Source organism: Stegostoma tigrinum, chromosome 10 (genome assembly GCF_030684315.1).
Source record: "Stegostoma tigrinum isolate sSteTig4 chromosome 10, sSteTig4.hap1, whole genome shotgun sequence".
NCBI lineage: Eukaryota > Metazoa > Chordata > Chondrichthyes > Orectolobiformes > Stegostomatidae > Stegostoma > Stegostoma tigrinum.
In genome coordinates, this window is record NC_081363.1 from 23,997,933 (window position 1) to 24,142,111 (window position 144,179).

General features: G+C 40.3%; 1 protein-coding gene and 2 long non-coding RNA genes across 3 annotated transcripts; 1 reads left to right on the plus strand and 2 right to left on the minus strand.

Annotated features, from left to right (window-relative positions):
• Positions 1-22,145: 22,145 nt before the first annotated feature.
• LOC125455794 (uncharacterized) lies at positions 22,146-36,241 on the minus strand. The gene is made up of 3 exons (XR_007248315.2): positions 35,916-36,241; positions 28,930-29,295; positions 22,146-22,257 (listed from the first exon to the last, which is right to left on the minus strand). It is a non-coding gene; the product is annotated as an uncharacterized LOC125455794 (long non-coding RNA).
• Positions 36,242-36,319: 78 nt separating this feature from the next.
• Positions 36,320-96,037, plus strand: si:dkey-87k14.1 (leucine-rich repeat transmembrane protein FLRT2). Its single transcript, XM_048538082.2, has 3 exons — positions 36,320-36,603; positions 89,037-89,324; positions 89,665-96,037. The coding sequence occupies exon 3, from the start codon at positions 90,109-90,111 to the stop codon at positions 92,086-92,088; it is 1,980 nt and encodes a 659-aa protein (XP_048394039.1). The 5' UTR covers positions 36,320-36,603; positions 89,037-89,324; positions 89,665-90,108; the 3' UTR covers positions 92,089-96,037.
• LOC125455722 (uncharacterized) lies at positions 83,957-89,282 on the minus strand. The gene is made up of 3 exons (XR_007248294.2): positions 89,014-89,282; positions 85,337-85,445; positions 83,957-84,765 (listed from the first exon to the last, which is right to left on the minus strand). It is a non-coding gene; the product is annotated as an uncharacterized LOC125455722 (long non-coding RNA).
• Positions 96,038-144,179: the final 48,142 nt, after the last annotated feature.

Consider the following 144,179-nt stretch of genomic DNA (forward strand, 5'->3'; position numbering starts at 1 on the left):
ACCTCTTGGTGAACTTTAACATCAGATACACTTACATGTAAAATTGGTAGTATATTTATTTGTACAGTTTCTGATTCTGTATCTATTTTGAAAGCTGTTCTGCACGTCACAAACTATTTTCTCCAAGATGTCCAATTCTACATTTCATTTAGCTCACCCCTAAAATTAATTCTCCCGGCCAATATTACTTCTGATGACACACCTTCCTAATGAAAAATATGCTTTTATTGCTTAAAAACCTTGTTTCTCATGGAGAGCAGCTTCTGTTGCTCATTGTTGCCCTAGTGAAGGATTTCCCCGTGCTTTGCAGTGACAATGGAGGATTCCCACATTCTTGCAGCTAAACTGGAAGATTCCAATTTTTCACTGTTAAAAATGGAGGAATCATACCTTTTTCATATCTTTTGTGTGATTACCACTGTTCGAGCTTTAATAAATGGTTTCTGCTTTACTTGTGGTTTTACTAAATGATTCCCACTTCTTGCAGTTTACATTAATGTCCCATCTTTATTGTGGCTCTGGAGGATTTCTTTCCCATTCCATGTCTGAATAAACTTTCACAAATTTTCTAACCCCCTTAGATCAGACCTATATATGCTTTTGATCTGATCAAGGTTTTTGCTCTAATTATTGGCATCACAAAGTGCTCACGACTGTAATCTTAGATTAATATTTCTTTTGGACCACTTCTTTGCCACTTCTGTCACCATGACTTATGGTACATGCTTGTTTTAGCTGTGATGCCAAATTGATCTGTAAGTTTTTCTTATAATTTCTTGCTTTTTCAGTCTAGATTACAGTGCCATTTTAAAGTTTCCAACGATGTACCACTGCACTCTAACCCAAACTCTACATTCCTGCAAGTGCACAATAATCCTTCATCCCCGGGTTATCAAGAAATGATCTACTCCTGCGTTAAATTAAAGTAGTGCAATTATCTTTGCTGACTTCCTGTCCATAGGGAGCAAACTAATGTTCTAGAAAATCAAAAGTAAAACCAATGCATCCATGATCTTTGCAGCCACACCTATGGAAACCATTGGATATAGGACATCAGGTCTAGATTTTCTGCCAACATTTATGGAATCCCTACAGCATGGAAGCAGTCCATTTGGCTCATCAAGTCCACAGTGACAGCCCAAAGAGCATCCCACCCAGATCCACCCTCTACTTTATCCCAGTAACCGCTCATTTCTCATGACTGCTCCACCTGGCCTACCCACCCCTGGACACCAGGGGCAATTTAGCATGGCCAATCCCCCTAACCTGCACATTTTTGGGCTGTGGGAACAAACTGGAGCACCCAGAGGAAACTCACACAGACACAGGGAGAATATGTAAACTCCATACAGTTGCCAGAGGCTGGAATTGAACCCAGGCTACTAGCACTAAGAACCAGCAGTGCTAACCACTGAGCCACTGTGCAAAAAAACTGCCAATCAATCACAATTCATGTTTCACAGTGTCACCTCCAAACAGGATTCTTCAAGAGTGATAATGGGAACCACAGATGCTGGAGAATCCAAGATAATAAAATGTGAGACTGGATGAACACAACAGGCCCAGCAGCATCTCAGGAGCAAAAAAGCTGACGTTTCGGGCCTAGACCCTTCATCAGAGAGGGGGATGGGGTGTGGGTTCTGGAATAAATAGGGAGAGAGGGCGAGGCGGACCGAAGATGGAGCGAAAAGAAGATAGGTGGAGAGGAGAGTATAGGTGGGGAGGTATGGAGGGGATAGGTCAGTCCAGGGAAGACGGACAGGTCAAGGAGGTGGGATGAGGTTAGTAGGTAGGAGATGGAGGTGCGGCTTGGGGTGGGAGGAAGGGATGGGTGAGAGGAAGAACAGGTTAGGGAGGCAGAAACAGGTTGGACTGGTTTTGGGATGCAGTGGGTGGAGGGGAAGAGCTGGGCTGGTTGTGTGGTGCAGTGGGGGGAGGGGACGAGCTGGGCTGGTTTTGGGGTGCGGTGGGGGAAGGGGAGATTTTGAAGCTGGTGAAGTCCACATTGATACCATTGGGCTGCAGGGTTCCCAAGCGGCATATGAGTTGCTGTTCCTGCAACCTTCGGGTGGCCTCATTGTGGCACTGAGGGAGGCCCATGATGGACATGTCATCTAAAGAATGGGAGGGGGAGTGGAAATGGTTTGCGATTGGGACCACACCCAGCACCTTCCCCTGCAACCGCAGGAAATGCTACACTTGCCCCCACACCTCCTCCCTCACCCCTATCCCAGGCCCCAAGATGACTTTCCACATTAAGCAGAGGTTCACCTGCACATCTGCCAATGTGGTATACTGCATCCACTGTACCCGGTGTGGCTTCCTCTACATTGAGGAAACCAAGCGGAGGCTTGGGGACCGCTTTGCAGAACACTTCCGCTCGGTTCACAATAAACAACTGCACCTCCCAGTTGCAAACCATTTCCACTCCTCCTCCCATTCTTTAGATGACATGTCCATCATGGGCCTCCTGCAGTGCCACAATGAGGCCACCCGACGGTTGCAGGAACAGCAACTCATATTCCGCTTGGGAACCCTGCAGCCCAATGGTATCAATGTGGACTTCACCAGCTTCAAAATCTCCCCTTCCCCCACCGCATCCCAAAACCAGCCTAGTTCGTCCCCTCCCCCCACTGCACCACACAACCAGCCCAGCTCTTCCCCTCCACCCACTGCATCCCAAAACCAGTCCAATCTGTCTCTGCCTCCCTAACCTGTTCTTCCTCCCACCCATCCCTTCCTCCCACCCCAAGCCGCACCTCCATCTCCTACCTACTAACCTCATCCCACCTCCTTGACCTGTCCGTCTTCCCTGGACTGACCTATCCCCTCCCTACCTCCCCCCCCATACTCTCCACTCCACCTATCTTCTTTTCTCTCCATCTTCGGTCCGCCTCCCCCTCTCTCCCTATTTATTCCAGAACCCTTACTCCATCCCCCTCTCTGATGAAGGGTCTAGGCCCGAAACATCAGCTTTTGCGCTCCTGAGATGCTGCTTGGCCTGCTGTGTTCATCCAGCCTCACATTTTATTATCTAGGATTCTTCAAGATTCAGGTTTAAGTTCAGGAATTTGAACATGGGAATTGGACTGAAACCAATACAGGACTATGGGAAACCAAAGCGCAATTCAATCATATGAAATATTCTATGGTACCATCTTGATGCCTGAGGATATTTTCCCTGGATTCTTTGTCAATAATTATCCATTAATCACAGAAACACATTATCTACATGTTGTTGACTGTAGAAATTGTTTTTTAAAAATATTATTTATTGACTAATGTTCTGAGGAAGGGTCACCGGACCCAAAACATTGACTCTGTCTTTTCCTTCACAGATGCTGCCAGACCTGCTGAGTTTTTCCAGCAACTTTGGCTTTTGCTCCTGATTTACAGCATCCGCAGTTTTTTTGGTTTCATTTTTTTAAAAATCCTTGTTTTGTTCTTTGAATTTGTACTCTTTCCAGAATATTTCTGTGCATTCTAGTTTGAAAGTACATGCCAATATTTATTTAACACCTTTGATAATTCTTTAGTCCCCATTGTAATATTTTCTACTACTGCTTTCAAGAGACTCATGTCTGCTTTTGCTACTTTCTCTCCTTTCATTTACCCACAGGAACTTTAATCATCTGTTTCGGGTCTCTTGCTATTCTCTATCTTTGTCAATTTTGTTGTGAATCTTTGTTGAATTCCAAAATCCTCCCAACATTTCAGGGTTGCCATTCTATTTGGTATAACCAAAAGCTTCTTTATTCAGGACTGTTTACATTACAATCTTTGATAGAGCTGTTCGCTTTGGTTTGTCCACTTTATCACAGGGCTTTTGTTCTCGGGGAACTTACATTTGTTGTTAATTATGTCTTTAAATGTTTCCCAGTGTTTATCTATCATTAAATCTTTCCAGTTAGTTTCCCAATTGCTAATTCATACTCACTTACATAGTTTGTTTTGCTCTGACTTAAGAGACATGTTTTGGAATTAAGCAATAAATTTCTCACTTGAAATAACTTGTTTACTCAAAAATTGACAGATTTCTGGAACTTTAATAAGGGAGGGCTAGTGAAACATTAATGAATAAGATGAAAGCGATGAAAAAAAAGGAATATCTAATCAGTCACAATACGTGTCTCACAGTCTCATCTCTGAACCAGAGCATTAGAGATTCAACTTTAAGTTCAGGAACTTGAGCACAGAATCTGGACTGAAACAAATACAGTTCTGTGGGAAACCAAAGCCCCATCCAACCATATAAAACAAACCATGGCAACATCTTAAAGAAATACGAGGATATTTTCCCTGAATTCTTGGTCAATAATTATCCCTTAAAGCACAAAAGTAAGTTATCTACATGTTGCTGATTGTGTGACTCACTGTATGCAAATTGTTTGCCACATTCCATCTATAACATTGACTGCATATTAAAAATTACTTTGTAAATTGGAGAGTGCTTTGGGATATCCTGCAGCTATGAAATGTACTTTATGACAGCAATTTTTTAAAAAATTGTTCTTTCTTTGAGCAGGGAAGGAAAATTACGTTGATTCTTTAGGTGCAACTGTTCATCAGAACTGAAAACTGAAGGATAAGCAAATTTCTTTATAAGATTGAAGTAAATGCGAGGAAGAAGTAAAAGAAATTCCATCCAAGAAATAAAGTAAATGGGTTGAATCAGTTCGATGACATAAAAGGTCATCGCAAGACAAGGAGAAGACATTATAAAAAGAGCAAAACAACGTGAAACTTGCTAACGTGGTGTAAAATCAAGACAGATGCCAACAGAAGGAATTGGTCCCATTGTCATTGAAGCATTAGTTTAGCTTGGTTGAAATAGTGGAGGGATCATGGAGAGTTAGATAAGAGTAGAAAAGGGATTAAGTAGTAAGACAGACAGCTCAAAATTCAGAAATATAATAACCTTTTAATCAAGTTCGCTGAAAGGCAAATTATTGAGAATATGATCATAAAGGAGATCAGTAGGATCAATTCTGTATAAAACAAATTAGATCATGGGATTAATAATAACTAACCCTATTAAGTATGTTTCTTTCGGACAACTTAGCTCTACATAGAGAAGTGATCTGAGTTACCTCATTCTGGCTGGGATAGGCTTACAAGGCATGGCCTGTGGCTTTCCAACCCATGCAAAAAACATGGTGCAGGATTCTTGCTCCTGATTGTGTATATGTTATGTTTCTTGATAAGTGTAAGTTAGGCCTGTTTCAGTATTCCTGTTCTAAATTGGCAAATGCACAATGGAACCGGAATTTTTATCAGTCACAATAATATTTTGATGTGAAATCAAAAGAAATTAGTGTTCTTTTCTTGTCTCCACACCTCACCACACCTGTTGGCTCATGATGCATCCTTCTCTTGCACTTCCTGGGATTTGATCAACAGTTGCTGTTAGCAAGAGAAGTAGTCTGAAATATAACCCTCTCAAATGGATATGTGGCCTCTGGAGATAAAACAGACACACAACAACTTGCCCAAATTGATACAGTTAGGCTGAGGGTTAATCTTAGCTGCCCCTCACACATCCAGATTGGGGCGTATGTCATCTCTGGGTTTTTGTTTACGTGCCTGAAATTGGTCCCTAAACAACTGCCTCATTTGACAATGAAGAACAGAATTTTGAGATATCAATAGGCTGACAGCTTCCGGACAAGCATAGCCCAACCGACAATCATCATCTTCATTGAATGAATTGATAAAAGAAAGAAAATTGGCAACAATGTAATGAGAATTCAGAAAATTCTGGAAATATGAACTGATCTAACATTAGCCAAAAAGGTCAAATGAAGTATATCTACCTGTATTTTTTTTGAGCTTTTTCATTCCTTCGATATTCTTCGATATTTCTTTGTTTCAGACTTTTGCAGGTTCATTCTGCACTTTTATGTTAGCAAGATTTTCTCATACTCTTTATTTGCATAAAATATTAAAGTCTATATGATGAACAAACAAAAAATGTTATTTCAGCCAGTGGCTATAGAAATTCTGAATCAAGCATTCTTGTTGCGGCATTTGGAGTAGATGGATCTTTAACCAGTGCCTTCCAGCACAGAGGTGGGGACAATACCACTGTACCATTAGAGCCCTAACTGTTGGTTATGTCCTGTATCTCAACGAGCTGCTTCTTGGGCTCAGTACTTCATCCAGTCTCATTTCATGATTAACTTGCTAGAGAAAACATCACACTGTATTAGAACAATTAAATGCAGCAATGGCTAAATATATTTATTCTATATGTACATATATATATACAAATACGTAAATATTACTTTAAAAATAAATTTAGAAGGTATAAAAACTAAAATAAAAAAAAGCTAATCGAGCCTGTTCGGCCATTCAATATGATCGTGACTAATGTTGGGAAATAAATCCACATGCCTTTCACTTCCCCATATGGAGTCACAGAGGTGTACAGCATGGAAACAGAGCCTTCAGTCCAACTTGTCCAAGATGACCAGATATCCTCGACAAATTGAGTTCCATTTGCCAGCATATGGCCCATATTCCTCTAAACTCTTGCCATTCATATACCTATGCAGATACCTTTTAAATGTTATAATTGTACAGCCTCCGTCACTTCCTTTGGCTGCTCATTCCACACACCCACCACCCCTTGCATGAAAAAAATTATCCATAGGTCCCTTTTAAATCTTTTGCCTCTCACCTGAATGTTTTTAAGGCAAGGCGAGATAAATTTTTGAACAGCAAAGGAATTAAGGGTAATGGTGAGTGGGCGGGTAAGTGGAGCTAAGTCTCATAGATCAGCCATGATCCTATTAAATGGCAGGGCAGGCTCGAGGTGCCAAATGGCCTATTGTTGCTCCTAGTTCTTATGTTCTTATATTATCTGAAAAGGTCACCTTCAGCCTCCAATGCTCCAGGGAAAATAGTCCCAGCCTATTCAGCTTCTACCTATAGCTCAAACCCTCCAGCCCTGGCAACTTCCTTGTAAATCTTTTCCGAACCCTTTCAAGTTTTATAAATCCTTCCTATAGCAGGGAGACCAGAATTGCATGTATCCCTTGTTTCCACAAGAGACTACAAATCTGTCTATCTCAGCCTTAAATTTATTCAGTGGTGGCCAGAAAACTTTCTCCCTCCCTGATATGTTGCAGATTCTGAAGTGCAGACTCCAGCTTACTGACACTGAGCTGAGGTTCCTCAATCTGCAAAGAGTTCCTGCAGATGTGGTTGTCAATCATGGTGTTGGTGTTTACATGATCCCACATGCTTTAGCTATGGCATATCAAAAATGTTGTAATTTTCATTGTGCTTTAGTTAATTAATTAGGTTTCAAGTACAGAAATATCTCCCAACAGGCAGTTGTATTAAATAATTCGACCATCACTGAAAAAAATACATTTGTCAAAGCTTTCCATCTGCATTCATTCAGACAAGAGGATTCTAATTGGCAGAGGTAGTGACATAGAGAATGTACCAGTTAGATGATGGCTGACAGTTAACTTCCAGTATGGGGAAGTGCACCACTCTGCAAGCTCAACTGACAATTATAAACTGGCTTTCAGCACAATTCTTGGAACAATCATTATTTTGTAAATATTGCCCAATCATGGAACCATATCCAACATTTCATCATTTCACATTATGTATCCTGCAGTATCATGCATGGGCCTGGGGTCCTGAATGGTATCCAGTGTTTTTCTCAGGTCACTATGTAAAGCTACGTCAAAATCTTGAGACACGGCTAAAGCTAGCAGTTTCACACTGCTACAATCCAGTTGCAACAGAAATGGTATTCATCATGAACAGGATACTTTTGTCAGTCTAGAAAGATGATCTGCTTACCTCATAAGTGAGTAAATTGATACATGAATATCAAGTCTGTTATGACATTAGGTATGTAGGCCCAAAGACTGATGAGTAATTTCAAACAAAACATCTTCTAAGTGGTTCACTACAAACAAGGTACTAACTGTACCCAAGTTGCCCTTAGTTGTAAAATTCAAAAAAAAGTCTAACATTAAATGGGATTTGGTGATTAAACAACAGTTCCTAAATAACTCTGGGTGTACCAATTAATTTAGAATTGTCAGTTGGGCTTATAATGTGGCGCACTTTCACATACTCAATGTTACTGGCAAACAAAGTAACTCGTGCCCATGATGCACTTGTTTCAACCCAACAAAACAGGTTGCAGCCATTCTCTGGTTCATTTCTCTGGGAAACATCTTAAACAGAGTCATAGAATCGTAGAGGTCTACAACGTGGAAACAGGCCATTCAGCCCAACTTGCCCATTTTTCACAATTAAACGAGTCTAATTTTCTTTATTCATTCACGGGATGAGGGAGTTGCTAGTTAGGCAGCATTTATTGCCTATCCCTAATTGCGCAGAGGGCAGTTAAGAGTCTTCCACATTGCTGTGGGTCTAGAGTCACACGAGACCAGACCAGGTAAGTACAGAAGCTTCCTTCCCTAAAAGGACATTGGCGAACCAGACAGTTTTTTTCTGACAATCGACAATGATTCACTGTCATTTTTACCTGAGGATTCTATCCTAAAGGTGATAACACTTGGGAATATATTCTGATTCCTTTTCTGAGTCGGTGTTATGATATAGATCTTTCATTGTCTCATTTTTGTTGTAACTCCAATAATCTTTTTGAACTAAACACTTCTGTCTGACCATCTATCTGTTTAGAATCTTCCTTTTTGTCAAGCAGGCAGTCAGCTGACTGGACCTCAACTCCTTCGTTTTCCTCTTTGGCTTTCCCTTCTTGCTTTAACCTACGACTGTGGGATCTTGTCACCACACAGTCCAGAAAAATTCCAAGGTATTTTTCTTTAACTCCTCAGTTGGCTGGTTTCCCTTTGGCTTCTCCACTGTACAGGGTGTGACTCCCACTTTTGATCCTGCTCCGTTGTTTCTAAGAACAAACTGCATACCTGGAATTAACACTCTTTCAGTCACTCTTACTTGCACTTCCCCAGACTTGATTAGACTTTGCAACCTAATCTTACACAGGGGAATGCTTAATCTCTGTCCATCTAATCCACAGATTACCACTCTCTCGGGTAACTTTTCAGAAAGAGTGCAAATACTTCCATCTCTCAGCCTTAGAGACTGACCAGCTCCGGTACCTTTCAATGTTGTAACTTCTTTACCTCCTCCCCTGTTCTTATTCAGTAAACCACAGAGGTGAAGTTTTGTAGAGATCGGGCACTGTCTCACTATGCTGACTGTAACTATGCGATGCTCTTGAAGCTCATTGACTCCTTTTGGTATTTACTTCACTACTTTGAATGATCCTACTGGTTTAGCCTCTTTTACCAATCCTTTTTCCCAGTGCTTTCCTTCAACCTCCAGCACTATGACTTTACTTGCTCCACAGTGAAAACACCTGAGGACTCTTGTATCCTTTTCACCTTAAGTTTCTTTCTTCACTGTGATAAACTGTTTCCAGTGTGACCTTCTTTTTGTTTTTCATTGAAGGGTCTCCCTTCTTCCCAATTTCTATCCCTCACAAAATGAAATTGTTGTCGGAAGCTAAATCTCAATTTGTGCACTATTATGTATTCATCTGCTATCTCTGCAGCTCTTATATTGGTAACTTTCTGTTCCTCAATATCAGTTTTTATCATCTGTGGAAGGGAGTTTTTAAACTCCTCCAGCAGAATAATCTCTTTAAGATCCTCATATGTCTTTTCTATCTTTAATGCTCTCACCCATCAATCGAAGTTGCTCTGTTTAATTCCTTCAAAATTCAATTCTTTGTCCTTTGTCATGTTTCTCAACCGTTGTCGATATGTTTCTGGTACCAAGTCATAGGCACTCTAAATAGCCTGTTTAACCTCTTCATAATTTCTTGGCACTTTATTTAACAGCACTGCAAAAACATCAGTCATCCTATCTGCCAACTTGGCCTGAATTAACATTACCCACATTATGTCTGGCAAAGTCATCTGCCTAGCCAGTTTCTCAAAGGAAATCAAAGTTTTCTACATATTTCTCATTGAGCTTTGGTAATGTTTGGACATATTTGTTTATATCCCACTCAGCTGTTGGCTATGATGTGTTTGCTCAACCTCACTTCTATCTTGTGCTTTTCCTTCTCCCATTTGAAGTCTTTTTGTTTCTAGTTCCAACTTCATCTTTTCCAACTTGAGCATTCTTTTCCTTTCATCTCTCTATCTTTCTTTTCCTCTCTTTTCACTCTTTCTTTTTGCTCAGCTAAGAATCTTCTCCCCCTTTCTTTATCTTCTAACATGGCTTTTCTTTGTCTTCTACCTCCAACTGTCTAAATTTCGTTTTAATTGTCTCTAACTCCACTGCACTTGCCTGTTTCTCTGATTTACCAAAATTCTTGTCAAATTCCATTACAATCTCTGCTTTCTTTTCCTTCTTAGTTAAACGCAAATCTAGCGAGTTTGCTAAGTGTAAACGTATACCCTTGCTTTGTCTTTCTAAACTGTCTTGGCAATTTTGGGAAGCATTTTCAAATCCCAGAACATCTTTAGCAAAGTTAAGAGCCACTTCCCTCATTTAGTTTAACCTTCCACATATAACCAAAATTAAATATATTTCGTCACCGAAGTTTTATTTAAAAATCTAGGAAACTAATCCCCAAGTCTGTTTAAATCTGTCCAAATCCATTCAGATCTTACACATGAACTGTCCAGATCCCAGACTTGAACAGCCCAGATCCCAGACTCGAGCCCCTAGTTTGTTACAGAGGGGAATGGCCTACCCCCTGTGATAATTAAACTAAACAGCAGCCCCAATCTGTTATGATGGGAGTGTGGAGTTCCCCTCGAATGATTACCCACAAAACACTCAGAGAACCTTACCTTTCCACTTGTAATTTATCAAAAGAAAGAAAATCCCTGATCTCCACTTTACCAGTGACAAGGACAAGTTACTTATTTAATTCAACAATGAACAAATTAACAGAATTACTAATAAACCAACAATTCCATTGTATACTGCTAAGCACTTCCTAACTGGTCTAAATTCTACTTGGATACTGTCCAAATAAACACAAGTCCCACTTAATAAGCCCAACTAATAAGAGAATAATGAATTATAACTTAATCTCCTCAAATTCACACAGACTGTCTTCAAGAATATCCTGTTGCCTCTGCACTCTTCACAAACACCTTTCTTCCGTTAATTCTGCTGTCAGAGGTGTTTTATTTCTTTCATTTCTTCAATGAGGACTTTGAGCCAAAACACTGTGGTACCTTTGATTAATTAGATAGGCTTTCTCTGAGTGTGGAATGGTACCAACTCTGGCAGGTGGCATATGGCTCTTGATTTTCCAAAGCCCTTGTCATTTTTTTACCCATAATTACATAATTATAACATGATTGGTTTCAGATTGTCAATACCATCAGATTGAAATTCAGTTGGGCTTCTGTATCTAGGAGCTTCCTTTAAATAAGTTGGCCAAATTCAAACTTGTTGCCTTGGAAACAATGCTGCTTGGCTGTTCTATCCAAAATGTTTCCATTTGGGTACTCTCTTTGCACCTGCATTTATAAGCTTCAAGCACAGGCAAAGCACAATTTCTTAAAGTGCTCACGGCACTCTTTCCCCACGATCACTTTTACGAACAAATACTAACACCCTGCTTTCCAATTCATGAATACTTTACAAAACTTCATAACACCTTTCTCAACAACTTACCATTCTGTACCTTGTCAAAGGCCTTGCTGAAGTCCATGTAGACAACATCCACCGCAGTACCCTCATCTACTTTCTTGGCCACGCCTTCAAAAAAATTCAATCAAATTTGTGGATCATGATTTTCCATGCACAAAACCACGGTCGCTGTCCCAAATGAGTTCTTGCCTCTCCACATACCTGTAGGTCCTGTCTCTCAGAACGCCGACTAACAACTTACCCACCACAGGCATTAGTCTCACTGGTCTTTCTTACACAGGCATTTTCCTACATCCTTTCTTAAATAATGGCACAACATTAGCCACTCTCCAATCTTTGGGCACTTCACCTGCAGCTGTTGACACAAATATCTCTGCTAAGGCACCTACAATTTCCTCTCTAGCCTCCCATAAAGTTCTGGGATGCCCTTCATCAGCTCCCGGGAATTCATCCACATTAATGCATTTTAAGGCTTCCAGCATCTCTTCTTCTGCAATGTAGACTCTTTTCAAGACATCAATGTTTATTTCCCCAAGTTCCCTGGCATCTGTGCCTTTCTTGACAGTAAATACTGATAAGAGATAATCATTAAGGATCTCACACATCTCTTGTTGCTCCACACACAGATGACCTTGTTGATCTTTAAGAGGCTCTGTTCTCTCTCTAAAGTTACTCTCTTGCCCTTCAAGTACTTGTGGAGTCTCTTTGGATCATCCTTGATCTATCTGCCAAAGCAATCTCGCTGTCCCCTTTTAGCCCTTCTGATTTCTCTGTTTAGTGTACTTCAACATCTTCTATACTCCTCAAGGAATTCACATGATCCAAGCTACCTATATATGTCAAATGTCTCCTTTTTGTTTCTCGACCAGGGTCTTAATAACTCTAGTCATCTAGGGTTCCCTACACTGGCCAGCCTTACCTTTCACTCTAACAGGAGCATGCTGGCCCTGATCCCTCATTACCTCATTTTTGAAAGCTTACCACTTACCAGACATTCCTTTGCCTGCAAACAGCTTCCCTCACTCAACTATTGCAAGTTCCTTTCTAAGGACATCAAAATTGGCCTTGCCCTAATTTAGAACTTTAGTCTCGAGCAATCAGAGTCAACAACTGCTGGTTTAAAATTTAAACAAAACTTGGCAGTTAACTGTCTGTCATCATCTAACTGGTGTATTCTCCAGTGGCAACAACTCTACTGATCAGAATCTACATGTCAACCAGTCAGTGATCTCTTCTACAAATGTTGTTTTCCCAATATGTTTGTATTATATGTGAATCGTCTTGATGAGTGCAATGTGAAAAGTTTCCACAAAATGTGATTTTCTGCCTCAATAGTCAAGTTCTGTACTGCCAAATGATGAGTAATTCATTCATTTAGCTGACGAATTAAATGCAACACTAATACTTCCCCAGTATTATTTTATATTCCCATTTAGAGGGAAAGGAAATCTTAGAAAATACCAGCCTAATTAATGCTTTTGATTACTCACTATTTACTGGAGAGTGAGGAAAGATACAAAAAAACTTCTTCCTCCTCTACACTAAGTTTCCAAGTTAGCACTCATTCATAGTCATAACTAATGTGCAACACGAAAATAAATCTTTAAGTCCAACTCAGCCATGGTGACAAAGTATCCTAAATATATCTAGTCTCATTTGGCCCATTTCCCTCTAAACCCTTCTTACTCATATACCCAACCGGATGCCTTTTAAATGTTGAAATTGTACCAGCCTCCATCACTTCCCTGGCAGCTCTCTCCATTCACGCACCATCCTCTGTGTGAAAATATTGCCCCTTAGATCACTTTTAAATCTTTCCCCTCTCACCTTAAACTATGCCCTCTGATTTTGATCTCCCCCACCCACAGTGATTTTATAAACCTCTACAAGGTCAGCCTCCGATGCTCCAGGGAAAATAACGCCAGACTACGCAGTATCTCCCTATAGCCCAAACCCTCCAACCCTGACAACGTCTCTGTAAATGTTTTCTGGACCCTTTCAGTTTCACAACATCCTTCTAATAACAGAGAGATAAAAATTGTACACACTATTCCAATAGTGGTTGAACCAATGTCTTATGCAGCGCAACATGACTTCCCAACTTCTATACTCGATGCACTGACCAATAAAAGTCTTCTTTACTAACCTGTCTACCTGTGACCCTACTTTCAAGGAACTCTAAGGCCTCTTTGTTCAACAACACTCCCCAGAACCTTACCATTATATGTAAAAATCCTCCGCTGATTTGACTATCCAAAGTCCTCTTGCACCTCATCTGCATTGTCTCTGGTCTCACCCTATGTGTTCATAAAACCCAGCTGTGTGTTTTTTCCAAACTTGATTGGAAATAATTAGTCTGCAGTGTTGGTATTAATTTTATTTTCCATTAAAGATTATTCACTGTCACCCATTTCATGTTGTCAGCAAGATAAATTTCTTCTGCCATCCATCATATGTAAAGTAGTGGTTCTGAACAATCATTGTAAATTTGTCAAATGAACAATCAGTGCATAAATGTCTTCTGGAGAAGGAAATCTGCCATCCCTACCTAGTCTAACCTAAATGTGATTCAAGGACCACAGCAAAGTGGCTGACTCTTAATTGCCCTCTGGACAATTAGAGATGAACAATAAAAACTAGCCTAGCTAGCTAATCCCACATTCCATGAATGCATAAAAGAAAAATAAACTCAGGAAAACATTTCTGGGTTGACAGGTGAGATATTTAATTCACTGGTCCATTTTTCACTTAGAGAAGCCAATAAAAAATTAAAATCTCAGAAACAAATGTTTCATCTTTGGCCCATCTTCACTTGAATGGTTAGACTTTTTTCTCTCTTGTTTTGTGTTCTTTCATTTTTATTTTCAATTTCCACTGTTTGTATTTTTTTCCTTTGAGGTAAATATCATTGCCTTCTCATGATGTCTTCCAGAGTAAGAATTACAGCGAGTTGTCCCAGAGTTTTGGCAAAGGAGCTGGTGCAATTCAAGCACATTCCTCACTTGCTGACGTGTTTTGCTTGAATTTTTCAGGTGGTAATTGAAGCCCTGGTCTTATGGTCATTATTTAAATAACAAAGTTGTAAATTTGATAAACATATGAATGTCAATTACGTGAGAGGAACATAAGTTAGTGAGTTGGGGGTGGGGGTGTCCTTACCTCTGAGCCAGAAGATTTCAGACATGTGTAAATACATCCTTGAACAAATTGATTTGAAAACATCACTGTAAGCTAATAGGATAATAGATTTAACCTTTAAATGTATCTGATAACAATCACCTGCCTTCATATTAATCCCATCAACCCCTATCGACTTGTGTCCTTCCTTCTCTCATTTGCCTCTAACCTCAGAATATTAACAGGTCTACAAAGTCTTTACAAACAATGGGTATCCAAACAGCTGTGGCTGTTGACACCTGGCAAATAAACAACATCAAGAAGACAGTGTATGCCCCAACACATTGGCCACCCTACCCTATATTAAAACACATCAGAATTGATTACAAGGCTCTTACGACCTCTTGGAATAACATTAGCACACAAATCAACTCCAACACTTCGCCAGTTAATAGCAAAGACGAAAGACCCCATACCCATAATGAGCAGGACAAATGTGATATATAAAATACCTTAAGCAACTCGAGAAACAGCGCTTCAATGGAGGCTGGACAGCACTGCAGATGTCACCGAGAAGGGAGTCGAAATGTTTGCACAAAAACCAGTCAGCTCAGCAAAACAACCAATAACTCCAACTACAACCTGAACTACTGAGCTTCATGTGGAATGGTGGCTCAGTGGTTAGCACTGCAGCCTCACAGCGCCAGGAACCCGGGTTTGATTCCCGCCTCGGGCGACTGCCTGTGTGGAGTTTGCACATTCTCCCTGTGTCTGCGTGGGTTTCCTCCAGGTGCTCCTGTTTCCTCCCTCAGTCCAAAGATGTGCAGGTTAGGTGGATTGGCCATGCTAAATTGCCCACAGTGTTCGGGGTGTGTGGGTTATTGGGGGATGGGTCTGGGTGGGATGATTCAAGGGGCGGTGTGGTCTTGTTGGGCCAAAGGGCCTGTTTCCACTGTAGAGAATCTAATCTAATCTCTGTTTTAAATACAGTGAATGACTTGGTCCCCACAGCCATCTGTGGCAATGAGTTCTACAGAACCACGACACTCTGGCTGAAGGTATTCATCCTCATCCTACTAGCAGAAATATCTTCTCCCTGTTGACTCTGTCCAGGCCTGTCAGTACCCTGTGAGTTTCAGTGAGCTCCCCTGATTCTTCTAAACTGCATCAAGTGCAGACAGACAGAGTCCTCAATTGTTCCTCACACAGCTATTGCTTCATCATGAGGATCAATGCTGTAGACTTCCTCAGACACTATCCAATGCCAGGACGTCCTTCCATAGATATGGGGCCCAGAATTTCTCATAATATTCTAAATTCAATCTGATGACAACCTCATATAGAGGCTTATAGATCCTCAGCAGTAGAACATAGAACATAGAACATAGAACAATACAGCGCAGAACAGGCCCTTCAGCCCTCGATGTTGCGCCGATCTGTGAACTAATCTAAGCCCCTCCCCCTACACTATCCCATCGTTATCCAAATGCTTATCCAAGGACTGTTTAAATGCCACTAATGTGGCTGAGTTAACTACACTGGCAGGCAGGGCGTTCCACGCCCTTACCACTCTCTGAGTAAAGAAACTGCCTCTGACATCTGTCTTAAATCTATCACCCCTCAATTTGTAGCTGTGCCACCTTGTACAAGCTGAAGTCATCATCCTCGGAAAAAGACTTTCACTGTCCACCCTATCTAATCCTCTGATCATCTCGTATGTCTCTATTAAATCCCCTCTTAGCCTCCTTCTCTCCAGTGAGAACAGACCCAAGTCCCTCAGCCTTTCTTCATAGGGCCTGCGCTCCAGACCAGGCAACATCCTGGTAAATCTCCTCTGCACCCTTCCCAATGCTTCCACATCCTTCCTGTAATGGGGCGACCAGAACTGCATGTAATATTCCAAATGAGGCTGCACTAGCGTTTTGTACAGTTGCGGCATGACATCACGGCTCCGGAACTCAATCCCTCTACCAATAAAACCTAACACACCGTAAGCATTCTTAACAGCACTATCATGGTATATCTCTGCTCTTGTTTTCTAACCCTCTTGTAATAAAATTCAATGCTGCATTGGCCTTCCTAACCACCAACTGAACCTACATGTTAAAATTAAAAGAATCTTGCGCAAGACTCCCAAGTCCTTTTGTGTATCAGATTTCCCATGCCATTCCCCGTTTAGCAAATTGTCTACACCTTTATCCTTCCTATCAAAGTGCGTTGCCTCATACTTTCCAACATTGTAGTCCATCTGCCACTTCTTTGATCTCTCTCCCAGTCTGTCCAAATCCTTCTGCAACCTTCCCACCTCCTCAACACTGGAAGCATAGCAACAATGTCCTCATTTCCTTAGTGCAGATTGTTAACATATAACATGAATGTTTGTGATCACAACACTGAATCCAGTGGAAATCCACTACTCACTGACTGCCATCTTAAAAACGACCCCCTATCCTTCCTCTCTGTCACTTTCCATCTAGTCACAGGATTTATTCCAATGAAGCTTAAGCCTGTCATGGTCCTTGGTGCATTATCTTTCAGCAAATTTTGACTCTGTCAGATTTCAATCCCAGAATGTCTGCTCATACTTTCTTTTAGTTTTTACACATATTGCATGAGCAATTTAGTGAGCATCGAATCGGTAGTCCATAAAAGTCTTTCAAGAATGCCATTTCCTACTGCAACTGTATCCCTGGTAAGTACGAATGAGATTGATTCAAACTGATCTGAAATGTTTTGACTTCCCTGCATTCAGAAAATATTGGCAATGAATAATACATCAAAGCAGGTAGACGTTATCCCTCTAGGAAAACTGAGCAAAAGTCAACAGGAGAACAAAATTAGAAATTACAGGACCATCTGCAGATGAAATCAATAGTTCTTGTTTTATTATTTTTGCTGACTCAAATTTCCCTTGACGAAAACAGAGAAACCTTTCCCCTTTGATAGCTTCCTGCCTCAACAAAAACATTCCCCTCTGCAGGGTTCACTATCACAACAGCAGCACTGGTAATATGATCTGGTTACTGCTGATTGTCCCTTTGAAATCTCCATTATTAAACTGCTAGAATCTAATTACGAGACAATTTGCCCTCTCACAGCCCAGTGATAGCAGGAGGCTGTGCACTGAGGCTAATGCTTTGTTCAAAAGCCACGTAAATTCTTCATTTTTTTTACAATACAAACACCACTCTGAAGACGCTTAAAATGCCCTTCTCCTTGCACAAATATCCCACCTTGATACCTTTCTAAGGCTCTTCCTTCTCTGTTAACCCCCTCCAAGTTACATTGTTGTTGAAAGCAGCAGTTTGTGATGGGACCCAATTCTACTGCTGCAGGCTTCCTTCTGGTACCTTGCCAAACAACTAGTCCTCACAAGTGAGATTCAAAGTAAGTTCTGGCATGGTAAGGAAAGTTGGCTAGACTTCAAGAGCTTCCAAACTACTTTACAGCCCATCAAGAATGTCTGAAATCCAGTCACAGTTACAGTGGAGAAAACACAGAAGCTAATTTGTGCATACGAAGGTTCTTCCGACAGCAGTGAAATAAGATATAATACTTACTGCATATTCTTGCTGAATTGTCACCGGGGAGAGCTTTACTGCCTTTAATAAAATGGTGCAATGTGAGCTTTTACATACAACTTAGAAGCCTTGGTTTAATCTCATGCCAAAGATGGAACCTCTAACAGTGCAGCATTCCCTCAGTGTTGTACTGGAGTTTTTGCTCAGACCAAGTGTCTTAAGTAAGACTTGAAATCACATCCTTTTGAGAGCTCTACTATTGATCAGTGAATAATTCACTAAGGAGTATTTAGAAACTAATGTTGTTCATACTAACATTAACATTAAAATAAATACTAGGGCATTAGGACAAGCCCTGTCACCTCTCTAATGAAGTGGTGTTTGGGGGACGGATGTGGTTTTACTTAGCATTACAGGGAAGCCCCATTCTAAACTGTTTGCCACCAGAGGTTGGATTCTGGAAGGTATCATGCTCCTGCCCATGGAATGCTCCTGAACATTCACAGCTAATGCCTGACAATTGGTTTTAAGCAGCTTTAGCTGAGTGAGTTAGCTACATTAGTAGCAAGTGGCTAGACTTGCTGAATCCTCAGCTCACCTCCACCTAGGAATGGGATGGAGGCAGGGAATCTCCACTTGCCTGGATGTGTGTAGCTGCAACATTCAACTTCAATGTCATCTAAGCACTTTCAAATTTATGCTTATTAATCAAGCTCAAACTCAAATTCACTTCTTTCACCACCGATGCAACGTGGCAGCAGTATATACCATCCACAACATCTCTGACAGCACCTTCCAAGTCTGTGATCTCTGTTACCTCAGGGAACCAGACACTTTCCACAAACCTGGAGCAACTTCACTATCTCCTGAGTAAAATCCTGGTACTCTCTTCCTAACAGCACTGTGTGAACGTACATATACCCCAAACATTGCAGCAGGTGGAGAAAGCAGCTCACTGTCACTTTCCCAAGGGCAAATTGTGACGGACAATGAATGCTGATCTAATCAATGAAACTCAAATCTCATGAATGAATACAAAACACCTCCATGCAAACCAATAGTGCCATATTTAATGCCTGCTCGACTCTGCTCTTGCCCTAGCAGTACATCATTGTTATTCTCCAAAGCAACTTCAAATCAGAAAGATGCAGCCTGAGAAGACTTTTCTAAAAACTTGGTCTCAGTCAATGGTGTGTATTTCAGAGTTCAAACTAACTCATATTTTGTCATTCTGTTGGAAGTGAACACTATTCCTTCCATTGGATTCCTTCAGGATTTCAGAAGGTGTCATGGCATAGATCAATGCAGCAGAAAGGCAAAAAAATGACTTGATGAGCACTTGCATAAATAAACATTGAATAGTTCACCAAAAGTTACGCAAACACAATTTTTAAGAGCATATATATTTTGCCAATATTAAATTGGAGATATTGCAAACATAAGGTGCTCCACCTGAAGGTGACAATACATTAAAGTAGAATTGAAGCACGTTCAAAGGAAAGGTAGTTTTACTTTAGTTAATGAAACAACTTTAACAAAATAATCGATATTGCTAAATGTAAATAACTGCATGTGTCATGTTTCAGCACTGCTGTGTGTGGTCCATCAGCACAATCCAAATGAAATACTCTGCAACAGTTATTTTGCTGGCTAGAAATCGGGAGCTTCAGCTTTAGATAATACAGAGAGAATAATATTATCTCTAACTGATTTAGGACTGCTCATTCTAAGCTATGTTTTTATCCAAACAGCATCTATCTATGTGTGCTTTTTTTTATAAAACCCAATGTCTTTCATTATTAAAAACAATCCACAAAATTTTAAATCAAAGTGTCATATACATATTATTCTTTCCTGAGGGGAGTGAGCAATACACTGAGTTGGAATGTTATCCTTTCAAACCCCAGTTAGGCTCAATTGGCAACAACACTGAAGCTGAGTCGGGCGACTATGAATTCAAACCTCAAGCTAGCAGTTCCAAACAAGGCTAACACTTCTCATGCAGTGTCAGTTTTCAATCGCAATATTGGCCCCATTTGTTCATTGGGGTGAATTTAAATGATTCCCTAGTGTCATTTGAACATGTTCACACAAGTCCTGATCTGCATTCCTCCTGTAACCATCATCACCAGAGACAGGTTACCTAGCCATTTCAAGCCGTTTCGTGTTTGTGGGATCTCAAAGTTCACATTCAGACTGCTGAATTCTTCGAAAACTCAACAGTGATAGCACTTATCTGGGTGTGTAATGATTCTGAGTTTTTGAGAATATGATAAGTGGCTATATAATGGTAAGTTTTCTCTTATTGCTGTTTCCAAATAGATCAAAAGCTTTAGTTTAGAGATCAACAAAACAGCAAGCAGTAAGCCACTCCTACAGTATGTATAACAGGATAAAACATCTTTGGACATTTCAGGAGCATCATGATGCAAAAGACACAGAAGATGATATCGGGTCAGATGATCAAAAGTTGAGTTAAGGAGGTAGGTTTGAGGAATGTCTTGAAGGAGGTCAGCAAGTTAGAGAAAGGGAGAAATAGGTCTACAGTGTTTCCAAGCTTAGTTTCCAGGCAGTTAGACTTCTGGCCACTCATGATACATTGATGAAAAGAGGGCAGAATTAGATGAATGCAGAGATCTCAGGGAGCTGCGAGACTGTCAGAGATTACAGACGTACAGAGGAGTGAAGCCACAAGAGAGATTTAAAAATAAGGATTAGTACTTTAACCTCAAGCTGTTTCTTGACTGAGAGCTAGTGTACATCAATGAAGACAGGCATGAACAAGAGTTGCAGAAGTCAATGAACTGTGATGGGATGTACTTGGGCAATAGTATAGATTTGGAAATAGGCAGTCACAACAGTGTTGTGAATATATGGTCAGAAGCTGATCTCTTGCGGTAAAATGTGACGTTAAATTTGCAGTTAGACTAATTTTGATTCAAACTTTAGCCAAGGCAAGACATGGAGTTGGTAATAATATCTACTCTTCTAACTCCACTATAGTCTGGCATCATCTTTCTGACAATACATATTGCACAGGCAGATACAACAAGTGCACAATCACATTGCAGATAACATTGAATGGGAATAGCAGCACCAGTTGTATCTTCCTTATAACATTCAAGGGCCTCTACATTTGTATTTCAGAATGATGTGTTGTTTTTTCAAGTGTGCATGCCACCAGTGAATGTTATGCCTATATACTATGCATGTGTTGACACACAGGAATTGTACTGGGTGATTGAATAGCTCTTGCTCATGGAAGTATTCATATTCCTGCCTCCCCAGCGACTGAAGTGTCAATGATAATCAAAGAACCCAGTTACATTTTTATGCACTAATAGCTGAATAGTACATTGTGAAAAATTAATGGGAGCTGTGAGAAGTACAACAATTGAGACAAATGACGTAGCCCATGATAAAAATGCAAGGAATACAGTGAAAATATGACAAGAAAGTTTTTGAAAAAATAACTGCAGGGTGGTTTTGAGAAACAAACAGAATGAGACAGCACAGAGAGAGAGTGAGTGAGTGAGATCATGAGATACATTGGAAAAAGGTGTCTTCAAATTAATTAAGCACTCTTGAAAAATAAAAGGATTTTTTTTAAGAAAAGTGAATTGAATGGCTTGGAAAAATCATGGAGAATCAATATATTAAGTATGGAGATTAATAATTCAGAAATTTGCAACAGCAAAAGAACAGAAAGAGAATGAAAAGCAGATTATGGTATTTACTCAAACTGAGATACTTGTACTACAGCTTTGTACTTTATTCATTATTCACCATTTTATTTACTGTATTTTGTCTCTTTCTACCTAGATTATTTTAATTTCTATCTCTGCTTTTTCATCCTCACCTTCCCTGTTGTTTTCCTTCATATGTCGATCGTATCCTTGGCACTCATGGTCAAAATGATTGGCAGCAGTCAGCAAGATGTGAGTTGCAGACAGAAAAAAGAAAACATTGCTTGTGGAAGATCCTGGAGATGAAAGAGACAAAGGAAGAAAAATAAAACAAACCGGGTAATGAAGCAGGAATGATCCAAGTAGCGTAAGAGAGGGCTGACCCTAACAACCAGAAAACAGGTACAAATTAAGGCAAGTTGGAAGATTCTAAAAAAATACTAACAGCCTGGAATGAAGGTGGGACAGATTGCTCATGGAAGGAAAAAGAGACTACACAGGTTAGAAACAGTGTACACGGAGGCTGTTATAAGCAATATTTTAGTAGGAGTGTTCAGCGCTGAAGGAATCCAATCTGTGAAGTAAATGGGACCGACGTGTCTTCTTTCTGTATTTCATAGCAGTGAAATAGCAGAACATTCAAATCTTCACTTCCTGCAGGAATGCAGTCAAACAGAAGGAGAAGCTTATGTGGAGGCCAAGTATCCTTTGGAAATGTACAGTGCTGGCTGACAATCAGAGCATTAGCCAGTCAAATTCAATTGTACTCTGTTTCAGGGAATTTCTCATGTACTATTTACTCTGCAGTCGCTTGATTCAATGAACCTAGAGGGAACATGGCCAATAAACAGAGGCACTGCAGCACTCCAGTTCACATCAATTGTAGAATGGTATTCAAACGTTACCCATCATAATCTTGCAGAGACATAGAAAAGCTTGCTTATGACTTAAGATTGTTGAAAGTGTGTTGGTCAACTGAGGTTCATTTTATGAATTCTTAAGGAATCATGAAGCTTTATAGTTATGAACTGCAACTGCTTTCAGCAAGAAAATTGTTAGATAAGGCGTCACACTCATCACAGTAACATTTAATAAAACTAATCAATCAGATCTTCACGACTTATAGTAGATTTTGTATTTATCTGAAAGTAACTAAGAGGATACACTAACTAGAATGAGCATCAATTTGTTTTAGACTTAGCATAATGCAGAGACTGATTAAATACTCTACTTCGGATAAAATTTCTAATTAATTCTTAGTGAACTAATTTTTTGTCCCATATAAACAAGAAATTAGGGATGCATATAATAAGGGTGCTGTAGTAATCAAGAGTGACTTTAATCTACACACAGATTGGATAGACAACATATGCAATAATATGGTGCAGATTATTGCCTAGAGTGCAAATAAGATGTTTTATTAGGCCAGTGAGTTAAGGAACAGGCAGTCTAGATTGTGCAATAAGAAGGGGTTAATTAATAATCTTTATCCTTTAAGTAAGAGTAACCATAATTGAATAGAGTTCTTCATTTGGATAGATAGTGGAGTTGTTAAATCCAAAGCTGTGATCCTAAGTCTAAGAAAAGGAAATGACAAAAGTATGGAGTCATGAGTTGGCTGAAATAAATCATTAAATGAAATAATGATGGATAGGAAATGGCCAGAATCTAAGGAACAAATGCATGTATTGCAACAGTTATGTCACCCTTTCACACACAAATATACAACAGAGAAAGTGACCCAACCATGCCTGACAAAAGAAATTAAGGATAATATTCAATCCAAAGAGGAATCCTAGAAAGCTACAAGAAAAAGTAGCAAGCCTGAGGTTTGAGAACAGATAAAATTTCAGCATAGGAAAAGTAAAGTGGGAAAATATGAGAACAGGCTTGAAAGGTACAGAAAAGCAGACTGTTAGAACATCTATAAGTATGTAAAAGGAAAAGAATAGTGACGACAAATGTAGGCCCTTTACAGTCTGACACTGGTGAAATAATAAAAATAAGGAGCTTTTTAAAAAACAACTGCAGTTCTGCCTTCACAGAAGTAGATACAAAAAACTTCCGATAAATGTTATCAAAGCAGGGACTATTAGGAAGGAGAAATTGAAGGAAATTAGTCATAACAATAAACACTGTGACATTATAGGACCGAAAGCTAATAAATCCACAGGGCCTGATAATATAAGTTATTGAATACTAACAGACTGTATTGGTTATCAACTTCTAGAAGTCTGATGAAGCTTAAAAAGTCCTGGCAGATTGAAGGGTGGCAAATATTTAAATACTAAAACGTTTAAACTGGTTAAAAAGAGGGAGGGAGAAAACAAAGAATTGAAGGCCCTGTAAGGCTGGTTGAAGGAAAAATCCTAGAGTCTATTACAAAAGATGCTTAGATGTGACCAGCAGGATTAGATGAAGTCAAGACATGCTGAAGAAATGTCAATGGACTTGAAGTATCAACTCTGTTTCCTCTTCTTAGATGGTACCAGACCTGTTAAATTTCTCCAGAAATTTTGTATTTTGTTTCAACATCCACAGTTCTTTCTTTTATTTTATATAAAGTAAACATGTCTTTATGAGAGGGCATTCATCCTTGACTTGCCTACTGGAGTTGTTTTTTTGGGGATATAACCAGTGGAAAAAATAAGGGAAATAAAAACAGTAGGTGTGACGCATCTGGATTTTCAAAAAGTTTTTATTCCTACATAAGAGTTTAAAGACTAATGAGTTGGCATGAATTGAGAATTGGTTATTAGACAAGAGAAAGAGTGTCAGCATCCCTAAAAAATATACTTTCCATCGACGGGCTTTAACAAATGTTAACCAGACTGATTCCCGGTACAACAGGATACTCATATGAGGAGAGATTGGTTCAACTAGGCCTCTATTCACTTGGGTTTCAAAGAATAAGTGGGAATCTCATTGAAACATATAAAGTCTGTTGGTGTAAGACAGACTGGATGCAGGGATAATGTCCTTCAGCCTGGGGAATCAAGAACAAGGTGCCATGGTTTTGAGATACAGGGTGAATCATTTAGCATTAAGACGAGGCAAAATCTTTTTACTCAGAAGGTGATCTTATGGGTTTCTCTATCACATTAGGTGGTGGAGGCTAAATTGTTGAATATATTCAGTAGTAGAAGTAGGTATATTTCTGAAGGCATCAGGGGGTTGGGGGGTGGGGGGAGCTGGGGTGGGCATGGGGAGAGTGGGAATATGAGACAGAGGATCAACCATAGTTAAATTGAACAGCAGAGTAGGTTTGATGGGCTGGAAGTCCTCTTCTTGTTCCTATTGTCCATGTTTCTGAAGATGTTGAGCCATCCTGAGAGATGGCTCCATTATAATCAGGAGCCATTGCCTGATTATCACACATCCAGAACAGTGGACCAGCAGGAAATTTGACAATGAAACTCTAAAGCAGAATTTGATCCCCTTCTCAACCAATGCTCACACTTGTGCTGCTTTCAATAGGAGATATGGTAAAATGACAAGTGACAAATGAAAACTTGTGTTTTAGCCACCCTGATCCATGGTCTCTGAGACCATATGTAGCCCATGGTTACTAATGACATCACGTAATATGGGGATGGTATAGGAATTTGATAGATGGTCAGCCCTAGTCTAGAATAGTGGGGTAGTCTTGAGGGACTGAATCATCTGCTCCTACTCCAATGTTCTTTTGTTTCTCCAACTGCCATCCAAGTTGATCCTGAAACTGAGCACAGCAAAGGAATAGGCATAGTCTTTCCTAGTGCTTACTGCTCAGAATTGCTCCAGACACATATCTACTCATTGATTCAAAGATAGTAGGAGCTGCCGATGCTGGAGAATCTGAGATAACAAGGTGTAGAGCTGGATGAACACAGCGGGCCAAGCAGCATCAGAGGGGCAGGAAAGCTGACATTTCAGGTCTGGATCCTTCTTCAGAAAATTTTCTGAAGAAGGGTCCAGACCCAAAACGTCAGCTTTCCTGCCCCTCTGATGCTGTTTGGCCTGCTGTGTTCATCCAGCTCTACACCTTGTTATCTACTCATTGAGCCATTGCATAACCTAGCAGAGGTTAAAGCATAAGAGTAACATCTGAATTTACCTTTTAGTAAATATAGTGTGTGTGCTGTGCATTTCTGTGATGACTGAAATACATGAATTTTAATGTAATAATGGCTGCACATGCCAAAGCTTAAGTCTAAAGAGATAAGGACTTTTGAGAACAGGAAAAGCCTAATTAATCAAATAAACCATTTTTTCTCAATTGAGCATCATTCATCTGCCCACCTTCAAATCAGGAGGTAAGTATTCTTCCATTCATTGGGTGTGACAATTTTGCATGGATGTATTCAACATGAAATCAAATGGGAACAATTTTATGATTTAATTTACATTATTTTGACGCACAAGCAGCAGAGAAATATTCATCACATCCCACATTAAAACTTCTCTGTCCAAAAAGCAGGAACAAAACAATTTTTCTTTCCACTTCAGTGATCCTCCTTGGTAAACATGGGCACAATTTTCTTTATTCATCTACAGGATTATGGTGCCACTGGGTGGGCAGCATTTATCGCGGAGAGTTAAGAATCAACCACATTACTGCGGGTCTAGAGTCCCATGTCGGCCAGACCAGGTAAGGATGGCAGTTTCCTTACTTAGAGGACAATATTGAACTAGATAGGTCTTTCCTGAGAATCAATTCATGGTCATCCTGAGATTCTTAATTCTATTTTTGTTTTCTCCTTTGAATTCCAATTCCACCTTCTGCCATGGTAGGATTCGAGCTCAGGTCCCCAGAACATTATCTGGGTCTCTGGATTACCAGCCCTGCAATAACACCATTAGGCCATCCCCTCTATTACAAAGAAAGAAGAAAGAAAGAAATATTTGCATGTACCATTATTCACATCCTCCTGGTGTATGGTTTGGCAAGTACCAATTGTTAGAGCAACAAACTGAGAACTGCAAGGATTTTGCATCATTACTTGTAAAGGAGGCTTGATGTCCGTTGTGTTTGGAAATGTGAAATGTTTGGAAGTGCTTCAATCTGCTCCTGTTGTGAGTGACAGGTGTCACAACCTGAACAACATTAGGTCTGGGTGTGGAGATCACAGGATAGACAGTGCCATTTCATGAAAATCAGGTCATATTGGTAACAATGGCCTGTCAGAGTGATACCAGGATACCTTACAGTGATGTCTGCCCTTTAAGATGCTTATGATGGAGCACTGATCTTCACTGTCTCTGATTACTGTGAAAGCCTAAACTGGATTACACACGAGACAAAAACACATGGGCAGTTGTCTGCCCAAAGTGGAGCTCCCAAGCTTATTCAGTTGTCATCAAATAGACACTGCTTCCTTGGCTTCTTCCTAAAGATTTCTTTCCAAGCTACACACTATCCTGACTTGGATCTATGACACTTCTTTTACTGTCACTGGGTCTAAATCACAGAAGAACAGAATCAATGTGACACTGACAGAGGCTGTTTGGCCTATTGTGTCTGGATCAGCTCACTATCAGTTTCAATGACATAGTCTTTGTTCATTCACGGGATGAGGGCATCGCTGGCCAGGGAGCATTTATTGCCCATTCCTAATTTCCCAGAGGCCAGTTGGGAGTCTACCACATTGCTGTGAGCCTGGAGTCACATGTAGGCCAGGCAAGGATGGCAGCTTTCTCCCCTAAAGCACATTAGTGAACCAGATGGGTTTTTCCGACACTTGACAATGTATTCACCATCATCATTAGTTTCTTAATTCCAGATATTTATTGAATTCAAATTCCACCATCTGCCATGGTGGGGGGGGGGGTGCGGGGATTCGAATCCAGGTCCCCAGAATATCATCTGGGTCTCTGGATAAACAGTCCAGCGATAATACTACTCCCCTAAATAGCAGTGCCATGCATCTGCTATTCCTCAGACCATTGTTTAAACTTCCTTCCTAACAATACTGTCCCTACAACCCAGGAGCAGCAGTGCTTCAAGTAGGCAGCTCAACATCACCTTCTCCAGAGCCATTAAGAATGGGAGTGTAAGCTGGCTTAACCAGTGATGTCCTTATCCCATGAGCAATTTTTAGAAAGTCAAAAATACAAGGTCTTTCTATAGGGAAAGTTAATTGGAACTGGGTAACTGGTAGAAAACCCAAAGATCCACTTCAAGAATCCTTGATAGTGTGATATGACGGCCCTAGGCATTGATTATCTTACCTAGAAGATCTTACTGGAGAAAAACAAAAACCTCTTGCGTATGCTGGCATGCATTACCATGAGAACATGTGGCCGGTAGTGTAATAATAAATTCACAAATTCCTTTGCCAGAAAGAAAAAAACCAACACCACACATGGAGCAGAATCTTACAAGGGCCTGAATGACAAGGATCTGGTGAAAAATGTGGCAGGATCATGTGAAAAGTCCAACAAGGAGGAATAACTTGGTTTTAACTAAGTTCTGGGTATTGGGGTGAGATTATTCTCACAAGGCAGCTATGAGTTGCCTAATAAGGGGGATTATTCCTTGTTAACTATTCTATTAACTGTTGGTTTTGCTTCAGTTACATATGGCTTTATATCGGACAACCCACTATGAACAAACTGGTTGTCAAGAATTGTCAACGTGAAGGTCAGAGCAGGTACCTGGTGAATTCAACTTGCTGCTTGTTCTAAAAGACTTCCATGTTGGATATTGAGAACCAGCATCTCAGAGCATACTTCACAGGCACTCGCCACTGGCACCCCATGTCTATATCCATTGGCATCTAACATGTGCCAGCCTCCACAAACTCTTTTGGCACATCTTCAATCCACTTACAGTGCACTTCTACACTTCAATGCTATAACTCAGTGTGCAATTGCAACTATCATTGAAATGTTGCTGCAAGGACATTTTGTGCTTTGGGACATATACCCAGTTCATGGAGTAGACCAGACTACATCAGGCTGTTCACTTGCTCTTAGTGCTTACTTACTCTTGAACCAACCTGGCTGCTCACAGTAACCCTTCCTTGCATTTCTTTGTATGCTTGTTGTCCCGTCAGCCAGAGATATCAAGCTCACAACACTTCTCTATTGTCTTGCTGTTTAGCACAGGCACAAATTCAGAAAGCTTGTCATGTTTGTCATCAGTCTTCAGCGAAGGGAGATAGACTTCAGTCCTGGCGTCCCAGCACAGTAACTTGCACAGCTTTTAATGATAGTCCAAGGGCTTGCACACATTCAGATGAGCTGGGAGTATCAAACTCAATGTCATCTCCTTGCGATGGGTGTAGAACCAAATTTCTGACAGCACACCATCCACCTTGTCTCTTTCTGCCCTGTTCTGAGATGTTTTCCTCCTGGAATAAGAAAGAGGTAGATATTCAGGAATATGAAAGAGGATGGCATAGATGTTATTTTTGCTGCATGTCAGGAGGTGTTCTGAGTGAATGAGTAATCAATGCAGAGGGCATACAGGGTTAGGGCCGTCAGGTGTTGGAGTGACAGACAGCAAGTGAGAGAAGATGGTGAAGCAATAATGAGATGAGTGAAGTAGACAATAGATAATAGACAATAGGTGCAGGAGTAGGCCATTCGGCCCTTCGAGCCAGCACCACCATTCATTATGATCATTGCTGATCATCCACAATCAGTATCCTGTTCCTGCCTTAACCCCATAACCCTTGATTCCACTATCCAGTATTAGCCTTGGTGAGACATGGGAACAGATAAAGTATAAGTGGAGAATATAGGGGATAACATGGTGTAGAGCTGGATGAACACAATAGGCCAAGCAGCATCATAGGAGCAGGAGAGCTGACGTTTCAGGTCTAGACCCTTCTTCAGAAAAATTGGCAATCATCTAACATTGCTGTGCTTTTATCTAGATGTCTGAGACTACACTGACCCAGACACAGCCTTGGACCAGGTTAGCATGGCCTGGTGATACGACCTTGGCTATCTGTCTTGGAGAAAGAGGGCAGCCTACCTCTGCACCAATCCATCCACTAGAATCTCCAGGTCTCTGTCTGCAAAGCGGACTCCAATTTCCTCTTGTCTGCCATATCTAGGATAAATGTCAGGAATTATGTGGGGCTGTTCAGATTATCAGCATTTGTCCAGGGGACCTATGGCTGGTCTATTCTGGATTATCCTGACAGTGGCGTACAGTTCTATGTGTGGCAAGTGACAGAATGGAGCTAGATTTAGACAAAACAGGTGCCATCAGGGTTGGAGAAGGTTGGTAATCAGGGAACGTTGGTAAGTTGCAGCAAGAAATCTCATGGAGAGAAACCCTCTGTGAAATCCAACAAAACTGTCACTTGTACAAACAAATGTAAGATTCCACCCACAGCGTCTTCACAAGAGCCACTTATGGCAGAACCTGCCCCTCAGATTTGGTCTCTTCAAAGGGGTGTCATATGAAACTATTCAATCTGACATGGATTTGTTTACTGCACGTCCATCATTTTTTGTAGATACTGGGAAGTTCTGAACATATTCCAAAATCTTTTATAGCCAATTAAGCATTTTCTGAAATGCAAGTACTATTGTAATGTAAAAAGGACAGCCAGCAGTTTGTGCACAGAAGGTTTCTCCAATCAGCACAATCATAATGATCAGATAATTTGTTTTTAATAATGTCTACAGGGTAAATATTTTCCATGGTATTTTTTCAATGTTTATTTGACAGGATACTTTGAATTCTAATTAACTTCTCACATTTGGCTTTAACTTGCATTCTTGAGTGCTGTAATCCAATTATTGTGATATGTTATTTTTCCTTCTTCTTTTCATTTAAGTTTTCAGATCTTATTCATTTATTTGTCTTTCCCTCAAAATAGTTCCAGTTACTTGCAGTTCAGTGCAGTTCCATGTAACATTAATGCCTACAGCATGTGAACACACTGAGCACATTTCATAAACATTTCAATTGTCCAACATCAAAAATATGTCAAGCGCAAAATAAAACAGGACACTCCAACATGTTTTTTTGTGCAGACATTTCTGGCAGAGTTTCTCCCTGAGAGCATTCTCTAGCAATTTCCTTACCAATCTCCACAAACCCAGCTTTCTGGGGTAGGCTGAAGTGTAAATTGTAGGTTTCCTTGACTTATTTGCTTCTTTTTCCATTTCACGTGCGCACTTTTGCTTTTTGTCATTCTCACCTTCCTCTGATTAGCAAATTCCCAACTATTTCCAGATCCTACACTAGATTTGACATTCAGGAATATAACACCCACCTTTGAGCTGATCAATAGAATCCTCAGTTTGTGGGGGCATTTTTGACTTTGGCCGATAATGCACGACTGATGATATTGACTCAGCCATCCATTAAATTAAATGGAAACAGACATATTATCAATGTTGAATCAATAATCTCCATTTCAACTATCACTGACTTTCAGAATACACCCAGGTGCCCCTTATGTGTGGAAAGAGCACTGTAATTCTTTAACAAAATTAACCATACCTATTCTTGAAATCTATAGTGGTCTTTCATGGGACAGCATTTGTAGGTTCTGACATTTTGGGTTGTAAATGCTGATATTGTTGGTCTTTAATATTTTGTTGTAACATTTTATAATAGAATCTGTATAATTTTAATACTAATTTGGTTGGATAATACAAAAGCTCGGTGCTGTTTAAAGAAAAAGTGTTTTTAAGATACAGCTTCCCTGCTAGAGCCTCAAGGAGGATCTGATTCTGCATTCAAATTGTATTGATGAAACAATAACAGCATGTCAGTATGTAGCATATGTCCCAATTTCACAAAGGAAATTTGCAGGCAGTAATTGATTGTGAAATGAGAGAACAGGGTATTTTCTGATCAGAGGGCAGTGAAAAATAATGTTCTCAGTGAATCAATGCTAATGTGCAATTCTTGACTGTAGTAGCTGAATGTGAATATAGGACGAGTACATCCCAACACATTGTGGTGATACAAATTTAGCATATATAGTAAAGAAGGATGCATATATACATATATATATATATATATTATATATATACATTATACATATATATATATACTAGGCAGACAAGTCACAGTTGTAGTCCAATGAATGGGAATGTGAAGTAGTTGACTTTGGACATATGAACGTAGTGTGGATATTATAAATAGGGGGAAAAAATCATAAGGTGCCAAATGCAGGAGTCATGCAAAACATTATGACAGCAAAAGTGATCAAAAGGCAAATGTGATCCTAGGGTCCATCATAAATGTTATGAAAGAGAAAAGCAGACACGTATATGAAATGATGCATGTAGTTTTGAGTAGGAAATCATAGACAGCATATACTTACAAAAACACGCATGTCACAATTCATCAGGATGATGCATAGAATGCAGAATTGAAGGTGTTGGATGAATTTGAGTTCCATTCCCTGCAGCTGAGAAGACTGGGAATAAGTTAGATTGTGGTATAAAAAATGCAACCCAATTGTAAATATGAAATTGTTTATGCTCTTAGCAGGGGAGTTCAAACATAATTTGAGTTAAACTGGCTAAGCCAATTTAAGGTTTGGGACAATATGGATTGCATTACACCAGAAGGGCACATTTGACAATTTAAGTGCTTTGAGGGAAGATAGATTATTATTGAGGAAACAGCTGTAATTATTAGAGGTGGAGAAGTTAGGGTAATTAGGATAAAAATGGCAGGTGATATGCTGCTATGAGTAAGAAAATGGTTGAATCAAGTAGCCCACTCCAGTATGTATTGACAGAAAACAGACAACCAAGAGTCTCATTTCTCCCAAGTCCATGCTGAGTACTATTTTAAAAATACACTTAACCCCTATGTTTTTATGTTATATATGCAGTGTGCATATTATAAATACTATAGCAAAATCACAGTTCTTAATGAAATATCTAACTAAAATATTCTCTTCAAAAAAACTAATGGAATTGAGAAAAAAAAACGACTGAACCTACCTAACCCAATTTCCCCAGTGTATATATAATCTGACCAATCACTACCTCCTCTTAACCCAGTTGATTTCCCAAAGAAAGATTTCACAAATCTTTTCTGAAAGAACACTTATTTAGTAGTTTTCATAACTACAGATGCCTCAAAGCACTCTACAGGCAATTAAGTACTTTTGAAATGTTGTAATGAAGGGAGCAGTGCAGCCAATTTGCTCACAGCAAACTCCTACAGACAGGAATGTGATAATGCCCAGAAAATCTGTTTTTGTGATGTTGACTGAGGAATAGATTATTGTTCAGGACCCAGAGGATAAAATCCCTGCTCTTCTTTCAAATATTTCCATGGGATCTTTTACACCCACCTGGGAGGGCAAACTGTGCTTTTAACACCTCATCTGAAAGATGGCACCTCCTTAGTCCTGCATTGGAGTGTCTGCCATGACTTATGCTCAAAAGTATTCTGAGCTAAAGAAGTACAAATACCGATCAAGGCTTTATAGTCTGGTGCGCACACTATCACATTGTGAATAATCAAGAGAGACCAATAATAGGCAACAGAACAGAGAAGAATATAGAACAAAAACCAACAATTGAATAAGAGTATTCCAATAAGAGTGGGCACTGAATTCAAAAGTTTACAGATTGATTAATGTGAAGAAGCTGTTGAAGCAGTTACCATTCCAATAAACCATTGCAACAAAGAGGAATTCAGAACTGCTTCTCAGGTGAAATTGAAGAGACTGGCTTCTCCCCAGTATGTTATGAGATTGGCACATTATCTACACTCTTTTCTTGATGTTTAGATGCTGGAGATCTGTGAACACTGATGGGTGATATCCTACAGCAAGGTAACTAGTGAGGGCAGAAAATAATCCGATTCCCAAATCAGGCCTAGACTGGAGGTTGGAAGTGATCCCAAATAGGGAAGATTTGGTCTTTGTCAGGCTAGCAGTGGGATAAAATGTTTTGTAATATCCTGGGACAGATTTGGTCCTCCTCCTGGCCCTACAAAATTTAAAAGTAAGCAATTTTTGGGCATCCTCTGGTTGATGTGATTATTAATGATTAAGTCACTCAATGTCTGGTAAAGTAGAAGTATGAATCGTGACTGTACATTTTGCTCTATTAGTGCAGGAACATTGAAATAATGTTCCTAAAAAAAGGAGCAATCAGGACTCCTATATTTAAGAAGTAACACATCTCAATCAGACTGATAAAAACCAAAGGAACTGTGGATGCTGTAAATCAGGAACAAAAACAAAATTGTTGTAAAAGCTCAGCAGGTCTGGCAGCATCTGTGAGGGAACATTTTGGGTCCGGTGACCCTTCCTCAGGACTGGAGTTCTCGTTACTCATTTAGGAGACCTCCCTGAAAATCCAATAGGTTCAGTGTTAATGATGTGGAAAATGATTTCTGAACCTATCATATTTTCCATTGACTTTGGGGCAGTATGGTATTATGGCATGGTGTAAATCATGATGATGTAACTGACAATATGATCATATAACAGGCTCTGATATCTATGCAGAGAAGGCACCAAATGAGAATGAGTTTGTGGAGAGACAGGTCGAAGGCATTACACTGAGGAGTTGTATTTGCTAACTATGTGCTGATGTAAATAAAGGAGTGATGCAGTACATAAAGAGTTAATGTGAAGGTGTAAGCAGAGATGTGTACAGTATATACACAGATACATTTCCTGGCTCACATCAGATTAACATTTCGACAGAGATAGTAAGGGTTGCCAATGCTGGAGTCTGAGGTAACGCAGTGTGGAGCTGGAGGAACACAGCACGCCAGGCAGCATCAGTGGAGCAGGAAAGCTGACTTTTTGTGTCAGGACCATTCTTCAGAAAGCTTTCAGAAAATAGTAAGAAAAAAGCAGAATTAACATTTCGAGCCTATGACCCTTCTTTAAAACCCATTTAGATGCTATAGTGTGGAGCTGGAGGAACACAGAAAGCCAGGCAGCATCAGACGAGCAGGAAAGCTGTCATTTTGTTTTGGGATCCTTCTTCAGGTCCTTTTCTAGAGTTTTCTTTTGTTTCTAATTAAAAGCATGTTAGATACAAAACTTTTCTTTTTTGTTTCCAGTGGTGCTTCAACATTGATGCAATGTAATGTACACTTCCACAGTATGTATTTGAAGACAAAGTTTAAAATTGAGTTTTTAATAAGTTGCTTATTCAGTGACTTGTTTTTTGACTACTCTAGTTGGCTCAGTAGCATTGGCATAACTAGTTGTTTCCTGTGAACAACACACATTTATGCAAATATATGGTCCATTAGCTTATCTTTTTGGGCAGTGTCTTTCCTGATTTCTGTATTAGAGTGATTAATAAACTGTAAAAAAAATGCAATACTTTCATAGAGTTATAGAACATGGAAAAAGACCCCCAGTCCAATGGTCGATGCGAACACAATCCCTAATTAAGCTAGTCCCACCTGCCTCCACTTAGCCTGTATTCCTCCAAATATTTCTTATTCATGTACTTACCCAAATGTCTTTTAAACATTGTAATCATACCCACATCCACCATTTCCTCTGGAAGTTCATTCCACACAGAAACCACTCTCTGTATAAAAAATGTTGGCCCCCATGTCCTTTTTAAATCCTTTTCCTCTCAGCTTAAAAATATAGTGCCTACTCTTGAAATTCCCCACCTGCCATTCACCTTATTTATATGCCTCATGATTTAAAATAAACCTCCATAAAGTCATCCCTCAAACTCCTATGCTTCAGTGAAGATTGCCCCAGCCTCTCCCTATGGCTCAAGCCTTCCATTCCTGGCAACATCCTGGTAAATCTTTTCTGAACAGTCCCTGGCTTGCTAATATCCTTCCTTTCAGTTGAAGTTAGTATTAAGAATGTCGTTTTATTTCCTTAACTTGAAATCTACAATTTAAAAATTGCACATATCCAAAGACAAAAAGGATGAATGTGAGCAGGCACAGAATGAAGGGTGGGAGCGAATGAGAACGAAGGAGAGGGGGGGAGACAGAGAAAGAGAGAGAGAGAGAGAGAGAGAGTCAAAAGAAACAACGAACCTGTAGCACCTGCCACAAGCCACAGTATTCGGCACTACAACCCAACAGATCAGGCGTGTTCAGTTGTATTTCTGCCAGTTGAGGACTAAATGTTACCTTACTGATAACTATTTGAATAAACAAAGCGGCGTTGAACTGAACTGAAGCCCCTTCCCCTTCTGCTTGCTGGCAAAGCTAATTTCACCCACTCTCTTCACTATTTACATGATAATACTCATTGCCTGCTGGTACAGCTACGACTCCTGAGGTTACAAACGAGGGGAGTTCAGCACAGTACACCATTGCGCTTGTGGCGAAGGGAGAGAAATGAAGCCAGTTTGTAAGAGCTGTTCCACACTCAGGCAAGATTACTGCGCGGAGGGAATGGGCTGCTCAGTTACCGAGCTTGTGACATCCTCCTCCCACAGCATGGCACCGTGTAACTCGACTCCACCTGAGAGCTCATTGGAGACAGCATTGGCGAATCCCCCAGCTATGCAGGGCCCGGAGAGTGGTCTGGAGGAGTTGAGTTACATTCGTGGGTTAGTGAGATCAGCAAGTGGGCGTTTTCCCGTTTCAGACTTAGCGAGTGCAAGGGTGCTTGAACTTCATTCCGTTCCCAAGAACTCAACAGGTCTCCCTGTCCTCGAACGGGTAAACTGGACCTCTGTGGAGCAGCAGCTCTCTGGAATCAGCGTCACCATTCACGGTAAGCACTTTACTCGCCCTGACTTGGAGTTGTAGGTTGGTGTAAACGAGGCAGAGGGAAATACTTCTGGGGTGTAGCCTGCAGCGGAGAACAGGAGTGAATCCTTGTTCATGAAGCGTGAAGTCCAGTCGCTTCGAATTCAGGGAAAGGAACAATTTTCAGATACAAATAAGGATGAGTTTGCCGTTTGACACGCCCGGGGGGGTCTTGTGATTAAGTCATGTACTCTCTACAAAACTTTTGCTAGGTTTGCACCAAGCGATCTCAGTTTCAATGAATCTCAGTGAAATTATCGGGGGCACTTAACGTGGCATTTTAGGGACTGTTGCTTTTAAAAAAGGTGTTGGATGAATGAACTCCCCTCTTCGCCGCCCCTATCAGTTTCCTGATTCCTCATTCTTCCTCATTCGTATCTTCGCTTCTTGTGTTCACCCTCCTCTCTGTCTCTCTCACACATACTCCTTACACGCCGATGCCTTTACACTTAAAAGATCATTAATTCCTTCAGGCTCTGATTTTTCGTCGAACAGCCGCATTTGGCACACCGGCGAAAGGTCGGATCGCAGTCTGAATCGCTCAGTGAAATCGCAGCACTTGTTGGAGTTACCAGTTCAGGTGCAAGTTTTTTTTAACACGTCGAGCCGATTGACCACACATGGTACATCTTTCAAAGATTACCTGGCTGCCTGCCTGTCTCTTCTCCCCGTTCTTATTTCACACTTCAAACAAGATCTTTTCTTTCCCCGACTTCTAGGTCCTTATTTGTTCAGTTGAATTGTGTCAATTGTGTTTTATGTTCCGCCTTGCCAAACAAGCGTGGAAGTAGAGGAGTTAATGTTATATTAATTTTTTAAAAATAGAATGACAGAGCAAGACATAGGTTCATCTAACTTCTGCTTTTATGTGAAAAATTACCCAAACTCAAAAGTTTTAAACTGTCTGAATGCCTATTTAAACGTTTCATATGTCGCCCTCTGTCCTTTCCATTTACTAACACAATTCTCCCAATGAGCCAATACATCAGGAATGAAAAAAAAACAAATGCTTCAGTTTTTAAAGAATTTTTTTTCCTAAAATTACTGTTTAAGTGGAAAATTTTCCTTTGCCAGTATCTTCATTACTGGTCCCAACTGACCTGGAGAGTCAGGATATGAACCCTGACTTTGAAAGTTGGGATTTCTTTTAACATTTCCTTATTAATGTGACCTTTCATCTCCAGTCTACCTCTTCGCTCCAAAGAACATTTTCTAAGAAGGAAATCAGTCTTTCAGTGTGTTCTCGTACATAACCAGATGAGCTTTGGCAACAGCAGTTATCTCTGCTAATTGAACTGGTCGAGAGTTTTCGAAGTTTTTTTTTAATCCACGGGAGATGAATGTAGTAAATATAAATATACAAAAAATATAATATATATAAATATAGTCAAAAAGAGAGAATATAGTAAAACTCTTTAAAATTGCAAAGGGTTCGGTAAGGTAGACCAGAAATAAATGTTTCCAAAATTAAGGATCAAAAATGTGCAACATACTTGCAAATTAATCCAATAAGGAGCTGAGGGAAACCCTCTTCAGTGGTGAAGTGGAGGGTTCTGAGTGAGCACTATCGATCCCTCCCTGGAGAAACCAGATAAGGAAGAAAATGGATCTGATGTTGGGATGGCTGAAGTGGGAGCATAACTAGCAGTATCGTCCTGTTGGACCAAATGCCTTGAGGTTCAATGAAATTAATGTTCGATAATTCAGTGTAATACAAGCAGCGGAACATGCGTTAACCTGACGTACAAAAAAAACCGTGCAGAAAGTGACATGAGGAGAAAATGACACCAACTCCCCGGTGAGAGAAAGCAAATAAATTGGCTCACAGTGTAACCCAAAGAGGAAACCACATTTACAAAATAAATGCAATCTAATGAATATTAACACGAGACATAGCAAAAAATCCTGGAATAAGAGAAACGTAATATCTCCTCGGAGAATTAATTTCATTTATACCAAAGTTCAGACATGAACCAAAAAAACTTTCAAATTTCAAAGTCAAAAAATGATTTGTTGTTCATTTTGTATTCCATGCTTATTAATGAGTTTCAATCAATTAATTCTTTGCAAACTAAATATCCATAATGTTTCATTGGAGCAATTATAGATTAAATGCAAAACACTTTATCATTTGGAGTGACAATTTTTTTTCCAAAGTCGATCTTACACGCATTTAAAACCGCCGGGGCCCTTCAAGCTTACTTTATTAAAGCATTTTGATTGCGCATATGGGCACCATTCCCTGTTTGGTGGAAAGCAAAATCCATCCTTGCCTCGTTCTTTCTTTAATAAATGATTTCAAGTTTTACTCCCCCCCGCCCAGTACTTTTTCTTCCCTGTTTGGAGCAGTTTCGCTCATTCCAGCCTGTGTATAGCACTATAGGATACAGTTGGAGACTGTATGGTAGGATGAGACTGAATGATACTGGGAGTTTGAGAAACTGCCTGAGAGATAAATAATCACCTGTCGTGCGCTGTACTTTTACTGCTTTTTATTCGTGTTTGAGGCCTATTAGACAATTTAATGACTATAAAATTTGCTCCAGTGTACATTGTTTGTTGATGACTGTGTTGAAATGTTGCTTTCCCTTCCCACCATTCGCTGTTGTTGACTTGTTTATTCACGTGTCCAACAGAAGGGGCACATTCCAGAAGCAATATGAGGCGCTACTTTCTTTAAACTATTTTTTTTGGAATCTCACCAGATTATTCCCCAGCCCTCCTCTTCCTCTTTGTCTCCCACGGGCCTTTATTTCAGACGCTTATATATCTTAGGAGCCCGTGTCGCTTCTCGTTCACTATCCTATTGATCCGAATTCTCAGTGGTTTGTCCTGTCAATGGGCTTATCTCACTTAGGTAGTTGGCGGCAGTAAGAACTGATGCATTAAGCCATTTATCTGGCGATGGAGCTGGAACTGGCTGTGAAATTCGCGATGAGCGAGCTAAAGACAGCGAAAGGCACCAGGAAGAGCGCTGTTAGTGTTACTTTCACGGGCACAGGGCATGTTTTGGAGATAGTGTTCGTCTCTGGCAGAGGGCTCGCTGAAAGATGGGCTCTGCATCCCGCTTTAAGGCTTTATACAAAATCTATATACTCCGCAGAAACCACATTGAATCCTTCCTGCAGCTTTATCACTGTAACGCGAGGCAACAATCTAGGTTAATTTAACAATAGTTGGATTGTTGAGTAAAATAAATGTCACACGTACAAGCTTTTTTTTGCTTATGGCTCGTTAATTGAAAAAAGTACGGCCCTGAAATTGTACATCTTAAACTTTCAAAGGTGTATTAGTTTTATAAAACAGTTGATATAAATGTAACACATTAACTCCATTCACTGGTGCAAGCCTTTGTTCACACCAGAAGCTTTATGCTTGTCGTACAGTCAGAATACCGTTTGAGATATGCACGTCATGCAGACGGCTGCTGTCTTCCGTCTCAAATGTTTAACATTGCTCCACTGCCAACACAGCCTGTTCCACTCTCCGATATGAACACTTTTGCTATTGTGAGCGTACCGTTTACCGGGATGACAGCATTGCATGTGTAGGAATTTAAAATGAGACATACATTAATCATATATCATGACAGATGGAAATTATTCAGGTATACCTGATGCATAAGGCAAGTTGAACCACTAAATGCATTACGAATGAGATTGGTTCATGTACAGATTTGTTTGGTATTCATTCAACCATAGAGTCACAGGGAGTTAGATTTCCACTGTACAGAAAGAGGCCTTTAGCCCACTATGCTCATGCTGGTCATCGACAGCCATCTGTTCTAATCCTATTTTCCAGCACTTGACCGGTAGCATTATGTGTTATGACTTTTCAAGTGCTTTTATAAATAGTTCACACTTTCAGTCAGTGAGTTCTAGATATTCACAACTCTCTGCATGAAGACTATTCTTAAATTCCCCCTAAGCCTCCTGCTCCTTACTGTAAAACAACGGTGCTTGGACATTGACTTCTGTACTAAATGGAAACATTTATCTCTGTAAAAATTTTCTGTGCCCCTCAGGTTTTTGTACACATTAATCAAACCCCCCTCAGTCTTCAAGAATAACTTCAAACATTGAGAAACATCAATAAATTCACCAACTTCAAATACTGAAAAGCACAAACACTGTGATGTACAACATATCAACAAATGAAAACAACCCTAGCCTATCTAGCCTCTTAACATAGGTGAATCACTCCTGGTCAGATAACATCCTAGTAGAATCTCTTCTATATCCTCTGGATCTAGCTCTGAATACCGGTTTCCAGTCACAAAAAGACCACCTTCAAACATCATACTCTCTTTCCTGCCATCAAGCCGATTTAATTCTAAGTTGCCAAATTGCCCTGGATTGTGTGTGCTTTAATTTCTTAACCAGTTCACCATGTGAGACCTTATCAAATGCCTTATGCAAGTCCATGCAGACCACATCAACTGTATTACTCTCATCTACACACCTGGTTACTTCCTTGAAAAATTCAGTCATAATTGTTCAACACAAGAGCCCCTGACAAAGCCATAGTTTTGATATCAATTCATTAATGGCTGAATGGGTTAATTTTGACTCAAAACAGTTTTAGTTTCTTTCCAACATTTGGAATATGCAGCTTAAAATTAAAATTTATTCTCTCATGTTTATGATTATAGAGCATTAAAGTCATGCATTAGCTTGCACTTCTGGAAATTCAATTTCTTTGCCATGGCCCAACAAGCCCCACTGTGATTAAGTACAAATAATATGCCTTTAAAATTGCATGAGGATCCATCAGATTCTCACTCCGAACAACATTGGGAGACTCACAGGTTATTCAGTTACACTTAGTCTATGTCATTTCTGTGAGTTCCACGGTTGCTTCATGAAGACTGGAAAGTTTAATTGCTCCTTAAGATGGCATGGATGGGAAACCCATCTTGGCTTCTGACACGAAGGCAGGTGCTGCAACTTGTGCTCTGGAAGAAGTCTCACTTTACTGGTGATTGGGAGTACACTGCATGAAATCAAGCTGTCTGGTTGTGCCAAAGCTGTTTGGACAATCCATGCTTTACCACGGGCACAAATCCTCCAATGAAGGGAATAAAATTATGTCAATTGTCTAGGTCTTCTCTTACCCAGGCATAAGTTTGAACAGCATTGGGGTTTTAGGAAGGACGTTAAGGTATTGCCTCCTCCACAGGTCTGTATCCAAAAAAAAAGCTACATTTTCTGATGCAAGTAGTGTCATGGAGGTATTGCAAGAGCAAGCTCCATCAAAGTAAATGGCCTTTCCGGTAGCCCGATAATCCTACATGAGAATCAAAACTGGAAAACACTGACAGGCATGGCCTACAGCAAATATCTGAATAAATACCCATAACATTTCAAAATATATGGCCTTCCATTGGGGAACAATGTGAGAGATTGTGTTATACCTTGATTTCACTTCTATGAACATAAGAACATGAGAACATAACAACTAGGAGCAGGAGTAGGTCATCTGGCCCCTTGAGCCTGCCATCCATTTAATAACATCATGGCTGATCTTTTTGAGACTCAGCTCCACTTACCCGCTCACTCACCATAATCCTTAATTCCTTTACTGTTCAAAAATTTATCTAGCCTTGCCTTAAAAACATTCAGCGAGGTAGCTTCAACCGCTTCACTGGGCAGGGAATTCCACAGGTTCACAATCCTTTGGGTGAAGAAGTTCCTCCTGATCTCAGTCCTACATCTGTTTCCCTTTATTTTGAGACAATGTCCTCTAGTCCTAGTTTCACCTGCGAGAGGAAACAACTTCCCTGCCTCCACCTTATCTATTCCCTTCATAATCTTATATGTTTCTATAAGATCCCCCCTCATTCTTCTGAATTCCAATGAGTATAATCCCAGTCTACTCAGTCTCTCCTCATAATCCAACCCTCTCAACTCTGGAATCAACTGAGTGAATCTCCTCTGCATCCCCTCCAGTGCTAGTATATCTCATTGCAAGTAAGGAGACCAAAACTGCACACAGTACTCCAGGTGTGGCCTCACCAGGACCCTCTACAGCTGCAGCATAGCCTCCCTGTTTTTCTAACTTCATCCCTCGAGCAATGGCAGACAAAATTCCATTTGCCTTTTTAATCACCTGCTGCACCTGCAATCCTACCTTTAGCAATTCATGCACAAGGACACCCAAGTCTCCTTGCACAGCAGCGTGCTGCATTTTTATACCATTTAAAACATAGTCCATTTTGCTGTTATTCCTACCAAAATGGATGACATCACACTTATCAATATTGTATTCCATCTGCCAGACCTTTGCCCACTCATTTAGTGTATCTTTATCTCTCTGCATACTTGCAGTTTCTTCTGCACACTTTGCTCTACCACTCACTTTAGTGTCATCTGCAAATTTTGACACACCACACTTAGTCCCCAACTCCAAAGCATCTATGTAAATTGTAAACAATTGAGGTCCCAACACTAATCCCTGAGACACACCACTAGCCACTGACCACCAACCAGAAAAACACCCATTTACCCTGACACTTTGCTTTCTACTGGTCAACCAATCCTCTATCCATGCCAATACATTACCTGTAATACCATGGAACATTATCTATGTAGCAGCCTTTGGTGTGGCACCGTGTTAAATGCCTTCTGGGAATCCAGATACACCACATCCACAGGTTCCCCACTGACCACCATGCAAGTAACATCCTCAATGAATTCCACCAAATTATTTAACATGGCCTACCCTTCATGAACCCATGCTGGGTGTTCCCAATGGGACAATTTATATCCAGATGACTTGCTATTTCTTCCTTTATGATAGACTCAAGCATTTTCCCCACTACCGAAGCTAAGCTAACTGGACTATAGTTACCTGTTTTTGTTTACTTCCTTTTTTAAACAGTGGTGTCACATTGGCTATTTTCCAATCTGCAGGAACCAGCCCAGAGTCTAGTGAGTTTTGGTAAATAATTACTAGTACATTTGCTAATTCTCCCACCACCTCTTATAGTACCCTGGGATGCAAGTAAGGATCCAATAAGGAAGAACATGTTTGGTGCATAAAGAGCATTTGTTCTCCTACTATTCACTCCAAGTCAAAATTGAATTTTCCCTCACCCTATTCTCTTTACATCTAGGTGTTAGGGTGGCATTTTTCTGTTCCTTGGCCCCCTGGTATACTGAATTCAGTAGTCAGCACCCAAATGAACACATGGAGAAAATTGCCCTTTTTACCCCCAATTCATCGAGAGACAGGAACAGGAAAAATCTACTGATGTGATCATGGGAAATTCACCATCATTTACAAACATTTTAAGAAAAGAAATACTTTTGTATGGGAATTTTATACTGAGCAATAAAACACATTTTGCTGTGCTTCGCAGGTCAGATTAGACTGAGTAAAACTTCATTATTTCTGCACAATGTTTCTCAATTGGCAAAGGAGCCTGAAGGGATTCTGATGACCCTTTTTGCATTGTCCCTGGTATCTATTTTCTGTGAGCACTGATTTTGTGCCAATTAGTGCTTAATTATCCTATAATCCCTGGCAACTGACTGAGAGAGACAAAGGTCATTTCATGAAAGGTACTTTACACAGGTGGACAGTTGAACATTTGCTTTCATCAATTTACATTGAAAGACCAATGTCGGTTTACCGCATCACACAATCCTATTATTTTTCCATTCTCTGATAATGTAGGGATGGAAAAATAATAAGATTGTGTGACGTATTAAAACAGATGGAACATTTTTCAATTTTGACCACACGTTGGCAATATAAAATACTCACAAGATATGGTCTACGCTAAGTCCTTTTTTTAAAGCTGCTTCTTCCAATATTGCTTCACTTCATCATCATAGATGTAAAGGTATCAGAATACATATTAAACTTCAGGATTTATACTTTAACATGACTATATGACATCACTGATAGAACAAATGTGTCTCAAACTGCGCCAATTTGGAGTAGTCTGTCTGATTCTCCAAGATACTCTCCTGTTTGTCGAGACTTTCTTATACACCACTTCCATGTATTTCCTGTTGCTCACTTGCTCTCTATCATCATGCCTATCCTGAGCCCTCGCTCACTTTGAACATTAGGGAGTGGAAAAAGCAAGTGGGAGAATCAAACAGGCAAGCAGCAATAGGGAGTTCGAATGTAGGGGTTAAGTAGAATTAGACTATTTATTTTATATTTTTACATTGACTATATTTCAAAAGCTCTTTCATTACTAACATTAGAATGTACACTATTTCAAAATGCAGGGCATGTTTTCATGCTGTTCTATGAAAAATGTCCTCATGAAGGTTTCTACAGCCTTTATTTGTCATTGTAATAATCCGATTCATTTAAAGTTGTTTTATTTAAAATTGCGTCTTTAAGGAACCCAACTGTAGCTTTAAGCAAGCCTTACTGAAGTAGATATCATATGTAGTGTAAGGCTTACTTAATATCGTCTATTAGTCCTTGCATCAGAAAAGTACCCTATAACTCAAATCAGTGTCTTTGTTTCTGCTTGCCAAATGGGGAATCATAGACCCATAAGGACTCTATGAATGACATTACCAATTTGTTGTTTTTAGTTACCCATTATCACCATTGAGAAGACGCTTTCAAAAATCTCATCAACTTGAGGTAGATTTTGATCAGAGATGAAAGATTCTTAATGTAGGATGTTAACTCTGTACAACTCAATTTCCAGAGTGCACTACTTCTGAAATATGTATGGTTCAATAAAGTCTTGTACTGTGTTTTAAATATGCCATAATTTTAAATGTTAATCAAATGTGAATTCAATTCTAAAATTTTTAACATTGTCTACTCATTTTTACTTGAAGTTTTTTTCAATAGCAACATTATAATTATGTTATATGCTCAAATTTAACAAGGATATACATATTCAACCTTTTAATTTCTTTAAGATCTTGCATTATATCTACTTGATTCTTTTAAAAACTCCACATAACCAAAAAAAGTGGAAAGGATGCTCCCAAATAAATTTTTCAAGGTGAGGTATAATTCGAAATTTTGGTCAACTAAAGCTGAATGAGTCACACGGACAACAATTTAGGCTCCTTTAAGCTTCCCATAGTCTTCAGTTAACCCAACTGTAGTTACTAACAGGGAGAAACGAGCTTTATTGTTCAATTAGTTTGGGGGATTAAACAGACAAACAAGAGAGAGTTTCTTGAGAACCAAACAAACAGGATCTGAAACTGCTTGTGTTGGACCTCAATATTACTCACAACCTCATTACTTTCCAACTCTTCCATTAATAGATAAAAAGAAAAGCTCTATGGTGAAACCAACTCCTAAATATTGTACAAGAATAGCTTGCTGTCTGATGGCCAACTTCTGATTCATCACTAGCCTTCAATTGCTTGCTTATCTTGATATTTTTCCCTTTTTTACTGATAATTCTATTATCATTGATAGTCTGAGCATTCCACTTTCATTCCTTCCAAATTACTTCCATACTCATGCATTTGTAAAAAGTAGAATCAGGAGAAGGATATTCAGCCTTTCAAGCCTGCTTTGCGATTCAACGAGATCACAGCTGATCTGCCCAAGGCCTGAACTCCTCTCTCATGCCAGCTCCACTTCTTTTTTAAATACTTTCAGTGATTTAATCTGCAGATCCTGGGGTAGAGAATGACAAACATTTACTATCCTCTGGCAGAAGAAATTCCTTTGCATCTCAGTTTAAAATGTGTGACATCTTATTCTGTAACTATGTCCCCAAACTAGAGCTATCTCCACAAGTAGAAACATCTGCTCAACATTTACCTTATCAAGACCTTTTAAGCCTCCTCAGAATCTTAATTCTCACTCTTGTTTACCAAGATTCATTGCCTTATCTAATTACTCTCATTCTTTCTTTCCCAGAACAATAAACTATCAATGTTCTTAGTTCCTTTTCCATTTACTTTTATAATTTGGGGGGAGGGAGGGGCTTTAAGATAGCTTTCTCTCGATCTCTCATTTAACAGTGTATGCTAAAATAGAATTCCAGATACTTAAGCACATAATTTAAGCTCTACTGCAGGATTTATTGATTTTAGGATACATTATTAACCAAACATCATCCTTTTTGGGTGGATGTAAAAGGCAGTATTTAAAGAAGAGGAGGCAGTTATCAGTTTCCTGGTTAATATTTGTTCCTCAACTAACAATGCTAACACAGATTATCTGGCCATTGTTTCATTGCTGCTCATGGAACCTTTCTGTGTACAAATTGCCTTTTGCACTTCCTATATTACGGGAATGACAGGACTTCAAAAATATTTAATTGATTGCAAGCATTTGCTATGTCTGTCTTATTTTAGATCAATACCATTGTTTATGTGTTCGAACAATTTTCTTTAAATATTACAGCAGCTTCAAATATTTCTGTTCTAAGAGACCAGTAGGTAAAAATAAGCTTAGGAGGCAGTCAATCTAAAATATTCTGTGAAATAATTATGAGTTGACAAAAGTTTACCTTCTCCCTGAGTGACATCATGTTTTACAGAGTAGAAAATCCAAGTTTGATTGGATTGCATTCTTCCTTTGGTTGATTTTGCAAAATGGCTCAGATTAATTTTTAACATTTGCACCTTTTATATCTGATGTAGTCTCTCCAATATGTTGTATGTGCATTGAAAAACAGAAAATCAAATGCAAAAAAAGAAACAGGACCAAGCAGCCCATGGCATTTCCATGTGTAAAAATTCCCTTTCCCTGCGAGCACGTTTCTTCTAATTATATTAACTGTCCCATTCTCATATTACTTTGCAATATTTTCCTTCACCAGTATGTATAATCTTCATCATCTTGAATGATAAGTTTCTGTTTCATTTTGTAAACAGTTTATATGCTGGTTTTCAATTCTTCACAGCTTGGAAAAAGAATCTCCCTCATTGAACAGGAAGATTCAAATATCTGGCCCATATTAAATTCAGAAGCATGTCTACTGTTTGGGGGTGGGGAAGGTCGGTGAAGTTTCTTTGGGCTCAAACTAGTTTAAGAATGATTTGCCTGGAGCTGAGTTGATCAGCTGTGGCATCTCAGCAATCCAATACTGGAGACTTATAGGAATGCTGGATGACTCACCTGCAAGACTGGTCGACTTGTGGGACACAAAATGAGTAGATTTTTTACTGGGGGACTAGCATTCTCCTAACTTGGATCTAAACAAGCCTGTCAGCAGAGGCCTGAACATTTTCAAGGAGATAAACAGCAGGGACATTACCAATGTCCTGAATACCTTTTCACTTCTAGGCAATTACAGCCCAGTGGAACCCCTGTGTCACCTCCCGACTTCAACAATTGGTTCTTACTGGTAAAGATCCATGCTTTCTCAGCTTAGCTAAGTGAAATGTTTCCAATTGTGAAGAATGTAGGCCAACTGCAAAAATAAATTGCAACAGTATAATTCAATCTTGTTAAAATAACAGTGCATATCAATGTAACATATGGCTGCGGACGGCAAGCCATTGAGTACCTCAAGGACAGAGATATATAGGTTTTTGATTAGTAATGGGATCAAAGGTTATTTGGGAGAAGGCAAGAGAATGGGATTGAGAAACATATCAGCTGTGAGCAAATGGCAGAGCTTGCCTGATGGGCCGAATGGACAAATTCTGCTCAGATAGCTTGTGATCTCGTGTGTTATGGCTGACCTTCATTGCCAACTGGTGTCCCAATGTCTAATTTTTAAAACCATTAATGGTTTCAGTCCCTCCATATTTTTCTATTCTTCTCTAGCCATATATCACTCCAAGAACTTGGGTTCTTGTTCCAGCTTTGGCCTCATGTGAGAAAGAGTTAAATTTAAGCTTAGGTTTGAGTTTGGGTTTAGGGTTAACCTAACCCTAACCCATTCCTGTTGCCACATGATTTACAGTAGTACATTCAGACCTCAAAGTCCCAAATTCCAGAATTCTGTTCTGCCCTTCTCGAGCATGTCGTCAACCATTTAAGACATGTTTGAAACCTATTTCTTTGATCATGTTTTTAGTTGCTCCTCCTTCTGCCATCAAGCACTCATTTTTGTTTGCTTATGGCTGTGCGGAGTGCTTTGTGATGTTTTTCTACATTAAAGGCACTACATAAGTGGAAGTTGTCACTGTTATTTATGCTATCAATTGATTCAGATATTGATTTCCACATGATGTTCCCTCACAGGCCTTGAAACTATTGAGAGAAAATTAGCTCACAAATGTTCAATGACAAGTTTCCTTTCCAGTGCTTCACAGAGGGGAGGACCAGCACTGAGTAGTGACAGGTTTAGGTTTATTGGCAGAAATCATGGCCAAAAAGACAGCTTTTGAAAATACATTTGAAAGTAGAGAAAGGGGTAACAAGAGGAAGGGATGTGCAGACAGAGCTCCAAATATGCAATCTAGCCTTTTAAAGGTGGAGAGGAGGGGACAATAATGTTTGGGTCGGGAAGGGTCAACTTTCCTGCTCCTCTTGATGCTGCCTGGCCTGCTGTGTTCCTCCAGCTTCAACGCTCTGTCTCCTTAAAAGCATATGTTCGGTGTGTAATGGAAGACTTTCCTTTTTACGGATAGGTGCAATTCCAGCAATGCTCTAGAAGGGCAATAATCATCTTGATTGGCATCTAATTCACCACCTTATACATTCACTCCCATCATCACCAGCTCATTGTGACTGCAATGTGTGCCATCCATGAGATAAACTATAGAAACTCATCCAACCAACTTTGACATGTTCCAAACTCATGACTTCCATCTCGAAGTACAAGAGGTGAAGGTGCATTAAAACACTGCCAATTGAAAGTTTTCCCACCAGGTCACATTTCATCGTGGCTTGGAAATATATTCCTCTTTTTTCATCATTAGTGGATCACAATTCTGGACCTCTCACCTTAACAGTATTTTCATCTTATACGCTGTAGCCATCTCAAGGGCACTTTAGAATGATTAATAAATTTTTGGCTTGCCATTGATGCACATGTACCTATGAATGAAGCAAGTAAAGTTGGAAGGCTAGTAAAAAGAGCTGGAGGTGATAAAGTTAGACGAGCAGTTTGACTACTGGTGAAAGAAAGGGTAGGTTAGTGAACAAGCATATGGTACAGACGAATAAACAGGAAATATTGGTGATAGATTCAAAAATTAAGGCAGAAACACAACTAATTGTAAAATAAGGACATCAAAATTGTACCAAGTGAGCAACCAGGGAGAGATTTTTAAAGGAACTCCATATGACAGCTTTATACCTGCGAATGTATTTGCAGAGAACTGCTCTTTCTGCTATTTTACTGAATTCATTAACCATTTTGAAATAGCTGGGTTTCCTCCTCTATTATAACACTGATGAAAGGAATTGTGTGCTAATTTCTGTGACATCATTTTAAAGAACGTGGTATTTTGCAGAAAAGCATTTAATGCTGCTGTACAATCTGTAAGAAACTTTCTTGCTTTTTAAGTTTAGTCACATAATTTGTAAGTCTTTACTCTTTCAGAAAACTGCATAGTCAGATGGCAAGTATATTTAAAAATTACAAAATTCAACAAAATAAATAAGCTGACCCCAATTATATGTTAAAATATAGTGTGAATCTGCAATAATTGTGCAAATAGAGTACAAAATGTTTTTCCAAGAGTGGGAACATCTGTTTGCACTACTAAGCAAACCACTTGTGAAAAATATCAAGCACATTGAATACAATAGCAGTAATTTCTCTTTTGTCCATCTTTCCAGCACAAAATCAATCAATTTTCACTTATTTTGTCGTATAAAGACAATCTATTGTCTACTGCCCTCATTTTACTAGTGCGATTATGTCGTGATAACAGTTACAGTGAAGTATCATTATAAATAATCGGTATGATAAGTCAGGTGAAGTAGCTGTATCTTTCATGAGCAATATCAAGTTCTGAACTCGATGCTAAGGCTTCTCAACATTTTGATCTGCAGTAGGTTAAAAACAACTTTCATTTCTGATTGCTTTTCCTTCTGCCCTAGGAACAACAACTTATCTCAAATAATATTGTGTCCGTGGTAACTAATCATGTTTGGAAAGTAGGAACTTATATTTAATAGTTTTAACATAAAAGGACATTCTGAGATGGTTTGTCGAAGCATAAGAAGTTGGACCTAAGCCAAAAATGAGTTAAGACATGTGTCACGAAAACTATGTTTTCTTTTAACATATTTTTCCAATCAACCTGTTGAGAGATGTTGTTGCACACCTCTGGAGCAGGTGGGATTTGAACCTGAACCTCCTGGTCCATGGCTAGGGACATTATCACTGCACCAACTTCAAAACTATTTGAATTTAAGTTTCACCAGCTGCAGTGATGGGATTTAATCTTGTATTTTCCGGAGCATTTGGAGTCCGAATCCAATAACATTACAATCACAGCACAAGACAAATCTTCAAATAGAAAGCAAATGGAATGATATGAATTTCAGAGAGTGAATTCAAGGCACAGATACTCTGCTGAGCCTGAATGAGAGCAATGGCAAGTATGGGAGTTAGAATGACCGTTCATTAGCTTTTATACCAGATAGTCTTTCTTTTCAGGTGGACTGAACTTGTTGAATACTCGCTAAAAACTGAAAGGACTGTGGATGCGGTAAATCAGGAACAAAAAATGGATGTTACTGGAAAAGCTCAGCAGGTCTGGCAGAATCTGTGAAGAAAAGATCAAGAGCTAATGTTTCAGGTCTGGTGTCCCTTCCTCAGAACTGGCTTCTATTTTTCAAACATGATTAGTTACCACCGACACAATATTATTTGAGACAAGTTGTTGTTCCTAAGGCAGAAGGAAAAGCAATCAGATCTGAGGAAGGGTCACTGGACCAGAAATGTTAACTCCGATTTTTTTCTTCACAGATGTTGCCAGAGCTGCTGAGCTTTTCCAGTAACTTCTGTTTTTGTTCCTTAACTTGTTTAATACCTGATTCGAAGAGCGTTATTGTGTATTACCTTCTGGAGATGGTAACTAAATTGGGAAGGGGCCTGAAAGAGATTTAAATAGAAGTGAGAGAAATTTAAATTTGCAGTGTTTGAAGTTGTAGGTCAGCACAAATGTTTGAATGAACTGATATTCATGGAGAATGGAAAGAAGAGAGGGCCAGCCTTGAGAACATTGAAGTAGTAAAGCCTAAATATGACAAAGTAAGGATGAGATTTTCAGATGGGAAGAGGTAGGAGCAACAGCAGAGAGAGCAAATGAAAGAATAGTTTAGCCGAAAGGTGGAATGAGTCTTTGTGATGGGGAAAATATAAAACCAGGTGCTCAGAGCATGTTTGTCTTTGTTGCTGAGGTTGTGAATAGATGTGTCAGCCTGTTACAATGGCCGTGGTACATGGTGATGAGTATGTGGAGTCTGTGCTGCATCCCAAAAGAAGTTTGGCAGAAACAACTGAAACCCAGCAGCAGATAATGTGGTCAAGCCAGATTTGATCATTACTTCAAGCTGAGTTAATGAAGCATAGAAACGTAATCATTTTCATTTGAATCCCCAATCCTCTCCATTGAAAATCTGTCTAATGCTGTTCCCATAACATTGGCAACCTGCACCCCACTCCATCATCTGTACTGTTGAAACAAAACCAACTCAAGGTTTCATTGGCCGTGGGGTTGCTGTGTGTTAGTCCATTAATTTCAATGAGGTCTGATCACTGCCCCAGTTCAGGATCAATCCAACTCTTTTCTGACAATATGTTGCCAGCCAGCACCTGCTGCATGGCTGGCAAGGCATTCCAGACGTTCTGATGAAAAGCCACAAACTTTTGCTTTCTTCCCACAGATGCTTGTTGAGTTTCACCAGCAGTTTCAGGTTTTGTTTCAGGTCTCCACTATCTGCAGTTCTTTGTCTTACTACTTCAGAGGTCTTTGAGCTTGTAACTTAAAGTGTGCAATTTCAAAACAGAATGAATGTCCATTGCACAGTGTAGTCCAGTCGACTACCTAACAGCACTCATACCCAATTAAGAGCTGAGAAACAGCTCAGAGAAATATTTTATTTGGCAGTATGGAGACTTGGGACTCAAATGGAACCTTTCTATGTCCCCAATTTAGCTCATAATCACTGGACTATATAGTCCCTGCTAAAGTGTACACATTTCCCACTAAGATGCATAAAATGATGATGTAGAAAATGTTTGCACTCTTTCGAAAAGCAAATTCCAATCAAAGTGTTAACATACAGATGGTCTGAAATACCTGGCTTACTGTGTCGTATGTTTACCTTCAACCAACCAGGTGTCATGCTGTTCAGTTTGAGATGATAAATTGTTTAGCTTTCAGAATTTGCTATGAAAGATTACACATGGCCAAAAAAAGAGCTTCATTGTACCATAGTTAACAGTTAAGACCTTGAAACAGCCAGGGGCAGGAAGTTGTCTGCAGTAAAGAGTCTTGATGAATATTAAACAAAGACCCCCTGACACAGCTTTCAAATAATTGTAAAGGAACAGCACCTGGAAACTAAAATGTTGAGCATAATGCTGTTGATTTTCTTTTACTCTTTGAATTTGTTAGTTTTTCTTGTTCTAACTAAAATGAACTATTAAACAACTTGCACTACATTGTGTATGTAACACAATAATATACAACTGCTGTCATGATTTTGAATGTCGTGCCTGGAATGAGTGCATTTTTGGAAACTGAAGCACATCTTAACCTGGATAACAAAGTGTGGAGCTGGATGAACACAGCAGGCCAAGCAGCACCTCAGGGGCACAAAAGTTGACATTTCGGGCCTAGACCATCTCTGATGAAGGGTCTAGGTCCAAAACATCAGCTTTTGTGCTCCTGAGATGCTGCTTGGCCTGCTGTGTTCATCCAGCTTCACATTTTGTTATCTTGGACTCTCCAGCATCTGCAGTTCCCATTATCTCTGACACATCTTAAACTGGTTTTGTTTGATTAGTGAATGGATGGAAACTCCTGCAGATCCAACCATGTCCAGATTTCCAATGTACACTTCCAGTTTTTGATGCATCAAATGGAAAGTTCAAATGTGAAAGAAATGACTCTCCCTTGAGCCAAACTATTATTACCCTGAATATACCTTGTGGTCTTATACTGAAACAGAAAATCCCAGGTCTTCCCTAGTGTAATGTTTCTGCTTGCGCTTACTTCATAATTGGGGATCATAGATTATAAATGTAAACTATTCATGAAGAAAACTAGTAAGGATTTCAGGAGAAATGTCTCTGGTCAGAAATGGTTAGAATGCGAAACCTGATACCACATAGAATATTGAAAAGTGTACAGTTGCATTTCCAGACATGAAGAAGAGAAGAATGGAAGGTTAAGCTGATGTGCTGAGATGAAGTAGAGTGGGAGGAAGATTGTGTGAAGCACAAACACTGATATATAAGTTGAGCCGAATTGGTAACTTGTGTGCTGCAATCTCTACGTAATTATTTTTAAAATCCGCACTGAGTTGCTAACTTCAGTCTCTAGCACAATAGGGTTGATGTAATTCACCTTCATGGGTGAAATGTTCCCCTCCCTGGAAGTAGTGAGAGAAGTGATGACAGGCAGAAATAACCAGGTGAGTTGGCCTGAACATCCTCCAACCACTTGATCACATCTCCCACGCCCCCACAACCAGTCAGGCCTGATCATGTGACCAAACAGACCTAACTACCCCACGCCTCATTTGTCCACTTGGCCTTTCACCCAGTCTTGCCCAAGCTCCTTACCCACCTACTTATGCACTCACTCATCTACTCACCCACTCACTCACCTATTGACTAACATTTGAAGACTGGATACTTAAACTTATCATGTGGCAGATAGTGTCACAAATGGGGGTGTACCCTGTCTTCTCTTTACTCCGCACAGTTTCAGTGTACTTGCTGAGGATCATTGTGCTGTGTATTTCTGGAAAAACCAGCCACAGAAGATCCCAAAAAAAGATGCAATGCAGCGTTGTGTCGAGAGAATTGTCAAGCAGAGCTGCAATCTAATAATGGCAACTGCTTCTCAGAAGATCTGGGCCATTAACAGTGTCTCTCTGTCTACTTGTTTTTATTTCTAAGCTGCTGAAAGTGTTTGTCCTCATCTTCCACAAGATAAGCAAAGCAACAGTCCTGTGCCTTCGTTAAAATGGGCATGGCATCAAAATTCACGAAGGTGTAAATCCTCCTGATGAAACGTGCGAACAAACAAACTAAAATTTTAGATTGGCAGACTGAACAAAACTTCTTCAATTTGTGGAAGCATCACTGTAAAGGATTAGGAGGCAAACATCTAAATGAACCACTTATATCAGTCTTCATGTAAGAAATCACATGACAGAAAACTCTGAAGGGTGATGATTCTGGGTACAGTTTTTTGTTAATAGTATAAATAGTTAGCAGAATGTTACATACAAAAGCAATGTTACAGCCAGCTTGTACACTAATAATTACTCTGTAACTCACCAGGGTCAGAACCAGTCCCCAAATCCAGCCCGAAATTGCAATATAGAATCCGTACAGTGTGGAAACAGGCCCCTCGGCCCAACAAGTCCACACCCAGACCCCCATCCCTATAACCGACCTAATCTACACATCCCTGAATGCTACGGGCAATTTAGCATGGACAATCTACAAAGCCTGCATATCTTTGGACTGTGAGAGAAAACCGAGCACCCAGGGGAAACCCACGCAGGCCCAGGGAGAACGTGTAAGCTCCACTCAGACAGTCGCCTGAGGGTAGAAGCAAACCTGGGACCCTGGGGCTGTGAGGCAGCAGTGCTAACCACTGAGCCACCCTGCTGCCCATAAATGGTAAAATCCATCAGCATAGACAATAATGCTTTATGAAAGTGATGTCATGATAGGGGCTGGTTAGCTCAGACAGCTCAGGCTATGGTGTCCTCTTAACAGCTGATGTGACCTTTGGAACTAAACTTCTTGTCTTGCCCCTTTATGGTATCAAGGCACAAACTATGAATCACAACTCTCAGCTGAAGATGATGTTGCATGAAAAAAGACAGGAATTATGTTTCGCAGAAATATTGGAGCTTTTCGAGTTTGCAACTAACAGGGTAGGTCATGGGGAATGTGTGCGAATGTAGGAGTATTTGATTGACAATAAAATTTTCAAGTGCCACCCTTCCAAATTAGGGCTCTTGGAATTGGGGTAATCCTTGTGAATGAATTGAGAAATAATTAACAACAGAAAATTAAAAAGCATGAATAAGAACAATTTTTGGTTGGTATGAATGAATGAATGAATGAATATCCTTTATCGTCACGTGCATTCAAGAAAAATGAAATGAAAAGTGTGCCCTGTCTCTCGTACATAACTGCCATTCACAGAATAAAATGTTTAGAAAGTAAACCTCAAAAGAATCCAACTTTCCCTTCTCCACTGCAACAGCATACCACCTGCAGAGTCCCACACCAGACTTCCCAGTCCAGGCCATGCTGCCAAGAGTGTGTCCCACGCCAGACTTCCCAGTCCAGGCCATGCTGCCAAGAGTGTGTCCCACACCGAACTTCCCAGCCAATGCCATGCAACTACCAAGGAACCACTGCACTCGGAAGTAAGAGTCCTGCTCCAGGCTTCAAAGGCCGACCGAACATCTCTGCTGCTGCGCTGCTTCAGAAAACACCTTCGCTGCTCTGGAGCCCATTGAAGCCTCCTCCTGCCGAAGAGCTCTCTTCATTGGATAAGTCTGAGAGAAAAAGAAAGGGAAAAAGAAAAATCCAGTCAAGGAGGAGAAGCCCAGGCACAGGAGCCTGAAAGCTGCCTTCCCCGCTGCCACCATCTTGTAGGCTGTAACTAGTAGGGTATCACAAGGGTCCGCATTGAGACCTCAGCTATTTACAATCTATGTTAAAGACTTAAAGAGAATAATGTGACCAAATTTAATAACAATACAAGACTAGCTGGGAAAGTAATCCAGAGGAAGTTGCAAAGCGATACAAATACAGATAGATAGGCTGACTAAAAACCGAAAGAACCATGGAAGCTGTAAATCAGGAACAAAAACAGAAGCTGGAAAAGCTCAGGTAGCATCTGTGAAGGTAAAAACAGAGTTAACGTTTTGGATCCAATGACCCTTCCTCAGGAGGCTGAATGATTAGGCAAGAAGGTGGCAAACGGAATATATTTAAATACAAGAGAATGAGAAGAGAAGTTTTGCTGCATTTATAGTCTGGAAGTAATTCTGCAATTGTACACGCCTGGAGAGTTGTGTACAGTTAAGTCTCTGCACCTGAGGAAAAATGCACTTGTCTTCAAAGTGACATAATGAAGATTCACTAAACTGATTCCTGAGATCAGACATTTAATCTTTTGAGGACAGATTGAGTAGAATGAACCTATTCTTTCTTTTTATAGTAAAAATGAGAAATAATCTTATCTCATCATTGCACTTATGATCCTGAGAGGGTTTCGTCAGATAGATATGCAGATAATCTCATGATAAAGGATTGATTATTTAAACCTGTGACAAAGAGAGATTTCTTCACTCAGAGATTTGAGAACTTGTAGGATTCTCTGTCCAAAAGCTTATGCTTATGCATACTTAATTGAGTATATTGAAGACTGAAACCAGTAGATTGTTTGGAATCTAAGACAACAGGGATATGGAGATCACATAGGAAAATGGAGTTTTCCTAGAGTCATAGAGTTGTGTTCAAAATTAGCCCGATATTATAAAGATAGAACAGACATTGCCTTCTCTTGCTCCTGTTCATATGATTGTAGTCCTCAATTTTCAAGCCCATATTCTATATTTGTAATTTGAGAGAAATGTTGAGAATTATGTACCTTTGCCTCCAAAATTGCATACAATAATGAGCAATTTAGGATCTTGGTACCATGGAACCATATCTTTGGAAACTGAGGGACAAAAACAAAAGAGCAAAACAAAATTGTGGTATTGGAAATATAAAAACCTGTCTGAACAAAAAGAATCATACAATGGGGACAGCATAAAAGATAACTGTTCAGCCATTAATTCGATGACACCTCTCTGTAAAAGCAAATCAGCTAGGCCGACACTTCTTCCTGTCCTGTTTCTGTAACATGCAGCTTGTTACTTTTCCGGTCATAATTCAACTCCCTTTTTAAATATTGTCTGCACCACACCTTCAAACATGAATTCTTGGTCCTTACCACTCACTGCCTTAAAAAAACAATGCTTTCATCTAGACTCTTGTGTCAAAGAATGATGCAAAGTAATCAATACAAAACTTCTACCTGTAAATCTGTGGTTCAGTTAAAAATATAAAATGCAAAGTTTCAGTAGAAGATTTAAATTTTAGGTATCTGCAGTCAGCAATAGCATAAACAAGCTCAACTCATCTTAATTCGTCCTGCTCCATCTAAACAGAACTAAACTAATTAAATATGGAGCTGCAGGTAAAGAATGTGAATAATGTGAGCCCTATCTTGTCCAAATGGTTGTATTGCATTTTTAATGTCTCTTGCACCAATCAACTGGGATTCAGTTAAACATTCTGCTTAAAGGAATGGACTGCTGACAGTGCATGCAGTACTCCATTACTGGCACATTGAGCCTGCTAACTGCAGAATACTACCAACTGAGGCAAGTTGACAGTACGTGCATGATTCATTTTGTTCAATAGGATTTGGGATAATTAAGTAGAGAGGCTATGGAACTGCAAATGCAATGTAATGTGAATAATTGTATGGCACACTGAATCAGGAAGCGAAGAAAAAAGTGTTCATAATAAATGAGTGTCAATGTTAAAGAATGTGGAAAGTAGCAAATGATTCAAAGTACTTCCTGAATGTATCCAGTTACTGTGAACATTACCAGTAAGGCTTATCAAATACCGAGCTTATCTGAGATGATCTGATTATGTAAAGTAGTCATTACTTATTTTTGTTATTGCTAGATCATTGTTCATGCCATAATTGTAATGGACTAGGCAACTTACTTTGAAAAGGACACTGATGCTCTGGTGAAAGTTCACTGGAGAGTGAAAAGGATTAGACAGGATCTTAAAATTCTAAGTTATGAAGAGGGCCTCAGAGAATTGTTTTACTTTCCACTGGGGGAAAGTAGCTTAAAGCATATAATCCTTGTCTTCAGAATACTGACAGACACTAATGATGTAGATTTAAGTAGACTGTTTAGCTTGGACTGTAGCCACTGATTCTAGAAATATGAAGACAACTTCAACACACCTATAATAAACTGACAGATTGGAAGGAATACTGTTTTTCCCATAGAATGGGGGATATGTTGAACAGTCTCAACAAAAATCTATTAATTTTGAGTTTACACACAAACAGCTGTAAAAATATTTATTTGGGAATGCTATTGACAAATCTATTGTATAAAACTTGTGACAAACATTTTGGAAAGAAAACAGCTATTTTGCAATTGAGATTAAAAAAATTCCACACCTTGAAAAGATTGAATAGTGTAGATTCAACACCATTTTAATCCACCTTCTGTGTTGGAATCAATCTTCTAATAGTTACTCGAGTAGTTAGGAGATTGTTCTGAGACAGTGATTGTGAAAACCTGAGAACTCTTTCATAATATGGGGCAAAAATATTGTCTTCCTGGCATGAATGCATGCCCTTTATCAACAGCTGGGTGACAGAATCAAATGCTCCTTGTACCGTCTGATGCTTCGATGTTTCACATTTGAGTTTATCAATGGCTCAACGCAGCGAAAGGTGATAAAAGATAACAAGATGTAGAGCTGGATGAACACAGCAGGCCAAACAGCATCAGAGGAGCAGGAAAGCTAATGTTATGGTTCAGATGAGGCGATGGAGAGTTACAGATTAGCTAGGAAGGATTTAAAGAGAGAGTTAAGAAGAGCAAGGAGGGGACATGAGCAGACATTGGCAGGTAGAATAAAGGAGAACCCTAAAGCTTTCTATAGGTATGTGAGGAATAAGAGGATGACTAGGGTAGGAATAGGGCCAGTCAAAGACAGAAGTGGGAAGTTGTGTGTGGACCCTGTGGAGATTGGAGAGGTGCTAAATGATTATTTCTCATCTGTTTTCACTGAGGACCAGGAGAATATTGTAGAGGAGATGACTGAGTTACGGGCTACTAGAATTGAAAGGATTAAGGTTAGTAAGGAGGAGTTGTTATCAATTCTGGAAGGTGTGAGGGTAAATAAATCCCCTGGGCCAGATGGGATTTTTCCGAGGATTGTCTGGGAAGCTAGGGAGGAGGTGGCAGAGCCTTTGGCCTTGATCTTTGAGTCCTCATTGTCTACAGGTTTAGTACCAGAGGACTGGAGGATTGCAAATGTTGTGCCCTTGTTCAAGAAGGGCAGTAGGATGACCCAGGTAATTATAGACCTGTGAGCCTTACGTCTGTTGTAGGAAAAATTTTGGAAAGGATTATAAGAGATAGGATTTATAATCATCTAGCAAGCCATAATGTGATTGGAGATAGTCAGCACGGATTCGTCAAGGGCAGGCCGTGTCTCACAAACCTCATTGAGTTTTTTGAGAAGGTGACCAAGCATGTGGATGAGGGCAGGGCAGTTGACGTGGTGTACATAGACTTCAGTAAAGCCTTTGGTAAGGTTCCTCATGGTAGGCTATTGGAGAAAATACAGGGGCACGGGATTGGGGGAGATTTAGCAGTTTGGATTAGAAACTGGCTTTCTGTAAGAAGGCAACGAGTGGCGGTTGATGGAAAATATTCAGCCTGGAGTCCGATTACTAGTCACCTCTCATCGTTTGTCATTTTAAAAAGAAAAGCCCTAGCTCTCTCAACCTTTCCTCATAAGGCCTTCCCTCCATTCCAGGCAACATACTGATAAATCTCCTTTGCGCCTTTTCTATCGCTTCCATACCTTTCCTGTAATGAGGTGACCAGAACTGGACACAATACTCCAGATGTGGCCGAACCAGGCTTTTGTATAGCTGGAGCATAACTTCACGGCTCTTGAACTCAATGCCTCTATTAATGAAAGCTAACACACCATACGCCTTCTTAACAATGCTATCCACCTGGGTGGAAGCTCTCAGGGAACTGTGAACATGAACCCCAAGTCAAGTTGTTTCCACTTGTGAAAGAGTACGACCAGAAGGCATAATCTCACAGCATGGAGTCATCCATTTAAGACACAGATGAATTTCTTCTCTCAGGCACTGGTGAATCTATGGAATTCTTTCTGGCAGAGAACTACAGAGGTTGGGTCATTAATATTCAAGACTGGGATGGACATATTTTTAACCAGTAAGGGAATCGAAGTTTATTGGGGAAAGGGCAAGAAAGTGGAGTTGCGAATTATCAAATCAGCCATGATCTCCTTGAATGGTGGAGCAGACCCAATGAGCCAGATGGCCTTCATCTGGTCTGGCAGTCCCCTCCCACCAATTTTCTACGTGATGTTGGGTAGGCACTGACTCATACTGAAGTATGCGCCCATCAGGGCGAGCAGCTCGCAGAATCCAGTCTGAGTGGCTATTGTACTGGTGTTTAATGGGTAAAACATGATAGTTAAAGCAACAGGGGAAGATAAATCAGAGCAAACTCTAAACTTTCATAGATGTACTTGCAATGTATTGTTCTGAAATTGGCTTAAAAGATCTATGCCAGAATTTGTCTTCCAAATGAGCCTGCTCCCGTACGTTTTCATTTAATTGTATTAAAATACCTTCCATTCATATTTCACTCAAGTACTTGATTTGAGATCAATTGCTAATTTTATACCTAAGATTAATAGGTACTAAGGATATGGGGCAGGAGGTTATATGGAGTTAGACTGCAGATAAGACACAATCTCATTGAATGTTGTCAAGGATCACTGACGTTAAGTGGCTTATCCCTGTCTCAGACCTAAATTCCATTAAATGTTCTGTTATACACCTGTACTTCTCCTTAGCACAATGAGTTCCACCAGGATCCCAGGCTAAATGCACTCTGCGTGAAAAATTTTGTCTGAAATTTTCCTTTGAATTTAATGAAAGCCATAATTTTAAAAAAACCTTCATTCATGGAATGCGGACATTGTTGGCTGCGCCAGCATTTATTGCCCATTCCTAATTGCCCAGAGGGCAGTTCAGAGTCAATCACATTGCTGTGGGCCTGGAGTCACATGTAGGCGAGACCAGGCAAGGATGGCAGTTTCCTTCCCTAAAGGACATCAGTGAACCAGATGGGTTAATCCAAAAATCAACAATGGTCATCATTAGGCACTTAATTCCAGATTTTTATTGAATTCAAATTTCAACATCTGCCATGCTGAGATTCAAATCTAGGTGCCCAGAACATGTGGCTCAGTGGCTTACACTGCTGCCTCACAGAGCCAAGGACCTAGGTCTGATTCTAACAGTGGACAACTGTCTTTGTGGAGCTTGCATGATCTCCCCATGTCTGTGTGGATTTCTTCCAGGTGCTCCAGTTTCCTCCCAGAGTCCAAAGATGTGCAGTTTAGGTGGATTGGTTATGGTAAATTGCCCATCGTGAGATTCTCTTCTGAAGGTCAGTGTGGACTCAATGGCTTGCTTCCACAGTGTCGGGATTCTTTAATTCTCACATTTTCTGGGTCTCTGGATTAACAGTCAGCAATAATACCTCCAGGCCTTTGCCTCCCCATGTTGGACAGTAGTTGATTCCATAAAAGGTGCTAAAAACTCATCTTCAAATTGAAAGAATGCAGAAAAATATTGACCATTTGAAGACAGTTGCTTGGGTGAAAACTGTAAGAGGGACATAGTATTTTTTCCAACAGCCCCCTAATAGAGTGAATTCTTGAGAACTGCTCATACCACCAGGCTGCTACAAATTAAACTGAGATTTTTTTAAACGTCAATAATCTACATGAGTCAAAGAGCAATTGTTTTATATAAAATGTTGTTGTTGATTTAATTTTTGAAGTTAACACCATCGCTCATCAAAATTAAAAGAAGAAGCTTGTATGGGAGCTGCTCTTAGTAATATCATGCACCGATATTGAGAAGATATAACACAGTGGCAAGGCTGTAAATTCAAATCATGAAGCCAGGAAATGAGCAACACAAAGAAAACCAAAAGTAGCAGAGCAGAGGCAAGAGAAGAAAACCAGAATGTTATCACCAATATTAAAAGTGGAATCCTGCAATGTATTTATACATTGTGATGGGTTTAATTTATGCATGCAAGTAAAACTGCGGAATATTTCATGTTGGAATGTAAAATCTCTCCATCTTTCTCACACAGTGCGCGCGCACACACACACACACACACCCCTTGACATAATGTACTAGACAACAAACAAGTACAAACATGTCCAAAATTGTAATTTTATTTGCAGATAGTGCGCAGATCATTGCAATGAACATTTGTGTCTTATTATTATCATTTTCTCCCTTTTGACGGAGTGATCTATTGTTGTCACGTATCAAGATACAGTGAAAAGTGTTGTTTTGCATGCTATATAGGCAGATTCCTACCATACAAAGTGCATCAGGGCAGCAGAACAGCGTGCAGAATACAGTGTTACAGCCACAGAGGAGATACAGAGAGAGAGATCAGAATTAATATTTTAGAGATCCGTTCAAAAATTTGACAACAGTGGGGAAGAAGCTGCTCTTGAATTTATTTCTCCATGTATTTGAACTTTTATCTTCTACCAGATGGAACAGGGTGGAAGTGAGTATAACCGGGGTGGGAGGGGTCTTTAATTATGTTGGTTGCTTTCCCAAGGCAGTGGGAAGTATAGATGGAGTAAATCGATGGAAGGCTGGTTTGCGTGATGAATAGAGCTGTGTTCACGACTCTCTGTGGTTTCTCTCTGCGGTCTTGGAAGAGCAGTTGTCGTACCATGCTGTGATGCATCTGGAATAGGATTTTTTCTGTGGTATACCTATAAAAATTAGTATGACTCCTTTTGGACATGCAGAATTTCCATCTCCTCCTGAGGAAGCAGACAGTATGTTTTCTTGACTGTTGCCTTGATGTGGGTGGACCAGGACAGATTGTTGGTGGTCATCACTCCCAGGAACTTGACATTCTCAACCAGCTTCATCTCAGCACCATTGATGCAGATGGGGGTGTGCCCTGCATTCTGCTTCCTGAAGTCAATGATCAGCTCCTTTGTTTTGCTGTATTGATGGAGAGATTGTTGTCTTTACACCATGCTGCTACACACTCCATCTCCTTCCTGTATTCTGTCTTGTCGTTGTTTGAGATCTGTCCTACAGTGGTGGTATCATCACCAAACATGTAAATGGAATTGAATTTGGGTCGTGAGTGTACAAGGAGTATACAGTTCTTATTACATTGAGAAACAGTGAGAAATACAAAAGAGATTTAAAAGCCACTTCCTTCATGGGTCTCTGTCTGATTTTGCTTTATTTGTTATCAAGGGCTGCACCATTAAGACTCGTGAACTATTATAGAACTTAATAAAAGGTCATGAAGAAAAGAAAGACATTGCTCCGGAGAAGCATGGGACAGATGTGGCATTTCATATGTGACACTGTTGCAATATACATAGCAAGGTGCTGAGCCACCAGCAAACAATGACTTTCCAGCATTTGCAGCATGTCAGGGCTGGTTCATACTACTCAGACAGAAGGCAGCGTGATTTTACAAAAAAAAGAGAAAATTGACACACCTAAAGACAAAACCATAATGTCGTCCCAGACAGAGAGATATATGTAATTTGCTTGAGGAATATCTGCAATAAGAATTTTATCTCTGCATGTTTAAACACACCAGGATAATGCCCCTATTATACTGAAGGTGTTGATACTGTGTCAGTGCCATGTGTCTATTCGGCAGAGTGCCCAGATGCACTGGGATCTGGCAGTGCTTTGAGGAAAATGCTGGAACTCCAGATGTGGGTGCACAAATACAAGAACAAAGCTTGATTCACTGTCCTGCTACTCTGTTACTCTATTTTTGACTGCATGGAAAAGGCTAATGTAACAGTTAACCCCCTTGAGTCAGAATAAAACAGCAGTTTGAATGTTGATTAGTGGATGGTGAGTAAAATTCAAATGGATAGTGAATGCAGTCTTTTTGAACAGGCTCGCAATGCCCTGCTGGTGCATTGGCAAGTACGCGTTCGGAACAGTGTCCAGACTTAGGCTGTGAAGGCCTTGCACTCACTTTGGACCCCTACTCAGATTAAAGGATGCTGATTTGATTCTGCAGTCTTCTTGTTTCTACTTCTGTGTACTAACCAGAACGTCCCGCAGCCAGTGATCATTTCCTCTGCTGCGGGCACTAATCATACACCTTAAGTGGAGGCGTGCACCTGGGGAATACTAAGTCAATGCTTCAAGTTGATTCTACTTTGAAATCAGGTCCAGTCAGGTTAGCTGCAATTGGGTGTACTCCACCTGACCTATGCCATGAGGGTGGGGTGGATAGGAAGGAAAGTCAAAGCCCAATACAATGCCAAATTAATCTAATTTTTCAGAAAATATTATTGACAGTACTTGCATAGTGTATATATATTCTGTGCCAAATCAACTAATTATTGTTCATATCCTAGTATAGTCTAACGTGTTCTGGATGCTTCGGTGTTTTAATAAAGTGGTTAATTCAGAGGTACGCCTTTGTTGATTTCTTTTCATTATCAACAGCTTTATCTTCCATTAGTGTAATATTTTGCTGATGCCTTGGAAAAGCTATAAGTCAACATGACATTTATCTGTGGGAGTCTTCTTTCACAGCCTGTGAATGTGGATTAAACAAACGGGAGAGATTGAAAATAATGCCAATAAGTAGGTTGGAGCTGTTCAAACTGTTAACTAAAAAAAATAACTTATGTAGGAGATATTTGTGGAGCTATGGTGGAAGAACGGGGGAGGGGACTAATTGGATTGCCTCTAAAGGTTTGTGACAGACGTGAGGGGGTTGTTCGTGATCGCCTTTCACTCCTGTGTGATTCCAGATTCCAGCCAAAGTGAAACTAGGAACTTCATCATGGATTCTTTCCCCAGCTTAAATACAATGGGAGGACTGACAACAAGTTAGAAGTGGTATAACACTGGACACCTAATTTGGTGATAGGACCGTTCTTGAATGCAATTTACCATTTTAGGTTGGAACTGATCAGATAGTACACTATGAGCTTTGTGGTCACTTCCATTGGCAATGGCACCAAAGAAGCTGAACCAAGGAAAGTTGGGAAATACTTTTATCAGAGTAATAAAGAATATTCTGGACCCTGTTATCATAAGATTTCTACCCTCTATTGTCCCTATTTTCTAAACAGAAGTGCAATAGATTAATGAGAACTTTGATTCAAAACAGCATTGATGCAAAAATGTGAAACTAACCACAGTATAATGTATCAGAGATAATGGGAACTGCAGATGCTGGAGAATTCCAAGATAATAAAATGTGAGGCTGGATGAACACAGCTGGCCGAGCAGCATCTCAGGAGCACAAAAGCTGACGTTTCGGGCCTAGACCCTTCATCAGAGAGGGGGATGGGGAGAGGGAACTGGAATAAATAGGGAGAGAGGGGGAGGCGGACCGAAGATGGAGAGTAAAGAGTATAGGTGGGGAGGTAGGGAGGGGATAGGTCAGTCCAGGGAAGACGGACAGGTCAAGGAGGTGGGATGAGGTTAGTAGGTAGATGGGGGTGCGGCTTGGGGTGGGAGGAAGGGATGGGTGAGAGGAAGAACCGGTTAGGGAGGCAGAGACAGGTTGGACTGGTTTTGGGATGCAGTGGGTGGGGGGGAAGAGCTGGGCTGGTTGTGTGGTGCAGTGGGGGGAGGGGACGAACTAGGCTGATTTAGGGATGCAGTAGGGGAAGGGGAGATTTTGAAACTGGTGAAGTCCACATTGATACCATTAGGCTGCAGGGTTCCCAGGCGGAATATGAGTTGCTGTTCCTGCAACCTTCGGGTGGCATCATTGTGGCAGTGCAGGAGGCCCATGATGGACATGTCATCTAGAGAATGGGAGGGGCAGTGGAAATGGTTTGCGACTGGGAGGTGCAGTTGTTTGTTGCGAACTGAGCGGAGGTGTTCTACAAAGCGGCCACCTGAACTGCCACAATGATGCCACCCGAAGGTTGCAGGAACAGCAACTCATATTCCGCTTGGGAACCCTGCAGCCTAATGGTATCAATGTGGAATTCACCAGTTTCAAAATCTCCCCTTCCCCTACTGCATCCCTAAACCAGCCCAGTTCATCCCCTCCCCCCACTGCACCACACAACCAGCCCAGCTCTTACCCCCCCACCCACTGCATCCCAAAACCAGTCCAACCTGTCTCTGCCTCCCTAACCGGTTCTTCCTCTCACCCATCCCTTCCTCCCACCCCAAGCCGCACCCCCATCTACCTACTAACCTCATCCCACCTCCTTGACCTGTCCGTCTTCCCTGGACTGACCTATCCCCTCCCTACCTCCCCACCTATACTCTCTCCACCTATCTTCTTTACTCTCCATCTTCGGTCCGCCTCCCCCTCTCTCCCTATTTATTCCAGTTCCCTCTCCCCATCCCCCTCTCTGATGAAGGGTCTAGGCCCGAAATGTCAGCTTTTGTGCTCCTGAGATGCTGCTTGGCCTGCTGTGTTCATCCAGCCTCACATTTTATTATCACAGTATAATGTATGCGTACATTTACATAAAGATAACAATGAGCAGCAGAAGACAGGAGTCAGTCATACCTTCATTGCTTAGTTTCTGCGTTGTCACTCTAGATTTGCTAAGCACACTTTTTTTTACATATCCATGTCACCTGAAGGATGCGTGTAGTATTTTTTGTGATAAGCTTCAACCCGAAACAATTCTGACCCTAACATTATTGTCATGTGCTCCAACATCTTGTGGAATATAGCCGCAGTGTAGCATTCTGGGAGAACAAAGTTGGCCAAAGTAAACTTCCCTCTTCAGGTTTGAAATGAATTTATAATCACTAGTGTTGGTAAAGACAAGTTGGAGGATGGAATTATTTTCTATGAATTTGCTATAGGCTCTTTGAATGTAAATGTTGTGGTCGACTTTTAAAGTATGAAAAATGTTTAGTCTGCATTCCACTAAATTATAGCCATGAATTATTTGGAAAAGTAAATTCATAGAAATTCTGATTTAGTGAATATATGCAATTTTTAAAAAAATTACAAAGCAAGCATGAGGATCTGAGTTAGAGCAAATTCAAACCCGAACTGGTGTTACTGTTGTTCTGACAGACAGAGTGAGGACAATTATGACATCACTTTTTGAGCTGTAGAATGTCTGATGTGCATCACCATTCTCAAGAATGTTCTGACCTAATGAATAGAGAATGTGCATGTGCCTGTCTGATTACGTTCATCCGCAATTTGTATGATTCACAATAAAAAATTATTTCACTTAAGATGTCACAATCCAGAAGTGCAAAAACTCACTAGCAATGTACTGTGCACCATTCCACTCACATTGTTTTGGATTATTCAGTCAACCCATAGCTGCATGCAGCAACCCATTGTTTTCATTTGGTGATGGAAGGTGAACATCACTGGCTGGGCCAGCATTGCTTTTAATCAACCTGTTCCTTATACCCCTCTAGTGCAGGTATGATTTGAACCTGAGACTTTGGGCTCTGTGTAGACACAGTGGTAGAGCCCATAAGGCAGTTAACAGTTGCAGTGAGTCTGAAGCATGTTGCAATGCTATCCTCTTATCTAAGTGAATGTAGCTCAAGACAGTCGACATCATCAGGACAAAACAGCCTATTTGACCAACACTGTCCACTATATTCCCTCTCTGTATGACTGCTATAAATTGGCAATGGTGTACAATAGCAATACAATGCATTTCTACAACTTTCTAAAACTTCTCTCAATGATCTTCTTACCACCAAGATGGACGAAGGCAGTAAATGCATGGGAACACTACAAGTTGCATTTAGAAACATTGAAACTAAAGCATGAGATTAGCCCATTTAGCCTTAAGAGTCAGATCCACCATTCATATGATTGTGCTTAATCGTACAACTCAGTACTGTGTTCCTGCTTTCACATCAAACTCTTTAATCCCTTTGGTCCTAAAATCGACATCTATTTCCTTCAATGTTTTGGCCTCAACTGCTTTCTGTGGCAGAGAATTCCATAGGCTCACCAGTCTCAGGGTGAAAGGCAACCCTTTACCAATCACATACTTCTGATTGGGCCAAAATTCCAGAACTCCTTCTTGAGCAGCACTGGGAGTACATTTTAGTTGTCCTTCAATATGAAGATGATCATGTTCTATATCTGGGATGTTTGGTAGAACCCAGGTGGGTGAGTAACTGACAGGTAATGTTGGTCTGTCCTTGGGAGGTTCAACTTTCTATAGGATAGGATATGACAAGTGGCTGTGTTTTGGGCATCTTTTTTAGCTCAGAATTTCCTCTACTTGCATTTTGTCTCTGCTTGTAATGCATCTTCATGACACAGACAGCACCAGTTCAAGGCGATGGTTCATCACTCTTTTTTTTATGTGCATTTGAATATGGGAAGTAAATGATGGTCTTACCTGTTATAACAAAGTGTGGAGCTAGATGAACACGGCAGGCCAAGCAGCATCTTAAAGCTTTTGTGCTCCTAAGATGCTGCTTGGCCTGCTGTGTTCAACCAGCTCCACACTTTGTTACCTCGGATTCTCCAGCATCTGCAGTTCCCATTATCAATGGTCTTACCTGTGATAACCACATCTTGTGAAGGAATGCATTTTAGAAACAGTGTTAGATTTCTGACTCCGCATTCAGCCAGGACCACCCTACTTGTTGGATAAATGGTTTATAATACTTGAATAGGAGGCGTCCTAACCTTTAGTGATGGTCTATCTTTTCACTTGCATTAATAACTCTCTTTTTTACCTTGATACTTTTGAAGTGTAGTGCATGAAACTTGAGATTCAGAATGTTTATACATCATTACAATGTTAAGAAGCTTATAGCATCATTGGTACAGCAGCTCATTTAATGAGGAAAGCATATTATACCAGATAGAATTTGTCTGTTGCATTATCTTCCTCAAGTGTAGGTGTGCATCCCTTTAATTAAATATTTGCATGTTCGTACAAAGGTTAATTAAAATGCTCAAGTTATGGTGTGCCCAGTTGTTGAAGAACTTCCCTGTATATATCACATAAGTGTCTTTTGTTCCTTTATGCTGCTTTTTAAGTACGACACAAATATTTCCATTAAGTGGAGAGCAGGGTGTGAAGTGTGATTGTTAGGAAGTGCTTTATAATGTTCAAGATACATATTAATAAATCGCCTATGGTTATACTCAGTGCAATTCAGAGATAATGCTGCACCAAAGATTTGTAGGTGTAAACTTGTCAAGATCAGATTCTGGATGCATTTGACAGATGAGGACTGGAAAACCCACACTAGTGCAGACTGGCAGACATTTATTAACTAATTACTCTCGTGATAGAAACCTTCTTTAGCAGGGGTGCAGAGGACCTTGCATAACAGTTTCATGTGATGTGACAGCATCTGAAATCCCTGATGCTGCACTGTAACTTAGCCATTAACCCTTTATGCTACAGTTAGCATTGATGGCCATCAATACTAAAGCAAACAAGAGTTTTCCTTCTGGTGGAGATTAGATGAGCTGCACTGTGACATGAATATATTTATGGGAACAATCATTATTAGATGGGGAAACTGGCAGTGCATGAGGGGGTCGAAAGAAAATGCCGTGGCTGGCATTTTGCTGTGAGGAGCAATATGCATGTCACATACAATTGCTCAGAGATTTTTATGAGCATGACTGCAAAGATTTCCCTTTTTTTCCTGTCGTGGCACCCTTTACAGAGGCTCTGTGATTTGTGTGAGCAGGCCACGCAGCCAGGACGATGTTCAACCAATCAGATTGAAGAATCCTCAAGGTCAAACAAACTGGAAAAATGGGAAGTTTTATTTTAGAAAAATAAGCAAATATAAGTTACAATTGCATAGAAAGTAAAAAAAATTAAGAGAAATGCCTGGGATTACATGAGTGACATAAAAGAGAAAAGTAGAACATTTAAACAAACTGAATTCTCAATTTTTAAATAAAAAGTCTGCAACATCATTTTCTTAGGGAACATATCACATATAAAACTTTGTTTTCAGGGACAAGAGGGCATTTTCAGTGAGAACCACCAAACGTTCATATCATTATAATGATCTCAGTATAAACTCGCAAGGCAAAAACTTCAGCAGTACACACTATGTAGGGTTCACTGACACTGTAATATCACCGACAGCGATGTTTGGATGTAGCATCATTATCCAAATTCTGGCTAGTCCTAAACCAGCCATTTTTGTCTCATGCGATTTGGGTACTAGAATAAAATACACACAGGGCTGAAGAGGCCGATCTTGGCTTTGACCCCCGAGGACAGAGTCAGCTAAAATTGTAGCACTTTACAATCTGCCTCCCCAACCCGCTATATTTTCCAGAAACAAAGTTGCCTGTTCTGCCGGGTAAACTTAGTCCAGGGGAAATATGAAATACAGACCTGTCTTAGTCCTGAAGGTTTCGGATATTGGACATGCAACATCTACTGTTTTTTAAATTCTGATTTTGTAGATGCAATAAGTTACTGTTGGTCCTACTTTGTAACAACACGGACCACTGACAACTTTGTTATAATTGAGTATCAAGTCATTGCTTATTGTCAATCAGCTATATTGCACAGGCACGTTGCCTGCATATCTAACGCAAGACGTCCGAAACAAGATCGCTACTCTGAGTGTTGTCATGGTAAGCAGTTGTTGGGACAGCAGATGAACCACTTTGAGGTCATCATCAAAACCTCCTTCGAATGTAATATCCTCATTGACCCATGGGAATCTGTAGCCCAGGACTGCCTGAACTGGAGAAAAAGCATCCAGCAAAGTGACAGCCATTTTGAATGTCTCCAACAGACTCAGATGGAGACCCAACACAGATAGAAGGAGCTTGAAAAAACCTTAGCATCGTACCCAGATGCTTCAGATGCCCCATCTGTGGATCAAGCATTGGACTATTTATTTACCTCAGAACGCACAAGACTGGAGTGGAAGAAAGTCATCCTCAATCTCAAGGGACTGTCTAAGATGTGAAGCAAAATGCAAACCATAGGAATGCTATAAGAAACATAATTGTATCCACTTATATATATATATATATAATATATATAGTATCAATATTGATTTGCTTATGCCCACTCAAAAATTAAACAAGACTTATCGCTGAGCAAAAAACTTAAAATCCAATGTCTTTAATAAGTGATGGTGAAGAGCTACATATAAGTGATCAGAGATAATGGGAACTGTAGATGCTGAAGAATCCAAGATAACAAAGTGTGGAGCTGGATGAACACAGCAGGCCAAACAGCATCTCAGGAGCACAAAAGCTGACGTTTCGGGCCTAGGCCTGAAACATTAGCTTTTGTGCTCCTAAGATGCTACTTGGCCTGATGTGTTCATCCAGCCCCACACTTTGTTATCTTAGCTACATATAAGTATTCTTTAGCTAATAGAAAGGCTTGATTTTGAGCTTCAACACAATCTAGAAAACTGTAGTAATCTCGTTGCTGGCCCTGTATGAAAGCCTGTAAATTGCATTAGGGAGCTGATTTTCTAAATGATCTCTTTGTTTCATTCATTGAACACCTTTGAACTTCAAAGCTCATCCTTTTGTATCAACAGAGTGGCTCTAAATTCAGCCAGGAAAGTTCCTTATGGTGCTCAAGGTCAAGGCTAAATAAAATGGAGCAAGTTGAACTCAGCGCAATACCACACTCATTACAAAGTAAACATAGTGTTCCACTGTGCAACATTCTCTACCCATCTGTGCTGTATCACATGAACTACACATGGTTTAATAGTTTGCATGGACGACATGAGACAATTTCTGAGTTCCCATTTATCTTAATCAATTTAATCTTCATGGATTCATGTAATTAATGGTGGCTGGTTAAAATTGTATTGGAAGTTATATATTACAAGTTAGGGTTTGTGCGAAATCATGTTCCCAGGAGTGATGAGTTTTGCAAAAAATAACTAAGTTTGTTGTAACATGAAATAAGAGCCAGTTAAATTCAATTATTTGCAGAGAATACTCATCTATTGCTATCCCCACTAATTTGTCACGGATATTTTTGTGTGTTTTCCTAATGTAGAATGAAATGAAATGTATTACGATTTAAAGAGATGAAATGCACCAAGAGGAAAAATATCATATAGTACATGATAAGAGCTTTGAATAAATACTGTGGTTCCAGTTAAAGGATGGATGATGGCTTCTTTGGTGATATGGGACAAATTTAACAGAGTGATATATTCTCAGAAACGTCAACAGCCACATCTTGTTCATCCAATATTGATGCTTTCAGTTCCATTCATGGCTCTGTTTTCAGAATTGTGAATTGAAACATTCTCTAATAATAAGCTTTGCTGTTAAATCATAGTCATCTCTGGTTTAAAAAAAATTTAAAACATCATTGCTGTCTTGGGAGAGTAAAGAGCTGAAAGAGACCTTGCATTGTATTCATTAAAACTGACATTTATATGTGCAGCATGCTAGTGACATTGCCATGAATATAGATGAATGGTCTCAATAAAAAAGAACTTGGGACAGAATTTTACATTGCCCACTGGTGAATTTGTAGGTACGGTTCCTCAGACAGGCTTCTAACTGGTCTCCCACCTTGCCTGACCTTTCCATAATTTTACAGTCACGCGGACAATGTAGAGCCCTGTCTACACACATTTGTCTCAATTAGTACACTTAAGCGACCGATTAAATGTCTAATTACTAACTATAAGTATTTAAAGTACGTTTCCTGGCCAGCCTCAATCTTCAAGCTGGTGAAAGAAATTCAGGGGTGGGGATAGTCTAGAAAGTGACCCTGCTCAGCTATTAACGCAGGAAAGAGGCATGTCTTCACTAACAAACACCTTTCCAAACCAGGTCAGTGTTTTGCTCACCACTAACATTGCCAGTGGTGAGAGGGGAAACCCAATCATCCTAAAAGTCCTGGCCTTGAATTTTTCTAAGGTTTCTCACAGCCACACACTTTGGATCTGCAGCTTTTGGTGAGAAATCTGGCAGTGAAATATGTACAGCCCACAAAAAGGAGATAAATTACCACAGAATCTGTTTTCCTGATGTTCATCAAGGGATAAAGGTTAGCCTAGGCACCGGAAGAATTCTCTTGTTCTTTGCTCTGTGAAATGGGATATTTTATTTTTAACTGAGGGGACAGCTAAGAGCCATGCCAAAGTACACACCCTCAAAGGTACACTGCTCCCTCAGCAGTGAAGTGATACCCAGTAAGCTTGCAAAAAGGTATTCTGGTATCCAGTTTGTGATTGGTGATAACGTGAAGGAGGACTTTGACAGACCCATCAGCAAGCAAAACCTGAGGATTCTCGCAATTCTTAATGTGTGAGAAAGACAAGATTTTGAGTCAGTCCAGAGAAGTTTTGCTCGGCCAATGCAAGGTATGGAGGAACTGCCTTATGACGATGGATTCAGTAGGTGGGCCAATACTCACTGTAATTTCAAAGAATGAAAGATGACGTTGTTGAAACAAATAAGATTCTTAGGGGGCTTGACGGTTTAGATGTAGAAAAGATTGTTAAACTGTTATGGGAGAGTCAGAAACAAGAGGACCACATTCTCAGAAAAGAGGTTGCACATTTATAATAGAAATGAGGAAGAATTTCTTCTCTCAGAATCTATGGAATTTTTTACCTCAGGAGGCTGTAGAGATTGGGTCATTAAATATATTCAAGACAGAGACTGACATTTTTAATCAATAAGGGAATCAAGGTTTATGGGGAAAAGGCAGGAAAGCAGAGTTAGGATTTTCAAATCAACCATGATCGCATTGAATAGTAGAACAGATTCAGTTGCCTGAAAGGTATGCTTCTGTTCCTATATCTTATGGTCTTTGAATGCACTTAAATTGGTCTTATCTAAATGTTCAATAGTTAGAGCTTATCTCATCTGCATTCACACTGTCAAGAATGTGAACTAAACCTTAAACCAAATGGCAGCACAGTGGCTCAGTGGTTAGCACTGCAGCCTCACAGCGCCAGGGATCTGGGTTCAATTCCAGCCTCGGGTAACTGTGTGTGTGGAGTTTGCACATTCTCCCTGTGTCTGCGTGGGTTTCCTCTGGGTGCTCCGGTTTCCTCCCATAGTCCAAAGATGTGCAGACTAGGTGGATCGGCAATCCTAAATTGACTGTAGTGTTCAGAGGTGTGTGGGTTATAGGGAGATGGGTTTGGGTGGGATGCTCCAAGGGGCGGTGTGGACTTGTTGCGCCGAAGGGCCTGTTTCCACACTGTAAGGAATCTAATCTAATGTAGTCTAGTCATATATATAGACTACCTGGAAACATATAAAGCAATACAGAGGACTAACTGGTCTTTCCTCTATGAAACCAGATTGTTGGAGTGAAAGTCTCTTTTCACGCTATCTGAAAACTTCTAAAATTGAGTTTGAAATCAAGTCTATAAGTACTTATGATTCACATGAACTGATCTCAGGAGTAAAATGTCAATGTACCTTACTAAAATCTATGTTTGTGCATCTATGCACAACAGAGGCAAATTTAAAAATAAATGTCCAAGATAATTTTTTTGTTTTTGATAATGTGCTTTAATAATGAACTCTGTAGTACACAATGTTTAATGCATGAAGTAACTGGTTACATCTGTTCATGCAGATAGTTGGCCAGACTAAAAAATAAAGTCCAAGAAATGAAGGGGGAGGTAGGAGAACTGGCTTGACTTGTATCTCTTTTGCTGTGCTAATTTTCCAAGGAATGTTGGCTCAGAAAACACGTTTATTTTATTTGAGTCAAAACTCTATGGAAACTTCTCTGAGAAGGCTGCAGAATGCAAACTAGAGCCATTGAAACAATCTTACCCAGAACATATTGCAGTAATGAGATACAGTGCCCAGCCATGACTTGATTATTGTTGGAAAATATAAAGCCACACCCTTTTTTTGCAGACTAACAATACCGTGAATGTAAAACAGGAGTAAGCTATTCAGGCCTTTACCTATTCAGTTGAATTATAGCTGATTTCTATCATACTCTCAATTGCCCACCTTGTGCATTATTATCGGCATAGACCTGAAGGACCAAATGGCCTCCTGCTGTATTGTAAATGTTCTGTGATCACTTATTGCCTTTCTCACACATTAAAGTTATCAATTTGAGTCCTTAACGTTTAAATTGAATCAGTGCCCACAACTTTTCAAAGGAGCTAGCTCCAGATTTCAACTCCCTTTATATAAACTTCTAATTTTAAGATTATGCCCTCTTAATATGGAGTCCTGCACCAGAGTAAATAGTTCCTCTGCATCTATTCTATTAAATCTTTTTATCATTTTGAGCGTCTCAAGTGGATCATTCCTCAACCTTCCATGATCAAGGGAAGGCACTTTGAATTTATGTATCCTGTCATCACAATTTAACACTCTACTGAGAAGCCCTGAATATTTGAAGAATATGGTAGAACTTGCATTTATATACTGCCTTTCACTACCTGAGGACATGCCAAGTGCTAAACAGATGATCAAATACTTTTTGAGAAATAGTCACTGTTGCAGAGACTGAAAAATTCCACAAACTGTCACAAACAGCAAAGAAATAGGTGACCACTTTGATAGTTGTATTGATATTGTCTACAATAAATATAGATATAGGCATGGACACCAGGAGAAATCTCCTACTCCTCTATTTTAAGTTGACAGAGTACCTTGTGTCAACAGAAATTCACACTGTACTGCATTGGAATGAAGCTAAATTTTGTGTTCAAGCCCTAGAATGGGAATTAAGATGACAACCATCTAATTTGGAAGTGAGTATGCCCACCGAGCCAAGAATAGTTGTCTTTCTTTAAAATTGTCATCTCTTAATCAAAATTGTAACATCATCAGTAGCACACTTCACAGCTGTGTGTTACTGTAGTTTTACTGGTGGATCATAAATGTTTGGGAGAGTGGGCTTTCATCTTTAATGTTAGTCCCTATTGAAGTTCGAGATGAAGTACTATTTTGACACCTTACTTCAATCTGATTATAGACAGTGAGAGCTGAGTTTTCCTGTTGTCTTACTTAGGTAGAAAATGTAGTAAAATGGGAAAATGATGTCTTCTGTTATCTTCCTGTCTTGAACTGAATTTTCTCCTCCTGGCTTTCACTGGAACCACTGCCAGCTTCTCCTCCCCATGCCCTCCACATGGCAGGAATGGCTATTTTAGCAACACGCAATAAGAGAATCTTTTAAAGTTTATTTCTTGTCGTTTCTCTCTCCCACCATCCCTGCTACAAAATTCCTCTGCTCCATTCTGCAGTTGTCTGGGATTGCACAGTGAAAATCAGAAGTTCGCTGTGCATAACATTTGAGTTCAGACTTTGGTTGCCAAATCCTGGAGGTGTCATCACATGACTGCCTGTGTTTCAGCCCCAGACTTGTGTCATCAATTTCCCAACATGTCCATGTACCGTCCTATGACAATCTGAACTTGAACACACTCTTTGTCACCTGATTGGATATTTCTTCACTGTCAGTCACAAAGCCTGCTTTTCTATACTGATATTTTTATAACTAGAAAACAAAGCTGCTCAAAGAAAATAAAAAACTCAAGACAATATTTTCTTTGCCATTTTGATTTTTCTTCTCAGTAGTTCACAACAGTGTTCTCAAGATTAGTGTTCAATTCCAAGACAGTCTTGGAGCATTGACAGGCCTAACAGGGAGCCACTTTTAATTGTTCTGAAGGAATGTTAGACCATATCCAGAGCACTGCCTTCAAGTGAGGCAGTGCTTCCTCAGCTTCATCCTCGCTGCCTTACTCCTTACTGAAGACCAAAAAGCCATCTTTAATATTTAAAACAAAAGTAAAGAAAGTGTTGCGATTTGAGACTTAACAAAAAAATGCAAATTAATGTCCACTCCTTACAGATTTGCAAAAATCGCAGACTGTATCCCCATGGCTTTTGAACTGATCATGTAATCACTTTTAAGTTGCATTTTTTAAACATCTTGAGTAGCAAGTACATTTTTGTACAGGCACAAATCTGACACAGGTTGTTGTGCCAAAAATCTGCCTCAGTTTGTTTTCTAAAAAATCCCACCTAGCCACTGTATCACACATATCAGTGTGACTTGTTGGGGCAGAGTTTAATCATTATTGATGTGGTAGGATATTGAATGGGCAGCGATTTCTGTGAGCCTGCGCAAATTTCCCAGGGCTTGAAGAAGTTAGCCATCAATCAGTGTAGGCTTCTACAAACATCCAAGGAAATCTGAACAAACGTGAACAAATAAACTGCTTGTACAAATTTCCTGTCACATTGTCAGTTACTTCGTAAGTAGTTTTTCTTTATGTGTGAGCACAGGCACTTCAACTACACACAGACGCAAACACACACATCTGGCAGTTCAACAGATGATCCACTTGTGAAGGAAACAGGTTAGATCACAGGTAAGTCCCATTCTGCCCTCGCAATAGCCGTACATAAAATGGCTCAACAGGTACACAGTGATGTGTCTGACATTTATCTTATTCCTCACCCTTAGTCTAGGTGTGCGGAAGCCAAAAACAGCATGCCACCTGTAATCATTCTTTCTGCATCCTTATAACTTTCAATAGAAAATGATTAACTTGCTCATTGGCAGACGGATTATGTATTGCTAATACATAATAATAGACATCATTAAATAAACAGGCCAAGAACATTCCATGACATTATGCTGATTTTCCCTGTGTAACTAAAGACTGTCTGAAAGCCCTGAACAAACAGTATAAAATCAGCATTTTGAACTGATTAAATAATTTCTGTGGGGGCGGGGAAGGGGTTATGCCAACTTTCCACTGGACAACCAGCAGAAATGGTCAGCCTGTGAAATCCTCAAAATAGAAAGGAACAGAATCTGTGGCAAGATTGGGCAACTCAGGCAAGATTAGCCTGAGTTACATGTGGAGTGAGAAGCAATTTTGTTATGGTGATTGTCTTTTTATTCTGTGTTCTGCTATTCGAGAGCATATCAATATTTTCTCAAATCTCCTTTGATAGAACAGTATATACTGGGTTTTTTTTTGGAATTCCAGTTTTATTGTTCAGCTGTTCTAAAATAACAGTAAAGTGACTCCACTGTGAGATCAATATCTCAGTGAGTTCATACACAGCCACTTGGATTTAGTGGCTCAAGTAGACATTTTTGTGACCTTGGAAAGGATGTTGAAAGGATCATCATTTCCTCGTATTACTATTCCACTGTTCCAGACGTTCTCTCACTGGGTGACCTTTCACTAGATTTTCATGACACTCACTGATGAACACAACCTTTTTGTTCAAACCTAATATTTTTACAGCTTGTCGCAGATGACCAGGATGAAGCCAGCTGAAGCGGTGATGTGAATTTCTTTCTATGTTTAATTTGCTATGGACTGAGTTAGTTTTCTTAAATATATAACAAGTAACTTGGATGAACATCATCCTATTGGTAAAAATTAAATGTTCTAAAACTTTTAAACTATTATTCCATGTGTACATTGCTACAAACAACAGAATCATATGAGTATTGCTTCTTGGATATAATAACATAAATGTCCAATTGCATTATTTCAGTGAGAGCTTTGGCCTTGTTGTTTCTAATTCGTATTGAGTAATCGTTATAATTAAAACATTCCTGTGCATCATCTCTGTCATCTACACTCAGTTGATTTTCTTCCACTTCGCTGGTTAGGGATCAGTACATTTCACCCCTCTAATCGATTATTTTGCCCTTTTGTTATACGCAATGATATTACATAAAACATTTCTTCCTCATTGCAAGGTTCTCTGTAATAACTTTATAAATATCTTCACATTCCAACATGAAACATGGCAGCTAAGCATGGAACATATTGTGTGCCTAAAATTCAAAACCTAAGCAATGTGAAGATAAAACTCGGACTTACCTATAACCTGGGGCGAGTGACACAGTCAAATCTCTGTTGTACAATCCAGCATATCTTTCACTGCCACTGCATATCCTAAACCTGCAACCATATTATCTGTCTATGAAAGAAAAAAGTGAAAAAGTTACTTATTTTTCATACATACCTTTGTTAGAACAACAAATTCTTGACCAAAAGCTGCAATAAAATACATAAACATTATGAAAAAGATGTAATTAAATATTTATTCAAATGCATACCATGCTAGGCAAAGAATTTGGAAATGGGATGAATTGAATGCCACTTAGAAAGAGTTGCATAGGCACAATGGCCCAAATGGTGGCCTCCTGTGCTGTACATACTATGTTGAAAAGTATTACAAATTTGAAGTGCCAATGTAGACACAATAGAACTTGTTCATATTTATATAAGACCAGTAGCATTCCTTATATGTGCAAGAGCAGAGGTCAAAGGCATTTGGACAAGTGTCTAACCATATGCATTTCAGGGGACACTTAAAGGGAAGGCAATGGCCTAGTGGCATTATCATTGGACTGTTAACCCAGAGATGCATGTACCATTCTGGGGATAATAGGAACTGCAAATGCTGGAGAGTCCGAGATAACAGGGTGTAGAACTGGATGAATGCAGCAGGACAAAGATGCTGCTTGGCCTGCTGTGTTCATCCAGCTCTACACCTTGTTATCTCCAACACTCTGGGAACCTGGGTTTGAATCCTGCTATGGCAGATGGTGGAATTTGAATTCATTAAATATCTGGAATTAAGAATCTAATTATGACTATGAATCCATTGTTGATTGTTGGGAAGAACCCATCTGGTTCACTAATGTCCTTTAGGGAAGGAAACAGCTGTCCTTACCTGGTCTGGCCTACATGTTACTCCAGACCCACAGCAAGGAGGCTGACTCTTAACTGCCACCTGGGCAATTAGGGATTGGCAATAAATGCTGCCTATCCAGCAACGCCCTTATCCCATAAAGGAACAGGCAGACTGAAAATGTAAGAGGTGGGGATGGAACAGAATTATCTCTTATTTCTAATTCAATTGCAACCAAGTAGCAGGGATATTGTGAGAGGGGGGAATGAAAATAGCAGAAATCTAGAGACAGGTACAGGTTAAGAAAAGTCACAAAGGAAAGAATGATGAAGTTTAGAAAGGTATATGCAAGGAAGGGATGGATCGAAAGAAGAAAAGGAAGAATTGTGGAGAGAGAGGCATACTTTCAGAGAAAGAAGGAGATTTTTTTAAAGACGTACAAATAAAAACAATATAGAGAGAAAACAAGTGAACTGCAGGCAGAATACAGATTGGAACAGGCCTAATTTTCGTCTTGCCATCTGTGTAGATATCAGATTTATGTAACACAAAGCAAACGAGAGAAAATACCAAACAGATAATTAAGGAAGAGATCTTGAGAAGGAAAGGAAAACAGCGAGTTTTTGGAGAGGATACGTGAAAATTTTGCATTATGCAAAAGGAAGAGCTAAACAGAGTGAACCAGTGAATAGAGGCACGATGACAGAACAAAATGTTATGTTGTAATAGATGATGAGAGATAAATTGTTGAGGGGGCTCTACCCTCATCGGGGAGATGGAGATGTTTCATCTTTTTGCACTGAGGGCAACTCTGGGCTCGAATGGAGTAAGTCCTCTCGAGTGTACTGTGTACCTGAATAAAACAGCATACCTCCTGACTAACTGTGACCAATGTGTTATAAATCACCACTTCTTTTTTCAATATTCACATAGTAATGATTTTAATTAGAGGTATGCTGTAAGAAAGTTCATCTGCTGTGAATGATTCAAATGCTGCAAGGCAAATTAAACTTTAAATATTGGAAACAGAGTTATAATGAAAAAGTAATTGTATCACTTTTTTCCATTGAAGTTATTGCTAATTCATATACTACCATAGTAGTCACAGTGTAAAAAGAGCTGTTTGATAAATGCGTATTTAAGACGTCGAAATTATGCCATGTGACTATTAGCTTATGATTTTTAACACGTTCACAAAAATCCCTTTGTTCACTATTTCAAAAGAGAGGTTAGTCAATTTTAAACTGATTTAAGCCCCAGACAAAGAAATTTTATACAAATGCCTTATGTTTGCATGTTTAAATTTGCACAGTATAATTGCAAGGTTTGAATCTTGCCAATTTGGTATAATATCAGACCAATCTAAGTCAGAAATTGCTTCATCCTTGACTTTGGCAACGGTATATAAAAGGACAGGAATTCGCTGTCTCCTAGACAGATATTGTAATCATGAAATACACACTGATTATACCGTAAACAACAGCTCCAACCGCTGTTTTGAAATTCATGCAGCTTTAGTGACATTTAGAAAAGTAGCAGCTGGACTGACATCCAGACTAGAAATATAAAAGGAAATGTGAAACCTGAGTACAAAATGAACAACATATATAGAATGAGCAATATAAACAATACAATTAAAATGAAACAGACAGCAATCCATTCCATTTAGCTTCAAGCTCCAAACTAAATTGTGTTTCAGAGTTAAATGGTTGACCTGAGAAAACATCTGACAGTGTTGCTTCTGCAAGTTACAAATTGCTCAGACATTTGTCCTTGTGAAAATAGGCTAAAGAATACCTGATTATTATGTTATTGAGTTGTAGAAGCTTAACCTGGCGGTGTTAAAATATATTATTCATCATACAATAAAGACATGGCTGCATTCAGCAGATATCAAAATGTAGCACTTTGCAGCTCTTAAAATTTTGCAATTTATGTATTGTTCTAAATGTCGTTGCATTCAAGTGCATCCTGCTCCTCCAACAGTCATTGTCTTCTACTGCCATGTCCATGCCCACAGCAACTTTAAATTCTTCAACTCCCCCGTGCCTTTCAAAAAATATCTAAAAGCTCTCACTGAGAGTGCTTTTAATGACTACTCAGTTCCTATCACTTCATCCATTCTCTACTCTTGTTTGCTTCCCCTTCTACCTTGTATTTTATTCCAAGATGGGTATCTTTGCATCTGAAAGGCAATTTGCTGATGTTCAGCTGAAGTGACACCGGCAGAAGATTTTTAACCTAATTAGTGCTTGCTTTGATACAATTTTCATTTAACTTCCGACAATGTTACAAGTGAGGTTTCAGGTTTCTCCTTAGAAACTGTTTCAGTATGATGTAGTGTGAGGGTAACAGATCAAGGTGAGCTCATCACATTTTCTTTAACATTATGCATATTGCGGACCTAGACTTTGAGACAAAGGTACAATGATACAAAACATGGGAGTAATGTAAACTATGCAAAAATAGCATAGAAGTTCAAAAGCCCATATCCAGGTTGGTACAATGGGCAGTATTGTCGCAAATGAAATTAACTCGGTGAAAGTTAAATATCAAAATATAATAAGAGGTACGATTCTGAAATGAACATAAGAGTGAGGGTGTGAGTGTGAATAAATCACTGAAGGTGGTAGGATAGATTCTGATTATAGTGCATGAAGCATATAGCCTCCTGCACTTAATCAACAGGGAATGGAGCGCAAAGCTATATTCAGCTTGCTTCGAATACTGGTCAGATTCAACTGACCTACTGTGTCCAAGTCTGGGTTCTAAAATTTAGGAAAGAGAGAGTGTGCAGAAAGATTTCAGGAAACTGGTTCTGTTGATGAGGAACTTTAAGTAAGTGGAAATCTTGGCAGATTTTGGGTCTCCTTTCCTTAGAAGAGGTTAAAAGGAGATTTGATAAAGGTTCCAAAAATCATGAGGGACCTGAACAGCGCAGATGGGCTGAAATTGTTCCCTTTGATGGAAGTATGGAAAATCAGCTTACATTTCCATTATAAACGTAGTAATGGCGAAATGAAGAAAAATGGTGGTACAATGAATGGGGATGGTACGGTGGCTCAGTGGTTAGCACTGCTGCCTCACAGCGCCAGGGACCTGGGTTCAATTTCACCCTGGGGAGACTGTCTGTGTGGAGTTTTCACATTGTTCCTGTGTCTGCATGGGTTTCCTCCCACAGTCTAAAGATGTGCAGGTTAGGTGGATTGGCCATGCTAAATTGCCCATGGTGTTCAGAGATGTGTAGCTTAGGTGGGTTATAGGAAAATGGGCCTGGGTGGGACACTCTGAGGGCTGGTGTGGACTTGTTGGGCCAAAGGACTTGATTCCACACTGTAGGTATTCTATGATCTATGATCTATAATTAAGACATTCAAAAGAGAATTGGATTATAAAGTGGAAAGGAGGAGTTTGCAGGGCCACTGGGAAAGAGCAAGAGAGTGGCTTTAGTGAACTGTTCTTTCAAAGGATGAGCACATACAGATCAGGCTACAATTCTATTCGTGGAGGTTTAAGAGAATCCAAAAGATTACTGTTGAAATTTTCATATATATGTTCCAGCAATGGCTGTTCTCAGATGCGATCCTGCTGCCTAACTACCTACCCTGTGCAGCTCAATTAAGGTGAGAGTTCACCTTGAAATGTGCAATTTCACCATTGCTCATACGCACCCACACACTTTTGCTGAATGCTTATCCAAATTCTCTCTATCCTACCCCCTAAATACACCAGCCATGGCTCAATGGTAGCATTCCCACCCGAGTCAGAAACAAGTGGCTTCAAGTCCCACTCAAGAAACTTCTCGGAATCCAGAATAATATTTTTAATGCAGTTTATTACAGAGGGAGTGCCACCCTGTTATGGTGGCATATTTTGACTGAGATGTTGGACTGAAACCTCTTCTGCCCATTCCAGTGGACATAAATGTTCCTATTATATTTTTAAGATGAGGTGAGAAAGTTTTAAAAAAGACATGAGCAGCAACTTGTTTTCACACAAAAAGTGGTTTGTATGCAGAATGAACCTCCAGAGGAAATGGTGGATGTGTGTGCAGTTACAACATTTGAAAGACATTTGGATAAGTATATGAATAAGAAATGTTTGGAAAGATATGGGCCAAGAGCCAGCAGGTGGTACTATTTTCCTTGGGGTTATGTTCAACATGGACTGCTTGGACTGAAGGGTCTCTTTCCATGCTGTATGACACTATGACAAAGGACATGATGTCTTGGCTAATATTTAGAGGAAGCATATTTTGTCATTTTCCTTGTTATTTATTGGACTTTGCAGTGTGCAAATCACCAGCTATCCTCTTACATTACTACAGTCACTACACTTCAAGAGTTACTTAATTGATTATAAAGCACTAGAAATCATAAAAGGTGCGATATGAATGTGATTTTGTTAATTCATTCAAATAGATGGTGCCAATTGCTGAGGGAGTTTGTAAGATTGGGAGGCAGCTCCTGCTGTATCGTGCTGCCTTTGTTCTCACTGTTTTCTGCTTCCTGAAGACTGATTGGGGCTCCTGGAACTGAAACGCAGACAGAAAAAAGGGACAAGTGTTAGCATTTAGTGACATGGGTAAGCAGAGACAGATGGTTAGTTTCTGAAAGCAGTTGCAACTTGTAGTAGTAACCCGGGCTCCATTTGTAGCTCTCTTGCTCCCCCAAGTCAGAGAGTTGCAAGTTGAAGTCTCACTCCAGATCTTAAACAGAACAGTCAGTTCTGATATTATAGTACTGAGGGCGTGTCATGCTGATGGTGATGCCATCATTTGAATTAGGCATTAAAGCAAGATCCCAGGCAATATTTCAAACAGCTTCGGAATTTTCCCCAGTGCCATGGCCAATGTGTATCCCTCCAATTAAAATAATTAAATCAGATTATTGGTGTTTTCCTGTTTGTGGGTGCAGGCTTATACAAATTATCTCATACATTTCCTGTATTACAACAATGGAAACAGTTCAGAAGTATTGTATTTCAAAACAATCTTGATGGACTGATGTTTTGCAAGGTACTAAAGAAACATTTTTCACATCATGTATAGGTTTGACATTAAAGGAGGGAAAGATTGTTTAAAATCATTCAAGATGTCACCTTACCAGGTGCCATGCTCTTATTATGCCATATGCCCATGATGCTTGTCAACTGATCTTCAGGTGGGTTCAGCTTCTGAAAGATGTGAGGTCCATCCCCAGGCACTGGCTATTCCTGCAAGGAAGGAGAATGTGAATGTCAGAGTATTGAGTGATTTTGAATACCTGCTTGTCAGGGTGAAACAGTGGCTTGTGAAAGATGGGCAAGTTGTGGAGAGACACAGCAAGGGCTAACAAGAAATGCAAATGCAGAGTGACTGCAGAAAGATTCTGAGAAGATGATGTGAAATGAAGATGCTGTGGTGATTAATCAGCACTGGAGCATGAGCTCATTCAAGGCTGAACAGTAAACAATAGAGCTTATCTTTGGTGCTGGTGAAATTGTTACATTTCTAGGGGATATTGCAGCTATGTCCTTCACCGATCATTTCAAAGAAAACAAAATGACTGCAAATGCTGGAAATCAGAAACATAAACAGAAATTGCTGGAGAAATGCAGCAGGTCTGGCAGTTTCTGTGGAGAGAAACAGAGTTAACATTTCAGGTCCAGTAGCCCTTCTTCACAACTGATAAAGGCTGACCTTTCCCCATTCCTTTGTCTGGTCAACACTTGTTCTCTCTCAACAAAAACTGAAAGAACTGCAGGTGCTGTAAATCAGAAACAAAAACAAAAATTGCTGGAAAAGCTCAGATCTGGCAGCATCTGCAGAGACAAATTAGAGTTACCAACATTTCAGGTTCTGAGAAAGGGTCACTCGACCTGAAATGTTGACTCTGATTTCTCTCCACAGATGTTGCTGGATCTGCTGAGCTTTTCCAGCAATTTCTGATTTTGTTTCTTGCTCTCTCTCTGGGCTACATCTCCAACTATTCTTTACATTTCCCACCCACCACCTCATCTTTATTATATATACCAACGTGTTCCTGACTACGGTCAGTTCAGAGGACTGGAAACATTAAGTCTCTTTCCACTGGTACTGTTGAGTGTCCAAAGCAATGTCTGTTTTTGCTTCCTTCTCCGACCACATGCTTTACCATATCTGTTGACTCCCGATATCCGAATACCTTTCGACATACGGAGGTGGGCGTATCCGTCCGTCTGACAGCAGTCACTCGACATGTTATTGTAGGTGGTTTGTAAAGGAGCAAATGTGTACACGATTACTAGTAACTTGAATCTCCCCCCTTCTGATTCAGAACCCAATCATCCTTGACATTTCTACGAAAAAGAAACGGGGCTTTTTTTAAAAAAAGTACACTTTATTTTTCGTTTTGTTTTGCAACACGAACGCGCCTCCTCCATTGAGAAGCACCCATCCCGGGTGTTAACTCACTCGATTTCATAGGTTCCCAGTAGCACTGGCGCTGGGAAGAGACCTCACTGATAAGGGATAGTCCGCTGAACCCTCGGTCAGGCAGATGCCTGGTTGTCGGACAACCTGAGGAATTGGGTGGGGTAAGAATACTTTCTACCCTGCTCAAACTTGCACATTCACCCCATCAAATAAAAACGCATCGCCGCGCCACTTCAAACTGGGGCGCACATGATCTCGGAAACAGCGCTCTCCACTCTCTGTCCCGATTCTCCAGGGGCGAAACTCGCCGAGCGCTTCTGGCAAATGAAATGCTGAACATTTTAAGCATCGCCGGCAAAACCAAAATAGGAGACGAACGCTATACCGTCGGGGCCGCAAAGCTGTGTGACATTTAAAAGCATCAGGTGCCACTTCACGGAAAAAATGCACATTAGCATTACCCACACCTTTACGTATTTTTGTTGGGGGGGGGGAGAGACTATCAATATGCATTGGTGACATGTCCACCCCTTAAATTCCGCTCAGTTCCCTTTAAATGCAGTTTATCCCTCTCACAGGACCGCTCTCGGTGTTTCTTCTTGCTTGCTCCCCCCACCCCCGGTGCTTTATTTTTTCCGCCTTTTTTCTCTCTCCGTGCGGTGTGTCAATGTATCTTTTTGTGTCTCTGGTTGGACGGTGAGATTCAAATCATTACGACAGCTGCAGTTTGTAGCGTATCGCTTTCGCGCCAGCTCACTGCATGGTAACAAGCTGTCCTCTCGCTAGCTTACAGTGCCACCTCGCTATGACCCGCTGCATTTGCTGCTGTAACCGCAGGCAAAGCAAGCAACTCGCCTCGAGCACTTGTCAACGGTGTGCACGGCTTAACCCTACCTGATCTGAAAAAAGGATTGAAATATGTATAAATGTATTGCATTGTATTTTAACTGGGCCACACTTGATGCCCCCCAAACCCCCGAGTCTGTCGTGCACGAAAAATGCACGCAGAATGAAGGGGGCGAATTCAAAGCGGCTATGTGCAGTTTGCTTTTTCTGCTGGGTTTGGGAAGGTTCGGGGTGGGGGGTGCTCTGTTCCAGTCACCGGGATACTAAGCCGAGGACGCCGGCTTTGTGAGTTTCTCATCGCGCCTTCGGTAGAACTGGGGTTGCTCACCGCCAAGCGGTTACAGTGAATTAAAAGTTGCAGCAAATCGTGCGATAAATTATATTTTAAAGAAAATGTAAACCGACTGTGCAGTTCCCAAGACTGTGTCTCTCCCCTATCGCTGGCAAAGGAATTTAAATACTCGAAGAATCATTTCGTTTTAGGCAAAAAAAATCCACCGTAGGCAAAGACACTATTAATTTCCACACCCCCCCCCCCCTCCCCGCCAACCCGGTGTTTGCGGAATGGTCTAGTATTGGAAGGTTTGAAAGGACTGAGTCTACCCGCAGGGTTTCCTGAAACTAAAAGGCCGGCAGAGGTGGTCTTGTATTTATTTGTTCTGGTAGCTTAAAAGTGCGAATCGCTTTTTCCGGGCCACGGATAATACAGGGAATTTTAGCTAGTCCAATCGAATAATTTGGAAAAAAAAAGACACAGCGAAATGGTTAGTTGGACCAGAAAGCAATTGTTTCTGCAAAAACTTGAGTAACTAGCATTAGAATCCGACACAGCAGCACCCCCCCCCCCCAAAAGAAAAACCCTCGGTCGAATGATGATCAGTGACTATCAATCGTGTAATTCTGAATTAACTTTTTCTTAACCCACACACATCGCCACCGCTTAATACTTTCGTTTGCTGCCAGTTGAGATTTTAGCTGAGTGTTGTGGAAGCCTTCCAAGTTTATAATTTTTTTCAGAAACGCGTTTTCTTTCTTTAAATTGTACAGTAAAACTCAATTTTAAAAAAAATATAGTTCCCATCGGCCATTTGAGTGTTGTCGATCTTGTTACATTTCCGAGGCGTGCTCAAGGTCAGGGAAGTGGGGCGGGGGGGGGGGGGGGCTTTTAGCTCTTACCTCTTGGTGGAGGAAATTTGGATGTGGGGAGGGGAGGTGAAAATAGCGGCCACGGTGACTGCTTTATCGGCAGTTTGTCCAAGGCAGGACTGGGCACAGACGTGTTGTTGGGGGGGCTCCTGCGTTTCACCTCCTGCCAGGACAGAATTGGAGAGAGAGATGGGAGGGTCTGAGAGAGAGATCGCTGTCAGCTGAATTCATTACTGTAAACATCTCCCAGGGGTTTTAAGAGGGAAAGGGAAGACTTACATTAGCAATAAACAGCCGCATCATTACTGGCGTGTGACTGCGTGCAGCAGGAATTCAGTCTGGAGCGCAAGGAAGAGTGATAGTTTTTTTTTACTCTTTCTTCCTTTCTTTACCTACCGTATAAATCCTCCCGCCTCTAGAAGAGAAACCACCGGCAGAAGCGACACTTGAAGGGCTCCGGTGCTTTTTGAGGGAGCGGATAGAGAGAGAGAGAGACCAGAGCATGGTCACACTGCTGAAGCAGAACCTGCCGCTGGACTGAGCGGAGAACGCTGTTTCAGTGATGACAGGAGCCGAGAGCAACACAAGTCAGCCCCCAGCAACTACTAGGACTGCTCTCCCCGGATTGTCCATCAAACCAGGAAAATCGTGAAAGAGAACGAAAAGCAGAGGATGAGCGAGTCACAGAATCGGACAACAACGTAAAGGTAGTTGGAATCTCTTCTAGTAAAAATCGTTTGAATTTTATACACGATTGCAATTTGATTTTAATTATCTGGTGCTAACATCCATCACTTAATATTAACCACCATCGCAGCTGCTTAAATTTTAGTCTGAGGCTATTTTTATTCTCCTCTGTCTTCTGAACTGGCTTTTTAATAGTCTTGTTTTATTAACTGGCATAGAGTAAGCTGAAGGCAGTTAATGGTATGCTGACAGCCCATAGATTTTTCCAGCAGAGGCAGCTCTCGGTTGAAAAATACAGTTCTGAGAGTGTGTGAATCCATATGAACTATTAATTTATTTCTTATGATTTTTTAATCTAAGGGAATAGGATTCCAGGTGTACAAGGCAAGCTGAGATGACACCCCTTTCTGACTTGGAGCAGCAGTGTGTGACGAAGAGACTCCAGATTTAATAAACCCACGGAAAGCTGCTAGCCTCTGTGTCTGCATTTATATGTGCGCTTTCAAATTGCCAATCTCCGGTGAAAGCAGACTGTGATGTGCTTTAATTCTCACCAAGTGTCCTGGTTTAGATGGAAGAATTTGCAGGTCTCGGCTGTAGTTTACAAATTGCTGCTTCCACTGTAAAGTCATAAAACAAAAACGCACACAAGGATTATTCTCACCAGGCACATGTACTGTTTCTGCTCCCAAGTGTTTGGATGAAGCAAATACTGGCTGTACATTCACAGGAGCTGCCTCTGGCATTGTGGATTTTTAAACTGCCTGCTGTTTTACAATTAGAATTCCTTAATTGTTAAGAGTGATGGGAATGTCACAGACCAGAGTCTGTTTCGTGGACTGGATTACTTTATTGCAGTTATGGATTATATTTCTGTTGGGACTGTGCACGCCAGTAACGGAGGCAGATTTTTGTCCTTTGGAGTGTCGTTGCGATAAGAAATTTGTTTACTGTAATGACCGTGGCTTGACATCAGTGCCTGCTGGGATACCAGAGGGTGCCGCTATTCTCTACCTCCAAAACAACGTCATCAACAATGCTGGATTTCCTCTTGACTTGCGAAATGTGCTGTCTGTTCAAACAGTATACTTGTACGGCAATGAGTTGGATGAGTTCCCCGTAAACCTACCAAAAAACATGAAAGAGCTCCACTTACAGGAGAATAATATCCAGACTGTCTCCCGGGAAGCTCTCAGCCAGTTGCAGAAACTCGAAAAGCTACATCTGGATGACAACTCCATCTCAACAGTTGGCATTGAGGATGGCGCTTTTCGAGAAGCTACCAACCTCAAGTTGCTGTTCTTGTCCAGGAACCACCTGAGCAGTGTGCCTGTTGGGCTCCCATTAGGGTTGGAAGAGCTCCGGCTGGATGAGAACCGGATCTCCACTGTGCCGGAGCTAGCCTTTCAGAATCTGACCCTTCTTCAGCGCTTGGTCTTGGATGGGAACCTCCTGACCGACAGTGGGATTTCTAAGGGAGCCCTGGAGCCGCTGGTCAAGTTAACTGAACTCTCGCTGGTGAGGAATTCTCTCACTGTGCCCCCACCAAATCTTCCAGGTGGCCACTTGGTGAAACTGAATTTGCAGGAGAACCAAATCAGTCAGATTCCGGTCACCGCCTTCACACAACTGAAACGGCTCGAGAAGCTGGATCTCTCCAATAATCAGCTGCGGATGCTGGTGAGAGGAGTTTTTGATGGTATGACCAGTCTGAAACAGATTCTTTTGAGGAATAATCCCTGGTATTGCGACTGCAACATAAAATGGGTAACCAAATGGCTGCAGTCACTTTCGTTTTCTATAAACGTGCGTGGGCTGATGTGTCAGGGCCCAGAAAAGGTCAGAGGAATGGCTATAAGAGACCTGAACATAAACCTGGTATCCTGCCCAACTACCGTACCCACTCCTCAAATCACACCCAACCCACCTGCTCCCTTGCCATCTGCTGTGGTGACTGTCATTCCTACCACCTACACTTCTGGTGCCAACACCTCCATTCTTTCCTTAGCACCAGGGTCAACTGCTCTTGTGCCTACCGGAGACAAAGAATTCACGGACCCTTTGCCTGTCGGTCAGTTGCAACTAACTGTGCAGTTCGTGAATGACACATGCATTCAAATCAGTTGGCTGGCCATATTTGCAGTGACCAAGTACAGAATCACCTGGGTGAAACTGGGTCACAGTTTAGTCGGTGGCATTGTGCACGAAAGGATAGTCAGCGGAAATATGGAGCAACTGAGCTTGCTAAATCTGGAGCCAAAATCGACCTACAGGATTTGCATGGTCTTGCTGGATGCCTCAAATAACTTGCACATGGAGGACGATACTGTTTGTTTAGAAGCCACCACAAAGTCGTCATCTTTTAACACGAACATGGCCTCAAGTCCTGAGCAGGCAGCCCAGCAGGACCTGAGCTCCCCATTACTTTTGGCAGGGTTGATAGGGGGAGCTGTGATCATTGTACTGGTGGGTCTGCTTGGTGTTTTCTGCTGGCACATGCATAAAAAGGGCAAATACGATTCGCACTCATGGAAGTACAATCGGGGGAGGAGGAAAGATGACTACTGCGAGGCTGGCACAAAAAAGGACAACACTATTCTCGAAATGACTGAGACCAGTTTTCACATAGTCTCATTAAACAATGAACAAATGCTCAAAGAGGATTTTAGACTGCAGTCAATATACCCTCCGAATGGAGCGATTAACTTTACAGACTGCCACACCAGAAGCAACAGCAGATACTGTACTGGTGGGGCACCAGATTTGGAGCAATGTCATACATGACTGTGCAGAATAATGACCGTGCAGTTATAGGACTTTCTAGAATATATTTGTGAAATATTGTCCAGACAGATTGTGTCTGCCTACTGTGTAATTTATACAGTGTAAAAAAAGGCTATCTTTTTTATTATAAAAAATAAGTAGCAACAATTTTGTAATGCAGTCAAGTGATTTAAGAAAAAAGAGATTAAGTAAGCTGTATCGTTGTTGCTGTACAATCAAGGCCTATGTTCATAAAAGATTTTTTTTTTAAAAGTATGACAGCATTTAATGATGTGGTTTCACAGTTGGGGTTTAAAACATCTTGTGAACAGTTACGCTGGCACCTAATTTAAATACTAACAAATACTGACAGTTGGTCTGATCTTCCCAAGCCATCCCTCCACCATGTTTCTCACTTTCCTGTCTTGAAAGTGGTCGTCCCACATTGTGGCATTGATTCCTCTTTTGTCAGTAACTTGTCCCTCAGTATGGCCCGATTGAGTTGTGAACTTAAATATGACTGCAAGTTTGCAGTCACGGAGGCAGTCCAGTCAAACCCAACATCCACCTACTTTTCAGCTGGGCGAGCAGTGCATTGCATTGTGCTGCAGTCAGGCGTGGAACCTATTAATAATTCTCTGTAGTCTTACTGCACACTCCCCCCAACCCAATCAGTAGCACCTTGAGACCAGATTTAGCACCTTACTACTTAACTGTGACCAACCCACTTGGCTCAGCTAGCAGTTGGTCTTCACGACTGAAAACTACACCGCACATTTAATGACCCATTTCAGAAGTTCTACTGCTTCAATTGCATGTTCACTACCTTCAGTAGAACAGATGAGCAGTATAAATTGATGGCTTTTCATAGCGACTTCTTAACACGCCAGTTAAACTCAGATCTTTTATTTCAAGCTGTGATTAGATTCCCTCCTACAATTAAGTGAATTAAATTTATTCAATTCAAACTCGACAATAGACAATATTTTATACATTTGAAAAGTATGATAGGTTCATAATAATTAGGTCAAATTAGATGTAGAATTTATCACAAGGTAATATTATAGTTCTAGCACATTTGTTGATTAACAGAAGACAAAATGAGGGATGTTCTCAAACAACAAAAACTAAGTAATTCAAAGGGTACACATTTATTATTGTTGACTTGGTAAAATTTTACTTGCATTTGAGACAAAAAAAATTTGAGCCATTTTAGTTAATGTGATTTTAGCCCAAAGCCACCAAGTCATGGTAACAGTGAAGCATTAGGATGCCGACTTACTCACCAATTCAGTCCTTATGAAGAAAATCATACAGGAAGACTAAATATGTAATAAAATGACATGAATTGATCAGCATTACATCGGGTCCTCACAGGTAATATGAAGCATTTACATGTCCACTCAAAAACCTGGTGTCATAGGTTCAAGCGAAATAGTAGAAGGATTCAAGGGGATATGAGAAACTTTTTTTATGTAGAGGGTGGTGGCTGTCTGGAATTTGCTGCCTGAGGTGGAGGCAGACATCCTAAACTTGAAAAGTACCTGGATCTGCACCTTAAATGCTGTAAGTTGCAGGGCTATGAGCCAAATGCAGGAAAATGGGATTAAAAAGAACGTCCGGGTGTCTTTGGGTCAACGTGGACTAGATGTGCTGAATGGCCTCCTACTGTGCTGTATCATTTTGATGGCTCTAAGTGGAAGCCATTTGTTACATTTCATACTTGTTGCTCAGATGAATGAGTTAGAGCTGGGGCATCTAATTATTTTTATAATCAAGTGTCCAACTAATTGTTGGAACAATTGTTAACTTTTTAGTTACATTATGGTTTACAAAAAATGGTGTCATTTCTTACTTCAGTGTGCAGATGCCATCTTTAACAGGAGCGTATTGCTGTCATACCAAACAAACTTTACCCATTCAGATTGGCCAGTTTGCAACTAAAGCTTTTCTACTCTATACTTGGGGTTTTTATTTCTCCCTTCTGTCTCTGTCTCCCTGTGCCTTCCATGCCACAAAAAGGATGGCCTGTTTCCTTATCCTCTGACCCCTGCCAGCTCAGCTGTGTTGGCAGCCTGAGGGGAGGGTATAAACACCATGGCATGACTGAGATCAGGAACTCGCCATGCATAAGCACAAACTCAATAATATACCATTTCCGTGGCGTCACAAAGACCTTTAACACTTAGTGTTATGTGCCACAATATCCTGTTTAGTTGACAGAAAGGACAGCTTGTTAACTGAAGAACGATGACTCCATTTTAATAATAAGACTACTGCATTAACAGTGTTCTATATAATATCTGAATGATAACAGTATTCTGTCCAATTTCTGTCAATGGTCATCGGTAAATTATCTTGGGCATACTGATAATGAAAGCTGAAGCATTAGAAATTCACGTAAGTCTCTAATGGTTATACATTTAATTAATTTAATCTGATTAATCCACGTAACATTGACCCCACTGCAATGTTCATTCCTTGTAACTTCCACTTAAAAACCAACAGTTCTGATATTGAGCCAGTTTTGAGAATAAGCAATACTGGTAAACAGGCATCGCACTAAGGTGATCAGAATAATAACAGAAGTCCAGAATCTTTTTTTTTAAATTAAGAAAATGCCTACAGGAAGAATGCTTAAAAAATATATTAAAATCTATTGCTACTTTTGTAATACAGATGTCAGAACATGTTTGTGCAAATTACACAGTGTCAAAATATTTTGGTTTAACCTTTTCATTATGTTCCGAATTTTCTGTAGTGCAAGGAACCAAAGTTCATTAGCTTGCACCCTTTTGGTGTATCATGTATGTGCCTTGAATTTAAATCATAATGTTCAGCCCTTGAAATCTTCTCATTCCTACCCCCACCTTATTATTTTGCAGAGAATGTATGAGTACATTAACAAAACAAAGCTTTTGTGAAAAAAATAAACAGCTATGAAAGTTGACTATTTCAAAAGTAAAGTCATGTGGATCATCTTAATTTCAGGTAAAGATAACTGACTTTTATGTTTGTGCAGTCTTAGAAATCTTGTCTTTGGTTCTGAGTTGTTACGAAAGCAACAAGTACCCCTTTTGTGACATAACGACCACTTTTTACCATTTTAAAATCTTCTAGAAAATAGACTAAGATGATTTTTTTTTAAATGAGAACAGATAGATTTTTGTAGTAATTTAAAGAAATGCAGTGACCAAGCAATTTGTGGAACAGCACACAATAGCCCATGACGTGATTACAAATTCCCCTTTTAAAATACGAAATAATGTGATAATTTATTAAATTGGTTAGTGATACCTTATACAGTGCAACACATTTCTTTAGATTCAACATGCCAAGGGTCTGTTGCCACAATTGACAACCAGTTAATCCTTATTTTATAAATGGATCAGTGCACTGTTAGCTTTTTATTTTTTTAAATAACTGCTTCAGAGCCAATGTTGTAATAAAAAAATCCTTTGAAAATATTTTTTCTACTGCAAAATGGATTAAAAGTACCCTTTTTTTTAACACTGGGTGAAAAAAAAACACATTTCCGAACCATAGGGAGATGAAGGGATCAAGGTCACTTGTGCTCAGTTTAACTGTTTAGCCTTATCTAGAGCAGAAAATCTCATGTCGAGAATTCAACAGTACATTTTATGTTTTGTGTATATTTTTGTCTTGTCAAGGTGGGAGAAAGAAATCTTATGCTTTATATATAAAATGGCTACTTGATGTAACTTATAATAATGCACAGATATACTTGTTTTACTGACAGGTTGCAGAATCCAGAGATACTCTGTACCTCACTTGCATATTCCTTACTTTCAACAAATTCTCTGTATTTCTAAAAGATTGTTTGAAGGATGTCCATAACCAAAATACAAAATAAAGTATGGTCACAACATACACTGTGCTGGCATTAGAACTGCTTCATGTTATTCGGAATAAATGGAAGATACAGCATGAGTCAGGCTTGTGAACTTTTGCTTGCATCCTATCCTAGCAGTTCTTCTGCCTCCATGGATTTTATGTCGTGAGACAGTAAATCTTTCCTTGTTGTAAGTGTAATAATTCACAGGGATGGAGAATGCAGCAATGCTAAAGGACACTTTCCCTATTAAAGAGATGCAGTGTAAGTCAAGGTTGATAAAGGATTTTAGTTTGGACCTTTTAACCATCAAAGGAAAGCCCTTAATACTTGTGCATTATCCAAAGGCAGAAGATTGAATTGTTACCTGTGCTCATCTATGGACTTGCACATTTTTATATTCTGGCCCCCAAAATCCATCATGAGTATAGTGGTTTAATTGGTAACCTGCTGAGCTGGCACTGTCAGTAGAGAATCCCAGTTCACTCCCATGCCTGGAAGCAGGGAAGAGTGTTGTCAAGACCTTCTCAACACCACCTCCAACACCGTCTCTATCATCCAACACTGCTTTAGGAGGATAGTCATAAACCAAATTTTCTTCTCCTGTGTGAGCTGCCCCCTCATGCCCCTAATAAGACTTCTGGAAGTAAACGAAGGGTGGGAAAATGCTGAGCTCTTTCAAGGCTGAAATGAGACATGCCCTTCTGGTATGTTCACCTGGAAATCCCAAAGACTTTTTTTTAAACTGTAGCGTCTACCTGTTTGTTTCAACTACTATTGAAATGTGATACAATATGACAGAGGATATTGCTGAAAATATGCGTAACAGTGCAAAATAATATTGAGCTTCACAGAGTATTGGGTTCTATCGAATGGGATATTATAAGGGGATTCAGATTCCTCGACACATACAATAAAAGCACTTAAGACACTTACATTAAAGCTCAGACAGGATCATCCTTTGTAATACAGAACACAATGGCTTTTTTGTTAGCATTTCTCCCAAGAATTTCAGTGCACTGAAAATTAAGAAAATGGAGAAATGAATATATCTGCAAATTCTAATTTAAGAACTCTACTTTTTCTGATTTATATCTAGTAAAGGTCACACACACGTTCTTGTTTCTGCTATATCCTTGTCAGCAGTATGGTTTAATTACCACATGCCAGATCATCAATGTTATTTAACAGAATTTCTCTTTACTAATGTTTATAAAGGTATGCCCCATTCCTTTCAGGGTGCTGATTCAGTCAGTCATAGAGGTCTAGGGCACAATGAAAGGCCTTTCAGCCCATCAAGTCTGTGCTGGTCAAAAAAGTGCATGACGATTCTAATTCCATTTTCTAGCACTTGGCTCATAGCCTTGTCTGGCTTGGCATCACAAGTGCTCATCTAAACTTTAAAAATATATAAGGTTTCTGCCTTCACTACTCCCCATTGCAGTGTGTTCCAGGTTCCTGCTATTGTCTGGGTGTAAAATATCCCTCATACACCCTCTAAATCTCCTGGACCTCACCTTAAGTCTATGCTTTGGTCATTGATCCCTCCATCAAGAGGAATAGTTCCTTCTTGTCTACCCAATGGTGCCCCACCATGGTTTTATACACCTTAAATCACATGCCGCCTCTGCTCCAAGGAAACAACCCCAGTCTATCCAATCTCTCTTCATAAACCTTCTAGTCCAGGCAATATCCTGGTACATCTCCTCTGTACCCTCTCTAGGGCAATTCAATAACCCTCAAATTATGGATTCCAGAACTGCACAAAATATTCTATCTATGGCATAATCAATATTTTTATTCACTCCACCATGACTTGCCTGTTCTTAAACTGTATGACATGACTAACAAGGGCCAGTATCCATAGGCCTTTTTAACTACTTTGTCTACCTGTCCCACTAACTTAAGCTAGGTGGACATGCCCTCTGGTTCTTAGGGCTCCCTAGTGTCCTACCATTCATCAAGCATTCCCCTGCATTATTTGTCCTGCCCACGTTCATCACCTCACATTTAATGATTTGACATGGATCAACCCATCTAACTAGACCATCTACATCCTCTTGTAATCGGAGGCTAGCCTCCTCACTATTACCATCCTGCCAATTTTCGTATCAGTCAAAAATTTACAAGGCAACCATCCTCAATTCAAGTCTAAGTCTTTTATAGATACTGAAACAGCAAGGTCCTTCCCCAGGCTTCTATGTTCCCATATAGATTGTCATAGCTGGTGATTGCTCCCTGCTGGGAAGTTCTTCACATTGAAAGTTTTGGCAGTGTTTCTTGGCAGAATACATTACCAATGTCATTGCCATCTTGGTCCTTGGAACATTCTCACAGTTTCAATCCAGGATAATAGCCTGGAATCAAGCACAGAATACCTCCAATGTTTGAAACTACCTGCCCACCTAACAAGAGATGCTGATGTTAGCAGGCCAGGCAGCATCAGAGGAGCAGGAAGGTTAATGTTTTGGGTCAGGGCTCTTCAGAAAGCGTCATTGGTGCACTCATTCTCTAAGAATCAACCTTAGCTCAGTGCTAGCATAATTGCCTTTGACTCTTAGGCTCATTGAGCCTTTTTGGTGATAGTTAATGGCCAGACATGAGCTTTGTCTTTTCACCATTTCAACAGTTTTGGGTAGGAAAGTCTACACCATAAGGCAAGCCACTTGACAACAGCAGGTCCACAAGCCACCTTCAGGAAGCAGTGACTGCACTGATGCAGTTTGGGTTTTTCTTTCCACATCAGCATCCACACTCTGCTTCCCTCTTTAAGGCGCTTGAACACAGAGGGTGTCTGGATAAAATCCACCTTCTGGAAGCAGTGACTGCACCGTTGCCTGACATGGGGAAGATTTGCAATCAGTGTCACCACTCTGCTGCCCTCTTCAAGGTTCATTTTGGAGAAAAACACATTAATTTTTGATTAAATCCACTTTTCTTATTCACTCATAGGATGTGAGCATTTCCGGCTGGGCCAGCACTTATTGCCGATACCTAGTTACCCTAGAGAGGTGAGCTGCCTTCTGGAATTGATGCAATCTGTGTGGATTACAAACATCCGCAATGCTGTCAGGAAGATTTGAAACATTGACTCTGCTTTCTTCCCACTGGTGTTGCCAGACTGCTGAGTTTCTCCAGCAATTTCTGTTTTTGTTTCAGACCTCCAGCACCTGCAGTTCCTTGTTTTACTGCCTTAGATTTACGTAACCTGACATGCATTGGTTCCATAGTGCTACAGATGCTGGAGCTATGGCAACCAGAAACGAAATGTCCACCACAATACTTTTTTTTCCTGGCATTGCCAGCATGTCAAACGCTGACCGAAAGCCTGCTAGAATGGGTGAGCAGTGCGGCACCAGAAACATGCCGTGTGGGTGGATCAGCATCTAGTGCTGATTTGATGCATACCCCCCATTACTGATCTTTGGAGTTTGACAAGCCCATAAAACTCTTACCAATTTTTATAGATGTACATATAAAGCATTCTGTCCAGAAACATCATGGCTTGGTATGGCAGTTGCTCTGCCCAGGACTGTAAGAAACTATGGAGACTTGTGAACATCATCCAGTCTATCACACAAGCCAACCTCCCATCCATTCACTCAATCTATACCACTCACTGCCTTGGAAAGACAGCCAACATAATTATAGATCCAAGATAATAAAGTGTGAAGCTGGGTCTAGGCCCGAAACGTCAGAACCCTCACCCCATCCCCCTCTCTAATGAAGGGTCTAGGCCCAAAACGTCAGCTTTTGTGCTCCTGAGATGCTGCTTGGCCTGTGTTCATCCAGCTTCACACATTATTATCTTGGATTCTCCAGCATCGGCAGTTCCCGTTATCTCTAATTATAGATCTGTCCCACCCTGGTTGTGATCTCTTCCATCAGGCAGAAGATACAAAAGCTTAAACTCAGTGACCAATATATTCAGGAATAGCTTCTTCCCTGCTGTTATTAGATTTCTGAATGGACTTTCCAAACTTTAAATTTAATGTTGACCTCACTCTTTGTGCACTTTCTCTGCAGTTGTAACATTGTATTCCTCACTCTGTTCTATTAACCTTCTGCACTTTGTATGGTAGGATCTGCCTGTAGCTAGGTAAATGTGACAAAATTAAATCAAACCAAGTGCTTGCATAGTCAAAGCCTTTTTGAAACTGTTTTGGAAGTTGCTGTGGACTGGTGTGCACACCGTTTAAGATGTGCATGTTTATGCCGGCTACACACAATGCTGTGTCCCCTGTGAGCATGTTGCCAGTTAGCAGCACACTTCATGCTGGGCGGCTAATTTTAATCATGAGCAGGCAGTGCAAAGTTGTTTCCCTCAATGGGACTGGGTGCTGGGTAATTAATTATCACATAACCTCTGCACTCAAAAGTAGGCGTGATTAAAACCTTTCCCATTACAGCCTTCAGTAAAAATGTCAGGAGCCAGTTTGATGTCATTTGACAGTACAACATATGATTTGAATCAAATGGCATCTACATATCTAAGCAAAGGGAATAGCATTTTCTGAATATACCTAATACCAGAGTAAGAATAAGACTTCATTTTCAATTTATCTAGATGTTCATTAAGAAATGACTCAGATTTTAAACTTGCTCAAATATTTTGTCATCCAAAATCAATAGTACAGTCAACGAAAGAACTAAAGCCAATTATCTGTCAAAATATCAATAAAGTGACTTGGATTCTCAAATGTGTACTTCATTTTTCTTCCTGCCATTTTCTTTTGTTTTGTGTTAGATTTTACTGTGAAAAAGCCACATGTTACATTAGGGTATAGAAATATTAACAATTTTGTTCCCTTACAACAGCTAAAAAACATAAAATGTACTTTCATTTTTTTTCTTTATTTCTGAGATTTTAACGAAAATGAATTAATATTAATTATTAGAGAAATACAGCAGGTCTGGCCATCATCTGCAGAGAGAGAAACAGTTAATGTTTTAAGTCCAGTATGATTCTCCTTTGGCACTGCAGTTCTGAACAAGAGCCATATCAAACCCAAGATGTAAATTCTGCTTCTTTCTTTGCAGATGCTAAGTTTCTTCAGCATTTTGTGTTTTTGTTTCTGATTTCCAGCATCACATTTTGCACTTACAGAATTTTTATTTCATAATGGTTCTTAATGCACTGCCATTTCCTTTAAGCAGTCAAACTGGATCTAACAGTTGGGGAATGTAGTACTGGATCTGGGTCAATTGACTTGGACATCATTTTCCACAATATAAATATTGAATTACCATATATAAACATTTCAATATCCCATTCACTCTATGTATTGATGTTACATGCCATAAGAATTTGCCATAAAGTATTTGGGATCCATCAATACAAGGAAAAGCAGCACAAATACACATGAGTGTAATTTCACTGTAATTCATCTTAACAACAAATGGCTCCAAAGAATACTGACAGTTTTATTTTTCCACCCTGGGTAGCAACTAAATTAAACAATTGGCTTTAGAGAACAGACTTTATTGATAATATTAAAGGCCTTGGATTTCTTTTGCAGAGGGACTGGATACAATGAGTTCATTAGGGTTTCCGCTATTTTCAACCTTCATACTTAGGATGAGTTTCAGTTTTAACATTTAAACTAGGTAGCTGTTTATTCATTGTCCACAATTTTCAGGCAGCTAACCAGCCTTTTGGAGATGGGCTGAGAGATTGAAGGGTGATAAAATAGCTTCAGGAGGGAGGACAAAGAGTTTAGTGATAGTATCAACATTGAAGATGATTGAAAAGGTGGAGTGTAGTCAATTGAGGCTCATAGTGGAGAAGAAAAGGAAAAGGGGAACTCTCTTGTGGTTCTGCGAGGAAAAGGAAAGGGTCAGACTAAAAATGTGGGACATGGGACAGACATAATTAAGGGCCCTGTCATCTGTGGTGATGCAACTTTGTCAGGTGGGGAAGAACAAAAATATATCAGAAGCATTTGTATAAAATCACCATCAGAATAAAAGCAACAGGATGAAAACATCTAGAAAAATGAAATGTCATTGAAACACCTTCATAGAGGCTGATATCCCATCACCAAGTCACCCTGTGTTTACATGTGCATCACATTTGACATTGGTGGACCTCCCTCAGAGTCAGCTTTCAGGGTGAGTAGAATGTCTGACGCTCCTGTTTATATATATCAACCAGGGGTCTCTGATTGGATCAGGTTAACAGCCCCAATCAGGGAACTCATATTCTATAGGGTGCACCTAGATAACTTTGTTACAATCACTACTTCCTTCCCCTTCTGAGACCAGAGAGGTAGGCCTGTTCTTTTCCATGCTGCCTGTTTTGGGGTTTATTTGCAGAGTCCAGTTCCTTCACCTCGGATACGGGCAGCGTTTACTGGACTGTAGCCCGTCATTTGTGCCCGGAGCATCTCGGAAGAAATTGTATCCATTTCATCAGGCAGTAAAGGTGCTAAGACTGCAACATCCGCTGTATCCATATCAGACATTGAAGTTTCTTTGACACTAGACAGAGTGTGAGATCCCCCGGGCTCCAATAGCATTTACGGCTGTTCTGAAGGGGCCGGGTATGTTTTACTCCTGTCCTGTTTGTAAGGTCGCAATTTTCATGTGGTCCACGTGCTTGTTCAGGATTGCCTCTCCTCCCTGACCTTTGTACATCACGGGACCTGACTTCATGTCAACTGTACCTTGAACCCATGCAAGGCTATTTCTATGGTTTTGACAACAAACTTTATCTCCCTTACTTAGAGGAGGTGTGTGTCCAGCATTGGCACTCCTGATGCTGCTTCGCACTACCCAACTTGCCCCCAAAGTCCTGGAAAATCAGATTTAACCTGGTGTGGAGCCTTCTCCCCATTAGTAATTTTGTTGGAACTAACCCTGTAATTACATGAGAGGATGTCCCCTGGTCAAATGACAGCTTGGTATCAAGTGAAGCTGTAGGTTGTTTCTTTAAGCCTGCCTTCAAAGATTGGACTGCTCTTTCCACTAGACCATAGGCAAATGAATGGTATAGAGCTGTCCTTCTATGTCAAATGTCATTCAAATTTAGGAAATACTCAAATTTCGTGTTGGTGTGTGATGGCTTGTTGTCTCTGGCCAGCACTTCTGGGAGTCCATGTATTACAAAAGATGCTTGCAACTTTTCTACCAGTCGCTCCGTGTGACAAATGAACTCCATACACGTCTGATCAGTATTAGTGGGCATCCACAATGACTCAAAACATTGAGCCCAAGAAAGGGCCTGCTTATTCGATGTGTAACCGAGCCCATGGTGTACCCAGCCATTCCCATGGATGTGGGGAAGCTGCTGGAAGTAATTTTGGTCCTGATTGGCATTCTGGGGCACTGCCCGACCAACATGGCTGTGTCTGCATCCAGTCCTGCCATCAGTCATAACTTCTTGCCAACAACTCTTTTTTGGACACCTTTGGAAGACCCTTCTATAGTTCAGCCATTATCTGGAAGTAAACTTAGCTCGGGACAAACACTCTTGTTCCCCACAACAAAATGCCATCCTCAATGATGATCTGGTCTCACTGGGGCCAGGAAGGTTTCAGTTCTGGTTGTGATGGCTCTTTTGTTTTCCCTATCATTACCAGCTGTTTTAGTTTTGCCAAGACCAGATCTTTTTCCATCCACAGTCTGAGATTGTCAGCATTGACCAGAAGTGTGTTCAGAAAGTTTAAAGCAGGGCAGACTCTTCCAGTGGCAGCATAACTGATGGTGTGGCTGCCAATGGGAGGTGGCTCAAGACATCCAAATTTGCTACTTGGCCTCCCGGATGGTGTTGGAATTGTATGAACCTAGCTCACAGTTGAATGCAACCTGAAGTAATGGCTGGGGCCTTTTTATTTCTATTTATTTTTGGGATGTGGGCATCGCTGGCTGGCCAGCATTTCTTGCCCATCCCTAGTTGCCATTGCCCATCCCTCTTTCAGTTGCCCTACCAAGGATCTGTGGTCTGTTACTATTACAAATTAACATCAGTAAAGATATCGGTGGAACTTTCTCACACTAAAGATGACCAGAACACCTCCGCTCAGTTCGCAACAAACAACTGCACCTCCCAGTCGCAAACCATTTCCACTCCCCCTCCCATTCTTTAGATGACATGTCCATCATGGGCCTCCTGCAGTGCCACAATGATGCCACCCGAAGGTTGCAGGAACAGCAACTCATATTCCGCCTGGGAACCCTGCAGCCTAATGGTATCAATGTGGACTTCACCAGTTTCAAAATCTCCCCTTCCCCAACTGCATCCCTAAACCAACCCAGTTCGTCCCTTCCCCCCACTGCACCACACAACCAGCCCAGCTCTTCCCCCCTACCCACTGCATCCCAAAACCAGTCCAACCTGTCTCTGCCTCCCTAACCGGTTCTTCCTCTCACCCATCCCTTCCTCCCACCCCAAGCCGCACCCCCATCTACCTACTAACCTCATCCCACCTCCTTGACCTGTCCGTCTTCCCTGGACTGACCTATCCCCTCCCTACCTCCCCACCTATACTCTCTCCACCTCTCTTCTTTACTCTCCATCTTCGGTCCGCCTCCCCCTCTCTCCCTATTTATTCCAGTTCCCTCTCCCCATCCCCCTCTCTGATGAAGGGTCTAGGCCCGAAACGTCAGCTTTTGTGCTCCTGAGATGCTGCTTGGCCTGCTGTGTTCATCCAGCCTCACATTTTATGACCATGAAACATTCCTTTTGTGCCTGGGCATTTTTGCGCTCTCCATTAGCCAAAGTCCAGGAAGCATAACTATTGGGCATTCCAGTCCATCAGGCCATCTGTGAGCCAATACTACCCCCTTCCTCAATACTGTATGGGAGGCATTGCATTGTTGACTCTGTAGTCCAAGCAGGTCATCTGAGGTGGCTGGAACACACATTTTTCTCCTTATGAGGCATAGGCCTGCCTTGGAGAAATGCCTAAGGACTACGTCCAACTTCTCTAAGCGCTTTTTATTGGACTTCCCCATTATTAGCATGTCATCCAGATAAATGGTGATCTGGGATAGATTTTGTAAAATGTTTTTCATCATCTGCTGATCAATTGCACAGGCTAATGATACCCCAAATGGCAGTCTCGCATATTGGCATGAAACCGTATGAGTATTAATTAAAGCATACTTCTGGGAATCTTGATCCAACTACAATTGCAAGTATGCATCGTTCACGTCCAGCTTTGTGAATGGCGGATTCCAACTCATCCCTCCCCATCCACCAGTGTTGCTTATCAGTCCTCTATGCGAGCCATTCTGCATTTAATCCTGCTGTGAGAAGTGGTTTACCATTTGTTTAAAATCCCCACAAAGACAAACCAATCCATTGTGCTTCACAATTGATATGACAGGTGCTGCCCACTCTGAAAGTTGTACTAGTTTGAAGATTCTTTCACTTTCCAGGCTCCTGATTTCTGCCCCTACTTTCGCACATGGGGCAGATGGCACTGGCAGGGTCTTGCAGATTTATGGCATTGTTTCCTGCTGAACATGCAAGGTGACCTAGGCTCCTTTGATAGTCCCTACAACTTCCTATAAAATGTCTGGGTATTTAATTAGGAATTCACTGAGGCAATCATTTGCTTATCGAAAAATGTTGAGCCAGTCAAGGTGATTCTTTCTCAACCAATTTCGCCCCATTAGGCTTGGGCCTGAGCCTTTTACTACAATCAGTGGTAACGGAAACAGTTGCTTTTCATTCGAGACTGGAACTAAAGTTGGACCTTTAATCTGAAAAGATTCCCTGCTCTAGGTTCTCAGTGCAAACTTAAGGATGGAGTCCAGAGCAAATTTTGTTAAAGACTGATTCTGTAATCACTATTACAATCTCACGATATCAACCTCGATTGGAAACAGGTGATCCTTTAACCAGACATTTATTATAATTGGTTCCGATTTGGATGTTGCTAAGCAACCTAACTGTTCCAGGTCAGATGTGGGTGGGGTTTCCAGGGTGTGCACTGTCCTGGATACTGGCTTATGAGTTCTCTTACTCAAATTCAGGCTAATTGGGGCTACTTTAGTGCCTCGAGTCCACATACTGGCAGCAAATACACTGGCTTGCTCCTTGGATTCTGATGGAAGTGCTAACCTTGTAGCTGAGGCTTGGTTTTGTTTTGGGGTTTTGCTGTGGGCTGACCTGGAGTCCCTCTGTTCAGAAGTGAGGCTATGCAATTGTCTTTACTCAAGTGGTGTCCGGCAAGCTCAGTCAGACTGGTCAGGGTGTTCACTTCCATTGGCATACCATGTGACTCATAAGCTCCACTTGCCACATATTCTAATGACAAAGCCAGTTGTATGAAGCCAAGGTAGGCTTCAGCTGGTAGGTACTTTTGCATGGTTGCATCATTAATTTCACTCTTGTCACCACTAAAATAACTCCACAGTGGCCAGTATCCTGTCGCCTAGTCACCTTTTCTTCACAAGTACATAGTACTTGACACAGGTGCAGTTTCCTCAGAGCTAGTTCTCAGAGTGAATAGAACCCCTGACACTCCTGTTTATATCTGTCAGCCAGAGCTCCCTGATTAGAGTTCTGAGGAAGGCTCATTGGACCCAAAACACTAACTCTGATTCTTTGTTACAGACGGCTGTTGAACCTTTCCAGCAACTTCTATTTTTGTTTTCTCCTTGATCAGACCAGGCTTACAGCCCAATCAGGGATCTCATATTCTATGTTACAATCACTGCAACAGTCTTCTTCGAAGAATTTATTGAAGAGGAATCATTTTTATTCTGTTTATCAGTTATGTGGTTGATTTTATTTAATTTTTAATTTTTTTTTTTCATTTTAATGTTATTTTCTGTACGTAATGAAAGGTCATTTATTTTACACAAAAGATGCGATTGAGACACCATTAGGTTATACTAAGGCTATATGTAAGGTTTAGAGTGAGACGGCTAGTAGATTTGGAAAAGTTATTACCCAGCAGGATCAGTCAGATAGATGGGTGATTGTCAGGAAAGGTAAGGAAGTAATGTAAAAGCCTCTAGTGACTATTCTTCTATCAAATAGGCATTCAGTTTTTGGGCCAGTTGAAGGGGATAGTCTCTACAAGGAAAATGGACAGGCCAGTCAATTATTGGAGACTTGAAATGATTCTTATGTTCGGCAGTGTCTGACTAGATTTAGTCAAACTATTGTTATAGGGAACACTCCTGTCAGGAGTGTAGACAGACGATTCTGTGGCAGTAAGTGTAAATTTAAGATAGTTTATTGCTTTCCTGGTGCTAGGATTAAGGACGTTTCCAAACACTTCAAGTATATTGTTAAAGGTGAGGTTGAGAAGCCAGAAATTATTATACACACTGATAGGAATGTCATTTTTAGGGAAAAGATTAAAGCTGTACAGAGCAAATTTAAGAGGATACGTAAAAGATTACCCGAGAGAGTTTAAACTAGTTTGGCTATGGGGTGGGGCTCCAAATAAGAGTGGGGCAATTGAGCAGTCAGGGTAAAATACATTAGCCGTTAAGAGCAGTTTTACTATTCAGGATAGCCAGGGCACAGTAAAGGGAGGGAAAAGACTTCCGGTTTAAAGTATATTTATTTCAATGCACGTGGCCTGACTGATAAGACAGCCAAGCTCAGAGCATGGATTGCCTCTGGGGAGTGGGAAATTTTAGGTGTAGCAGAAACATGGCTGAGAGAAGGGCAAGACTGGCAGCTCAATGTTCCACGATACGAAAGCTATAGGCATGGTAGAAGTACAAGTAACAGAGGAGGGGGAGTTACCCTTTTAATAAAGGACAGCAGGGCAACAATGTTTAGAGAGGATATTCTTAAAGTGTCATCATATAAGGTCATGTGGTTAGAACTTAGAAACAAGAAGGGGATGTCAGTCGATATTGTATTATAGACCCTTAAAAAGCCAGTTGGAATTAGAGAAGCAGACGTGTGAAGAGATTACAGATACCTGTAAGAATAACAGTGTAGTATTGGCTGGAGATTTTAATTTCCCCTGCATTGACTGGGCCATCCGGAGTGTAAATGGCCTGGATGGGGTGCAATTTGTCAAAAGCTTTCAAGAAAGTTTCCTAAGTCAGTATGTAGAGGGCCTATTTGGGAGGGTGCAACACTGAATCTCCTCTTAGGAAATGAGGTCGAACCAATATTGGAAGTGTCAGTCGGAGAGCACTTTGGGTCCAGTGATCATGACTCTCTTAGTTTTAACATAGTTATGGAAAGAAATAGGTCCATATGTTCAGGTACTAAAATGGAGCAGGTCTAATTTTAGGGCCATTAGGCAGGATCTAGCAGAGGTTGATTGGGTGAGTCCCTGTTGGGCTGAAAAGAAAAGCTGGCAGGCTCAGGGATCTCTGGCTGATGAGGGGTATTGAGGCTCTGGTCTGGAAAAAGGAGAAGGCATCCTTGGGTTTAAGCTATTGGGCTCAAGTGAATCCCTAGGTGACTATGAAAAACATAAGAGTACACTTAAAAGGTAAATCAGAAGAGCAAAAGGAGGATATGAGCTGGATCTAGCAGATAATGTTAAAGATAATCTCAAGAGGTTCTAGAGCTCTATTAACAGTAAAAGGGTGGTAAGAGAGAGATTGGGACCCCTTAAAGATCAGCAAGGACATCTATGTGTGGAGCCACAGGAGATGGGCGAGATTTTTAATGAATATTTCTCCTAAGTGTTTACTGAGTGGGGATATTTTAGATCACATACACATTACCAGAGAGGTAATGCCTTTATCATTAAGGTGGACAAATCCCCTGGGCCTGACAAAGCCCATCCTCGGACGTTGTGTGAGTCTAGGGAAGAAATTGCAGAGGCGGCTGCAGAGATTTTTACTTTATCTTTGGCCATTCTTGAAGTTCCGAAAGATTGGAGGGTGGCGAATATTGTTCCATTGTTTAAGAAAGTTGCAAACACAAGCCAGGAAGCCTGATATCAGTGGTAGGCAAGTTATTGGAGAGGATACTGAGGGGCAGGATCAACCAATATTTGGATAGCCAAGGTCTGATTAGGGATAGTCAGCATGGATCTGTGCGCGGAAGTCATAGAACATAGAACATTACAGCACAGTACAGGCCCTTCGGCCCTCGATGTTGTGCCGACCTGCCATACCAGTCTGAAGCCCATCTAACCTACACTATTCCATGTACGTCCAGATGCTTGTCCAATGATGACTTAAATGTGCTTAAAGTTGGCGAATCTACTACCATTGCAGGCAAAACATTCCATACCCTTACTACTCTGAGTAAAGAAACCACCTCTGACATCTGTCCTATATATATCACTCCTCAATTTAAAGCTATGCCCCCTCGTGCTTGCCGTCACCATCCTAGGAAAAAGGCTTTCTCTATCCACCCTATCTAACCGTCTGATTATCTTATATGACTCAATTAAGTTGCCTCTCAACCTTCTTCTCTCTAACGAAAACAGACTCAAGTCCCTCAGCCTTTCCTCGTAAGACCTTCCCTCCATACCAGGCAACAACGTAGTAAATCTCCTCTGCACCGTTTCCAAAGCTTCGACATCCTTCTAATAATGCGGTGACCAGCACTGTATACAGTACTCCAAGTGCGGCCGCACCAGAGTTTTGTACAGCTGCAGCATAACCTCTTGGTTCCAGAACTCGATCCCTCTATTAATAAAAGCTAAAACACTGTATGCCTTCTTAACAACCCTGTCAACCTGGGTGGCAACCATGTCTGGCAATTCTCTTAGAGATTTTCAAAGAGGTGATCAAGAGGATAGATGAGGCAATGGATGATGTCTATCTGGACTTGAGTAAGGTGTTTGGCAAGGTCCTGCACTACAGGCTACTCATGAAGGTTAGGTTGCATGAGATTCAGGGGGAGTAAGCCAATTAGATTTAAAACTGGCTGAATGATAGGAAGCAGAGGGTGATGGTTGGAGACAATATGGTGTGGAACTGGAGGAACACAGCAGGCCAAATTCTCTGATGCTGCCTGACCTGTTGTGTTCCTCCAGCTCCACACTGTATTGTCTCTGACCCCAATATCTGCAGTTCTTGCTATCTCTATGTAATGGTTGAAGGTTGTTTCTCGGCCTGGAGGCCTGTCACTAGCGGTGTGCCACATGGGTCCATGCTGGGACCTTTGTTATTTGTTATTTACATAAATATTCTGGATGTGAATGTACAAGGCACGATTAACAAGTTTGTAGATGATACAAAATTGGGAGATATTGTTGATAGCAGGGAAGGTTATCAAAAATTACAGAGGGATCTTGATCAGATGGGGAAGTGGGCTGAGGATTGGCAAATGCAATTCAATAAAGATAAGTGTGAAGTGTTTCACTTTGGAAAATCAAACCAAGGTAGGGCTTGTACAGTAAATGATACGATCCTGAGGAATGTAGTGGAACAGAGGGACCAAGGAGTACAAGCACATAGTTCTCTGAAAGTGGTGTCACAGGTAAACAGGGTGGTGAAGGAGGCATTTAACATGCTGGCCTTCATCAGTCGAGGCATTGAGTTTAGGAGTTGGGATGTTATGTTGCAGTTGTATAAGTCATTGGTGAGACTGCACTTGAGAGTATTGTGTACAGTTTTGGTCACCCTGTTGTAGGAAAGACATAGTTAAACTGGAAAGCGTGCAAAGAAGATTTATGAGGATGTTACCAGGACTAAAAATCAAAAGAACTATGGATGTTGTAAATCAGGAGCAAAAACAGAAGTTGCTGGAAAAGCTCAGCAGGTCTGGCAGCATCTGTGAATAAAAAAATCAGAGTTATCATTTCAGACCCTCAGACAGGATCCAAAATGTTAACTCTGATTTTCTCTTCACCCATGTTACCAGGACAAGTAAGCTTGAGTTTGAGAGAGAGTTTGGCCAGGATAAGACTTTATTCCTTGGAATGTGGGAGGATGAGATGATGACCTTATTGAGGTGTATAAAATCAAAAAGGCATAGATTGGTTGAATGCATATTATATTTTTCCCAGGGAAGCAAAATTGAAAACTAGAGGGCATAGGCTTAAGGTAAGAGGGGTGGGGAAGATTTAAGAAGGACCTGAGGGGCAAATTCTTCATGCAGTAAGTGGTATATGTATGCAATGGGCTGCCAGAGGAAGTGGTTGAGACTGCTACAATGGTGACAATTTAAAAAGACATTTGGATAGGCACATGGATAGGAAGGGTTTAGAGGGATATGGACCAAATGTGTGCAACTGGAACTTGCTGAGTGGGCACCATGGCCCATGAACCAATTTGGGCCAAAGGGCCTGTTTCCATGCTGTATTACTCTATGATTCTATTAAAACAAAACCTTAAGAGTAGTAATTTTTGGTTTACTTCCAATTCCAAAATCAAACAAAAGAAGGAACAAAATATTAAAGGAGATAAATCAATGGGTGAAGAACTAGTGTATACTTCAGGGATTCAGGTTTTTGCACATTTAGAATGGCTTTTGGCACAGAAAAGATCTATTCAAAAAGGGTAAGTCTGTCCGAAACTGCAAAGGGACCAATATCTTAGAAGGAAGATTTGCTCATTCTATGAAGGCAAAGGTATAGATAGAGTTGATGGTAATTATCTTTTCCCTAAGATGTGGCATTTCAAGATTAGGAGGCACAATTTTAAGGTGAGAGGAGAGAGATCTAAAAAAGAAATGAGGCAATTGTTTTACACAGAGGGAATTTCGTGTGTGGAAAGAACTACCTGATGAAGTGGTAGATGTAGGTACAATTATAACATTTAAAAGATATTTGGATAGATACATGAATAGGACAGGCTTAGGAGAATATGGACCAGGAGCAGGTAGGTTGGACTAGTTTAGTTTGGGATTATGTTTGAAGTAGACTTGTTGGACCGAATGTCCTGTTTCCATGCTGTATAACTGTATGACTCTATGATAGAGAAGGCAATGGAAGAATTCTAAGTAGAAGTATAAATGGAAGTTATAAAAGGGTAGGTTCTGAATGTGAGGAGATTGTGTCAATTAGTGAAGAAAGACAAGAGAGAGCCAGAATAAATAATAACTCTGAAGAATTACATTGTATTTATTGCAATGCAAGGGATCTTACAGGTAAGGCTGATGAACTCGGGGCATATATCAGAATATGGGACTGAGATGTTATAGCTATTACAGAAACTTGGCTGAGAGATGGACAAGACTGGTGGCTCAATGTTCCCAGTTTTAGATGCTATAGGAAGGATAGTAAAGGAGGCAACAAAGGAGAGGTGTATGCGGCGTTTTTGATTAAGAAATATATTACTGCTGTAACTAGGGAACATATTTCTAAAAAGTTGTCCAGTGAAAATATATGGGTAGAAATTACAAATAAGAAGGGAAAGATCACTTCAATGGGATTGTACTATAGGTCCCCCATAGTAAGTGAAAAGTTGAAAAACAAATATATAGGGAGATCTCAGATATATGTAAGCATAATAAGATTGTAATAATGAGGGATTTTAGTTTTCCAAACATTGACTGGGAATACCATAGTGTAAAGGTTCTGATGGTGAAGAATTTGTCAGATGTGCTGAAGAAATTTTTTTTTAATCAATGTGTGGCTGCTCCTACTAGGAAAGGAGAAAAACTAGACCTCCATTTGGGCTGTAAGGCAGAGCAGTTGACTGAAGTAAAAGTGGGGGAACACTTTGGGGCGAGAGATCATAATTATATTAGTTTCAAATGGTTACAGGAAAGGATAAGCCTTCCACAAAAGTTAAAGCTTCTAATTATAGTAAGGCAAATTTTAATAGTATGAGTCAAAAACTTTCAAAAGTTGATTGGAGTAGACTGGTCATAGGTAAATGTCTGAAAAGTAGGAGGTATTCAAGCGTGTGATAATAGCACTTCAGAGACTTTTTTTCCTGTTCAAGTGAAGGTTGAGGCCAGTCAGATCAAAGAACAATGGATGAATAAAAATATTGAGGTTCTAGTCAAGAATAAAAGTTTTTTTTTAGATATAGACAACTTGGTTCAATTGAATCTCTTAATCAATATAAAGAGTGTAGGGGAATCCTTAAGAGAGAAATTAGGAAGGCAAAGAGGGGATATGACATAGCATTGGCAGTTAAGGTTAAAGATAATCTAAAGAGATTCTACAAATACATTAAGTGCAAAAGGGTAACTAGAGAGAAAGTTGGGTCCTTTGAAGATCAGTGAGGTCATCTTTGTGTTGAATCCCAGGAGATGGGAGAGATACTAAATGAATATTTTGTGTTAGTTTTTACTGTGGAGAAAGAAATGACATCTAGACAATGGCAAAGAAATCAACTTTGATGTTTTAAAAACAGTTCACATTACAGAAGAGGAAATTTGGGAGATCTTAGCGAAGATAAAAGTGGATAAATCTTCAGGATCTGATCTCATGTATCACAGAATGTTGAGGAAATAAACGGATGAAATTAAGAGACCCCTTGCAGAAGTATTTGCATCATCTAAAACTATGGCTGAGGTGTCAGATGACTGGACCGAGTTAATGTTGCACCTTCGTTTAAGAAAATTTGTAAAGAGAAACTAGGGAACTATAGACCTGTGTTTGTGAGTCTGACTTCGGTTACAGGTAAATTGTTGGAAGTGATTATAAAAGATAGGATTTATGGATAGTTAGAAAGGCAAAATTGATTAGGGATTATCAGCATGGCCTTCTGTGAGGAAAATCATGTCTCACAAACTTGATTGAGTTCTTTTAAGGGAGTTAACAAAAAGATTCACAATGGCAGAGCAGTAGACAGTGTTTATTTGGATTTTAGAAAAACCATGGACAATGTTTCACATCGTAGATTAATTATAAAGTTCGGTTATGGGATTCAGGGTAAGCTTGCCAATTGGATACATAATTAGTTTAATGGTAGGAGAGTAATGGGCTTTTCGGACTGGAGGCCTGTCACCAGCGGTGTTCCATGGCGGATCGATTCTGGGTTCTCTTTTGTTTGCCATTTATGTAAGTAATTTGGATAAGAATATTAGAAGGCGTGGTTAATCAGTTTATGGATGACACCAAAATTGGTGACGTTGTAGACAGTGAAGAAGCTTTTCTAAGGTTTCAAGGGAATCCTGATCAAATAGGTCAATGGGCTGACAATGGCAAATGGAGTTCAATCTGGATAAATGAGAGGTATTGCATTTTGGTTCAACCAACAAGGTTAGGGATTATACCGTTAATGGTAGGGCCTTGGGTAGTGTTGTGTAGCAGAGGAACCAAAGGGCTGAGGTGCATCATTCTTTAAAGTTTGTGTCACATATAGACAGGGTGTTTAAAAGGGCATTTGGCAAACTTGGCTTCATTATTCAGTCTTTTTAATATTGGAGTTGGGACGTTATGTTGATGTTGTACAGGACATTGGTGAGGCTTCCTCTGGGGCACTGTGTCCAGTTCTGATTGCCCAGTAATAAAAAATATATTATCAAGCTGGAGAGGGTGCAGAAGAGATTTGTCAGGATGTTGATGGGTATGGAAGGTTTGAGTTATGAAGAAAGGGTGGGATAACAAGGTGTGGAGCTGGATGCACATAGCAGGCCAAGCTGCATCTTTGGAGTAGGAAAGCTGATGTTTCAGGCCTAGACCCTTCATCAGAACAGGGTGGGACTTCTTTTCACTGGATCTTAGGTGATTGAGCTGTGACATAACAAAAGTTTATAAAATAATGGGAGGTATAGATAGAGTTAATGGCAGTTACCATTTCCCTAGGCTGGTGGATTTCAATAAGGGGCATATCTTGAACGTATTGAGAGGAGAGACATTTCAAAAAGATGACAGACGAACATTTTACACAGATAGTTGCTCATATGTTGAATAAACTTCCTGAAGAAGTGGTGGGTGAGGGTTCAATTACAACATTTGAAAGACATTTGGATGGATATATGAATAGGAAAGGTTTTGAGGGATATGGACTTGGAGCAAGCAGTTGGGACTAATTTACTTTGGGATTTTATTCAGCGTGGACAAGTTGAGCCAAAGAGTCTGTTTCCATGCAGTATGACTCAATGAGAAGAAGATTTGAAAGAAGTTGGGTAGTTTTAAGATTAAGTCACTTTAAATTAGGGAAAGGTCTACAGGAATAAAAGATAAGGCAAAATAAAAGGGAAAAGTCAAAGATTGAATATGTTAAGGTTTGAAAGATGGAAAGTGAAACAAAAATTAACAACTTCCCTTCTAATTCGGGGGGAAATGCTCTGATATTGCATTCAATATTTAGAATAAGATTAAGGAAGATACCAGAGTAGGACTGGAATAAAATTATTCCCCATGTCCCGTAAAAGACAGATGTAGTTATTGTTTTCCATAGCAGCCCTTCTATTTGGAAAAAACAGTGGAGTCAAAAGAGAAGTTGGTCAGTTTGAGACCAAATTCAGTCGGGGAGTGGAAAGTGGTGGTGGATTGATACTGTTGACCAGCCTCTTGGAAAAAGGTGGTGTGCCCTCAAGCTATTCTGTTAATTAATACAGATGTAGAGGGATTGGTTGCCAGTGGTGAAAAGGAGACTCCTAGGGCTAGGAATTTGGAAACTGCTAAAATATTCAAAGGTATTTGAAGAGCCACAGGTATAAGGAGGAAGAGACTGGAACTAGGAAGAAAAACATAGACTTAATATTGCAAGAATTCAGTTTTATTGGGCAAGAACAGTTGGATACAATGGGTCTACTAGGGCGATTCTATTTGTGAATCTTGCGTGAGCTGTGTGGAGCATATGGACTTGGGGACTACAAAGGGAAGATCTGCAGGGGAAACAATACCAATTACATGTTGAAATATAACAATGGTATATAGTGCAAAAGAGTGATTGAAAATTTATTTCAGATGCATTATTAATGTCTGATTTGCTAGCAAGGAGCCACAGAGCCATATAGCATGAAAACTAACCCTTTGGTATAACCAGTCCATGCTAAATATAATCCCAAACTAAACTAGCTCCACCTGCTTGCTCCTGGTCCATATCCCTCCAAACTGTTCCTATTCATGAATCTATCCAAATATCTGATAGGTGTTGTAATTGTACCTGCATCCACCACTTCCTCAGGAAGTTCATTCCACATGCAAACAACTGTCTGTGTAAAACATTTGCCCCTCTTGTCTTTTGTAAATCTCTCTCCTCTCGCCTTAAAACTGTGCCCCCATCTTGAAATCTCCCATTCTAGGGTAAAAATAACTACCATGAACTCTATCTATACCTCTCGTTATTTAATAAATTATTTCATGTCCCATCCCAACCTCCTAAACTCCACTGAAAAGAAGTCCCATGCTATCCAGCCTTTTTTTATAACTCAAACCTTCCATATCCATTAACATCCAGGTAAATCTCTTCTGAGCCCCTTCCAGCTTGAAATATCCTTCCGATAACTGGGCAACCAAAACTGGACACAGATTTCCAGAAGAGGACTCATCAATGTTCTGCACAACCTCAGCATGACATCCCAACTCCTACAGTCAAAGCACTGAGCAATGAAGGCAAGTGTACCAAATGCTTTTTCTACCTTCCTGTCTGTGCGTGATATAAACGTCAAAGAATTACGTGCCTGCACTCCTCAGCCCCTCTGTTCTACAACACCACCTAAGGCCTGATGATTAGTTGTATAAGTCCTGTCTTTGTTTGTTGCGCCCAAATGCAATACCTCTCATTTGTCTTCATTGAACTTCATCTGCAATTTTTCAGCCCATTGACCCATTTGAGTCTTTAAGGAAGGCATCCTTAGAAGTTACTGTCCTCCCTCCGGAAAGACCTCAGTGGATCTCTCTCCCACTGTAATCCATCATCTATCCGCCTCCCCCTCTCTCCCTATTTATTTTAGAACAGTCTTCCCTGTCCCCATTTCTGAAGAAGGATCCAGGCCCAAAACATCAGCTTTCTTGCTCCTCTGATGCTGCTTGACCTGCTGTGTTCATCCAACTCTACATCTTGTTATCTCAGATTCTCCAGCAACTACAGTTGCTACTACCTCCTCCTCAACTATTGTTCTTTGTCTCTTGCCATGGAACAAATTATATGTCCAACTGGAAAGCTCATCCTGAATCCCATGTCGCCTAACTGTACTAATTAATCTAACTTGTAGAACCTTGTCAACAGCTTTACTAAAATCCAAATAAACAAAATCTACTTCAGGGCTATCATGAATCTTTTTAGTCCCTTCTTCAAAAAACTTGATCAGCTTCGTAAGACACAATTTTTCCTTAACAAAACCATGTTGACTATCCCAAATCAATTCTTGTCTCTCTAAATGCCAGTAAATCCTATCTTTTATAATCACCTCCACCAATTTACCCACCACCCAAGTGGGATTCACAGATCTATAATTCCTCAGTTTCTCCTGACAACTTTCCTTAAAGAAAGGTCCAGCATTTGGCACCCTCCAGTCGTCAGGCACCGCCCCCGTAGTTATGAATGATGAAATATTTCTGCAAGGGGTCTCACAATTTCCTCCCTTTTCCCAAAATATTCTGGGACATATTAGATCAGATTCTATTACTAATTATGAATGTAACTTTGGCAAAAAAATCTATTTGAATTCCATCTTAGTTTGTTGTCTCCTACATATAGTACAAATAACTTTGCTGGGTGAAGGGACCGGGGCATGTGTGGAAATGTCTCAATGTGAATGAATATTTAACACAGTTCTTTGAAGGTGATTACTAACATTCAATTGACTCTATTTAATCTTCAGCTGTTACTGTTATTGCGGTGCAAACTTTAAAACAAAACTACAGAGCTTTATCCTTAAGAACACTACCATGATCATAACAAATGGTTCACACAATTACGATAGAAGATGCTCAATAGTTAACATTCCAGGGAAAGCAGAGTTCAGCATTACAGCTCATTTTGTATACAATGAGAAAAGTTAGATAAATGAGAGGTGGGTAATGTCAGTCAGTGAAACACCTTGGCTAAAGAATCGATTGCTCATCAAATTTAATTGAAGTTGTGAAAAATACGAACGTAAGGACATAAGAACTAGGAGCAGGAGTAGGCCATCTGGCCCCTCGAGACTGCACTGCAATTTAATAACATCATGGCTGATCTTTTTGAGACTCAGCTCCACTTACCCACTCACTCACCATAACGCTTAATTCATTTGCTGTTCAAAAATTTATCTAGCCTTGCCTTAAAAACATTCAGCGAGGTAGCTTCAACCGCTTCACTGGGCAGGGAATTCCACAGGTTCACAACCCTTTGGGTGAAGAAGCTCCTCCTGACCTCAGTCCTACATCTGCTTCCCCTTATTTTGAGGCAAGGCCGTCTAGTCTTAGTTTCACCTGCTTGCGGAAACAACCTCCTTGCCTCCGCCTTATCTATTCCCTTCATAATCTTATATGTTTCTATAACATCTCCCCTCATTCTTCTGAATTCCAATGAGTATAATCCCAGTTTATTCAGTCTCCCCTCATAATCCAACCCTATCAACTCTGGAATCAACCAAGTGAATCTCCTCTGCACCCCCTCGAGTGCTATTATATCTCTTCTCAAGTAAGGAGACCAAAACTGCACACAGTACTCCAGGTGTGGCCTCACCAGGACCCTTTACAGCTGCAGCATAGCTCCCTGTTTTTAAACTCCATCCCTCTAACAATGACAGACAAAATTCCATTTGTCTTTTTAATTACCTGCTGCACCTGCAATCCTACTTTAAGCGATTCATGCACAAGGACACACAAGTCCCTCTGCACAGCAATGTGCTGCAATTTTTTGCCATTTAAAACATGCTCCATTTCACTGTATTCCTACCAAAATGCATGACCTCACACTTATCAACATTGAGCTCCATCTGCAAGACCTTTGCACATTCACTTAGACTATTTATATCCCGCTGTAGACTTTCAGTGTCTTCTGCACATTTTGCAGTGCCACTCACCTTAGTGTCATCTGCAAATTTTGACACACTGCACTGAGTCTCCAACCCCAAATCATTGATATAAATTGTAAGCAATTGCGGTCCCAACACTGATTCCTGAGACACACCACTAGCCACTGACTGCCAACCAGAAAAACACCCATTTATCCCTAATCTTTGCTTTCTACGAGTCAACCAATCCCCTATCTGTGCCAATACATTACCTGTAATACTGTGCAACTTAGGTGTGGCACCTTGTCAAATGCCCTCTGGAAGTCCAGATACACCACATCCACAGGTTCCCCACTGTCCACCATGCAAGTAATGTCCTCAAAGAATTCCACCAAATTAGTTAAACATGGCCTACCCTTCATGAACCCATGCTGGGTGTTCCCAATGGGACAATTTCTATTCAGATGTCTTGCTATTTCTTCCTTAATGGTAGATTCAAGCATTTTCCCCACTGCCGAAGTTAAGCTAACTGGCCTGTAGTTACCTGCTTTTTGTCTACTTCCTTTTTCAAACAGTGGCATCACATTGGCTGTTTTCCAATCTGCGGGAACCACCTCAGAGTCCAATGAATTTTGGTAAGTATTTACTGGTGCATTTGCTATTTCCCCCATTGCCTCTTTTAGTACCCATAGGATGCATTTCATCAGGACCAGGAGACTTGTCTACCTTTAGCCCCATTAGCTTGCCCAGCACTGCCTCCTGAGTGATAATGATAGTTTCTAGGTCCTTACCTGCTATAACCTTCTTGTTGTTAGTTTTCATTATGTTATTTATGTCTTCCACTGTGAAGACGAACATGAAATAACTGTTTAATGTCTTGGCTATTTCCTCATTCCCAGTTATTAAATTGGCCTTCTCATCCTCTAAAGGACCAATGTTTACCTTTGCCACTCATTTACGATTTACATATTTATCGAAACTTTTGCTGTCTGTTTTTATATTGTGAGCTAGTTTACTCATAATCTAACTTACTTTTCTTGATAACTTTTTTTGTGGCTTTCTGTTGGCCTTTCGAAATTTCCCAGTCTACTAGTTTTCCGCTTTGTTTGCTTTTTTATATATTTTTTTCAATCTGATACTTTCCTTTATTTCCTTAGACATTCATGGCTGGCTCTCTCTTTTCCTACAGTTCTTCATTATCACTGGAATATACTTCTGCTGAGCACTGTGAAAAATTGTTTTGAAAGCCCTCCACAGTTCCTCAATTGATCCACCATAAAGTTTTTGCTCCCATTCTACCTTAGCTAACTCCTTCCTCATTCCTTCATAGTCTCCTCTGTTTAAACACAGGACACAGATACTGGATTTAACCTTCTCACTCCATCTGTATTTTAAATTCTTCCGAGAGGATCCCAAACTGTGAGATCATTAATTATTCCTGTCTCATTATACAGGACTAGATCTAGGATAGCTTGCACCCTCATAGGTTCCATTACATGTCGTTCAAGGAAATCATCGTGGATGCATTCTGTGAATCCCTCCTCAAGGCTGTCATGACCGACCTGGTTTGACCAATCGATATGTAGATTAAAATCCCCCATGGTAATTGCTGTACCATTCTTTACATACATTAGCTATTTCTCTGTTTATTGCCTGTCCCACCATGATGTCATTCTTTGGCAGCCTATAGACTGCAACTATCAGTGACTTCTTCTCCCTGCTATTCCTAATTTCCACCCAAATGGATTCAATGTTTTATTCAGTAGAACCAATATCATCTCTCACCACCACCCTGATATCATCCTTCGAAATCAGAGCAACACCATCTCCCTTACCATCCTGACTGTCTTTCTGAACAGATTGATACCCCTGGATATTTAACTCCCGGTCATGACCATCCTGTAACCATGTCTCTGTCATGGCCACTAAATCATACCCATTTTCCATGATTTGCACTGTCAACTCACCCACCTCGTTTTGAATACTCCGAGCATTCAGATAAAGTGCGCTTATGCCAGTTTTTGCACCTTCTTTTTGGGCCCTATCACCTCCATTACTAACAGCTCTTGAGTTCTCTTTCCCTTGATCTTTCTTCCTAATTTTCAATGGAGTTGAAGTTCCTCGTTACCTGCTAACCTGCTCCTTTGCCTTGCATTAATTGTTATTCTCTCTCAATGCTCACTTCTCCTCCCCCCCCCCACTTACTAGTTTAATGCCCTATTAACCACCCTATTTACCCTTTTCACCAGAACAATGCACCCAGCCCTGTTCCGGTGGAGTCCATCCCAGCGGTATAGATCCCTCCTGTCCCAGAACTGGTGCCAGTGCCCCATGAAAAGGAAACCCTCTTTCCCACACCACACTTTTAGCCACGTGTTTACTTCCCTGATCCTCACCTCCCTATGCTAATTTGCACATGGCTCGGGCAGCAATCCAGAGATTATGACCCTTTTAGACCTGTTTTTTAATTTTGGTCCTAGCTTTTCATAATCCCAAAACAGGTCCTTTTTCCTAGTCCTGCCTATGTTGTTGGTACCTACATGGACCACAACAACTGGATCCTCCCCCTCCCTCTCTAGCATCCTCTCAAGCCGGTCAGAGACGTCTAGCACCCTGGCACTGGGCAGGCAACACACCATGCAGGACTCTCTATCCTGCTCACAACGGATACTGTCTATCCCCCTGATGATGGAATCCCCAACGAATACAATCTGTCTTTGCTCCCCCACTTGAATGGCCTCCTGGACCACGGTGCCATGGTCAGTTGACTCATCCTTCCTGCAGCCCAGTTCCTGATCCACGCAGGAAGCAAGTACCTCATACCTGTGGGACAAAGTCAAGGTCTGTGGCTCCTGTGTTCCTGTCTGCAGAGTCCCTCTATCCGTCTCACTCACAGTAATACACTGCTGTCCCTGCCCGCCGATCAACCCAGCATTAGTTAATCTACCAGGTATGACTGCATCCTGGAACACAGCATCCGGGCAAATGCGAGGTGATGCATTTTGGAAGATCAAATTCAAGGGCGAACTATACAGGAAGTGGAAAATTCCTAGGGAAAATTGATGAACAGAGAGATCTGGGTGTTCAAGTCCATTGTTCCCTGAAGTGACAACACAGGTCAATAGGGTGGTCATGAAGGCATATGGCATGCTTTCCTTCATTGGGCGGGGCATTGAGTACAAGAGTTGGCAGCTCATGTTGCAGTTGTATAGGACTTTGGTTCGGCCACATTTGGAGTACTGTGTGCAGTTCTGGTCGCCACATTACCAAAAGGATGTAGATGCTTTCGAGAGGGTGCAGAGGAGGTTCACTAGGATGTTGCCTGGTATGGAGGGTGCTAGCTATGAAGAGAGGTTGAGTAGATTAGGATTATTTTCATTAGAAAGATGGAGATTGAGGGCGGGACCTGATTGAGGTCTACAAAATCATGAGGGGTATAGACAGGGTGGATAGCAAGAAGCTTTTTCCCAGAGTGGGGGACTCAATTACTAGGGGTCATGTGTTCAAAGTGAGAGGAGGAAAGTTTTATGGAGATATCCGTGGAAACTTCTTTACACAGAGGGTGGTGGGTGCCTGGAACACATTGCCAGTGGACGTGGTAGACACAGACACATTAGCATCTTTTAAGATATATTTGGACAGGTACATGGATGGGCAGGGAGCAAATGGACACAGACCGTTAGAAAACAGATGACAAGTTAGACAGAGGATCTTGATCGGTGCAGGCTTGGAGGGCCGAAGGGCCTGCCCTGTGCTGTAGGTTTGTTTGTTCTTTGTTCTTTGTATCCAGGTATTTCTCCCCCTTCCGGATGTGCTGCAGTGTTTGGAGTTCGAATTCCAGCTCATCAATTTTGAGCCGGAGCTCCTCAAGCAGCCAACGCCTGTTGCAGATGTGGTCACTGCCATTCTCAATGGGATCAATGGGATTAGTTAACTCTTAAATTCATTGGGTGGAGGCTTACCTTCCCAGGCTGCCCGCATGCTTTCTCCCGGACTGCCACAGCTGAAACAACTGAAAACATATTTGAGACAAAGCTTTAAAATGATGTTGTTAAGGTTTACAGTGTAAATCTTGCATGTAAAACAATTGATGCGAGGGCAGTCTCACCTCACGAAGGGATTCATGCAACATTAATGCAATGAGCAGAACTGAATGATTTTCATCATACACATTTATTCCCCCCTGAAGTTGTGTGAAATTGGATGGTTTTGATAGAAATACAATTCATTGATTTCAGGATAGGTGGCTGATTTTCAGCAGGTTCCTCTGATCTTACCAGAACATCAGGTGTTCACAGAAAGAAACTGTAACCATAAAGCTGTAGCAACGAATGTGATGTTTGGATTACTATAACTGTTCACAGAACTTTCCTTTTAAGTGAGTGTTAACCTTTCATTTCCTTTTAGACCAGAGATGTCGTGGGCTTCTTTGTTTAAGTGTTTATTCACGAGTGATGTACATATCCAAATTTGGTGTTGAGCTCAAATTTCATTACAATAACAAAGTTTTTATACTATTTTTATGATTAACAAACTTCCAATTGACTGTTCCTACAGATAATAATTTACAGCCAGAAGGTTACCCATTTACTCACCCTTTCTCCATCCAATTACGTTGACATAGTTCACATTCCAGATTCATACAGATGATTGTGTCTTACAAACTGGTACATAAGATTATATTATCCAATCATATTTAAACTTATATAGACAATTTATTATCCAATCAATACCTTGTGAATCCAGAAAACCTATGTTGTATTTTTTCCTCTTTCACTCTCACTCATTCATGGAACAGAGCTCATTGCCAGAAGGAAAGAAAGGCTTACATTTATCTGGCAACATCAGGACATCCCAAAGCATTTCATAGTTAAAGGTAAGAGATAACACAGAGATAACACAAGAGATGAACACAGCAGGCTAAGCAGCATCAGAGGAGCAGGAAAGCTTGACGTTTTGGTCAGGACCCTTCATCAGAAGAAGCTTCACACCGTGTATTCTCAGATTCTCCAGCATCGGCAGTTCCTACTATTTCATGGTTAATGGTGTTCTTTTTGAAAATTGCTGTTGTAAAATGGGAAACACTCCACCCAGTTCCCAAACTGCCATCTCTCACACACAGTCATGTGATAATGATCAAATAAATTGTTTTCTTTTGGTATTGGTTGAAGGATACATGTTGGCCAGTACACTAAAGAGAATGTGATTGCCCTTCCTCAGAATTGTGCCATGGGATGTTTTCTGTCTGCCTGACAGGGCAGATTGTAGCTTGATGCAATGTTTCTTTCAAAAGATTAGATGCAGGGGAAATGTACACGTTGCGTACTCCGAATCAACATGAGTTAGGGAACAGAATTTCTTACTTGTAATATCCTTTATGTAGGTCAGAGACGTGACATGAGGGTAGTTAGATATGTTGGATGCGAATGTCAATGGCCTTGTGGAGCTTGTGGCCAACACTGATGGAGTGTGCCCTGAGACGTTATTGCCTGGTGCCCAACATGGAGATCTTTGGAGCTAGCAATAAGCTGCAGTTTTCAGGTACCGAGTTTGACTATCGTGTCGAGAGTTTTTGATGTCTACTTTCTTTGGCATGTTTTGTAAGATAAGAAGCTGAATATTAATCAGGATTTTTGTTCTGCTAATTACACTTTGAACAAACAATAATCTCCCTTCATTGGCAGCTTGCTACTGCCTAGCAAGAAACTCATCTTGGTCTCCAGAACATGCATTAAAGATGGAACAAATTGCTTACGGCATCGAGAAAGGCCTTGTTGGACTTCTTACATGATTCTGCCACAAAATTTGCCTTAGCCCATGCAGTTTAGATTCCTGTAAGATTCTATTCAACACATCTGAAGGCAACATAATATTATTATTTATTCAGTAGGCTATTTAAAAAAACAAATCGAAGCAGAAATTTCTATATTCGAGGTAAATACATTTATGTTTTACTGTCAAACTCACATTCACCACTAGTCTGATCCGAAGATTAAAGGAAATATGGAAGCGTATTGTGTTTCAAACCAAATATGGACAGAGGCATATGATTGAGAAACAAACAAGTGGATTTTGTGATGTTACATTTGCATTGGAACACAACAGGCGTTTGATGAGCAGATGATTATTATTCCTTGAGTTACAAAATGTCAGCTGCCAGTATCATGTTGGAAACTTCTAACTCCTCATCCCAATGGATAGGATATTAAAATAAGCATAACTGCAGCTTTTTGATTTGTGGATTTGGAGGGTGACAGATTTTAACATCGCACAACAGTGTAAAGCAAACGCTTCCAAATTGGCAACCTGTTTTACATCTCTCTCGATTTTTGTTTGCCTTCCACTTAAAATCTTCCCTGCTGTGTGCAATGCTTGATTTTACATAAAGTGATAGCTACTTGAGACGGAGCGACAACTGAGTGAGAGGGTGTGATACTTAGATTGAAAACTTACTGGGGTTCCTGTGCATATTATAAAATTCTGCCAAACAAATCAATTGCATGAAATATTAATGGACAATATTTCCACAATTTTCAAATCTACCTTAGCTGCATACAATTCTCCATCCTGTAGGGGGACTACTGTGTGACAATGTGTGACAGATATATATAATGTAACACCTGGGTAAGATCGTATGTCATTTAGGTAAAGGAGTGGGTCGGTATGACATACATATATATATAGAATAAATGAATCTTTAATGTCAGCTTTTATTGCCAATTTAAACATATCTTCCCACTTCTTTTCAGAATTTTAGTGTTAATTGAGTGAGGGAAAGCACAAAACTAAATTTAGTAAAAATAAAGTTCCTAATTCTAAACACTGCTAAAACTCAAGGAAGGAAGTAAGCAAGTACTTAAAAAGAAAGGTACCATTTTCACAGACAATGTTTTTCACAGGCAATATCTAACTCGGTCTGCAAGACTGATATAGAACTATATCCTGTCGGCAGAGGCTAAGGACATTCCAAGTTCCCATTTTAAAAGGTACATTCTAAATTGGGCTGATTTAATTTATTTTCCTGTCAAACATCGAGAGTCATAAAGTCGTAGACTTTTGCTGAAGTGGTGAATGCAATGAACCCATGTTTTGCAAAGTGGAGGGGTACTTTACACCTACCCATCAGCCTCCAAAAATCCAATAATTTATTGGTTGAAAAAGGTGATTTAAGTTATTCCTACACATTTTGAGTGAGCACTGAGAAAGTGTATAACTACTGGGTGAGAGTGTGAAATGTCTGAAGCATCTTTTGTTTGCACATCATTGCAAATGGTGTGTAATCTAGAACAAAATACATTACATCAGTAACATCTGGCAGGGCATGAAGAGCATATAGCATAATAATGTTTGGGTGGGACTGTGATATAAATCAAATAATACAACTCAACAGATTTGAATTTGAAACTGTCACAAGTGACACACATTATCTGGTCATCTGCTTTCTATCATACACAACTTTCTCTCTGGCTTGGATTTGAGATTTATTTGCCAATGCAGAAACCCTGAGGCAATTTTCCCGCACAATGTGGCTTAGAGCTTATTTGTTTTACTAAGGTATGCATGTTTTCTGGATTGTAATAAAAATGAGAGACAGTGAGATGCACATCCTGATAAAAGCAAATAAAGCAAGCTAATGTCATCCATGAAATAATAAGGTGTGATAGGATTCTTTGCTCCACAATTGGTTACTGCATCATGTAGATACTATTGGATAGTTGAGCCTTGAAAAACTGTTAAGTCTATTGTTGCTCCAGTAACCAAACAATGCAGGATAATGAGTCAACAGTCTGGCCTGGTATTGATATTATTCCAAAGTCTAATGATGAGCTTTTCAAGTAAAAAGAGGAGGACATCAGCTTAATTCTTTGTGCTTCTTAGATGATCAGTAACAGGAATGATGTTTGGGGAATGTGTTGACAAGGGCAGGAAAATTACACCAACAGTTTGCTGTTTCTTGTCAGGGTACAGTGAGGAAAAGGGAACAGAGGGAACATGTGGCAAAGGTTGGGACATTGGTTAAAATAATCTTCAGTTGTTACTGCCCTATAGCCAAGCGTTTAACAGGGTGGAATTTTCCTATTTACAGCTATCATGTTCTGTCCAGTGAGATTCATGGCTTCCGGTCTGCCATTGGCTCAGAGTGATGTTTCTCATGTAATCTTCCACTCTTCACTCCATTAATAGTGCAACCACGTTCCTGGGCACCTTTCTTGGGGAGTTATGCAGCACTATTGCTGTGAGCTTTCAGCTTTCATGCCTGTAGCACTGTGTTGAAAATCACAGCTGCACACTATTTTAGACACTGCAAGCCAGGAACTGGCCCTCATAATCAATACTTGACTGTTACTGCTGAACATGTGGCCCAGATGATGTGGTGAGGACGTTGTTTTGTTGACACCAACATGCATGGATGAAGGGTCAAAGAGAATTGTGGCAATGGTGTATGCATGGACGTCGCATGATGGAACCCGTCCTGGCATACACATTCTGAATTTGTGCCATTCCCTTTCTCAATGAAGGAGGAATGGTTTATAGAGTTGATTAGTTTGGGCTTTAATATAACGAAAACACGTGGAAATAAATGGAAAAATTCTGAAATTTTATCAATGTCAAGAATCAATATTTTTCATTTTCATACCTTTCTCACTGTTACTTATGTCAGGCTGAGGAGGGGTACGGGAGGAAATTACCCCCATGAGGAAGATTGGCAACAGGCAATATCACTGTGGGCACAACATTGCTCTTTGTGGCCATATATATATATGTATATATATAACATATTCGGGACGTTGGATGCCTTCAAGGCAGAGGTCGACAAATTCTTGATCTCAGAAGGAATTAAGGGCTACAGGGAGAGTGCAGGGAAGTGGAGTTGAAATGCCCATCAACCATGATTTAAATGGCGGAGTGGACCTGATGGGCCAAATGGCCTTACGTCCACTCCTATGTCTTATGGTCTTATGGTCTTATATTCCTGCACCACTCTTGATGGCTATTAGAGGACTAGAACTGCAAAGATTTTAAGGTGCCAGGTAGTCTGTTCCAATGCATTGAGGGGCTTTAACATGGGAGGGAGAAATGGCTGCAAGAAACATTGACTCCTCTATCCATCAAAATTTTGAGTCGCAGGTTGCAAGAATTACATAGCATCTACCCAGATCACTTGATACTTCTGGTCTATGCTCCATGTGAGATTTCTCCTGGCCTGATCAACAAAGCCTTCCATCCCTTCTCCCTCATGTATTTATCCAACTTCATCTTAAGTGCATGAAAGAGGCAGAGATTTTGTTCCATCCCAAATGTCTCACCAAGATACGTGTGAAGTTTATACTGTGAAAATCAAATGTTATTTTATAGATTGATGGCAATCCTATTATTTGCCAACTTAAAAACAAACGAGTGTAACACAAAAAGCAACAACTTCTCACCAGACACCAGTTTTTCTTTAAAAATATGATTTCCAGGTTCAATAAAGAACATCCCTGAATATTTCAATTGACAAAACTCGTGTGAATATTGTTGTTCAAAGGCACAACATGATCAGATGAGATTCTTGTGAACATAATTTTAAAAGGGCTATAAACCTTTTTATTCAAGATTTGAAAGGGTGCAAACAAAGGGATTTTGTACAAAGTTGTTCATATACTTATAGTCAGATAATGTCATTTAGATTGAAATAGAAATAATATGGTTCTTATAATGTGATACGATGCAGTTTACACCGAGGCAATACTTTGGAAATTTACAGTTTCCTTCATGTCTCTGTACCAAACTTACACTGATTCCTGTGTTATCTCATTCTTATAACTTGTTTGACCCGGAATACTAGATCTGCTCTTACCTCTCTACAGATGCTACCTGACATCCCCCTTTCCCCACATCCATCCTCCACCCTCCAGAACTCCAGGTCTTCAATCCACAGAAGTCCATGAGTCTTCGGGGATTGGAAAGTTAATGGCCATTTGACTTAAATTAAATCTCAGTGATATAGGGACAAAGTGGGTATCGTCTTGATGAACTAATTGCTTCCCTTTGTGCCATAAATTATTCAATGAAAATTGATTGGCAATACACTGATGCTGATAACCATGGAGAATAAAATTACAGGGATATTAACAAAGAGATTTTCAATTTTCCTGAATACTTTAGTTCTTTTTTTAGTTTTGGGACTAAAGGCAAGCAAGTGAAGTTTGATAAAATTGAGAATGGTCCAATCAGACAGTGAAGAACCTGATCATTCTTATATTGGGACTGGATGGTTATATGATGCAACCTTGCAACAATTGATACTTAGATTTATACAGTATCTTTAATTTTGTAAAACATCTCCAGATAGTTACAGGTGCTTTATCAATCAGAATTTGAAAGTGAATCACAGAAAGATATATGAGGGGAATGTGCAAAAATCTGGATGAAAGAAGGTGTATTTAAGGACCATCTTAAAGGAAGAGAGAATAGTGGTGTGACAAAGCACTATGGGGTAGGAATTTTAGAGTTTATGATGCAGACAACTGAAGGCAAGGCCACTGACTTTGAAGTTATTTAAAATTGAGGAGGCAAAAATGTTCAGAATTGGATGAGAACAGGTACCTGATAAGCTGTATGTTTGAAGAGAGGGATAGAAATGGGTTCAGCTTGGAGGAATTTAAAAAAAGATCATAATTATAAAACAAATTATTGTTGACTGTAAACAATTCACGTCAGTGAGGCAGGGGCAGCAGGAATTAGCACTTGTTACAATGAGGATATCAGAAACAGATTTATGGATAAGTTCAATATTCTGGAGGATGGAAGATGTGAACCTGGTCTTGAAAGCTTTCAAATAGACATATCTGGAGCTAACAAAGACATGGATTGTATTCAAAATAGCCAGGAATTGAAAGGTAGTGCTAGTTCTCAACACAAGGCCTTATGTTTACTTTGACACATATCCAAACATGTACCTTGCAATGAATGTATGATCCTTTATATAAACTTTCTTCTGTTGAGACCATAAAGCATGAACAACCATCATATGTCCCATGAGAAAAAGTTTCAACTCTCTAAAATATAAGCAAAATCTTTAGAAGGAAACTTATCAAGTTAAAACAATATTAACAATGTTGATGATGCAGTCAAGCCACCCTAAACATCCAGAACCTTGGTGCCCGAAGTTGTCGGTGTGTTGATATAAAACAGTAGAACTTTTCTTTTTCTTCTCAGGTAGATGCTTGGGATTGAGGATGACTTGCCTTCACTCCAGTTGAATGGTTTCTGAGGTAGCTGGTAAATTCAATGTGCAATCTGTAGACTCTGCCACACGTGGGACAGGTGGTGCTTGAAGTGCTGGTCAGTGGGTTGTCTCTGCTCACCCTGTACAAGCTGTCTGAAAAGCCTGTGACAAATCAGAAACAGCAGAGGAGCTAAGAACAGAGGTGATGAGGTAGAACGAGGTGTTGTCAACATAAAAGTGAAATCTGATCCCTTTTCAGATAATGGCACTTGTCCAGGAATACGTTCAACCAAATGATTGCAGAGTGTTTCCAGTACGTTACTATTTACCTGTTGGAATTTTTAACATGTACTTATTTGTGTTGAATTACTTGTATTTTCTTTTAAGATTGTTAACAATTGGTTGAATAGGTAAAAGAATTTAGATCCATTCCTGCTTTAAGCAGGTTTACAGTACAGGATGATAGCTTTCAAAATCCATCAAGTAGGCTGACGAATTTGTCAGACCTGGATCGAATCAGATGAGTAATTGCAACATTAGTACAACACTGACTGCTGTTAAAGGAACATCTCTTGGGTTCTTGTTCTGAAAACTGATATATCGCTGCAGGTGTCACAATACTGTGTAGGTTTTGGCCAGAGTCAATTGCTGCAAAAGCCTGAAACAGCCTTGCTGTGCAAACTGTTCAGAATCTACACATGGGATTCTTTCCACTTGTAAAATAAGCCATAAATGTGTTTTTTATTATTATTTCCTAGAATTTAATGAACAGAAGGAATACTCCCATTGAATTGTTTAGGTCATTATATTCTCTATAGTGCAACGGATTGAATGATGTTTCTCTTAATGTTAATAGTTCCAAATGCAGTCACAAATTAGAAAACATTACTCCAGCAATGCCATGAGCATACACCCTTAGTTTGCATACCAATTAACCAAGATAAACCACAGCTACATCAATGAATTCCATAAAAAATAAGCTGATCCAATGTTTTGGCTGGGCTGGAACTTAGCGACAGAATTCTGAATGGAAGTTCACAAGTCTGTTTCTCAGCAGCTTCAGCACTGGAACAAATCTGTAAAGAAATGAGAGTTGTGTTATCGATTCACAATTATAAGAGTGCTGTGGTGAGGTTTATTTTAATACACAGTGTATAATTCACCTTCCTTAAATTGTTCTTCAGCCTCTTCTGAAATGCTGGTTTTGAGTTACACTCAACATGGCTTTTTGATGCACATAATGACCTTTATAACAACACAGCTGCACCACAGTGCTGTGGCATGTGTAGCTACAATGCTCAGAAACAGTGTTTAAAGATGGCAATCAAATACAAACAGTAAAACAAGAATCATGAGTATAAATAAGTTTATATGTTGACATGAAGTAAGATCTTCCAATAGTGATTGTATCAAGGTTAGCCAGATGGACATTATAGAATTTCTACAGTGTGGAAGCAGGCCATTCAGCCCATACCAACCCTCCAAACAGCATCCCACCCAGAACCACCCCCTTGCCTCATCCTTGGAACCGTGTACTTTTCATGGCTATTCAACCTAGCCTGCATATCCCTGGACACTTTAGCAAGGCCAATCTATGTAATTTACACATCCTTGGACTGTGGGAGGAAACTGGAGCATCTGGAGGGGACACAGTTAATGTGCAAACTCTACAAAGACAATCACCCAAAGGTGGAATCAAACCTGGATCCCTGGTGTTGTGAGGCACTGTGCCATCCTCTCTAAATTGCACTTTATTTACACATGGAGAATCATAGAATATGAGTTCCCTGATTGGGGCTGTTAACCTGATCCAATCAGGGGACACTGGCTGACAGATATAAACAGCAGTGTCAACGATTCTGTTCATTTTGAGAGCTGACTTTGAGGAACTCGGACCAGCGTCAAGTACTATGCATTGGTAAATAAAGGATGACTTTGTGACAGGATACTGGCCTCTGCAGAATTATTTCACCTTCTGAACACTATTGTTAAATTGAATGTTAAGTGTGGTGCTCTGTCTTGATTATAATCTGCTGCATTTGCACTGTGTAATAAGTGTGTACGTAAAATAAATGTGGGCATCTTTCACAAGTAACCACACTTAAAGATAAATCAATAAGCAAAGCACATACTCATCCTAAACAAATTTTAATTGCCCAAGTCTCCACAAATAATAAAAAAAATCTAAAAATGATTGGGGTTGACGCCAGGAGGTTTCTCTTTGAAGGGAAAGGTCGTGCATTACAGTATTAGGGCTGAATGATTGAACTGTCTATTTCATGCTGCATAAGAAGAGGCAAAATGATCTTTTTGTATGGATCAATTAAGGTGGAGTGTATCCCCACTTTCATGGATAATTTATCTTTTGAAATTGCCCAAGGCTCACAGCCTTCAATTTCCTAATTCTATTGATATGTTGAAATCTTTTATATTGTTAGAATACTTGATTTGCAAAATATTTTGGAGCTTCTATGATGTGGGGAAACCAAATTGTAATGCACATTTAAAGTCCAAGGTCCCAAATTATTTACTTTCAGAAATAACAACAAATTTCAGTGATTGTATAGTCATGTGAGCAAAATGTTGAGAAGACATTGGCATAGTGATACTGTCACTAGGATAGTAATCTAGAAGCCCAGCTTTATTAGACTCAAGAATTTAAATTTGTTTTTCTCTCCAGTGATGCTGCCAGGAGTCACACAACATCAGGTTACAGTCCAACAGCTTTATTTGAAATCACAAGCTTTCGGAGTGCTGCTCCTTCGTAAACTTCACCTAAAAAAGGAGCAGCACTTTGAAAGCTTGTGATTTTGAATAAACCAGTTGGACTATAACCTGGTGTCATGTGACTCTGACCTTGCCCAACCTAATCCAACACCAACACCTCCACATCATGGCTTTCATTGATGCTGACAGACCTGCTGAGTTTCTCTGGTACTCTCTGATGATATTTCAGATTACTAGGATTTGTGTGTTTTATTTTTAGATTTCATATGCTTTGTTTCCTTAATACTAGTATGTGTTAAACAAAAATATCACTTTCTGACAAAAGAACAGCTACTTTTCTTCTTTCTTCTTCTGTACTTTCATTTTCACTATCTGGCTTCTTTTTCATACAATCTGGTTATCTCCTTCCATTACCATTAGCTCGACTCTATTCCCTCAACATTTCTCACACATCATATCTTAACTGTAGTGATCACTTCCATTTAATGATTGGGACTTTGACGTTGATTGATTTGGCTTTATCAAAGACCTTGACTCACTTTGCTCTACAATTGGGTTCTGTTATACTGGCAACTTTAACTTCTTTCTTGATTTTCAATTTCTTTCCAACCTTCATTTTGGTCTGAAGGAGATTTTACATGTTCTCCATTTGTCAGATATATTCCTTCAATCAAGTTATCTACGTAATATTGGTAAGTCTCTTGCCAAATCTCTCTAGTTAGACAAATGAACATAGTCTCATTATCATTCCAATAACATACTTGTTACCTGGTGGTATTTCACTCTGACTTTCTGACCAACACTGAACTCTTTAAATTGATCTCTGATATAACTCATCATCATGTTGTCTTGATTTTCTCTTACTTTGCTATTAATGTCCAGTTTAAACAAATTAAATCTTGTCCGAAGAACATATTTGATGCTAACTCAAAGTGTGAAACCTGGTTTGGTGAATGGGATGATTCTGGAAATGAACAGGAAATTGTTTAGCCTGTATCAGAGAGAAACATGGAAATTATTGCCTAGCTTGTCACAAAGCAAATATTTCAGCAAAAGCTTCTTCGCAATTAGTATCCTTATTTCTGCATCACCATTCAAAATTAAACCAACTCGTCAATGTCTCTACCTATGTTTGGACACCAAAAATAACTTCTCATACCAGTTATCACACGAGCTCAGGTCATCTCTGTGTGTCAAATACTCCTGCAATTTCTCATCAGCACATATACGGAGTCCTCTATTCATCACATAATTGAGCAGTTTTGTCAGAACTTTATTGAGCACTTGAAAGTTTCTTTGCTAATTTCCCTGAAAGACACTGGCATGCTACTTGCATATCCAAAGCTTTTTTATAGATAGTCGCTTGGGGTCAAAGATGACCTTCTTCCATTCCAGAGTTGGGAATCATGATGTGACTAAACAGATCAATGTTTGATCTCCCCTCTGTCATAAGTTGTGGTGAAATCGTGATGAGTGCAATGTTTGAGTTGTTGCAAACTCCTTATGCTGTCTGTGTCTGTCAAAAAAAAATCCAGTTGGAATGGCCCTGCATCCACAAATTGCTGGGGATATTCCTTTTTTCTCAACCAGGTTTTGAGGACAACCTTGAAACATTATCTCTGTCCTCTTGGTAGCTGCTTGGTGCTAAACAGCTCGACCTTGTTTCAGGAGTCTTGTGTCAGGCATGCTGACCATGTAGCCTGCCGAATGCATCTGATTGACTGCAATCAGTGCTTTAATGCTGGGTCCCTTGGCCAAAGAGAGGTCATTGACATTGGAATGCCTATCCTGCACTGGTTTTGCAGTATGTTGCTGAAGCATTTCTAGAACTTTTTCTGTGGGGATCTGAAGTGTATTATCCATATGTCTGATAGAAACAACAGGGCAGTTAACACTGCTTCTGGGTTTGGTGCTGGGGATGTGGCCTTTGTCATTGAGCACTTTTCTCCTCAGGCAGCCATAGGCTGGGCTAACACATTGGTGGTGATGTTGAGTTTCATCGTAAATGTCTGGCATCATTGACTGGAGGTTCTCAAAGTAGGAGAATTAAATTGTCGAATGACCCTTCATGGGCTATGATTGTCAGTGAGGCAATGCTGCCTGGTGAACTATGCTTTGTGTTCCTGATGTGTAGCCTAAGGCTTAGCATCGTACAAACATTCATGAATGCATTTGACTCGGTCAAGTTGGATAAACAATACAGCATCTTCTTCAAATTTTGGCTGTTTGTAGAAATTCATTGCCATCTTCCTCATGCTGCATAACAACATGAAATTTGTGATCCTCACTAATGAAACCAGCACAGGTCGAACATGAGTGCAAACTGGGGTTTATCAAGTCTGGGATAATGGGAACTGCAGATGCTGGAGATTCCAAGATAATAAAATGTGAGGCTGGATGAACACAGCAGGCCAAGCAGCATCTCAGGAGCACAAAAGCTGACGTTTCGGGCCTAGACCCTTCATCAGAGAGGGGGATGGGGGGAGGGAACTGGAATAAATAGGGAGAGAGGGGGAGGCGGACCGAAGATGGAGAGTAAAGAAGATAGGTGGAGAGAGTGTAGGTGGGGAGGTAGGGAGGGGATAGGTCAGTCCAGGGAAGACGGACAGGTCAAGGAGGTGGGATGAGGTTAGTAGGTAGCGGGGGGTGCGGCTTGGGGTGGGAGGAAGGGATGGGTGAGAGGAAGAACCGGTTAGGGAGGCAGAGACAGGTTGGACTGGTTTTGGGATGCAGTGGGTAGGGGGGAAGAGCTGGGCTGGTTGTGTGGTGCAGTGGGGGGAGGGGACGAACTGGGCTGGTTGAGGGATGCAGTAGGGGAAGGGGAGATTTTGAAACTGGTGAAGTCCACATTGATACCATATGGCTGCAGGGTTCCCAGGCGGAATATGAGTTGCTGTTCCTGCAACCTTCGGGTGGCATCATTATGGCAGTGCAGGAGGCCCATGATGGACATGTCATCAAGAGAATGGGAGGGGGAGTGGAAATGGTTTGCGACTGGGAGGTGCAGTTGTTTTTTGCGAACTGAGCGGAGGTGTTCTGCAAAGCGGTCCCCAAGCCTCCGCTTGGTTTCCCCAATGTAGAGGAAGCCGCACCAGGTACAGTGGATGCAGTATACCACATTGGCTTTTGTGCTCCTGAGATGCTGCTTGGCCTGCTGTGTTCATCCAGCCTCACATTTTATTATCTTTATCAAGTCTGGTATTGTTGCACCAACACCTCCACCTAATTTAGTACAAATACCACCTCATCTCCACTTCTCAACTGTACACTGTTCACACAATGTGGTCTCCATTTTGGAAGCCAGACTGACAGAAGCTCACATAGACAACACTCGCATGAATTCACATTCAGATGCTGAGCTCCACAATGACTGTCAAGTAATTTAAAGCAATTCACTAGTAACTCAGCAACTAGAAATGAGTAGTCTTCATGGGAAGTCTCAATAGCATGTCTATGCTTGGATAATGTGCTGACTTGTGATATTTAATATCATACTGATGCACTATCAAAATTAATAGGCACTTCTGAAGCCATGCAACAACCAGAGATAGTATTCCCTTCTTTGAACCAAATATTTTTGTAAGTACTTAGTGGCCAGTTCAGACAGTGAACTTCCTCTCACACAAATCATAGAGTCATAGACCTGTACAGTACGGAAACAGACCCTTTGGTGCACCACCGAGAAATCCAAAATTAATCTTGTCCTATTTGTCAGCATTTGGCCCTCTAAACCCTTCCTATTTAGATGCCTTTTAAAGGTTTCATCGTTCCAGCCTCCACCGCTTCCTGTGGCAGCTCATTCTATACACCAACAACCCTTTACGTGAAAAAGTTGCCCCTTACACCCCTTTTAAATCTTTCCCCTCTCACGTTAAACATATGCTGTCTAATTTTTGACTCCCCACCCCAGGGAAAAAGACCTTGTCTATTCGCTCCATCCATGCCCCTCATGATTTTAGTAAACCTCTATAAGTTCACACCTCAACCTCCAGTGCTCCAGGGAAAATAGCCCCAGATTGCTCCGCCTCTTCTCATAGTTCAAACCCTCCAACCCTGGCCACATGCTTGTAAATCATTTCAGAACTCTTTCAAGTTTTACAACATCCTCCTTATAGCAGGGAGACCAGAATTGCACACAGTCAAGGTAGCTCTGCTACTGATTTTCTATAGTGGTTTCCCTATTATGTGTTTTTCTATGTTCCAGAAGTGGCCTAACCTGAGAAGAGGCTGAGCAATCTGGGGCTATTTTCCCTGGAGCACTGGAGGTTGAGGTGTAGACAAGGTCTTTTTCCCTGGGGTGGGGAGTCAAAAATTAGACAGCGTATGTTCAACGTGAGAGGGGAAAGATTTAAAAGGGATGTAAGGGGCAACTTTTTCACGCAAAGGGTTGTTGGTGTATAGAATGAGCTGCCACAGGAAGCGGTGGAGGCTGGAACGATGAAACATTTAAAAGGCATCTAAATAGGAAGGGTTTAGAGGGCCAAATGCTGACAAATAGGACAAGATTAATTTTGGATATCTAGGAGGTGCACCAAAGGGTCTGTTTCCATACTGTACAGCTCTATGACTATGACTCTATGTACAGCCGCAACATGACCTCTCAATACCTATACTCAGTGCACTGCTCAATAAAGGCAAGTGTACTAAATGCTTTCTTCACTATCCATCACTCCACTTTTAAGGAACTATGAATCTGCACCCCAAGGTGTGTTTGTAAAGCAACGTACCCCAGTACCTTTCCATTAAGTGTATAAGTCCTTCTCTGAATTTTGTTTGTGGAACTTAATAGCACGCTATATTATTTCTAAGGGTAATTTTGCTCTAATGTATCTAAAAGTATGTGAAAAATATACTACAGATTTCTCTATGCTATCTTTCATTATGCAAAATTACACTACACTTAACCTAATGGTGAGGCACATTATTACTAAGATCAGTGTGAGCCGAAACAAATGCCAGCCTAGATCTATGAGCCAAAAGCCACAACCATTTTTACAGAACAGCCCACCACCACCCCTCCCCCAACAGCTCAATTCAGTTCTTTGTGCAAATGTATGGACAGCACTGGAACTTGGCTCAATAATTCAAAACGTTTTCTGAACTTGCACTCAGCTTTAGGCTGATACAGATTGGATGAAGTATCTGAAAAATGGCATCCCAGTGTGAGTCATCACTTTCACAGAGAGATGGAGAGGCAGGGGCAGGTAAATAGAAAGTAAATAAGAATTTAAGGTGACCTTGTTTTCTAAAGGTTTGATTTTAAAGAAAGGATGATAATTGTTCATGCAAATCAGGAATCATCATGGTGAAGATTTCTCTTCCTACTTAGAATGTAGAACTTGTAGTAACATGGAACAGTTGAAGCAAATAAAATAGGTAAAGGGAAGCTGTATAAACAGCTGAAGCCAAGAGCAATAGGAGTACATGTATGCATCAGACACAACTCAGTGTGGAACTGGAGGAACACAGCAGGTCAGGCTGCACCAGAGGGGCAGGAAAGTTGACACTTTGGGTCAAGACCCTTCTTCAGAAAAAAGTATATCAGGCATTTTTGATGAAGCAGGATTGAATAAAGCATGTGTGGAGCATATAGAATAGCATAGGCCTATTGGGAACAAATAATTTGATGTATGCATATTCACTGTAATTAAAGATTAACATGGTAATCGCACAATTTTTTTTACGATTCCTATTATTAGGATAAAATAGTCTTGCATAACGTAAGATTTCAGAACTGTAATATACAATCAAACATGCTTAGTACAAATTGAAATTGTCCCTTGGTAATACTCATCTTAGCCTAACTTTAAATGTGGTTTGAAGCAGGTTTGCATGTATATTGACGATAAAATTACCTCTTTAGATGCATTCACATCACCTCTATTAGAGTCGTCATTACCATATGTAAATAATATACTCTGTGACACACTGCCACCTTCAGTCTTTTCAAGAAGGAAAACTGGACATGTAAGTGACATTACATCTCAGCTTCTAAGAAAATCAGGCTTGAAAACAATTTCTGGTAACGTTCTAAACACTATTTTTTGGGATTTTAGCTTGTTGTAACTATCTGTGGCACGCATATCACAAATGCTGTTCAATGTCCCACCTGCATAAAGCATAACATTTTTGCTTTTTGGCAACTGTTGCATTTGATTTTGTAATTCATGCAAACCTTTTTAATTTAATATCAAAAATCCAACAAATAAATCTATTTAAGAGCTTTTAGAAGTTATGTATCAGTGTTTGTTCTATATTATCATTTTAGTAAATACATTTGAGAAAAGGGGTACAATATTACAAAAGCACTTCTGTGAGCTCCTCAGTTAAGAGAAAATGAAGGCTGCCGAAAATTTGTTTGTGTGGCTGGTTTTCACTAAACGTCATCTAACATCCTCCCACTTGTACCTGTTTGTTTTTTTCTTCATCCTGTCAGGCATCTATCATGTGGTTTTGTGGCCTTTCATTCAAAAATGCACATAAAGTGGATAAATTATTTCAAAATAATTTGGGGAAAATAATATAGCCAATAAGACTTAGTGAAGCACTTTGCTGAGAGCCACCTGATAGACTGCATAGTTCCATTCTGCACTGTGAAGCTCTGTGTACTGCAGTCCAATTCTCTACAGACTACCACCCACCTTTAACCTTTAACATTTACCAGTATATATTCAGCTGAGATGTACCAATGACAGACAGGGTGTAGTGATGTGAACATTGCCTGTTGAACCATTTGACAAATAAAGAACAATTTAGAGATCATAAAATCATTTTCACTAAAAATGGTCAGAGGGAACAACTCTACTCCCATTATGTAGGCAACACATAAACATAGGCACAAGACCAATGTGCCCCTCTATGTAGAAGCTTGTATATTGGTGGCGGCAGAGGTGCAAAACATGTAAATTTTTGCTTCGCAAAATGTTAACTAAGCAATTAAACATTTTTTTTCTGATTTTCTTACTCCTATATTAAGACCTTTTTTGCAACTATTTCTTTTAGAAGGAGCAGGACTGCCGCAAGAAATTCACACTGCGGCATCATAGGTGCAAATAATTTAAGCCTTTAGTCAATGTTGAAGACTGCAGCTGTCACTGTTATAATTGACTGTTTAGCAGCATCATTAACTCATTAGAAAATACACAGAACGGAATCATTCATGAGGTGTAACTAATTTATTCTGTGTTTTATTCAGTGAGCTTTGTAAGAAAATCTGTTTGGTGCCACAACAAGAATTGAGTCCCAGGCTTCCAGCGGTTGGAAGCAGATAGCCACATTTCCCAGATTAGGCACTAGGGGGCTCCTTGCATAAAAGCAATCCATCTTTATTTTTTGATGTGCTGCAGAGTTGAGTGTTTGAGAATTCGCACTCCATTATGCTACAGCAATAATTTTGTAACATTAGAGTATATGTCAGATATTTCATTTAAAAGTCTCACTTCCGATCTTACAAACTATGACATTTTCAAAAGAAGAGGCTGAAGAAAATAAGAAAAGAGCTGTCTTATAAGGGCATCATGATTTTTATCTCAGTGACCTCAGCCAAGTTTGAGACTAAATCTGAAACATTACAAAATCATCCAAATCCCAGGGAGAGATTACAGTCTCTGACTTGTGTTGGTGGAACAGTTACTATTGATTACAAAAATTTTGTCATCCATGTTTCCAGGATCCATGAAGGTCTCAACAATCAATTAACCATGCCCTGTTACTGTAAGTGCTAGAAGGGAAGTTAAAGGTAATTCATTTCACTTAATCACTTCATCCTGGTGCTAATATATAAAAAGCTAGAAACTTTCTCCCCAGTTTTCTCCAATCTTTGCTGGCTGCCTGCGACTGCACATCCTCGCCCAGCTGGAAAAGCAGGAAAGTCCAGGTTGTAAATACTTCCGTCACTGTAATCAATGTATTTCCTTGACAGGGTTTTGCATAAGGAGGTACGTTTCATACCAGGAAAGCTAGACAATGGGTCTATTTACATTGAGCAGCTGGGTAGTGAGGGACTTCTTCAGCTCAGCAGACTATACAGTGTAATGGCAGGAGGCTTGTGCCATGTTTATTCAGCAGAATTAACAAATTTATCAAGCTCTGTCAAAAAAAAACTCCAAAGGATATAAATCACTTTTACGATTGAAAATAACAATTTTGCATTCAACTGGGTCTGGCACATCATGGAAAATCCTCACAAAGTAATCACAATGATCTATTTACATTATAGTATCCCCAAAGTCTGCAATTAGAATCTAATTACGAAGACATAGGGTCCTTTATGCAATAGATTTCCCTGCTGACATGTGACATAAAGTATCACGAATGGCAAGTGTAAGAAAGCCACCCGAACTGTAAACATGTAACATACAGACATTCCTTTGACATATCTTGTGCAAGGAAATATTGCCATTATCTCTGGTTCGGACAGTCAATGAAGTATAATCATAACACCAGCTCTCCTATCATCCTCAGGAAATCTTCATCTGGATTTCCAAATCTGTTTATCTAATCATGTTTTCTTTGTTCATGGGAAGTGGGCATCACTGACTGGACCAGCATTTATTGTCCATCCCGAGTTGCCTTTAAGAAGATTGTGATGAACTGCTCTACCTTCTTGAACAGCTACAGTCCATTTGGTGCAGGTAATCCTGTTGGGAAGGGAGTTATGGGATTTATACTTATGTCATAAAAGGAACAGTAATATATTTCCAAGTCAGGATGGTAAGTGGCTTGAAAGGGTCTAGGCATGAAACGTCAGCTTTTGTGATCCTGAGATGCTGCTTGGCCTGCTGTGTTCATCCAGCTCGACACTTTGTTATCCTGGAATCTCCAGCATCTGCAGTTCCCATTATCTCTGGAAGCATGTGGTGTTGTCCCATATATCTGTTCCCCTTGTCCTTCTAGATGATAGTGGTCACAGATTTATAAAGTGCTGTTGAAGAAGCCTTGGTAAATTTCTGCACCACATTTTGCAGATTGTACAAATAAAACAAAGAACTGTGGATGCTGTAGATCTGATCATAAACACTGCTGCTACTAAGTGCCGAAGGTAGAGAGAGTCAATGTTTGTGGATGTGGTGCCAATCAACAACCTGCTCCAACTTGGATGTTGTTGAATGCCTTGAGTATTCACACCTCCAAGTAAGTCAGCAGTATTCCATCACACTCCTGACTTGCACCTGTTGTTGATGGACAAGTTTCAAGAGTAAGAAGATGAGTTACTTGTTACACGATTCCCAGTTTCTGACCTACTCTTGTAGGCGCAGGTATTTATATGGCTAGCCCGGTCAGCTTCCATTGAATAGTAGACTCCAGGATGTTGATAGTTGGGGATTCAGTGATGGTAATGGCAAATGGCAATGGTTAGCATTTATCCTATTGGAGATGGGGTTTTTTTCCTGTCACTTTCTGCTTATGCTGCTTGGTGTGCAAGTAATCTTATTTTGAGGCTTTATTTCTGGGTATTCCTGTTGCTGCTCTTGCCATGGCCTCCTGCTCTCTTCCTTGAACAGAATGAATCCCTGTCTATACTTGTACTGGTGAGTAGGAGATATGCTGAACAATGAATTTGCAGATTGTGATGGAGTGCAATTTTGTTGGTGCTGAATTGGCCTACTGTTTTTTTATGAATACGCAGTTTTGAGTTGCTAGATCTGTTCAAATTCTCTACCATTCAGCACGGTGACAGTGCCACCTAACACGATGGAGGGTATTCTCAGTGAAAAGATGGGATTTCATCTCCACTTACTGTACTGTGGTCACTCTCACTGGAACTATCATGGAAAGATGCATCTGCAGCAAGCAGAATGTGGAGTAAGAGGCAAAGTATGATTTTTCCTCTTGTTGGTTCCCTCAGCACCTGCTGCAGACCCTGTCTGACAGTTTTAAGACTCAGCCAGCTCGTGGTGTTATGGAAATGCTCTTGGTGATGGATATTCAGCAGGATTAACAAATTTATCTACCCAGGATGTATCTTGTGCTATTGTCACCCACAACATAAGAGCAGCAGTTTTCTCTTCCTTAAAGAACATTAGTGAATCAAGTGAATTTTTTAACTAATTGACTCAATTTCCAATTGACTTTTTTCCAGTTTTTTTTAAATTGAATTCAAATGCTACCACCCAGCAGAGAGACATTTGAATCAGGGTCACTGGATTACTCTGCTAACACCTCTCCATTTATTACGTGTTATTATTAGACAGATTATAACATGATTCATAGCCCTTATGATTGTGAAAGCTATGCTCGGTCTGATTAGAAAAAGAAGCACTTCATTCACTGCCTGATTCTCAGGAAAAGTTATTGCTTTGAGAATCTGAAACCTGAATGCAAATTTCTGAGCCAGTTTCTGACAAAAAGTATATTATTTGTTTTTTTTTCCATTGTGGCCTGAATCACATCGACAAACAAATCCAATGCTTTGTGGCTTTCATGTAAAGTTGGGTGGACGTTGGAAATTTGATCCTTCAAAACACTGGTAAAGGTCCCAAAATGCAACACAAATGGATATAATCTGATGCAGCTGTCAGCCAGAAGCACTTAATTGCAATAATTTTCAAACTTTAGATTATTTTGTGAGAACCACAAGCATTTGTTTACATTTTAAATGATTTATTTTTTAACAGCTCTATTTCTGTGCATGCTTGGGTGCTAACATTTAAGTAGAAGGTGGCTTAGAACATAGAACATAGAACATAGAACATTACAGTGCAGTTCAGGCCCTTTGGCCTTCGATGTTGCACCAACCTGTGAAGCTAATCTGAAGCCCGTCCAACCTACTTTATTCAATTATCATCCATATGTCTATACAGTGACCATTGGCGAGTCTAGTACTGTTGCAGGCAGGGCATGCCCTTACTACTCTCTGAGTAAAGATCCTATCTCTGACATCTGTACTATATCATCACCCCTCAATTTAAAGCTACGTCCCCTCATGCTAGCCATCACCATCGGAGGTAAAAGGCTCTCACTGTCCACTCTATCTAATCCTCTGACTATCTTGTATGTCTCTATTAAGTCACCTCTTAACCTTCTTCTCTCTCATGAAACAGCCTTAAGTCCCTAAGCCTTTCCTCGTGAGACCTTCACTCCATACCAGGCAACATCCTGGTAAATCTCCTCATCACCCTTTCCAATTCTTCCACATCCTTCCTAAAATGCAGCAACCAGAACTGTACCAATACTTAAGTGGGCCGCACCAGAGTTTTGTACAGCTGCAACATGACCTCATGGCTCCGAAACTCAATCCCTCTGTCAATAAAACCTAACACACCTTATGCCTTCTTAACAACCCTATCAACCTGGGTGGCAACTATCAGGGATCTATGCCCATGGACACCGAGATCTCTCTGCTCATTCACACTACCAAGAATCTTACCATTAGCCCAGTAGTCTGTATTCCTGTTACTCCTTTCAAAGTGAATCACCTCACACTTTTCCGCATTAAACTCCATTTGTCACCTCTCAGCCCCTCTCTGCAGCTTATCTATGTCCCTCTGTAACCTACAACATCCTTCCACATTATCCACAACTCCACCAACTTTAGTGCCATCCACAAATTTACTAACCTATCCTTCTACACCCTCATCCAGGTCATTTTTAAAAATGTGGCCCCAAAACAGATCCTTGCGATACACCACCAGTAACTG

Coding starts and splice junctions, on each gene's coding strand:
- si:dkey-87k14.1 (XM_048538082.2), top strand. CDS start 90,109: ATGGGAATGTCACAGACCAGAGTCTGTTTCGTGGACTGGATTACTTTA.